General features: G+C 25.5%; 6 protein-coding genes across 12 annotated transcripts in view; 4 read left to right on the forward strand and 2 right to left on the reverse strand.

Moving 5' to 3' along the window:
• LOC113557851 overlaps positions 1 to 441 on the forward strand; it is a gene marked incomplete at its 5' end in the record, with an annotated part of 5,925 nt that extends 5,484 nt beyond the window's left edge. The window contains one exon of the mRNA XM_026963392.1: positions 198 to 441. Coding sequence (XP_026819193.1) covers positions 198 to 441 — 244 coding nt within the window. The remainder of the gene's footprint in view (positions 1 to 197) is intronic.
• Positions 442 to 2,789: 2,348 nt separating this feature from the next.
• On the forward strand, positions 2,790 to 20,263 carry LOC113558416. 5 transcript variants are annotated; one of them, XM_026963864.1, is made up of 28 exons: positions 2,790 to 3,313; positions 4,391 to 4,536; positions 4,602 to 4,847; positions 4,912 to 4,996; positions 6,515 to 6,682; positions 6,838 to 6,897; positions 8,904 to 8,993; positions 9,084 to 9,143; positions 9,213 to 9,284; positions 10,225 to 10,302; positions 10,391 to 10,474; positions 10,558 to 10,653; positions 11,819 to 11,890; positions 13,624 to 13,698; positions 13,868 to 13,969; positions 14,695 to 14,799; positions 15,214 to 15,312; positions 15,505 to 15,594; positions 16,068 to 16,181; positions 16,343 to 16,456; positions 16,516 to 16,620; positions 16,702 to 16,814; positions 17,044 to 17,232; positions 17,304 to 17,459; positions 17,683 to 17,830; positions 17,904 to 18,075; positions 18,459 to 18,618; positions 18,690 to 20,263. In XM_026963864.1, exons 1-28 carry the CDS (start codon positions 2,993 to 2,995, stop codon positions 19,792 to 19,794), a joined length of 4,425 nt encoding a protein of 1,474 aa, XP_026819665.1. In that variant the 5' UTR covers positions 2,790 to 2,992; the 3' UTR covers positions 19,795 to 20,263. The 5 variants fall into 5 exon arrangements, with proteins under 5 accessions (XP_026819665.1, XP_026819667.1, XP_026819668.1 ...); XM_026963865.1 differs by having other exon boundaries at positions 2,993 to 3,313; positions 16,528 to 16,620; XM_026963866.1 differs by lacking the exons at positions 10,225 to 10,302; positions 10,391 to 10,474; positions 10,558 to 10,653.
• A 6,450-nt stretch (positions 20,264 to 26,713) lies between these two features.
• LOC113559039 lies at positions 26,714 to 27,188 on the forward strand. Its single transcript, XM_026964637.1, has 2 exons — positions 26,714 to 26,992; positions 27,054 to 27,188. Exons 1-2 carry the CDS (start codon positions 26,714 to 26,716, stop codon positions 27,186 to 27,188), a joined length of 414 nt encoding a protein of 137 aa, XP_026820438.1.
• Positions 27,189 to 29,776: 2,588 nt separating this feature from the next.
• LOC113557502 (oxysterol-binding protein-related protein 11) lies at positions 29,777 to 33,419 on the reverse strand. 2 transcript variants are annotated; one of them, XM_026963068.1, is made up of 5 exons: positions 33,158 to 33,419; positions 32,842 to 33,086; positions 30,796 to 30,993; positions 30,574 to 30,727; positions 29,777 to 30,062 (listed from the first exon to the last, which is right to left on the reverse strand). In XM_026963068.1, exons 2-5 carry the CDS (start codon positions 32,974 to 32,976, stop codon positions 29,857 to 29,859), a joined length of 693 nt encoding a protein of 230 aa, XP_026818869.1. In that variant the 5' UTR covers positions 32,977 to 33,086; positions 33,158 to 33,419; the 3' UTR covers positions 29,777 to 29,856. The 2 variants fall into 2 exon arrangements, with proteins under 2 accessions (XP_026818869.1, XP_026818868.1); XM_026963067.1 differs by having other exon boundaries at positions 32,842 to 32,997; positions 33,123 to 33,418.
• Positions 33,420 to 39,569: 6,150 nt separating this feature from the next.
• Positions 39,570 to 68,761, reverse strand: LOC113558662 (E3 ubiquitin-protein ligase MARCH2-like). 2 transcript variants are annotated; one of them, XM_026964156.1, is made up of 6 exons: positions 68,546 to 68,761; positions 59,730 to 59,894; positions 51,667 to 51,801; positions 46,002 to 46,165; positions 41,382 to 41,605; positions 39,662 to 39,782 (listed from the first exon to the last, which is right to left on the reverse strand). In XM_026964156.1, the coding sequence occupies exons 3-6, from the start codon at positions 51,770 to 51,772 to the stop codon at positions 39,695 to 39,697; spliced, it is 582 nt and encodes a 193-aa protein (XP_026819957.1). In that variant the 5' UTR covers positions 51,773 to 51,801; positions 59,730 to 59,894; positions 68,546 to 68,761; the 3' UTR covers positions 39,662 to 39,694. The 2 variants fall into 2 exon arrangements, with proteins under 2 accessions (XP_026819956.1, XP_026819957.1); XM_026964155.1 differs by lacking the exon at positions 59,730 to 59,894 and having other exon boundaries at positions 39,570 to 39,782.
• Positions 68,762 to 77,804: 9,043 nt separating this feature from the next.
• LOC113556935 (adenylate kinase isoenzyme 5) lies at positions 77,805 to 118,127 on the forward strand. The gene is made up of 10 exons (XM_026962172.1): positions 77,805 to 78,227; positions 100,779 to 100,943; positions 101,015 to 101,125; positions 110,215 to 110,357; positions 110,645 to 110,827; positions 110,931 to 111,219; positions 112,750 to 112,904; positions 113,143 to 113,256; positions 114,720 to 114,884; positions 116,630 to 118,127. Exons 1-10 carry the CDS (start codon positions 78,206 to 78,208, stop codon positions 116,960 to 116,962), a joined length of 1,680 nt encoding a protein of 559 aa, XP_026817973.1. The 5' UTR covers positions 77,805 to 78,205; the 3' UTR covers positions 116,963 to 118,127.
• Positions 118,128 to 121,896: the final 3,769 nt, after the last annotated feature.

Here is a 121,896-nt window from a genome sequence, read left to right on the forward strand (position 1 = left end):
TATTAAGATATGTCTTAAACTTATTATATTTACTAAGTTTTTTTTAATTATTTAACCTTGGCAAAAAAAAAAAATTAAATGACATTTAAGTTTTTGCATTTTAAAAGAGTTAACACAATCATCCTCCCCCGAAAATTCAATATTTGTGAATACGCCACTAACAATTGAGAACCTATTACTCTTGAATTGGATTTCAGACTGTATGCCGCCGCTGCCGAGACGAAGTATTTGGCCCGTGAACTGACATTTTTAGGGATTGTCGTAAATCATACCACCGGTACGGCGGATCAGGTCGAAATGCTCATTGACGTCTATGATGTGTGTTTCAGACGTTTTAAAAAGATAATGAAGTCTGTGCGTTGGATTGAAATGCTGCGGAGCGAAGGGAAATATGATAACGATGGCCGAGGTAGTCTTTCCACGACGGATCAAAATAATTGACATATTCAAATATAATATTGCAAGATGATAAAGTGAAATGAAATTAGTCTAAAGGGTTTTAATTATTTTTTATTATAGTATCTATAAGAATAAAACGAACAACATTAAATATTTTAAATGTTCTTTAAAATTAACTAGTCAACCTATTATAAATGTATAACATAATCTTTTCTAAGTTAAATACATATTTGTTTCCATATTCTCTAAATGCATTATTATTTATTTGTATTATCAAATTATCAATAGTAATTTCAAACAGTTGGTAGCGGGGGTTGAAGCCTCGATTAAAATTCATAATATAGTAAAGTAAATAAATTAGTAAGTACAAAATTGACGCACTATTACAATAAACATAAAAATGAATTGTGAGTGAGTTATATTTTATTTTAGTTACAAATTATTAAAATTAAGCTTTTTTATTTTTTATTTTTTATTTTCTATTTTTGTTATTTGTATGTGGCACATGGTATATAATTTTGAAAGTACCTACTTTCAGCCCAATTATTAATTTTTTTTATTATAATTATAGTTTTTAATATAAATATAATCTAAATATAGACGGTATATATATATAACTATATAAAGCATTCTATTCATTAAAAAAAAATTTAGATTGTACCTACTCAGAAACTTAATAATAGGATTATAAGGTTGTTAACAAGAAGAGTGTTTAAAAAATACAAATAAATCTATCGATAATAATAATACATTTTTACTACACCGTGTAAAATAATGTATTAACAAAAAAAGACACATAAATACGAGTGTATACCGATTATTTAGCAACTTGTATTCAACTTTTCATATTACCATTGATTGATAAAGTATGTATTTATAATCAATGATATTACTGTGGAAACGCATTAAGAGGACACCATACCTGCATGTGTTGTCTCTGTCTTACTAACGTACATCACAACAAATTTTCGTTCAGCAAAATACATTTTGTGATGTTAGGTTGTTAGGTAGCCTTAATATTAGAGTAAATTTACCTATTATCAAATTTAAAGGTAAGAATATTATTTAGACAATGACATATGCTTTTATTGTCATTATTATTTTAAAGTGAATTATAGTTATGTAAAATATTACAACTTTAAAATATTCATAACTCACTTCAACATAATAATATAAATAAAAGAATATGTCATTGTCTAGATAATATTCTTACCTTTAAATTTGATAATAGGTAAATTTACTCTAATATTAAAGCTAACGTCACAAAATGTATTCTTCTGAAAGAAAATTTGTTATGATGAACATGTACGTTAGTAAGACGGAGACAACATATGCGGGTATGGTGTCCTCTTAATAATAAGACCTTATTCAAAATTAATTTTTTTTTTAAACGTTTGTAGCCATAATCTACCTACTTTCTAACATGACATTACATTTTATATACTTAATAACTAATATAAAATTTGGAAGTTATTTGACGCTAATCAAATCCAAAATTCTAGAAGTAAAGTTAGAGTTTTTAGACTTTTCTATAACTTTTTATAAATATGTCTATCTATATTCTAAAGGCATAAAATTTAATATTGTAAAATATGAATACAACGAATCAAAACAATGGTATATTTTAATTTAAGTAGACCTAGTTAAAATCCGTAAACATTATTTACATTTATTATAACTTAATCCTATGTAGTTAGTAGTTAAAACGTTATAACACTATATACATATAGGAACAGAGATAAGTAAATTGGGTTTATGACAATTTATGTTCACAATACTGAATTAAGTCATAATTTCATGTAAGACTTTATTGCATTTATTCACCTCCCTAAACAAACAAACATAATGTATCTATCCCCCTAGCAAATACCTATTACGATATACGTAAACTTGTATACAGAGTGCTCAAGTGCAAAAAGTATTTACGATTTCCCGGGAATTTTTTTCAAATTTTCTTTCCGTAAAAACCTTATAACTTATAAGGACTATTCCGAATAAGCAAAACTCAAAATTAAGTCAAAACGGTCGAGTCGTTTTTGGAACGATGCGATTCCCAACCGAATGGACAGCATTCCATTTTCACTTTTGCACGACGTAGTTGACGATAAGACGTATGTAATATTTCATTATCTATGGTCGTTATCACCCTAGCTCGTGTGCCGCGCGCGTTTGTCGATTTTTCGACTGCTTCGCCGCAATCGACTGTGTACGCCAACATCGATACACCCGTCCCCGCGTCACCTACCGATCAACAGCAACGCACGCACGGCGCGCCGTCAACACAATCGAGACTGAGAACGCGGGTACGCGCGAGCGCGAGTCTCCTATCGATCGCGTCTCGCCACCCGCGATTGTCACCGTCCGCCGCCGCCGACGCGGCTCAACAGTGTCCGGGCACCGCGTTAGTCGTCGCAAAGCTCGTACATTGTACGGTTGTGTACGCCGTACGTTCCGGTGCAACTCTATTTAGTCAATCGTCGTCGTCGTCGTCGTCACTGCGGTGGTCGTTCCAACTGCGGCGCGCACCGTCGTCTCGTTTTCCCCACACGCCCGTCCGGTCCTCCAAAACCGTCGACCGGGCCCTAGGGCCGCAATGTACTTCGCCCTGGCCAAAACGCCGGGCGGCCGTCCGACGACCGTCACCACGGCCGCGATTTCGGAAGACAGCCCGCGGACGTCCGCCGTCCCCGCGCCGTCCGTCTTCTTGCCGCACGCTGAGCCGTCCACGTCCCGGGGCGTCGGCACGAGCCCGGCCCCGTCACCGGGCCCTGAAGCCGACGGTCACAAGCAGCACGTCGACGGGCCGCAGTGCACGCTCGAAGACTACGACATGTCGTCGGATGACGAATACGTGAGGTCCGGGTCCACGTTCAGCGTCGCGCTGGGCCAGTACGTTTTCCAGAGGAACTTGATCGTGAGTGTGCCTGCGCCGCGCGCACCGTGTGTGGTTGGCGGGGGGTCGAAGGGGTGGTGGGTTGTCGGCTGTATTGATATTATTTTCGTTTCTCCGTTCTTCTCCGCCGTCTCCGTCGCGGATTGCTGCGATCGCGTACTCGTACCTACCTTCATAATATTATATTATCGTGTTTACGGACTCAGTGGTGCCGGTTTTTTTTTTGGCTGCACACCCGCCAGACTACGATTTTTTATAATCAATAGGTCGCCGGCGTAGTGTCATTAAAAACACAACCACAGCCCATAAAAATAGAGACGATTTGTACGATATGCCAACAGACACTATCAACCTAGATTAAATTATCATAATAGGCGTATATAAAAATATAATTAAGGACCAAATTTTAAATTGAACCGATTGAAAAAGTATAATTTAGTGCAGGGGTCAACAAGTGATTTCTATTGAAGTCCGGAAGATTAAAATAATAAATAAACGAGACCCGGACAAAAAATGTTTTCGTCAAATCTTTATGATAAATTCATTACACAATCCTATTGAGATATTTTGATGGTGCAGCTTTCTGCATTCTGCGGTCCGGATTTAGACCGCAGTCCGCCAGTTGCCGACCGTTGATTTAGTGTATTTATTTGGAGGTGCGTGGTTCAGTTAGCTCTGGCGATAATGTAGCTTTATCGGTAGGAGACTTCTGTTTATTTTTCCGGTCAAACCAACAGCATCAATCAACCAAAACCTTTTTGTTACCAACAACTGAGACTACTGAGTGTAATTATTTTAATTTGTAAATATGTTTACAAATTATTATTTATTGTTTATTTTTGTTTGAATAAATACTTTTTTTCTCCAATAATCTAGTATGAATTTCTATACATAATAAAACGGTACAATTTGCTAATTGGTATAGTTTAAATTAAATTATATTTATAGGTATAGGAATTAAACCTTAAATCAAACTGATTATTTATACCGGTATGATTTAATGGACCTTGTTGGAAGTGCATGGTTTTTATTTAAATAAATACTTCAATGTTTTATTTTTTCATTATTTATGTAATATGAATTTTTTTTTTTTTTTAGGAAGATACATTTACTCCACCCCAAGACAGCAAAGCTGTTATCGAATATGTAAATTTGAAGTTTGTTGAAAACAATTTTAGATCATTGGGGCTCGATCAAATGTTTGATAAGAATAATATAATGCAAGCTGAACAAGAATTTGATTCGTAAATGAAACATTATATTAATATCACAGTGAATAAACAAATGTATTAATTAAATATTTGCTCAGGTTTGAAATATGGTTCTCTCGCGTGAGGGAGTATGCTGTTGATAGAGAATTTATCAGAGATCTGCGTCTACCATTGTTCTGTCATCTTTATTTGAATCTATATGTTCCACGAAATCATAACCGTTTACAGGCATTATTGAAAAAATTTGAATATTTGTTTACAAGTCCTAGAGGAGTTGTTTATCTACAGGAATTGAAAACTGTTACAAATGTCTTAGATTTATCACCTCGACTTGCATATTTCAGGTAGTTGGTTATAATAATTTAATTGTTTACATTATTATTAATAATATTAAATTTATTATTTCAGACGAAATAAATTTGTATATGGTGTCTCTCCTATGTTTATAAGCAATCTTTATGATTTTTTTCATCCTCATTTCATGCTCAAAGTGGTTTGTATATTATAGTACAATAAAAATATGTTAATCATTATGAAGACATGGTAAAAAAATCAATTATTGTTGTATACTATGCATTGTAATAAAAAAATATTTTTTAAGAATACATCCATATTATTGTCTTTAAAATAAATTAACATAACAAATGAATTTCTGACTGAACTCATGTAGTTTTAATATTAGAGTAAATTTTTAATTGTTCAGTTATAAAGTGTCAAGGTAAATGTATTTGTATTGTCTCATTGGTTTTAATTTTAAAGCTGAAATGTAATGTAAAGTATTAAAATTTAAAAAAGCTCACAATTACTTTTAAATAACATTTTTCTAAAATCCTACAAAAAAACAGATTATATTTTTATCATTAAATCTGATAATAGGTTAATTCATTTTAACTAACTGGTTCTGTATTTGCTATGTTATGCATTTATATATTAAATCAATACACATTTAGTGTCATTTTAAACAAGCTATGTTTATAAGTTTATAACTAAACAAAATATAACATATAGTTATTCAAATGTGCTAATTTAACTATAGAATAATTCACAGGTTGAATTATACTTGTTATATCCCAATATGGAATAAGTTGATAAATCCCAAAAATGAATCATGACTTGTAATGTAGTAAATTAATTAATAATGAGAACAAACCATAATACATTACTTATTCTGTTACCATGTTTTCTAAAGTCATATTTATTAAGTTTAGTTACTGTAGAATACGTTGACTATAAATATTTATAATGCAAAATTAGGTTTGACTAAAATTCAATTTGGTCAACTTTAAAAAATGTAAAAATCAGTAAGATTTAAATAAGTATCATTGTATTATAATATATTATATAATGTGTTTTAATTCTATTTCAATTAATTTATTTCTGCAAGAAAAACATTTTTTGCACTTTGAATTATATAAGATTGAAAACATAATTAATATTATTTCTAATTATATACATTGCACTATAAATATTAAGATAATTTTATACCCGCTTGCGTTGTCACATGATTGTTTCTGTCTTACTAACATACATCATAACAAAATTATGTTCAGCAGAACACATTTAATGTCATTAGCTTTAATATTTTTAAGTTGATTTACCTATTATCAAATTTTAAGGTAAGAATATTATCTAGGACATATCATATGCTTTTATTGATATTATTTTAAAGTGAATTTTAACTATGTACAATTTTATAGCTTTAAAATGTTCATAACTGTCTTTAAAATGATAATATCAATAAAAGCATATGAGATGTCCGAGATAATATTCTTAAATTTAAGTTTTTTACAATAGGTAAATTGACTAGTATGAAATCTAAACATTAAATGTATTCTGCTGAGCGTTAATTTGCTATGATGTATATTAGTAAGACAGAGACAACACATGCAGGTGTAACATCCTTCTTAACATTGTATTAGAGTATAAAAAGTTCAACTTTTCTACTTATTATAATATCTTAAATTGCATACTGTTTTTCTAATAGAATAGTTAATTTATTTATTAATTAAAGGTGTTTCAAGAATGGTTTGATATTAACTATACTGCTTATGAAGATCCAAGAATAATATTTGATGATTATTATGCAAATAACCTAGTACGAGTAAATAATTTAGACAAAGCAAATGCTCCGAAACAAAATAATAATGTTATTGCCAATAAACCTGTATTATGTAAAAAAGTAAGTTTATTATTTATAAAGAATATAAAATGCAATTGTTGCAATTTATTTCAATTTGTAACTTTTTTTGAAGGGCTTATAAAAAGCACATACTCCTAACCTAAAGTATATAAGTATTTATTTTATTATTTCTATATTCTATTAATTTTTTATAGACACTGAATTCAGCTCAAAATAAGAACAACAATCGAAAAGTCAATAATTCTGAAAATGATGTAAGTATACTTATTATAATTTTTCCATACATTATTATTGTATGAATAAGCTGCAAAATACATGTTTTGATTGAGTTCTATGTTAGAATAGCAAATCAAATCCTAAATATCAGGACTAATACTAATTTTGTTTATTATATTAGAAAATATTTGATATGTGTATATATTTTTGTTATTATTAGTATTTTATTTATTTTTCTAGTTTATAATTTAAAATTTCTTTTATATTAATGCTTAAATAATTTTTTGTAATAAAACTAAAAACAATTTTTAAGTTTTTACTCAAGTATAATCAGAAATTTCTTGGATAAAAAACTATGGTTTTTTAACAATTATTTATAAAGTGCATATATTCAACACTATTTTACTACATTTAGTTGTTCAAAATGTTACTTATATATTATGTATAATGGTTAATGGAGTATGCAATTATCAAACTAAGCAACATATTACAGAGGGTGTATTATCTTAAATGTTTATGCATTTTATAGTTGTCCGCCAACAGTAACTAATTGTCAAAAATTTAAACAAGTCAATAATTATTTTTTTTTATTTCAACTTAATGTTTAAATATTTATCAAACATGTAAATTAAGTTAATTTTGTCATAAAGGTAATTTGTTATAAATTTTATTAATTGATTTACTATAATTTATTATTAATATAGTATTATAAACTTACATACATTTTATAATATCACATATATGATATAATTATACACTTTTTTTTTTTAATATTTACTTATTTTGATTCATTTAATAGTTCATAAATTTTTATTAACACATTTTTTTTTCTTATCCATTATTACATTATTTTTATTATTTTTTATCAATAAATTAATATTTTAATTCTAAAGATTGCTTTATTATTAATCAGTTGATTTTTCAGTTTTTATTCATTAAAATTAAATATTTATGCATACTAATTGTACTAAGCACAATATACTATTAGAAATGTTTGCATTTGACTTAAATTATTTAGTTATTGGATGATAATTTGTAAGAAGTGCTGATTCTAAAGATAAATAGTGATTCAATTGTTTAAATAAAAATGTATATCTATTCATTTAAAAAAAATATATACTTTTACCAATCATTTTTAAATTATTAATTATTATTTGAAATAAGATTTGCTTATAATTTCAAATCTAAATATGGTTTTTAAATTATCACACAACAAATTATTCTAAAAGTTAAATTTTTTGTTTTTTATTTTGTATATAAATTATGTTTACCTAAAATTATATGAATACAATGAAATAGATATAAACATATATTTAAAAATAATAGTTTAATCATTTAATAATTTGATGATAAGAATGTACATCTTCAAAAATATAATTTTAGGATATAATTTTATTTTAGCATGGTTTAAGATGTTCTGTTGATAATCTTATGGACTACACATTTTATTTTTCAAATTAGCTATTTGAAGATATTAATCAATAATCATCAATAAACTTGAATGTATATTAAGCGACTTGTTATTATAAAAAACAATATTTATATTATATACATTATTTTTAATGAACACAAATATTTCAATAATTAATTAAAAATATAGTCTTCACTTATTTTGATCTTGCTACAATGAAAAACTAATTAAATTTATTTAAATTCAATAAGTATTAGAAAACGATTCTTAGATAATATTATTTACCATGTTATTTTTATCAAATAGCTTATTTTTATTTTAGTTTAATTTTGTTGATTAAACAAAAATATAAATATATGTTTACTAATTTATATTTAACTGTCAATTATTAGAATCCTTTAAGTATTTAATAAATTTAACTTAATTTTTTTTTTATTATTGCATTTATTCTTTATGATTTAAAAAATTAATACAAGTAATCATGTAATACTCTTTTGAGAATTGGATCAAAAATAAATGATCAATATTAATTTAACCTTTTAATTGTAATATGAATTACTTCCCTTGCCACCTAATATTATTTTTATAATTAATATTTTTTTATTTCATTTTTGTTAATGAATAAAAATCAAGTTTTACAATAATCAACGCCCTTCTACAAGTAAAGATTTTGTTGGACATCAAAACTCTAACTCCAGTCATCAAGGACCCAATTCCAAAAAAGTAATTTCATTACCTCAAAGCCTTAATTTTATACACATCAAAACTATAGTAAAATGTTTGTATTTTATTTTAAATACTTAATACATTTAGTTTGCTAACAAAGATGTTGAAGATCCACAAAACAATTTAACAAATTCAGAACTAGATGAAGTAAATATTATTTTAAAAATGATGCATTTTCAAATACTGACATAGAATTTATTGATTATTTGTAAACAGTCTACTGAAAATTCTGAACAGTCTTCATTGGAGGATCATTGCCTAGAACCAAGATCTAGACGATCAAAGAAGGTATGCTTTAATATTATTTTTATATATTTTAATACCATATTTTGTAATTTTATTTTTTATATTTAAAAATATTATTTTGTTATATTTTCAATTTGTTATGAGTTTTTAATAATAAAAATTATTTTTAAAATTAAAATCATATATAATATTTTTACTATGATAAATATTTTCAAAACAATATAGTTTAGACTTAAACACAATCTATAAATCTCCTTGAAAAGGTGTGTGGTGGAAATATAATGGCATTATAATAAAAATAATAATTCTAAATCTATAATTTACAAAAAACATGATAATATATTCAATTTATGTTTCAAACAACTCTCTAATTTATATAATTAATTCTTTAATTTTTATTTTTGTCACAAAAAAAAAAAGTGAGTATTTCATTTAAATTTCTGGCTCTTGAAAAGTAAAACTGCACTTTTTTGGGGTTTTAGATTTTTATAAACAGTAAAAATAAATATTAACCCCCTCTCTCATCCATATTTATGCAAAATATTTTCTTTATTTACCTTGATTTTGACCATGAATTGGGAATTTAAATGCTATGCGGATTTTTAATATTTTTAAAGATTATTAGGTGTTATAGAATGGCTTAGGAAATTTTATCAACATTTTTAATTAATATTCAGGGTATCTACTTTAAATTATAAAATACATTTTTAGTTTAGGAATTTTTTAAATTTTTGTGTCATAAAATATTTTAAAAAACTACTATATTATAATAAGTTGAAAACAATAATGAATTTGTATAAATAAATATTAGTTCTGTGTATTATAATATAGTTTTAATTTTTAATTTGAGTTTTATTTTATTATATTTTTAACATTAATATCTATTTATTATTTATTATTATTATTTATTTATTTTTAATATAATTGATTTTAAATTAAGTTAAATAATAATAACATACATATTATTTTGAATTGTAATAAGAAAAATTTCAAAAGAAAACATATCAGACGTAACAGAGACAATACTTCATCGTATGAACGAGAATCAAGAAGACTTAAGGTAATTGATATATTAGTGAACTTATAATTCATACCTAAAAATTGTTTACAAATATTTCATACAATTTTTCTAAATTAAAAATGAATAGAAATTTTGCGGAGAAAAGTATGATGACACCAGTTCACAAAATAAATCAACAAGTCATCAAGAAAATTCAAAATTGTCTGAAGAAGTAAATCAACATTATAATTTTTTTCAAGTATTGAATTTCTATAAAATGTATTAAAATTAATCATTAAAATGTTGACTGAAAAGTCATCTAGAGAAGGACAAAGTTCATGTAACCAGAAAGAAGTTGAAGAAGAAAGAATAATATTACGGATCTCGAGAAAGTCTAACAAATTAAGCGTTGTAATTATAACTTATATTTATTCATTTAATTTGAAATTTTTTAAAATTTACGTTTGCACTAGTATTGTTAATTCATTGACCATTTTAATTTATAATTCAGTTGTCATGATAAGCTGATTTTTTTTACCTATTTAATAGTATTGGCTTAAAAATGTAATTCATAAAAGAAATATAATGTATGACGAATTAATGATGAATAATTAATTATTATTATTGATTTTTTTTTGATTTTTCCCTTGATTTATTACCATTAATATTTTATAAACATTATTCAGGATTTAAAATTGCTTACATAAATATTTTTATTTTCAATGTCATAAGAACATTTATTTAAACAAATTCAAATTTACAGAATGTTACATTAGCATTAATACATAGCGTTTAAATAATTATGTTAGATTATTTAAAATTTATTTGTTTGTTAAAAGCAATTTTTATTAGAACAATATTATTTTATAAAATGTGTTTACCCATTATTAGATGCTTAAGAGGACGTAGAACCTGCATTTGTTGTCTCCATCTTATACATGTGCGACATAGCAAATTTTCATTCACTATTTTCAATATTGTGCTATTAGTTTTGATATTAGATTAAACTGACTTATTATAAAATTTAAAGTAAGATAATTATCCAGGGCCCCACGTAGTCTTTTATTGATATTATTATTTTTAAGTAAGTTATGATCTTTTTGAAACAACATTTTAAAATGATCATAATTTACTAAAAAAAAAAAATATCAATAAAAGGCTACATGGGTCCCTGAATAATTATCTTACCTTTAAATTTTATAATAGGTCAGTTTACTCTAATATCAAAACATGTCGCACGTGTGTAAGACAGAGACAACACATGTGGGTACTACATCCTCTTAAGGTACTTTGATAATAATATGCTAATTTTAAAATTGTTGTAGGTAGAAAAAACTAAAAAATACACAATATAATATAAATAAGTGAAAAAATAATAAAAAGATTTAAATCATATCTATAATTTCAAGTTTTAAATCATTAAAAAAAGTAATGGTTAATTCAATCATGAAAACTTAGTTCAACTATAATAAACCAGTTTTACATAATATATTATAATCTTGATACAGCAACATATTTCTGATGTTGTATGTAGTGTTATATTTTAATATATCTATTTTTATCTTATTTTGAAAAGATTGTCAGTAATGAGAAGAAAGAACCTAATGATTCCAAAAATCCTATGTTGGAGAAATCAAGCGAAGAACAAGTAATTGTATTATTATTTTAGTTATTTAATTTTATTACATAAATATTTACCTTTACTTTAAAATATATGAAATGTTTAACTATCATAATTCATTTAAGCAGTTTATTATTTGTTACTCTTTATTATTGTAAATGTAGAATTTTTAATTTTTAGAAGATTCAAACTGTCTTGTTGGAAAATAACAAAACTCTATATCAGTGGTTCCCAATTAGCATTGAGCCACAAACCCCTAGCTAAGACTTTAATTGAATGGGGACCCCTCTTGTTTGTGATTACTTACTTTTCAATTTTATTTAATTATATCATTAATTGTCGACCTTTTTCGCGATAATCGAGTGTATCTATTTATCTATTTATTAATAATACCTGGAATTTCACACCACTACGTGTTTAATAATTCCACTAAAATAAAATAAAAATATCACTTCAGTACTACATAACCACGGACCCCTGGGGGTCCGCGGACCACCAATTGGGAACCACTGCTCTATATATTATAGATGAGTATTAAAATTTAATCAGATGTGGTTATCAGTTGATTTTTGACATAGCTAGAAATGTTTGGGTTTTGAATTTATTTTTGCTTTTGAAAAAAAGTACTTTTATTTATTATGTTCAATTTTGACAATTATTGTAATAATTTTGAATTACTATTATGTTAAAATAATAATAAGGTAGGTAAATGGAAATCACCGTTGTACATTAGATATCAAGGTTAGGAACTTGTTATTAATAAATTACTTAAATGAATTTTATTAAATTTGAATTCAGTAATAACCCATTATATATGATAAAAAACAATTTTAAGTGAAGACTATCTAAATTTTGGTGACCACGGTTATCAAATAATTATTTTAATAACAATACTTATCGGATTTGTGTAAAACATCTAGCTTTTTCTTAATTTTTTTATTTATTTTACTCTATTATAAAAGATGCACTGCATTTTTAATTTTAACTTCTCAAGAATACTAACTAGATCCAATCCAAAACCACCTCGAAGTGAAAATTTAGTTATTTTATCGTCTATTTATCATGTACACAGACGACAGACACAAAAAAAAACACACATTGTAAAATTAATACATTTATCGCTTCGCTCAGAATCTATAACTTAATTCATTGTTTAGAGATTATTTTTGACATTGTTCAGTTTTTATTAACTTAAATTAAATGATTACTTTATACATTCACTAATAATGTTAACAATATAATTTTTTTTAAGTTAACTATAAAATATATGTGAAAATCTCTTCTTTTTTTATTATACAATATACTATTGATATTACACTAGCATTTATTTTAACAAAACTAAAACAAAAAGTAATATTTTTGTTTTTAATTAAAACTTATAAATTAAAAAAAAAAAATATATGAATTATGAATAATTATACTTAAATAAATGGGGGAATAAAACAAAGAAAATAGAAGGAATTCAAAATTCAATTTAAAATATTATCTAATGGTAAAAATATTTATGATGTCTTTATTTACATGATATATATTTGTATCAAAAATGTTGTTAATTTATTCTTATTTTGTTAAAAATGAATGAAATTTTTAAAATAAAAATTATTTTAATTATATTATGTTTATTAATGTTTATAAAAAAAATTATCTTATCAAATAAATAGGTATACTGTAGTATTCAAATTTATTTTTTAAACTTATCTTTCCAATAACTAGTAAATGGAAAATAATAAACACTTTAAATATGTTTATTTATTTTTAAGATATCAAACGATGGGAAAAAGTCTCGTAATCTCCGAAAAAAACATAAATCAAGAGGCAAAAAAAAATCAAATGAAGTAAGAATAAAATTATTTATATTATTTTATGACTCTATTTTCAATAATACAATACAACTTTCCTTAACCTTGTTAAACATATATATTAAAAAAAATATTTTATCTATTCTATTAATATTGATAAATAGGATATTGTATTTAAAATTAATTTTATTTATATTTTTGGAAGATATCAAATGATGAAGTACAATTGCGGAAGAAAATTAAATCAAGTGACAGAAGAAAATCTACTAGTGATGAAAATAGTCGTTTATGTGAAAAATCATCTGAAGTAAGATTACAATTATCTTCCATCCCTATTTTATAAGATTTAATCAACAACTATAGACTTTTATTTTAAATTCTATGTAGATATTTATATGTTATTGTTATTAATTAAATACCTATTGTAGTATTAAATAATATTAATAAAACTTAAATACCTAGTTAATTTAATTTTATACTATATTAAAAAATTATTTTTTTATTTTTTTAAATAAAATAATTAATTAAAAAATAATAGTTTCATTTAATTTTATTTTGAGATAAGAACAACTGTGATAATAATATTTATATTTAAATTTATAGTAAACAGTATATTGCAAATCGCACATAACTTACTTTTATTTTATAATTGTATACATTAACTGAATATAAACTATTTATTTAAATGTATAATTACCGAATCAATAATCATTAATAAGTTCATAACTTCATAAGTTTTTCTATAAAATTTTTTTTTGTATTATAGAATATTATTTTATTTTTTATATGATTATAATAGAATTATTAATAAAAGATTATAAACAAAATAACCTTAATATATGTTTATCTATTTGTTTTGAAAATATAGTAACTAAAAATATCTAAACCTAGACTCCGTATTAGTGAATAGAATATGCATTGCATTTTATTTAATATTTAGTCAAAAAACATGAAATATGTTTAATTTTGAGCCAGATTAGCAATGAATGGTAGATGAAAAGTAATAATTTAACGTTATGTATATTTTTGAAGGTATCTGATAATGAAGAAAAAAAGTATAAAAGACAAAAGAAAAATAGTAGAAGCAAATTTACAAGTGATGATAGTAACATGCAAATGAGTGAAAGCTTATCTGAAGTAAGATAAAAATGATTTTATTTTATAATTTATAAAATGCCTATTAAAAAATCTTTTTTGTGTCGTTATTTACAATAAGATAAATATTATTTAAAAAAATTATTTTAATTTTAATCTATACTTAACTATACTTAATTCAAGTTAAAAATGGTATTCAGTGGTATTAATTCAACAAAACCCTATCTATAAACCTGCTATGTAATGATACACACCAATGCCCAAATCGGCTACTTAGCTTATTTCTTAACTTAAATTAAGTATAGAAATGAGTGAAAAATGAAACTCAATAATACAGTGTAATTCTTTTATCCTCCAACAACATTCATTATTTAAAAAATGTTATAGATTTTGAGATAATGAGTGTTGTTCGTTTAATAAAAGCATTGCCCATTATAATAGTCTAAATTTTTAAAGGTATCCGACAATGAAGAAAAAAAGTTTAAACGACAAAAAAAAAGTGGCAAAAGCAAATCTTCCAGCGACGATAATATGAATATGAGTGGCTTGTCTGATGTAAGAGTTATATAATCTTACTTTTATTTATAAGATTTTATTATTGCTTATTTAAAAAACACTTTTTTAAATTTCTAGAATTATATACATGATAAATATCTATTTTAAAAATGTAAAAATACTTTATCTATATCCAGACTAGTAATAAGTGAGAAATTTAAACAATAATTTTACTTGTATACATTTTTGAAGATATCAAACGATGGTGAACAAAAGCAAAAACAGCAAAATAAAAGAAGCAAAAGCAAATTTACCAGTGATGATGATAATCATACATCTGAAGTAAGAATAAAATATTTCCCATTACAACATGATTTACTAACAAAACAAAAAATATTAACACATTTTCAATCTTCTACAAGATTGGAAATTAAAACTTCAATTCTTATAATGTATACAATGTTGAATGTATTTAATGATATGATTGACCAGGTAAATATTATACTACACATTTGGTTGTGAATTTATACAAAAATCTCATTGGAAATGTACTTTTAGTTTTTTCCAAATTTTTCAATTTTCCAATTTTTTTGTTAGAAAAAACCTTATTCAGGCTATTACAAATAACGAAAATTAAAAAGAAAAAAATGGGCTCAATTGATCCATCTGTTTTAAAGTTAAGCGCTTACCAACGAACAGCATTTCATTTTTATTTACATACATTGTTTTAAAAACATCTTAAATGTTTAATATAATATTACCAGAAAATTATTTAGTGTAATATTAATAATAATTTTTATTATGTATATTTAAAGATATCAAGTGATGAAAAGAATTTTCAAAAACCACAAAAGAAACAAAAATTAAGAGGCAATCAAAAATTTGACAATTATACAGATGATAGTAATTTATCTGGAAGCTCGGCTGAAGTAAGAACAAATTTAAAATTCCATTTAAAAACAAAATAACAATTTGTTTCATAAATATTTATTAGTAAATTAAAAAATCAAAAATGCTTGATATAAGTTTATACTAAAATTATAATAAATAAGATATTAAAGCAATTTTAATGTTTTGCATTTTTGTGAAGGTCTCAAGTGATGACGAAATTTCAAGCAGCAACAATGAAAATCAAAAATCGAAAAACAGAAGAAAATATAAACACTCTGATGATAATAGTAGTCTGAGTGGAAGTTCATCTGAAGTAAGAGTATAAATAATATCTTTATTTCTTTAGATGAGCTAAGTGTTTATAAATTTAAGGATTCTTTGGAGGATTCCAGTTCATTGTATTCATCTTATGATGAAGAAATTATGATGCATAAATTTGTTAGACATGACAAAAAGTCAGCTCAACATTTACGTTATGTAATTATCAATTTTTATTACTTTTTTATTTGTTTTAAATTTATGTAATTGTTTAAAAATAATTTGCTTTATGTATTTAAGGAAACTTCACGTCGTTTAAAACATATAAACATCACTAAAATTGATTTGAAAAACCTTGATGAAGATTGGTTTCTACGTACTACTAAACAAATAATCTTGAAAAATTGTAGCAAGTATGTATAAGAATGATTTATTAAATCTTAAAATATTAAAAAATAATTTTAATATACTTGAATATACCCTTTATTTTGCAATACATATAAACAAGAATTATGTATTAAAATAAAATTTTTTTAAGTATACCTTAATTTTTTAAGTAAATTTTAATAAAGTGTAGAAATAAGTGATAAATTTAGTATTGTTTCTTTAAAAAAATATATTATTGATTGTTATTGCTTTTAGATTATCATGTTCTATTTTGACTTCTGATCTAAAGTTGGTTGCTGCTGGTTCATTAGATTCTTTAATTTATTTATGGGAGAGACCTACTCAACAACCTGTACCGGAAAAAACTGATATTCTACATACCATTGGAAATATAAATCCCAGCAATTTTACATCATCAGTACAAGGAAACAATTTGATGGAATAGTAAATACTTCTACCATATTTTAACTTGTCTTTAAATACACAAATAATTTAACTATCAATGTATTTTAAAGTTTGGACAAAAGTACAGCCTTTGTATTACGTGGACATGGTGGACCTATATTTGATTTAGCTGAATTACCATCAGCTAAAATCCTTCTCAGTGCATCCAATGATAAAACTTACAGAGCTTGGGATATGGTATCAAAACATTGTTTAGAAGTATACAAGTGAGTTACTGTACATTTAAGTATTTTAGTGGATAAAATAACATAATTTTGTAATAAAATTAATAATACAATATTATTAATCAAAATAAAATTAAAAATTTTATATAATTAGGATTAACATTTTTACTTAGTAAAACTTAATAATATAGCTCCTTATTCACAACTGGAGAATTTCAAATTTGTGTTTGCTAAAAGAACTTAAATTATTTACACGATTTTTCAGTGAACATGAACACAGAACATGGTGTATTGCTGCTTGTCCATATAGCTTACAAGTAGCCACAGGATCTTGCGAGGGCGCTAGCTGTTTATGGTTTTTGAACTATAAACGGCCATTAAGAATTTTTATGGGTCATCTCGATGATATTTTGGTAAGATTATAATATGAAAATAATATTTTAATAATTGATAATTAATGATTATTTTTTACAAATTATATTTCAGGTTCTAAAATTTCATCCAAATCAAGTGCTCTTAGCTACTGGTTCATCGGATAAAACTGTTAGAGTATTCGAACTTACAACTGGAGAATGTCATAGACTTTTAATGGGACACTCTGATTATATCACCTGTTTAGAATTTAATGCTCAAAATCCTAATTATCTAGCATCTGCTTGTAAGTCATATTTTATTTTGTAAAGGAAGGTTGGTTACTTTAAATAAGGCACTAGTTTATAAAAGTATATAATATTAATCTAGTGTTACAAATCTTATGAAATAGTATTTCAAAATGCAAAATTATTTATAGTGTTTTTATGGAACCCATAAACCCCCCATATACCTAATATTACTTCTTAAGTAAAAACTAATTTATTTTTTTTATAGAAAAAATTTAGTTTATTATTCATTAATTTAGTAACACTTATAAACATATTATTTTATGTATTAATATTATATATTTTCAATTTAAGTCAAAACATAATGCCTCGCCCTGATTTACCCAACAATAATTTTATCTTTATAAATTAGCTTGTAACATATAAAAATATTTATTTTCAGCTGGTTGCGGGGAAATAATTGTATGGGATGTACCATCTAGTGAATTGGTATGGAAGATTAGAGTTGGCAACATGTTATTTTCGGATCTGGCATGGTTAACCAAAGATATATTATTGGCTTCGTTAACTAGTGGTATCGTCTTGAAATGTGACACTACGCTGTAAGTAAAATATATTGAAGATGCATAATATTTATTTCAATTATTTATTATTATTATTTTTTTCTTATTAGGAATTATGTAGATTCTTTCTGTAAAGTAAAAGGATTTGAAACTACATTTGATCGTCTTATGTCTTTACAAATGTTCGACAATACAGTATATACAATTGGCATTCCTGATAAATCAGGTGGTCTTAAACCAATACCTAAAAGAAACAAAGAGAAATCTTCACAAATGAAAAATGAACAAAAATCACATAGAGAATCTTCACCTTTATCTAAACTATTTTTCCCGCAACATATTATTGATAACGATGGAAATTCAATGAAACCTTTACGTGGACTGAGTTCGGCTGTATCGAATCCTCCTTATAATTATGAATATCAATTGAATACTAATGATCAATTTAAAAAATCAACACCACCAAATTTTTTGAACATGAATTTAAGATCTGCACCATTTAATTTATCTGCTGATGAAATATCTAAATTACGCCCCGAATATCTATCAGAAAATATACGATTAGTACCAGCAGTAGCTATAACTAATAATCTTCAAAATGCTTACCTATTGCCAATTCAACAAAATGTTCGAACAACCAGTCAAAACTCTACTAACATCCATTCAACAAATGATCAGTTACCGAGTACGAGTAAATCACATAAAATAAATAAAACTCCAGGACCATCTAAGTCAAAAATAACAACAGCAAAACAACATAACTTTGGTAATAGTAGTTTAACAATGCATACAAGTATTCAACACATGCAAATAAAAACAACTACAGTTAAAGAACAACTGCATATAGATGATCAGCGAGAAACCAATACGTTAGTCCAACAGTATCTACAAACAACTAGCACAAGTATTCATAAGCAGCAAACTTCAAACCTAATGCAAGTTACACGTTCTGGGATGAGCTCTCAATTACTTCAGAATAGCATTGTGCAGCAAGAGCAGCAGCAACAGAGTGTGGGAAGTAATGTAAGTGTAACTGGGACAAATGTTCAACAGCAGCAGTCATTACAACAGATGCGGTCAAATACAAATTTAACCAAAGGGAATGTTCAACAGCGCTTATCCTCTCCACAAACAAATAATCGATTGTCTAATGCCAACATTACTCAACGTCCATCTCCTAGACAAAGCCCTAATAAATCATCTTCTTTGGACTAAACGTGCACAGGTCAACAAACTCGCATGCCTTGATGACTGATACCACTGATGATTGGTAAGCTTGGTTCAAGCTATTTAATGATTCTGAATTAAAAAATATATACCTCTACTTACTACTTATTTAGATATAATTATTTTCCAATATTTAATTCTTAGTATTTGTAATCATAAGTTATACACTATTTATACATTTTATATTTTATCTTTTTAAGTAAAACAAAACTATTACAATTATTATTTTATTTTTAAATTTAAATTATACTTTAATTTATTATACTACATCCGCGGTTTTTAAACCTATATTGGCTCCCAGGGGCATCATAGGTTATTATCAAGGAAGCTTTATCTGCAGTAGATAATGTTTAATTGTTTATTTTATTATTATCATTTATATTGGAGGCATTTAAATTGCTTTCAAAAATGAAAAAACCAGGAAACAAAAGATTGAAAACCTCTATAATACACTATTATTTTATACTTGATGTTATTTGTGTAAATGACATTTATAATTTTATGAAAATAAGATAATTATTTTTATCATTTGTTTTTATGTTTAATTTTTATAGTTAAATATTATTTTTTATTTATTCTATAATTGGTTTGAAACAAATGTATTATATGCTAATATAATCAAATAGCATAAGATAATTCTTACCATAAGTATAAAATGTATGTTATGCGTTTTTAAGATATTAATTATTATTAATCAAGTTTATTCAATTTGAAACAACCGTGCAGTTTAAATATAAAAATATTAATGTTAAGAATTCAATTTAGTTTTGAATCATAAATGGAAAACTTACAATATTTTCATTAACAGAAAAACCATTTTTAAAAATTTAATAAGTTATTTCTTTTGAGTGATTTTAAATCACATTATGTAATAATTAATCTTACAAATTTAAATTTAAGTACAATTTTTTACTCAAACAATTTTTTTAATAAAATATTAATGTATCACATATATTTTGATTCTTATTAATTGAACCAAAAATTAAAAGTAAGAACTGCAATTTGTTGTCCATCATTTGACTAAGTGTTAATTTTTATGTTATCATTGTAATACCTATGCATTTGTATTAAATTTATTGCTGCAAATGTTTTTTTTTCAAAAGATTATGTTCTTTGAAAAATAAAATCATATAGACATTAATAAATCATGTTCAAAATAATTATTATGTATAATTTATGTCTTAAGTTTTTTATTTGCATTTTATATAATATGTAATCGGAGCAAATTTATTTATAAAAATTACTCATTAATAAAATAACCAATCCTATTAAGAGAATGTTATACCTGCATGTGTTGTCTCCGTCTTACTAACATAGTAATGTAGATCATAGCAAATTTTCATTCAGCAGAACAGATTTTGTGATGTTAGCTTTAATATTAGAGTAAATTTACCTATTATCAAATTTAAAGGTAAAAATATTTTTTAAAAAATCTCATATGCTTTTATTGATATTATCATTTTAAAGTGAGTTATAGCTTTGTAAAATATTACAATTTTAAAGTATTCATATCTCACTTTAAAGTGATAATATCAATAAAAGCATATGACATTCTCTAGATATTATTCTTACCTTTAAATTTGATAATAGGTAAATTTACTCTAATATTAAAGTTAACATCTCAAAATCTGTTCTGCAGAACGCGAATTTGCTGTGATCTACATTAGTAAGACAGAAACAACACATGCGGGTATAACGTCCTCTCAGCAGTTCAAAATTACATACATACATTTAAAATAGTCGATACGGATTATTGATATCATTCTGTAATGTACATCACACGCTGATTCTACATAGAAATAATGAATTAAAACAAAACAATGTTTATATTTTTAAAAATATTTGTATTGACCTGTTAGCAATGGAAAACCTTAGATATTATTTTATCTATTAATTTCATTAAATGTTTAAACTTGATAATTGACATTTGGGTCATAAAAATTAATACATTTTTTTAGACGTCTATTCAATAGTTATGATTTTCTCTTATGTGCAAAAACATGTACAATTTAAATCTTACTTTTTATCAGAAAAACATTGCTCACAAAAACTTTACATTTTGATTGAATTTAGTAAAACATCTTTGAAATTAAAAAAAAAATATTGCATTTGTGTAATTTCTTCTAATAATAAGTTATGTTCTGTAGTAAAGGTCTTCAACCTTTCTAGGCTGTGGACCACCTATTGTTTTAAAGAAATCTTATGGACCAAATTCATGATAAAAATATATATTAAATGATTAACAATGCTATATGATATGCTTTAAATGTGTTCACATACCACAAATAACGAAGAAGTGGATTGCGGGTGTAAGACCCTTGATTTATTGTATTGTCATTAATCTAATTTAACATTTAGTCTTAACCAGCATTTGATCATAATTTTTTTTCAGATATAATATAATAATGACCATTTTATGTTTTGTGTATGAATTTCTATAACTTATTTTTAAGAATACTTATAATTTTTTTTTTTATTGCTTGTAAACTATTAACCAATGGTGTGTACAATTTTTATTATATTATAAAAGTGAAAAAATAAATTTTGCGATAAAAGTATAAAAATTATACATTTATCTATGAATTAATAAAACTTTTAGTTTGAATACTTGCACATTTATTCCTAATCAGAAAAATTCTTGTCTGATATAACTAACAAATATCTTATTTAAGCAAATATAACTAAACGAGCTGTTTGTGGATTTCAAAGTGAATTGGTAATTATTCAAATCAACAACTTTATAATATAAATAATCTTAATGTAGATACTTTACAGTTTACGCTATTTATCAATTGGAATGTTGTATGCCATAAAACCTTTTGATTTTATGGTGTTAATAGCTGTATTTAGTTATAAAGATTTTTATTAAAACTTTTACATGGAAAGATAAATTGAAAGTTCATCTTTCATTGGATCCTTAAGATTCTGGAGATGAAGACAAAATATTTTGTCATTTACTTCCATGGTTGCATGATAAAAAACAATAATAATTAAATATGAACGATATGATACAATTACATTTCTTTCAATATAACTAAAGTATCAATGCCAAAAAATATACGTGTTAAAAGAAAATTTTGATGATTAAATTTTATCAATAATATTGCAATGTATATATTTAGTCATAATGACTTTAAAAAGTGAAAAGTATACAAGAAGTTATTAAATCTAGGATAATTTGATTTGTTATAGGTACAATATGTTATGTTCTTTTTATGATTTTAAATAACAAAAAGCTTATGACACTATATTTTATACAAATCTAATTGGTTTTATTTTCTAATTTTATGTATATCCAATAATAGGTACTTATAATTACTATTGCTTACTACAATTTAGTATTAAATCCACAGACTTTTTACGTATATTTCGTATTTTTACTGGTAAATAAAATAACTCATACAGTAATAAAGCAAGTAGATTTATCATATCTCAATATAAATAATAAACAAACAAAAAAAAAAAAAAAAAAAATATCCAGCCTCATAACGACAAATTATTAAGATAATACCCCCCTCTAGGCTCTAAATGTATCTTGAAATGTATAACTTTGACAATTATTAGTTGTTTGTAACACCAATTGTATTCAACTTCTAATTTAGTTAAACTAATATATTTTTAAACTTAGTTTATTTAAACCATTATATAAATACAAAAATAAAAATGAAAGAAAACATTTTCATTTTTCTTTTGAAATAAAAAGTACAAAAATTATGTCAATTAATTGACATTTGGCAGACAAAACAGAATAGTAGAAAATAAAAAATGTAATATGTATCATTACACAGTCCCTTTATGCAGAGCTGTACCGTTAGGATTTGACGCCCAGGGCAAAATTAAAAATATTCGCTTCCTATTTTAATTATCATTATGGATTTCAATTTTTTTGGCACCCCTTTAAACCATGTGCCTGGGGCGCATGCCCCCTAGCCCCCCCCCCACGGCACGGCTCTGCCTTTATGTACCTCTTATAGTTTTAAACAAATTAATGGGATTAAGCACCATTATTAGTCTTTATTATTTATTAGACATAAAATTATTAAAAACATATAGTATAATCAACTAATGTAAAATTTCATCAAAAATCTTGTTTTATGAATTTTTAAATTAAAAATATTCATTCTCATATTTCGTAAATTAAACTATGTATATTTTATAAAAAAAATTTGATTTATGGTAAACATTATACATTTTTTTATAATATTTGCTATAACAATTATTAATTAAATTCAAAAACATTTAAGGTTAATATTAATGAATATTCATTTTTTAAGATATGCATTTATTTTGTTTTATAGGAGACATAAGAGACATTAGTATCCTTGTCACTTTTATTAAAATCTAAGTACTTAACATACATTTTATAAGTTTTTATTTACTTATCTGTTGCTATTAGACAAAAAGTATAATATATATGACCAGTGGTGCAACTAGAAGCTTGGGGGGTTACATATACATAAGATAAGTACATAGGTTATTAAACTAGGCTTCGGAGAAATTTCTGGAGGGATTACACCCCCCCCCCCCACCGGTAGCGTCACTGTAAATGATATAGGTACCTACTACCTATCTACTTATATATCTATGACATACTCAGGGCTGGGCAGTATCGTAGATACTAGTACTTAAGATACGTATCTTAAATACAATTGTATCTTGTATCTTGTATCGAGATACATAATTTGAATGTATCTTCTATTGGGTATTTAAATACTTTATTGACTTGTATCTAGTATCTTAATCATAAAAAGATACTAGATACATTAAAAAAATATGTTTCATATTTCATTTATATATTAGTTTTTCTAATTGCCCAATAGGTAAATAATAATATGTTTTAACCGTTTTAAGATTAAATTAAAGTAACTTTGGTGTCTGACGATGATATTATATCAGCGATATTTTATATATTTTTTATAGACTGTAAATCTTTTTACCTATTATTTCGTTTGTCTATTATTGGTATTATTATTTTAAACGTATCAAATGTCATTTTAAATTATATTTTTAATGATCAATACATACCGTATTATTATACATTTATAAGCTATAATATAATATAAATTATGTATGATAAAATTTAACGTGAGAAAATTGTATCCAAGGTAAATTAAGAAATTAATAATAATAAATAAATATATTAAGTATCTTGTATCTAGTATCTTTAAAAAATATTATAGTATTTTGTATTTTATATTTAGATATTAGTTATAAATGTATCTTGTATCTTGTATCTTGCCCAGCCCTGGACATACTATTATACTAATATACATTATATACATCTACATTTACATCATTACATCATATTATGTACGTCTTACGTTTATGATGGATGGTATATTAAACGTCTAATATAGTAATATGTACATCACAGTGTTATAGAGGTACTTATTTACCTACTTGAGTCTTAGTTTTATGTGTAAATAATAAAATAATTACATATTAATATCGATTAACAATGATATTATAGGTAATTAGTGTTGCTAGCCGTCTGATATCTAAGTGGCTAAGTACTCGATTTATTGTTAACAAAGTAAAAAACACCTACTTTATTATCATTATTAATTCCAGACATTCCAGTATCCAGTGGCCAGTGCCTATAGTAAAGACGTAAAGTATAGTTAAAGTGTAGAATGAATAGTTCTGAAGATCAAATAATATATTTTAAGAATATGTAATAAAATAATTATTGTCGACGACCGGTTTGAAGGTAGAATACCTTAGACTTACAATTAGGTAGGATACAGATTCCCAAACCTCCGCAATAACGAACAGTCTCTTATATTTTATAACTTTATTAAATGTATATTATATAGGTTAGAAGTAGCGGACTTATGGCACGATCTCAAATTTTAAAGGCACGTAAAAACATTGTTTATCTCATAGTTCAATCTTGTATAGTTACATTTAATGAAAAATATTAATCTTTCTACATTCAATATTCACGCAAGCGCATTTGCTTATTTTCGAACATTAATGAATGCAATCAAATTAAAACAGAGGAAAATAAATTTATAATAGATGAGTTCAGAGTTAATGTCGCTTGTTTTTTAAACTAACAAAATATACACCTGATATTAAACAATTTTTGAAAACATTTTTAAAAACCCCACCACTCCGAGATAATATTTGTAGGAGCGTACATATTTTGAATAGGTACCTACTCTGATTCCAAAACGTTGGCTGTCTTAATATTTCAAAGTTATATTGATAGGGACTAATTAATTTGCTAAATAGTGCAAATAGTAGTGACTTAACATAGGATTCCTAATAAGTTTGGTACGCTAATACAGTGGTGGGTATCTATCTACCTACGGATAATATTTTAGACTTTTTCAGCAATTTTTATACAAATTACAATTTTAATAAACTTTATGTAATATATTAATATGTTATGTTCACGGAACGACAGAACACTGGAAGCATTTTAAATAGCACTCTAATACTATAATTTATCAACAATAAAGTCGGATGTATTTGTATAAGTATCTATTGAACTATATTTCAATTGCGTTTTGTTTAAATAATCAATCAGTTGCTCTTAGAAATATATTCATTAGATCGAAAAAAGTTGGAAAACAACTAAAAAGTATATTAATTAATTAATTGAATATCAAAAATCAATAAAATGATTTATGCTGTATATTTTACAAAAACCACATCACTATACTGGTCGGAGCGCATTTTGGTATCATGTTTAGGCTGGGCGCACACCAAAGCATAGTACATTTACTTTTTGCATTTAAAAATAATAAATAACACCTATTCCCGAATAATATATTTTTTTGTTTCTATGGAAATATTTTACATAAATAGTCTATTTTATTATTTTTTTAAAATTTTTTTTTTTTTATCAAATTCAAAAAAAGGTACCGGTATAGTTTACGAACATGCTTATTATATAAATATGTCTAATAACACTTGTGATGCCATAAGGCATAAAACTAAAAGGTTCAGCTTTAAGAGAAAGCTGTTTAATTCGAATCAAAATAGAAACGAGCCAAAAAGAGAGACAAAAAAAGATGTGAAAAAAGAGACGAAAGTGCATGACTACCAGGAACCTCAAGAACATCACGGAAAGTCAGAGGTTGGTTTTCACAATAAACCAAAAAAGGTAGATGATAAAATTAATCACGATCATAATGAGCAAACTGAAACAATAACACAAGATGATAATTCTAAAATGGTAATAAAAATAATGAAATGAAAAAATAATAAATAACATATATGTTCATCTGTCTCGATAGCCGGACGGTTTTGAAAACAAAGCAACGCAAACAAGAATTTGTTGTATTCATAACCACTGCAAGAGAAAACAGCGAAAACGAAACGGAAATTTTTTTCCCGAAGCGTGGTCTTGTTTAACAAATTTGTGTAAATAAAAAATAAATAATAGTATTTATATCTGAATTTTTTTTATTCCAACTTTTTTACATTTTAATTGGTACATAAATGAATTATATTATTGATTAAAGGATTGCTAATTTTAAATTTCTTATTTTATTTTACACTATAATATTGTTTTATACATACAGACTTAAAATTTGTATACATTAATAAATAAATTTAATCAAGTCTGTTAATTCTAAAATCGTTTATTTATCATATTTTTTAAAACAATAAATATGCTAGCATCAAATAGTATAAGAATTAATTCATGTATTGAAATGTAAAAAGGTTAGAATAAAAAAATATAAAAAATTGGACTTTTAAATTTAAATAGATTAGATAGAATAATAACTTGAAGTATAGTATTGTGTTTTTCTTTAATAATATATAAGTATAGTGTTCCCTGACAGTGTGCTGATATACAGTTAATTAATAAACAAACTATGTAAGTAAATTTCAAATAATTTTATTTGTTTCTATTATTTTCTTTTATGAATACTTTTTGTACATTGACTTATAAAAGTATAAATGTATAGTAGATATAATAGAAAATTGTTAAAGTAAAAAGGTTTGTTTGCACATAAAGATCTTGAATACAATGTGTTCCTCTTATAAGTTTTCCTCACTACAATTAAGATGTATCGATAATACATATTCACTTTTTTTTTTATAAATGTTGATGGAACCATGTTAAAATCCGAAAACTGCAAATCATTTTGTTGTTTAAAATTCATGAAAGTTACCTATCTTGTTATTTTTTTTTTATTAAAAATTAATTTATTGGTAAAATAATTTACAGTAAAATTTATTTTGATTGATTTAAAGTTATAGCCATTATCCATTATCCCATGTATAAATAGTACAAATTTGTATTTATTAAAATAATGTTGATATAATAACACCTTTATAAGTTATAAAATTAATTACAATAGAAATTATTATTTTATCAATATTCTTCAATATTTATTTTAGTACTATTACTGATATAAACTACCTATACAATTTTATTATGATTAATATGTATGACTGGTATTAAGTGTTACAATAATTAATAACTTAGAACTTGAAATATGCTTAATTAGTAATGTGTACAATACGACATTCATAGATATGGTTATGTTTTAAATTTACAAACATTTAACTGTTTATTTTGTTATTTTATTAGTATATATATATATTAACATGTTGACAGTAAACAGTTGTTTTATAATGTTTCATAAATTTGTTTTATAATATTGGGTTTAAGACCTCATTTACAATTATCTAAAATTTAGTTATAAGTAAGGTATAATACATTTTACTTTTAATTTAAAGTTTACAGTGCTTTCACTATAGATTTTAACATAATATAGGTTAAAATATAATATAATTTATTTTAAGTTTTAATTACATTTCTTGGAGTCATTTGTAAAACTCATTACTTACTTATAAAGTCATAACTAGATGGTTATAGTGATTTCATATCAATATTAAATCATCTAATGAATTATCTAATTTATATTAAACATCTATTATATAGAATATCTATTATATAAAAAATAATTATAACACAATTTTTTCGTGAAATTTTAGAATCCTAGAAATATACATTGGATATAAATTATATTCAGTTGTTATGACATTATATGTATTAACATTACTGACACAGATATGCAACAATAATATAATGATTGTTAAATACAAATAAAATTATGGGTTTGTACCTTAAAAGTGTACATATATAGTCTCATCAATTAAGTTAAAGTACAAATTATATTTTAATTTTATTCAATATTTTGTAAATATCAAAATATATACCATTGTAAAACAGTTTATTTGTAAATATATAACATAATTTTATTTTATTATTTTAATTTATATAAACTAACACATAATTGTTTTATGTTAATGATCATAATCTCAGTTTTTACTATTTAATATAATATTTAATACATTGTGATTTCATTGTTTCCATAACACTTATATATATATATTAAGCCACTACTAAATTTGTTATTATTAAAATGATATGCTACATACATTAGCTGATACATTCTCAAAAACCATAGTAGTTTTTCTTAAAAAAAAAAAATATATATATATAATTAAATCAATTGCTTCTTCACTCCTTTGAAAAGTCTAAAATAAAGATGATAATATAAACTAATAGACTGATTTAACTAAAAATACAATAAGAAGCTCTAAAAGTAATAGTACCCTTGATAGAATAAAAATGAAAAAGCTTTAAATCATAGAATAAAATAGTCTATCTGAAATTATAGTTTAAAAAACTGGAATGTAGTGTACAAAATGAACCAACCGATTAAGTCCAATTTTATAATCCTTAATAATACATTATTATAATATACAATTATATTAAACATTTAATAAAAAACTATTGAAACATTTGATTCATTTTATTGAGATTTCAGTAACTAAACTATTATACCTCCTATCCCTAGAATTAAAAATCTTACTATAAATTTGTGAATGATTAAATATGTTATATAATAATACAATAAAATGTAGGTACATAAAAATAGAAAAAAAAATATCTATAAATAACAACAAGTTTTTAAAAATTCAATACTGTTATAAATAATCAAATATAATTAATGGAATATACATAAATCACGGTATAAAAATAAGAGAGAAACATGATGCCAATTTATTACTTATTAGTTAAGAACTTGTTGTGTGTGATTTTCTTTTAGAATGTGATGATGAGGAAGATTGTTTGGAATTCAAAAATGAATAAGTTCGAATGATTGGTTGTTCGATGCTTGAATGTTGTAGAATCTTATAACAGTTTTCTAATGCACACATCATTGACTGCGATGTTGCTTTTATTATTAATAAGTCAGGATCAGTATTCCTTAAGCGTGGACCTATTTTTTGAAATAAAAACAAATTATTATTATTGCAAAAGAAACAATTTACTAAAATATACACTAATGTTTACTACTTAATTATTATAAATATATAATTATTTGATAATTGAATGGAAATATTTGGATAATATAGTAATATCTATAACAAAGTTTGGAAGTTGCACTTATTGATATAATGTTGTTGTGGTAGTTCACAATACTTCATAATTACCAAGTACAAACAAGAGTAAACAATATACACTATAGCTGCACTAGGATTATTTTTATTTATTATTAACATTTACAATCTTTCTGATGGCGGCTGAAAAGTTAATACAAAAAGGAAAAAATAGGTAGGTATCAATTATTAATAACTAGAGAAAATGACTTTAAATGTACCAAAAATGTTTAAAAAACCAAAGCACTATAAAAATTGTTTCAAAATTATTTAAAATGTACTAACTATATATATATATATAAAATATATTATTATACTAATAAAAAACCAGATCTAATTGCAATAACTAACCTTGAGATGGTAGCTTCTCTATGACTCGAGCCATGTCAATAAAATTATTTTCAGCCTGAGATAAATATTGTCGTGCATTAGCCAAAGATCTTTTAACTCCGCTTGGGCAAAAATCATACACATAATTTGTTCGTGAATATTTTTGTACGTTTTTCTATAAGTAAAAAAGTAAGTTACAAAATTGATTTAAAAAAATTATTTTAATGTTTATTTAATAAATACTTGGGAATGATACTCTGCAGCAGCTCTCAAACGATTCACCCAATCTTGTCTAGCTCGTGCATCAACAGCCCTTAACTTATAACATTCTCCATTCCAAGAGTTCACAGAAAATGTATTTGAATCTTCATCACTTGGAGATACAACAGCGGATTCCAAAAAAATAAATCCCCGTGGTTGTTGTTTTGTATCATTTTCACTCTGCATAATGAAACAATAAAATTTTAATAATTTAGAGTACCAGTTTACTACTATAATATATAATATATATACATGTATATATTATATATTTAAGTTGAATTTATGTTTGTTTAGATACATGAGTTAAAGCATACAATTGTTTTAGTTAGGAATTAGCATAAATATTAGTAATAAGAAATATAAAATAGTAAATATCATTTTTTAAACAAATTCAATAAATTATCAATAATTTTAAGTTAAAACTAATGGAAATATAGATCTCATCCTTCAGAATAATTTCAATAAAAATAAAGATTTATAAGTATTTAATTTTGTATTTATATTTAGTGAGTAATCTTATACCAGGAAATTATTTTGAATAGGGTTTTTTTTTAAATGTTATAAACCAATAAAAAACAAGTATAACCATTAATAAGTTATATTTATAAGGGTTAATAGAGAATTGATATTACAATTATATGATATCAAAATGACAGATTGTTTATAAATACAGATTTTTATAAATAAAATTACATATTATACATTTTACTTAGTTATACTTAGTTATGCTTTCTGAAACAGGTATCAAATTAAATTTACCAAAATTAAATTACAAAATTAAAAATTATAATCTATCATTATAGATAGGGATAGCATATCATTTGTAATTTATTGTTTTTAGTTTAATTACTAACAAAAATTTAATCTAAGTTTTAAGGTTTTTTAGAATAAGAATTTCTTAAAATGTTAATCAAATATATTTATGACTATATAAGCATTAGTTTTTTGGGTGTCATTTAACCTTTTATACCTTTTTAGTGTGTTGATTGCATCCACAAGTCAGATAGGTAAATTATCTTTTTTTACCTTTTTATGTTCTTATTGCTTTTTATTGTATAATATAGCATTAATTTATTTATATAAAATAAGCATTCAATTACAATATTTTAATAATGACTATTGAATACATTTTTAGTTCTAGGTTTGATATATTGGAAAATGATTAGTCATAATTAATAATTATTTTATAATTATTAAATAATTTAAATAATATGTTTTTAGTCAGTGTTGTAAAATAATAATACAAAAATCAATAAAAATAATTCCAAATACATAGGAATAAATAATTTAAATAATACATTCCTAACACCATATGTGATAAACATATTAGATTTAATATATTATTTTATGTGTCACATTAATGCTTACCTACTATACATTAGACGCAATTGGAACACAGAAAAGGTAGGAAAAAATTGCTCACCTGAGTCTGGGAAGCAATCCACAAACTCAAAATTTTTTGTAATATTACCTATAGAAATATTTAGAAGTATTTTTCTATTAAAAAATTGAATAATTTTTTTTTAAAAAAAAATTAAAAATTACCTACCCACAACAGAGACAGTTTATTTTATTTTGAATTAAATTATTATAATATTTGGCCGGGTTTCATGAAAATTTGAATAATTTATTGTTCATACAAATTGTATAGACTAACCACTAAATTATGTTTAAGAGATGTTTCAATTCAGTCAACTACTGATTCATTAAATATTTAGTGAACTTTCATGCAACGCAACATATAATGTAAATTATGATTTTTTACTCAGTTATGTTGTTTCAAAACTTAATAAATTTGCATAAATGTGTTAAGATTATTGTATTGACCTATAAAAAAAAAAAATGAAGTGGTGTTAAATGTCATTAGTATTATATTTATATGAATAATTGTATGCAAAATAATATTAAATGATTGATTAAGAAAGTATGATAATCTAAGTCTAAGATTTTGAAAGATAAATAACCTAGGCGGTATATTAAGTATACTCATTTCAATAGTATTACAATGTAACATAATATGTAGCTTACCAAAAAGTAACTCAGTGTTCCTTCTCTTGGGTCCACTATAAACCATCTGTGTTGCCATCCTTTGACTACATTTGTGTACTTGTACAGTTGTCCTTCTTGAATTTGAGATAAAAATTCTATGCCACCCGAGTCCATGACGTATACTTGACACACTCGCTGTAAACGATTGGATGATATTATCAATAACGGCTGGCCGGTCAATACCGACAAATGTTAGAACGAGAACTTATAGACACCTATAACGTCTACAACAATACAACAATGTTAATAATTATGATTACCTAGTATGAGTTCGCAGTAAATTTTAAGCACAGACGGGCGTGGTGAGTGCAGTCACTTTTAAAACTGCGTAGGTATACTTGCAACAGTTCGGGCGTATTGCGTTATAGATTTTAAAAATTTAATCGTTAGACATTAGCTAATGGGTAACTATTAGTCACTTATTATAACTATAAATTATAGTCTAACTGTTAGACTATTATTATTGCTGTTACTTCGATTAGTTACTCGTTATCGCTATTCAAAGTTTCAATTGAAACCCGAATACTGATCGCACTATCGCAGCAGTTGTGTTGTAAACGCTAGACCGATAACATAATAATACTATAACAGTAACAACAACGATAATACAAGATTATTTGGCCCTTGTCAGCTGCTGCAGTCGTAGTAAAAAACAAAAAATATTGATAACAACATTCGCGAGTTTCTGCCTTACCTCCATAGCTCTGTCTTTATAGTTACTAATTTCAACTTTTCGGCGAACTAGGTATGATTTATGATTAAGTAGGTACCCATCGCACTTACAGTTACAAATTACAATTGTGTTTAGTTAGAGCTTAAGCCTTAGAGGAAGATTTAAATTCGAAAAAAGAGTGGTTTACTATTTAGATAGTTTAATCTTTAATAGTACCTAGTGGTGAAATAAAAATAATAATAACGAATAATGATCGATCGCATTCGATAAAATCAATATGTACCTACAGCTTGGTCGGTTTTTAGGATTATGTAGGTAATCTTTACTTATTTAGAAATTCTAAATTACTATCGAAAATAATACATTAAACATTTTTTTTTTTTTAAATTATAATTACATATAATGAATTATGAAACCTGTTACTTGATATTTTGAGTGCTTACTGAGTTATTCCTTCTAAGTTTCTAACCTATGAGGCTATGAACCTATTTGTATCTGGTCTAATGTAGGTAACTAAACTAATAGATACCTTGCCGAGAATAGGACTTATAAGATCTTCAGTTATGTACAATATATTTATTATTTGCAAACTGTTTATAACAGTGGCGCAACCAGGGGGGGGTTAAGTGGTTGCAAATTCCCCCAGTGATGGATTAACTTTCTCGGCGTCCTGAGGTACGCTCAGTGTTTATCGCCACATTTTTTTTTTTAAATACTATCCAAGGATCGTAGTTTAAATAGGCCAACATCGAAGATTGATGATAGATAATCGGGTATAGCCGTCCCGTAAGTAAAAAATAGTGATAGTTCAATTTTTTTTTTTGTTCATTTTTTTGAGAATAAAAATAATAGGTATAATATAACAAATTTGCCGCCCTAGGCTCTAGCCTCACGATCCTAGTGGTTAATCCGCCACTGACAACCACAGACTACACATATGAATATACATAATATGGTAACTAACTGCCAAACTGCAAGGTACTAAGGTTAAGGTAAGAATTTAAAGTAATATCTTTCAAGGAAATTGTTATTGTAGTTCAATAATCAAATATGCAAATAATTTTTCAATTTGTGTACAAAGTGTTCCGTCGTAACGGTTCCGAAGACTACCTAGTATATTTTTGATTTTGTTAAGTACTTAAGTGTATTTAAGACTTAAAGAGTACCTATATCGGTGTTGGTCATTCCTTTAATGTGTGACATATTTACCGACAATCATTGTAAATTTGTAAAGACATCATTACATCAGTTATATGTTATACCATTAATTGTACAAGGACACCGTTCCGACGATATAGGAAGTACCTATCCCGTTTTTGTACGTCAATAAACACGAACGCCAAAGTAAATTCAAAACGTGTATTTTTTTTAGTTTTTAACTTTCTTGGAGGCTTTTTAAAAATATTTTTGTGTATCATCCTCCAGTCCACCGTCGTTTAATTGTCGTTTATGTATAGGTATTTTGACAACGTTCGTTTGAAAAATTTCTCATGAAGTATAAAACATTCTAATTAACTTGGACTCAACGGCGTAGCCAGGGGGGTTCAGGGTTCAGACCCCCTCCGAAATTTTTTCTTGAAATAAGATTGAATAGTTTTAAATGCCTATTATATTAGAAACTTATAACCATAGTTATATCTAACCATCCCTCCCCCCCAAAAAAATATTTTTCTGGCTACGGCCTTGCTTGAACAACTTAGAATAAATAATATATGACTAAATAGTTCCCAATTAATTAGTTAACCATTATTGCGGACTTAAAAGTAATAATCGACAAACTAACAATTTAGTTATCACGATTATACCTTCATAGTTTATATCTTCTATCATTTAATTCCTTAATAGTAAGGTAAATATTGTAACAAATTAATTTTCGAAATCCATTAAATACTTATTGGATTATTTAATATAAATCGCAAACCAAAGATACTAACTATTTTAAAAAGTTAATAACAATTTATAGTTACATTATTTTTAATATTATTATATTGTTAATAACAATAAAATGATTTATCGAATAAATAATATAATAATAATGCATATTTTAATTATTTTAATTACTATTATTATAATCTAAAATATTTTACATAAATTTTTTTTCTTTTCTTGTTTCTCCTTCCTTATTAAATTTTTGTTTTTGTTCTAGTATCTTCAGCAGTCTTATGATTTACCAACCAACTACTGATGTACCTGATTTGTAGGTATCCATTTACCTAGTGGAGGACCATTTACAAGCACAAGACTGGCTATATGTTAACTAAGTAGGTACCTTAGTGAAAATTATATAGTTCATTTAATAGAACGGTACTCTTCTGTTGAACATGAAAAAATTTGTTTACAAATTAAATTGCTAATATTATAGATGAAATGCAATTGAACAAGGTAGTTTTGGACCAACATAATTTAGTTCTAGAAAACAACAAATATCTATAAATAAATAGAGCTGATTTTCCACCAAAATTTAAGCTTAATCCTTTAGCTAAAGAGTTTATATATCTTAGTCAAGGAACGGAATTGATTGAATACCTCCTGAGGGGCGATAACAATAAGCCCGAAGACCGGAACGTGTAAAAATACTCATAACTAAGTTTATACCTAGAAAGGGTTTCACATATGTTGACTAGTTCTTAATATAAATAAAATTGCAAATGTTATTGACAAAATGCAATTGGACGAGCATGTTCTGGGCCAAAGTATCTCTATTTTAGAAAACGATATAAAGAGTGCTGAATTTCCATATAAATTCAAACTCAATCCAATGGCAAAAGATTTTTAATATCTTATTGAAGGAACTGAATTGATTGAATACCTTTTGAGGAGTGTAAACACATATTCGAACTAAACGCGTTAGCGCCGTTAGCAAAAGAATTTGTATGTTATAAAAGTAAATAATTGTGACAAGTGTTTGCCCTCGGAGTAAATTCTAATGTGGAGGTGATAAAATGTACCTATCTGATTTTAATTGAGAAACATAATATAAAAATGTATGTTTCACAACTCATAATCAAGGGCGAACGTACGCAAATTGTCAAGTCTTAAGGTTTGAAAAAATTCCATAATCTTAATATTGTTGAATATTAATGATAAGTACGTTATTGTTATTATTGATATTTCGAAGAGAAGTTAATTCTTCGTGGCGAATCGATTTGCGATAAAATTATCTCACGGTGAAACGGACGAATGTTGAATAGGTCGCGGCGAATTCTCCGGGTTCGAGTTGTCCCAATGCGATAGTGATGTTCTGATATTCAGTATTTAAATTACTTTGTATTTGTTATTAATTTGTGTTCAAACGCCTGGTGCTGGACTTTTACCATACGGTAAAATATAAAATTAAAAAATCAATTTTAAGTTGTTGTTTATTTATTGATTAGGTACGTATGGAATTTTAGTTGTTTACCATAGTGAAATACAATATAGGTAGTTTCTATTGACTATTGTAACGGCTAGCTAATATCATGATAATCTAAAGATTCTAAAGAAACTTCTATCGAAAGTAGTAGGCTTATGAAAGTTACTGTTATAATTGAATAATATTTTCGTCCTGTTACACGCTCATGTATTTTAGTAAATAAACTTGATGTGGATTTTGGGTGATTGAGTGTTGGTCAAAAGTATTTTGTAATACTTAAATAACTTTTATTTTATTTATAAGCACCTAATATTTGTATATATTATCTAGGTTTTTTAAGCATACCATTCGTGTGAATGTGGCATATAAAATAAGAAACTATACAGGAAATTTCTAAAACAGTAAAATGTATAATCCTTTTTTTGTTTTGACATATTATACTTTATACAGGTCGGTATATTTATATATTTATATACATTTATATTTTTATTGGTATTGAATAAATTATTAAGTATTTATATTATTTAATTAAATATAATACTTGATTCTGTCCATTTAACACAAAATAAGAAGGTAATAACTAATAATAGACTAATATGCATACATAATGTGTACCTGTACCTAATCTATTTTCTTGTAAACAATAGAAAATATCACTGTGTAAACACTGTTTAAAGTCCAAACTTTAAATAATTAAAACGTGGGTGTGTATAAGTTTACTAAACTCCCAATTTTTATTACCTGTACACTCTCCCAGGTCGTCTTCAGAATTATTATACCTGAAAGCTAAAATAAGTATAATATGTAAACTCTTTGAAGTGTTTTATAACTTGGCTTATACATTATAATTGTATTATTATAATTTAATGTTTATAAATTATTATAATATAAACATTATAAACAATGAACATACCGATTAAAAAAAAGTCAACCATATAATTTGTAAAAATTGTAGTCTTTATTGAACTTACGGTTTTATGACAAAGAAAGTTTACACATTACACTTACATATTTCTATGTAATTTTGAAAATAATTTTGACTTTTAAAAAGTATAGAGTAGATTATTTTCGTGTTTACGGGGGTGACATAGTGGATGGATCCACTTTGGTATTTTTTTTTTTTTTTGATAGGTAGGTATAATAATGTTGCTGGTTACACTTTATTTTTATTATAATATTCAATATTGCTAAATAAAGAATTTGGAAATATCATGGTTGATGCCCGTAGTGGCGTAATCCATACACTACTTACTGCTAAATATGATTGAAAACAATTCGTTTTATTCGTAAATCGTCATTATTGTCAATAACTATCCGGTTATATTAATGTCATGCTTGTAATAATAAGTGTTTGGTTTAAGATTCACCACCCACTATAATAGTCCTGGTTAACCTTAGGGTAAATATGTCACTGAAAAAACCTAACCTAATTAGGAATTAACCTTCTCGGCTCTTGCTAATACCTACTTATCTTGTTTAAAATAATATTACGTATTAAACACTACTTGCTGGTAATAACGCACTAATTAGGTGAATGAATATAATAGTAGGAGGACTATCATGCGCTATACCGGTGATATATGCAGTAGGTGGCACTGGTGGCAGTCTACAAATGATATATATTATATTGTATCATGAATATGCTCTGTGTTCTATTACCTATACTGGCTATATCCTATTTTTATGATACCTAATGTAATAATTTTTTCAAGTACATTAAAAATAATTTCAATTTTAAAATACATAATAGCGTATACCTATTATATCTACATGATTAATTCGTTTTTTTATTAGAATAATTAATAATAAAAATTTTTATTTTATTGATACAATCCCATTTTTCCTTTATTTATTTAGGATGCTGAAACAGAACTGTACGTCCGAAAAGCGTTGTCTTTTTTTCTTTAATTGTAATACATTTTGTATTATTACAATTAAAAAAATACAGGTAAAAAAACAAATTAAAATCAAATTATTTACCCTTCTACTTAGTGTTTTTTGGTAATCTTTCTTTTTACAACGTAAATACATAACAATTTTCATTAATTCCTTTGCTATTTTTTTTGTAAAATATTTCATGGCACTACATTCACATATTTTGAAATTTACTTTTTTATTGTTGGCCAATAGATTTCTTGTGATTAAAAATATAGTTACCGGTCTTTGTTTGAAATTTTCACAAAAATATCAATTAAAAAATAATTAGTTAATAGTTGTATAGCTGTATAGGTAATTCGAAATTGGTAAAAACAAATCATGTATGATGTATGTAACTAAAAATAAATAAACAATATACTGAATGCGAACAAAAGTAACATCAAGTTATAAGAAGGTTGTAGGAACCTAAATATAGACAAATATATGAATTATCTATATAAACATAAATATTCATTTCCAGCATGATATATATATATTAAGACAGATATATTTATATTATGCACTAAGCATCCACCATCCACGATCCACTCAAAGGATTACAAGGATAGTATTATTAACATTAAGTAATATTCTATTTCATCACAAATATACACTAGCTGAATATTGATAATTATTTTAATATTTTAGTCCATACATTTTATTTTCCATAATTTTTCCATATAACTCAAATAGGTTAGGTACTTATATACAATAATTATTAATGATTATATTAATTATATTATGTTATGAATTATGATTATCCATGTATTTTGGATTTATTATTTTTTTTTAATAGGTAACGATAGTTTTCCACTATTATAAGACAAAAATAAACAATTAAGTAAGTATATATTAATCTTAAATTAAAAAATATAAATTAGCTAGTCTTATCAGACAGCAAATGCATTGTTGATATCATCAGCTCCGTTTAAGTAATTCTTGTCCAAGCGTATCACCATATTCCTACGCTTCCATATTCTGTAAATAAAATATTTTATTGTTAATTATGGCTTTAGATAATATGGTACATTGTCTAAAAGTTTATCGGGTCCGGATTTACATACAAAAAATGCGTAAAATATGCACTTAAATATGTATAAATATACAAAATGATAATCGCTTAATATCGAATTTATAAGCATATTTATATGTTTTTTTATTATTCACCAAGTAACTACGAGATATGGCATAATCGCAGTGGCATTTTTTTAGTTTTAAATTTATAACATAACACTATTATATCACTATAAGTATAAAAGTTTTAAAAAATAATAATAAAATTGTAAAATATACATTTTATATTAATACGTAGAATCACTGGTTTTGCATGTTCTTAATTATTAACTAATACGACTATAATATATTGGTGATAAGTTTTATGTTAGACACTCATTATTTTACATACCTAACTTTAAGACGTTAAAAAAACATTAAAAAAAATATATTATATGTTTTACTATTTTTGTTATGATAAATTTCTTTAGTGACATTATGCTTACATAGGTAGGTAATAGGTATTTAAGGATTATAAACGGAGTAGAGTTCTTTAAAGGTATTACGCAAAATGTTGGTCTATTACTTTGCTCATCTAAACTTTCAAATTTAAATACTTATTCCTAACTAATAGATTATACCTACTTGTCAAAAATTAGATTTTTATAATTAAAAATACACTGAATAATATTTTCTTCGAAATATGAAATTAATTTAAAATGTATATTGTTATTAAAAGAGTAACTTATAAAATTTAAACTTATATATTTTTTTTTTGAAAATCAACTTTTTTTAACACCTAAAAATTATAAAATGAGTATTTTATGTTTATAATGGATAACTTTTTTTATATATTTTTAATAATAATAATATGATGCATTTGCATGAAATTATTTAAAGAAAATATTTATGATAGTATGTAAGAAAATCAAAATGTAATACTGTGTGTAGTAACACTATTTTGATTATTCATATATTTTTTGTTATAAAATGTGCTCATGCTGTATGAATTATAATGTTATGCGCATTACACAAACATTTGTTTAAGATTTTCAAATTTTAAATTCTTATGATTACGTCTACGGAATTTTTGTGATGTAAAATTATACAAATGCGTACTAAAGCTGAATAAACTTTTAACTGAGAGTTCTTAAATTTTATTCAATCCACTCATTTTTCTATTTACAAGTATTATGTTTTTAATTTGTATTATCAATATAAAATATCAATAATAGACAATATTTGTTAGCTTAGTCCAAAAAGAATCATAGAATTATTTATTTTAAAATTACAGTAAGTAGTTTAGGTATAATAATAAAATTTAATTTGAAGATAATTAAAAAAAAAAAAAATAATAATATTATAAAATACGTTATGTGCAGGTATTTATTCAGAAACAATCAAAAATATTTGCATATTTGTAATAAATTAACATTTGAATCTACACATTATGAAACATATAAAGTTTCAATCAGAATTATTTTAAATAAAATACATAAAAGTATATGCATTTGCTTATAAATCCGGGCACCAATAATTTTTAGTGCGTATTTTAGATATAATATGATAATTTGATATACTGACGATGAAAAAATTATCAGCCAAAACCACAACATTGCAGTCATTGCAAACGTGATTATGCACATTAAAAGCCCATTGTAAAATGAATTTTTATCTTTTTTGTCTAAGAAATATTCAACGGTTTTCATTCCACACGCAGTGAGCACAAAGCACCATATTGTAACGAAAAAAAACATGACCATGAACTGGCCAAAGAAGCCTTGGCAATTTCTTTTCTCCTGAAACCACTACGTACAAACAATATTTGACGATTATTATAATTTTTTGTAAAAAGGTTATAAATAATTATAATATTATAATTTTGCACGTATAACCTATATTAGAATGCCTTGATAAAGAGAACTATTATTTAAAAAAAATATTATATGATAATGGTAACAAATAAACATTTCTAATCATTGTATCGTATCTACAACTGAGTACTTAATTTAAAAGAAAAAAAAGGATTCAAACTTTATAGTCTTTATCGTGAAAAGTAATTAATCAAAAGAAAATATTGAAAATAAATGTTAAAAGTTAGATCAAAATCAAATATCATTAAAAAAGTAATAATAAAAACGACCTAGGACATATAATACCATATTATATACTCGTAATATCAACTATAAAGTATGAGTTATTATTAATTTATTGGCCTACAAATGACAATTTTCTTATTAGTTCATACGGTCATACATTTTTTATCATGGCACTCTAATATATAATATATACACAAGATAACATATGATTTCAGTGTAAAACTGTCAAATCTTCATAATACACCAATTACGTTACTACATTAACTAAGACTTTAAGTTATGGGTGAGAGGGGAGTTGAGTCTTAACTTATAACATTCTTGGATAGTAAAATGAGGTATGGTACAGACTACAGAATCACTCTCATACAATTATAACACTATATTTTCTGATTTTCACAAATAATACATAAAAATACAATACGGCAAATCATTTAGTATATAAACTATAGATGGGTAAGTAATAGATGAAAATAATTAGTTTTACCTACTTAAACAATTGTAGATATTTTATATTTATGATATTGATGATCCGTATTATTTAATTATATGAAACTGTATAACTGCTGTACAAACTATAAGAGCTGCTAATCTCTTGTGATTATTAGTGTTATTATACTTAAGTGCTTAACGGGAAATTTCTAAGAATGATTGATTAGTTTAACAGTGTTATATACACAAAAAGAATATCCTATCGATTTTGAAAATATAATTGACAAATTTTATGCTGAAGTATCAGTAACTAACTGTTTCATCAGTTAGTTAATTTTTTTTATTATTATCAAATTAAAAATATAAATACCCAATAAACTAATGATTAAAATACACATTTTTATTATATAATTGAAATACAGAGTTTAAAATTTATGTAATTTTTTTGTATTGCTAAAATTAGTAACCAAATCTCTTTTGCATATTAATCAATAGCAAAATTTGTATCAGATGTTATGTTATCAGAAAAAAATTACTGCTTGATAAAATAACTTATACCGCGTATTATAGACTATAATAGTATAATTGTAAATAATATTATAATGTCTATAAATTGACTGTAATTGTCAATAATAGACTTGTTTTAATTTTAATTTAATCATCCGAAAAATGATTCTGAGCAGGAACATGACAGCACTCACCATCAATTCTAACGATACGTATTTATAGGTGCTTTATATTGTTATTTATTAGACATAACTACATAAGATATGTACAGTAAATTAAACCAATATCTGAAAAAATATTTGGTAACTAATTAATTTAATAATATATAATTGTATCATAGAATTGAATTATTATTAATTATTATTAGCTTAATATAGAAATTCAGTACTGATGAACCATAGAACGGTGAGAAATCTGAATAGTTTAGTAATTTAATATGTAAAAAAGCTTAAAATTAACCTACATTTTTGATATTTTTAAATTATTACTGAAATAATAACTTGTGAGAAACTATATATATACTTTAAAGTGATTTTTAAATTCAAAAATGTCAAAGCTTATATAAATAATTTAAATAATTTTGAAACTTATATCAACTCTGGAAAATGCTATTATAAATATTTGATGGAAATTTCAGGTTTTTACAGTTATTTATTGTTACGAGTACATTATAGCTAAACAACTAAATAGATTTTGTCAAATCTAGTGTTGTGTAAACGTTAATATTTTTTTTTAAAATACTGGTCATCATCTAATTTTTATTTTTGACGTTTTAAAGTACAAATTAGATCCAATTTACTACCAGAAACTATCTCTAAAAAGTAAACAAATTGAGAACTATTCTAAAAGGTTTTTAAAATTCATTGCTCTGATCAGAAATTTACAAGTTAAAAGTAGTTTCATGTATCAGTATATACAATTTTTGAATATATAATCAAGTTTCATTAAAATTATGTTTTCGTAATTTATCATTTGTTGAGTAGTTTAAATGGTTATATAAATTGATATATTTTTTTTGTTTAAATGTAAAAACTTGCTTTTTTAAAAATTAGATGAGTGAAATACTTTTTTATGCGATTATTATAAATTTATCAGAAATCATAATTATCACAACTTTTAAATTGAAATAAAAAAAAAAAGTTATTTATAAAGGTAAAATAAAAAAGACACGGAAAAAATATAGATAATAAGCTCAATTATTTCAAACAAAACACAAATAAATGTTTTATGAGTCGTGATGATTATGGAATAAAATTAAAAATAATTAATTTAAAACTAAAAGTCGGTCACAAAACTGTTGTTTTCTATTGATGAGTATATCATTATTTATTATATCTAAAGTTAACAGAAATAAGTATTAATTGTAATTCCAACAATATTTTATGAATTAACATCGATTGTGTAGAATAATATTATGGGAAACAGTACATATGTCGTATAGACGTATAGTCTACAATATTGTAGTGGCTTGATTAATTTAAACTTTGAAAATATTTAAATATAAAATATAAATATATAATATGATATGCAATCAACATTCAACAATAAATGAAGAATGCTTAAATTATATAGTAAAGCTATACATTATTTTCTAGTGTCGTCAATAGAATATATTTTTTAATAATGAAAAATAGTTCAAAATAGTTTGACCATTTTTAGAAGTTTAACTTTTTTATTTATCATTTGTTCCAAAGTATAAACACATTCCAAACATTTCATCTCAGAAATAACTTTATCATTATCTATACTAACCTAACAATTTCTGACAAAAGTTATTTTTGTATTGTAAGTCATGCATATAATCTGTACCTGAATAATATTATACTAGACATTAATGGATTTTAATGTTAAAAAAAATATAAAATAATGAATTAATAGTTATTAATAAATTGAAAATATTCGGAAATTGTTGTTCTATGAAATATACTGAAGTACCTATATAATTTTTGTTTTATATTATATCTTGCAAAAATGTTTATTAAATTAAACAAATCAATAAAAAAAAGAGAGAGAGAGAGAGAGAGAGACGTTATAAAATAAAATTGTATTTTAGTTTGTTGTAAACAAATTTAAATTGTTACTATATTATTATAATAACCAGGGGCTGGAATTATATTCTTTTAAAATAGCCAAAATAAGATGATAATAATTTTTTAAAAAGTTGAAAATATTCTTCCAATATTCTTCAAAAAATCTGCATTTATATGCAAAATAATACAAAAACCGTATATAAATACGCACATAATAAAAAAATAATACATGTTAAAGTAAATTTAATTAATTTATATTAATATAAGTTATTTTTAATTAAGATAATTTTTGAAAACAGTTGATAAAATGACAACTATATTTTGTTCCATGTGCTCTGGTGTCATATTTGTACGACGGTCTGTTAATGTTTTTATACGCGCTAAATGAACGTTCGACGTCAACTAAAGTCTCGAGAGAATTTCGCAAATCAGTAATACAGTAATCATAGCTAGTGAAAAATTGTGCATAAGTTGAATTTCATTATTTCCATTCAAAACTTTAGTTACGTTTTTCAAAACGATGAGCCCTTAATATTTTTGTTGAAGTTGATCAATTTTTATTTTTTATTTTATTTCCATTTTCTCCGGGTAATTTTTGAAGTGACCAAGAGTACATTATTAATTAGGGCATAATGATCATACGATATACGATTGTTATAATACGTATATAATATATCAATATCATATTACGAGTATTATTGGACATATAATTTATATTATTTACGCCAGTGTAACAAAAAATATCGAATATCTATAAAAATTAATCGATGTATTCTCTAATATTTTTTATTATACAAAATATTCTTTTATCTTGTAATATACTCATGTATGCAAAAAAAAAAAAACTTTTGCCATTAATTAACCGGTTTCATGATTTGTAAAGATTTCAAGCCCCCGTCTGACTGCATAGCCTCACAAAAGAAATATGCAAAAGAATACAATTCCGACCTCTAATTATAACCTATACACTTAAAGTAAAATAATAATAATAATATCGTGTTTTGCTGATTTGGTTGACTCTGTTGTAAGTATCATACCACCAAAGTAAATAAAGGGGTAAACTAATATATAGTTATTAAGTAATAACATGATTGATGTTTTGTCTAGGTACATAGCTATATTATAATATGTTAGTTTACCTCGAATATAGTCAAGGACCGATTGACCGTCTTGAAGGAATAACTGCATATGTCACATCTATTCGACTTCGACACCGACAGCCATTGTTCTAGGCACGTCACGTGGACATGTGCATTAGAACCGACACAATTGCACGGCGATACTGTACTTTCATTTTTTTCTTCTAAAAAATATAAAAATTGAAATGATGAGTAACGAGTTCATAAGACATGTAGCTATATTAAAATCATATGCAACATCACTCACTATACCGTAAGATAATATTAGAATACGCATAAATTGAAAACAAGTGTGTTTTTTAACAATAAGATGTCTTTATCTATTGTATGTGTATAAATATTATTTATAAGGGCCAGCGCGGTTAAATATATTAGTGGGTAGTCTTTTTCACCAAACGAGTACTTAAATTCTTTTGAAGATAGTGTCTTGTGGATGTGTATTGTAATTAATTTCCAAAAAAAACCATAGAAATTTCGATAGTAAAGAAGCATTTTCTATCTTTAGACACGTAAATTCAGACAAATAGTCTACCTCAATAACAGTATAAATAAATATAACAGTATAAATCATTAGTTCTCAAAAACATTTTTTTTTGTTTTTAATTACACAATATCTATTAAATATCATATTCTGAAAATTAAAAATTTTAAAAAATTATAAAATATTTTGTTTTTGTTACTATAAAACTCGAACAGGTGGTATTATGATCATATTCCTGCAATCCTGCGTGTCCTATCATACATTTACATTTTACATTTATACGCCGTATACCTTCATACAACCATGCACCACTACAATAAATCACCGATAATTTGATAATTAAAATATGCATTCATTATTACTTATAAGTTATTATTATATCAAATGCAGTCCGCCTAGTTCTTAATAGAGTTAGTAGGTCTATTTATAAATTATTATGATTATTATAATAATATATAATATATGCTTATAAATTATATAACGGGTATTATAACTACAGTGAGGTGTAATATGAAAACAATAACATATTATTGTTGTGACAGTAGCTTATAATATTGTACGTATTTGATAAATTAAAACACATTTTTTTTGCACACGGCGTTAGCCTATATTAAATATACATAACATTTTTATTTGAAATGCAAAAATAGTGGAGTACGCATAATAATATAATTTGCACCGGTTATGTATGTCTTGTGCAACGCGAAAGATAAAAATAAAACTGCAAAACAGCATTAATGCACAATAATATAATATTATTAGAATACAACGAACAACGTAATGGATTTGTGTAGGTCAATACAAAACTGTTAGTACTATATATGCAGATCGAAAAATGCAAGTCATCGACTTGATCTTTGCTGATGAGTTATGAATAGTAATATATTACTTGTAGGACTCGGATTTATACACACGAAAAAATCAAGAAATATGCTTTCTTAAATATGTGCTTGTGGCGTGTATGCAATTATGCATCAAAATAGCTTAATATATATCGTATTTATTCATTTATTATTGTATGACTATAATTAATTTACTAAAAAAATATAGTATAATGCAAGAAAAAAAATTATATGGTACAAAATAAACATTAGATATGTGGGTTGTCTTTGACTTTATCTTTTTGGTTTCTTTTAGAACTGTTAGTATTTATTAAAAATAAAATGTATATTTTTTCGAAACTATTGAAACTATACTTTTTAATTTGTTTCTTAAGTTATAAGAATTATGTATTATGTTATAAAAAAGACCAAATATGATATAATAATAGTAAAATATGTTCTAAAATAATTCGTTTTTTAAATCATATTTTCAGGACACATATTATCTATTATTATTATATTATCACAATAAAGCATAAAATACGATCGACAAATATTTGCTTACAAATAAATATAAATCTAAGCCTTAAATATTATAAATTTATAGATAATGTAATTTACAACCAGGATTATAATTATTATGAACATTCATTGTACTTGTAAAGCACGTTGTTAAATGCATTGTGTTTGTTTTATTGTATAATTAATCGCTCAATAGTCATTACTTGTTAATGTCTGATTATAGTGTTAGAAATAGTATATGATTATGTGTAACAATAAAATTATTACGATGATTGGAAAGTGCAACAAATTAACTATTATGACACATAATAAGGAAAAAAATGAAAATGAAATGTGTATAATAAAGGTGTCTACCGCTTTTACATATAATAAAGTTTGTGATGTATTTGCAATCATTTTTAGCATTAAGGACGAACCCATTGTGGTGATGAATATTGTACAGATTTTGTCAACTAAAGTCAACGTAACCATTTAAAACATAACCACTGTCATTCGATCTGTTTCAAATAATCGATTAACATAAAGTTATAGATACAATGATAAGTTTGTTTTATTTTGTATTTTATATTGTTTATATTATTTGTGTAATTGATTATTGAATAATTAATCATTGTAATGTTATATTTTCGTTTATTTGATCTCGATAAGTATACGATGATGCAATATATGATATTTGCATATAAAATACTATAAAATGCAGTGTGCGCATAATGTAGGTACCTACATCTAAATATTGATAACGTTATTTGTTACATTTTATGCACCTACGCAAAATGACAGATCACGTTTGATAATTTACTATTATTTGTTATTGTTAGTACTTGTTGGCATGTGTAGTATCAACACTTATAATTGGGCATAAGTACCTATATCATATTAAATAGTGATCAAGGGCGTGGTTTGTAGCGGGATGCAAAGCCTAAAAGTATCCCATGAATAATCATTATATTTTACAGATGTTTTTTTTGATTGTTTTATTATTATAATTATAATAAATAAATTAGTTATATAATTATTATAATTAATTTCCAACAAATATTAAAATAATGGTATTGTGGACATTTAAAAATGATAAAATGATTCTTTTTAAAAAAATTTTCTGGATATTTTTCGAATATTATAATAAATCATTGTAATCATGAAGTATAGAATTTATTTATTCAGTTTGTTAACATTATACATTTTTTGCATTTACCTTGTGAATTTTCATCTGCTAAATCATTTTAAATTAAAAAAAATATTTTAATAATATTTTCACATTTTGTATGTATTTGTTTTAATTGATTTAAATTTAAAAAAACGGCTATTATAGTGCTATTAATACGTTTAGACGATAATAATTTTTAAATCAGATAATATTTTGTGAGCAAAGCGGTCGTTTCTAATTATAATATAGCTGTTGGCTATATTAGTCTGGCCAGTCTGGGTTTGTTAATTTGCACTTTGTGCGTGATTTCTTATTTTTGTGGTACGATTAATTTGTTAGGTTTTTAATTGGATTACATTGTTTTTTTTTATGTTTTCTATAGCTAGGTGTTGGTCATTAATTTTAAAATGTTCATTCTTCAGATGAAAGTGTTTAGATATACCTATCCATTATATTATTATTGTTATTATACTTTATACTTGGTGTTTTTATTATAATTTATATAAATATCACGTTGTATTCTTGCATTTGCTTATAGTCGGGTATGATTTTATCGAAACGCTTAGGCTTTTAGTGATTATTATTTTCATAAAAATCATTGAGAAAACTGATCGTTCACATTTTTATAATATAAATAATTAGGCTATTTATTTTCATTTATTGATTTCATAATAATTTGCAGGTTTAGAGATGAAAAATTACTGTTGAATCTATTCATTTATTCATTTATATTAAATATATATATATATTTTTAATATTTCTTAGGAATTAAAAAATTTATAGTTCGCGAAAGGCAATTTTCATTCTTGTATATTTCGATACTGTTTCTAACGCGTATAAACTACATACTTCGTCGCCTCATATTTAAATGTCTTTTTGAAGTCTTGTAATTAAAGACGTTCTTTATTTTAGTATTTACATTATTTATATACCTGTTTTTTGAATATATTATATGCTTATATGTATCAGATTTATAAAGAGGCTTTTCATTTTTTAATTACAGCTTTATGTTATTGAAGTTTAAAATTACTTAAGTTTATGTAATATAATTTAATCCGATTAATACTGGTGTACATGAAGAGTCTACAACTTAGTAGGTATAAGGTATAGTATTAGAATTTCCGATATTAGTATTTAAAGATATTTATTATGTTGAGCGAATGTATGGAAAGTATGGAGTGGTCTAGGGATCTAGGAGCTTCCCCCCAAAAAGCGCGAAGACTTTACATTTCATTGGAAATGTGAAAACTATTTCATCTCTAAATTAATATTCGTGTTCAAATAGTTGTTCGTTTTTTTAATACCTAATGATTAATAAAAACCACAAGTGATGTATAAATTGAATCTCGTTATAGCTGATATGTCCAAACACTTAAAGGTATAAATAATAAATTATATTCATGAACATAATTTAATATCTTATAATCCATTTTGTTTTTTAAAATATTTTATAGGGTACTAGAAGTTTGTTTAATGGATTACAAGTTGTGTATGTTCATTTTTCCATTCATCAACCAGTATTAAATTAAATTAAATGCAAATTAAACTAATTTTGGAAGAACAACATTTTTTTATCTGAGTGATATACGTTGGGTATGTTGTAGTATGTGTCTTAACTAAGGGAATAGAAGCTCAAGAATTTAAAAATGTTCTGGCTCAAAAGTAATTGGTATAAGTTATACATTAATATTTGATACTTTCTCTGCAATGTGAAATATTATAATTTTTATAACACCTTACACAATATTTAAGATATTCTATGAACTCAAAACAGGTTTAGTGATTAAGGTATAATTAAAATTGTTAAAGACATTTTTGTTGACGTTGAAAGCATTTTAAATTAATTTTCTATACTTGAGAGTTGAACAAAATTGTTATGATAATTATTATAGTCTTTTGTGTACAGCATTTAATATGCTCATATTTATTATTGTTATATTAACTAATGTACTTATATAGCATTTAAAAATTAAAAATACTATTTAAAGTATTAAAAAAAAAAATGTGTAAGTGTATTTTTTTTCAAATGCCCTAGGGTTTTATTATTTAAACGACCCAAAGGTCTTTAAAAATATGTTTAACAATTATATATATTTTACATACTAAATATAAATTATATATGCTTAAATGTTATGTGTATGTATTATTTTAAGGGTTTTATAATACTAGAAAAGTCTCATAGAGTCTAGTATGAATCTGATATCCAGCTTTCCCCAAATTTCAAACACTATTTGCGTCTATGTTAATTGGCTACCGTTATAATATTGCTGTATGTTATGTTGTTTAGGTGGGTATAATGTTGTATGTGTTTATAATAATACTTTTTCTAAATACTGCAGTTATAGGTACCTACAGTAAATCACCCATGTCAAAAACTAAAGTTGTTTTATTTTTTTATTCAATTATTCCTTTCAAACTTAATTTTTAAATATTAGTTCCGTAGTATGTATTTATATTGATGTTATGTTCGTTTGTATTAGGACTGAGATTTATTTTAATTTTACTTAACTTGGCTGTCTTGTGAAACATTAGTAGTTTAAAAAAAAAAATAGAAACACATATTGTGATGATGGGAAGCGGTTTTGCAAATATTATGATGTTTTATATGTATTACCAATTTAGTTATCATTACCTAGCATGTCCATATAAGTAACTACTACACATTATTGGTATAGTATATTATTATGTACATACCATCGTAGCAAATGCGGCACGTTATTAACTTATCGTTCTCGTCGGGTTCATCGTAATCGTTTGCGCCTCGGCTGTATCTTTTCTTGTTGTCCGAGAACGGTTCCATTTGTACAGCCACCTCCTCGGACTGTTTAACTTAATCGTCGAACAAAAAAAAAAAAAAGAACAAAAAAGTTAATTATTAATATTATAAAACTTCGCTACGGGCACTTAGCACAGGCATAATGCCGTTTGCGACACAGCAGATAGGTACGGCTTAGGTGCTTGGTAAAGTATCAATTAAAATCAGACGTGTATCAAAAATCGGCAAAAATAATGTATATGTATCATAATTTTTTCTCAGTTTTAACGCAACGCCGTAAAATATACTATAGTATTACTATATAATATTGTGCACGTATGATTTACCGAGAACATAATATTTTGTGGTCGCGTATAAAATAATAACATAATTCTCTGAACGCGTTTGTTTTCACAGTGTTAACACTTTTATCGTAATTATTACAATTTTTTTTCTCGTAGCGTGTCACCAATTGCTATAATACCGCATTACATGTGTGTTGTACGCTGCAGATCGTTTAATTATTTATTTTTTTTATATTATAAATGAACATAGTTCAATAGTTGAATAAATTATTGTGGCGTTTCGAGTTTACTAGAAAATAATAATATATTTACCAACTAATATTTAGATTTGATTTCGCTAAACAATTAAGACAAAAGCGCGAGATGACCGTGAGAACAACTGACTAGGTTATATAAAATACACACAGCATGATTAACTTAGCATGCTCGCCTTCGTTTTTCATTGAATAATCAATTTATTAAAATTATGATTTTTATACTCTTAAAATATATTTTAAGACCATATTTTAAAACTTGAAGTTTATACAATACTTTAGGTGTGTCTCTTAGCTCTTAACCAATACAAACTTATGTTTTTCAAATGAGTATAGAGTAATACAGTTATTGTTATAATATGATTGTTTGTGTGTGCATTTTGTGAAATCACAGTAATAACTAATATCAAATACAAATTATTGCTAATAATAGTCTGCTCGTTAAAATATGCTTGCAATAATATTTTGGCATTCTTTAAACATATATTTCATATTTAAATATTATTATAGACTAATTAATTATTATTGATAGTTGGGGATGCACTGTGTTTAAAAATAAGTGTACTGGTACACAAATTACCAATGATCTTTTTTTAGCCTTTTTTTTATTTGAATGAAATTTACTGATACTGATTATAATTACAATCATAAGTAGTATGCACGGAAAAAATTATACCCTATTTCTGTTGAGCGAATGTAAGTTTTGACACAAGGCATATATCAGGTAAAAATCACTCATAATATTATGTAAGTTCTTACATGAAAAAATATACAGAAAATATCGATCTGGCCCCCGTAGTGTTTTTGTTGATGAGCATCATCGGATCAAACTCTCAAAAACTTACAAAATATCGTCATGTAACTATTAACTGACAATTGTCATGACTTTATGAGTATTTACTCATAGATTCAAATATAGGTATTAGTTATAGGTACATACTATTTTGTTAGTTGACTATTGCAGACAGCAATAAAATAATAAAATATAATATTATAATAATTTATTATTTGTGTGAGTGAGTAAAGTTATAAACAAAATACTGAAACGCGGAAACCCATTTATAATTCATAATAATTTTGTTATTTCAATTGTTAATTTAAGACATATATCCATATTGCCGTGAAATCCAATGTAATTTTTAGGAATATTATTGATCGGCGTTTTACTATAAAAGCGAATAAGTTTAGGACCTTTAAAATTATTCTTCAAAGACCTTTGGTGTACACCAGGCTGATATTATAATACCTACATTGTTTAAGTTCCAATATGATTAAAAAATTAAAATTTCTTTTATTTCTTTGTTATGTCCAAAATTATATTCCAACATGAAAATGGCATTTTTATAGTATACCAAATTACCTTACTTTAATCAAACTTGGGATTTTTTAGTTAGTACTGACAATTTAAATGTAGTTGGTCATAGGTTAAAATTTGATTATTTTTGGGTTGTATAAAAATGTCTTTAGTCAATGAGCACTGAATTCAACAAAACAGATTATCAATAATATTTCGTATCATTAATAGATATCAACCAATCCTATACATTTCATAAATATGTGATCTTCAAACGCTCATAAAAAATGAATATGGCCCTTTTTGTTTGTATCTGTTTTCTTTTTAAAATAATTACTGACCTAGCTTTTATTGTTAACGTTCTCGTAACTTTACTTGCATCTATTTAGAAATTTTTGATAAATATCCTAATTTTGTCTATATGCATTCATTATATTATATATAATCCCGTGTTCAAGGCTGGACAAATTATCTAGTTTTATAACACGTTAATTAAAATTTAAACAAATATCATGTTTCTTGAACCATTTGGCACTATAAAATAAATTTAAAAAAAACAATAAATAATTGTTATTTACGTATTATTGCCTAGCTCAGAGGGTTAAATACAATTAATCACAATCGCCTCGTGTGCCTGGTAGGAATTTAAGTAATTTTTGATAAATTAGAATTATTGCTTTATTAAATTTGAAAGTAAGTAAATATTTTATTAATCGATCAGCATTTAAAGTCTCTGAAATTTATAGTTATTAGATATTTACTTACAGTAGGTATAAATTATTAAATAATTTAAAAAAATTTTTTCATCAAAATAGATTAGCTTATTACTAGTTATTTTAATAAAAACATTTTCAAAACGTTTTCGGAGACTGTAGAGAAAATTAACTAATATTTATTTAATTTATAATATTTGTTATTAATATTTCTAAGTTTTGAATAAAATAAAATGATAATTTTTAAAGAAATATTAATTGATGTATAATTATAACGCTTACGACCAAATATCAAAAAGTCGATTATCAAAATACTAAACAGTGTTATTTATATCAATTTGCCTTCTATAACAACCAATATAAAATATGTGCTTAAGTGTATATATAATATAACTTGATAAATAAATAAACTATTATACTATTACAAAATAAATATCGATAATAATTATAATAATAATTACCAAAATTAATGTTACTCTCATTCCTGTTTTTATTTGATATAGAACATAAAAATAAAATTAATGATTTTTTAACGATCATTATAATATACATATTATTTTTTTTCAATTGATATTCACTAAATAATCGAATAACTGAATCGGTACCGACGTATACAATTTTCTTAAAATTTTAAAATGGTGTTCTTATAGTGACGGACCTACTGCGATTTTGTCGGTGCGTTCTTAACAACTGCGATTTCATCGAGTCTTGTCACAATAATTATAATATGTAGGTGTGAGTGTGAGTATAATGTATCTCGGTATTTTATTTTCTCCACAACTATTTGTTGAGACAATATCATCATCTGTTAGCACAGTATTCGAATTGGCAAAATGATAATGTGGCATGTGGAAAATGGAAATGACTTAATAAATGTGTAAGAAGCATAGAAAAAAATTTGCTTTCCAGTGATTTTTTTTCTCGACCTCAATGTATTACCGTGGGCGCCATAACCGTTGTTATATTTATACCCCTTCCTTTGAGTTCATTGATTTAATCATCACGTTTTCACACGAATCAGTCATAACGCACACGGCATCACAAAAATTGCAATTTGCAAGTAGTGTCATTATTCTTAGTAAATTTTTTTACGTTTTTTTCGCATTGCCATCACGCGGCTACAACACAATCTCCACACATTATACGACGTGAAATCGTTGCTACGATAATTATTATATTCTCTGTCACTATAATAATATAATAACGGATAAGGGATAGCATTATTTATAAACATACCAATGAATATTTTTTTTTTGTCCTTCATAGACTCAAAAGCTACTGGATCGTTTTCAATAAAAGTTATATCAATTATATTACAGAATACTTGAAACTCGGGGAGGGTTAGAAATTTCGATTTTTAACCCATATAGGGGTAGCAGGTTACTATTAAAGAGTGGCTCACACATATGGTTTAAAATTTAGATCCAATAATGGTCGTGTTTACTTATATATATATATACATATAACATATATAAATATATATTACATTTTAAAATAAGATAATATTTTAAGCTTTCTTATTGAGGTAACTAGTAAGGGAGTATGAGAGAGATAAATAGTTATGATGCAGTATTTTTATATTTTACAACGTTAGGATTACATTAAATAATTAATATATTAATAGCGTCGGTCAAATTTAATAAAAGTTTAACGATCAAACATAAAGATAACTATTAAATATCGATATTAGTGATGTGTTAGGTGCGGATCCAAGGCAGGGGGGCCAGGGAGCCCCCTCCTCTTGTAGTAGACTATGGTGAATTCTAGTATGTCCGTTTTTGGCAGCCGATAAAACGTATTTCTTGCCAAACGGCGAATGGTCTTGCCGATTGCGTCTCAGCCGTTTTCGTTTTTATCGGTCGACGTTAAACGTTAGTCTAATTGAACACTAAACTTGTTTGACGCAATAAAATATTGTATTAAAATGTATGGGCATCTAATTGTCTTTCATAAAAGTTTGGTCACTTATAGTATCTATTTTATTATTGATATAATTTGATGATATTTTTGGTGTAATGATAATTTGTTTGTAAAAATATAAATTTAGTTGATGATAAGATGCGATACGATTGCAGTGACATTCGATATCTACATTAAACGTGAATAATTGTTATTTTATTATTTTATTAAAATGTCAAAACGTAGCTTATCGCAGTGCCAGTATTATGCAAAATGTTCTTAAAAAAAAAATGTGTCATTGAAAACTATACAAATCCCAGTCATGATGACGATCCAACTCCCATTGCGTCAAATCAACCAAATAAAAGTTTAGATACTGATCCAATTCAAACATTGCCAATTATTCCGAATAAAAACATAGGTAATATAGAAAATGTAATTATAGATATAGCCGATAATACAGGAATCGTATCAAGTTCAAAATCAACAGTTGTTTTTTCATATATATTATCTACCAACATTACCAGTTATTTCAGCTATTGCAGGACGACATTTTTCTCTCTTCACTGATTAAAAACTTGGATGCGATCAAGAATAATAGAAGAGTGGACTAAAATAAAATAGACTTGCATTATTTCATTGTTATAGAAATTTTAGTATTAACTATGACGACGCAATAATAAAACTAAACGATTTTGTTATGTGACCATTTTTTTCTTTTTTTTCTTTAGGTATAACATTTTTTATTAATTATTATTATTATTATATAATTTAATTATACAAACAAAATAAAGTAATTATTTAAATGATATGATTTTGTTCAGTTTTCATTTTTTTTTACATTCAATGTTTTATATTTCGTTATTATATAGCACGTAAAATTAATTCAATCAAAAAATTATTCACCTTTTAGGTATATTGTTTATCTAATTATACAGACAAAATAATAATTGAATATTAATATTTACCTATTAGTTTAGCGTTTACATAGTATTTACACTATTTTTATTAGGTTTTGGCTGACATTTTATCCAAGATACCTCCCCCCATAAATAGTTCTGAATCCGCTCCTATGACGTATGTTAGTACAAGCGTCTTAAAGTCTAAAATATTTTAAATCAATATGAATCATTAATCATCAATGTGTCTAGTTTGCACTTAATAAACATGATCAATTGATAAGCAATAAAACAAACATTTTTATATAGCTGTTTTAGACAATAATAAAAAAAACCAATATTTTTTTAGTTTTTACATTTTTTTTTTGTTTGTTTTATACTGCTACACATCTTAATAAAAATAATATTTAATAATAACTATATAGTTAGTACTATTATATGATATCAAGTTCTAATAAGTTTTATTTGTTTCAATAAATAGCTTCTATAAAAACTTCTATAGTAGTTTCTATAAAAGCCGTTTGGCGTTAATTAGTATATATATATATACAAATAAATAAAATAAAATAAAAAATAAACAATAGGTCAAATAATCATGATGAATAGCTTAAATTTGATCTAAATATTTTAATAAATTCATTGTTTACAAAAAACAATAAATTCAGTAATAACGGAATGTTTCAATTTTTTTCAGTAAATATTTTTCAAACAATAACAAAATAGTAAAAACTGGCTGAGAATAAAGTTATTTAGTTATTCGGTTTTAATTTATCCAATTACGTCAAAATTTAAACTTGAATCGTTCATAAAAAATATTTGTGGTTTAACGCTAATCTTTATTTTTAAATCAAGTGAAATTAACTATTGAGGAAGCCCGAAATATGTTTCAAAGTTTTAGGTGCTATACACTATAGTTCGAAATGCATAACAATTTTAACTCTAAAATAATTTACATATTTAAATATATAATATAATATTAAATAAAACCTACAAGATACTTAAAAAATTATTGGTAAAAAATCAAAGTCTCTTTATAGTTATACATTTTTTAAATTATAACCAAAAACAAAATTCATTATGTTAAAAATAGTTTTTGCGTATTATTTAAATGTTGACTTCATTTTGTTTTTGTTGTTTTCAATTGTTTGATAAAGTACTCGAATTTTTTTATTTTTTTTGATCTTTTATTATATTATATTAACTAAATACATTATGCTATCTTAAACTACTCTAAAAGAAATATAAATTTTTTTAAAAAATCATAATATATGATTTATAATATTCAATAAAAAGGTTGTGTTTCATTTGTATCACCACAGGACACTTCTTATATATACTAATATTTTAAAAAACGGTCCTTAATACAAGTATATTTAAAAATTTAGAATTTAAATAAATAAAGAAAAAAATGGGGTTGTATTATTGGTGAATAATCGTGCGCAACAATGAAATTGATAAATAATAACACCTAATACAAAATATTTTCAGAAGTCGTATTTCATAATAGAAAGTGACATATGGAGACAAAGAAATTAATCGTTTATAAAGTATATAATAATATAGGATATTACAATATTTAAAATCGAAAAAAAGTTTTTATTTATATTATATCTTTGAGCCTTTTCATCCAATACATTTTATATTAAACTCATATAGGTGTATATCTTAGGATAATATATTATTTGAACACGATAAGATATATTGGTAAGACTATAGAATTATATTCAATAGTAGTAGTACTGTAGTAGTAGTAGTTGTTGTTGTAGTAGTTGAGTCTATGATATATAATCCTAATATAGTAAATATAGTAAATGTTGGGCGTATGTTGTAGAATGTATAGGCATAAAATGATGTATAAATTACTTCTCAACACTATTTGAGAATAGAATTTGAATTTGAAAAATAAAGATACACTATACATAGATGAATAGTAAAAAAAGATTAGGTTTTTGTTGTTTTCATATTGTCAATATTAATAATATATTTTAGTGATCCAGGAAATTATAATTTCTATTATACATTTGTTGATAATTTAACTGTATTTCTGGACATGATATTATGACTAAACCAACGCTAATTATTTTAATTGCAGTTTTTATGATCCTATTATGTTTTACCGTGTAAACGTTCTCCATGAATATTGATTATATTTCGGAATAATATGTTATATTGTGATAATGATATACCTAATGTTAAATCGTATATAAATGACGATAATATAATATATACCGTTATAAATTATATAAACGAAATCAGAGTTGTTTTATTAGACATAAAGCACTATTGCGCGATCGAATTAGTTAAAATTTGAAAGAAAAATTACCACAGAATTCATATTTTATTTAAAGTAGGTGGTTTCAAATGTTTTTATATTTCTCAGTCCACAGTTATTGTTTATATTTATTTTGTTCGGCCATCGATTGATAAAATCAGACATGTGTACAAGGCTATACATTATTGGTAGGGAAAATTGTTGGTATATACTTATAACATTATGGTCACTATAATAGATTGTTGTTGTTAATTGGTTGATAAATTCGTATTTTTTATACTATGTATATTATAATGTACCTATACATTATACACATAGGCACTTTATATTATTATGTTACGTTAAATGTAAATAGAAGGTACCTACAATTAATATTTACACTTATGGCGGTTTTGATTCGTTTTTATCGACTTTTCCAGGCTATTATAAACACGAACAGTTCCAAAAGCAGTTAAAACAAGTCTTCACATTATTTATGGTTTATACAACTGTAACGCTGATTTCGATTGGATGCATCACGGATTTGCTGAGCTAAAAACAAAAATATACGTATAATTTATACTTATATTTGAGACCGGGTCAAAATTCGCTGTCGAAAGTTCTATAGAGTAATCCTGTAACAACATTATTTTTAAACTTTTTATGGTATCCGTTTAGTCTTATCGGTCGATAATAAAACAAAATCATTATATACTAGGGACTTAGGTTTATAAGAAATACTAATAAATCCCTAGGCCTGGTCACGGCAAATGGGATAATATAATTTATTATATATTGTATGCTCTTTACTCAAGACTCAATAAGCAGCTACAATATAAAATATAATACATTTTTTATTTATATTTAAATATGGGATGAGTTGGATTGAATTATAACAATATTATATTCTGTATGTGTGATATTACCTTTATAATTTTACCGTTTTTTTTTCTAGCATCGATCGTCGAAATTATATACGTATAGCCATTGGCTTGATCCAGAAAATATAATAATAGGTATTGAATAATTATTAGGTGTTAAGTTAATGTAGATGAGTAATTGATAACAGATAAAATGTATTTTATCGTGACATGCACATTTTATCTACATATACGTGGTTTGAGTAAATGCAAAAATAATAATAATAATAATAATGATAATAAATGATTGACTAACCAACCATATATTAATATATTATTATGTGGTTCGATGTTATGTACCTACCTATTTAATATTTTACCCCATTCGATTTGGCGAGGACTCAGATGGTGAGATTGTGACTATTTGCATGTAACGAAGAATCGGGACTGTTGCCATAGAGATTCGGCCACCACAGAAGTGTCAAGGTCTAGTCCAATAGATGCACGCGTGACGTGCTCTACTTTTCGTTTTCATTTTTTTTTTCAATATGTCAACACCCTCATCGTTTTAGACTTTCAGCCGTCATGTTTGGTGTGTATGTTGTATTATCATTGTGTTATATCGTATTACCTATACTGCACTTGTGATGACATTAAATCGGCTGTATCGGCGGTGCTAGACCTATGTAGGCGTTTATATGTTTATAATATTATTATATGGCTGGTAGGCATAGTAAATATTGGTAGTACCATATTAGAAACATTTTATGATAAAAAGGAGTGTCTATAGGCTATAATTGTGCACCATGTTTGTCATAAAATAATTGATAAAAATAAAAACTTTAAAACGCTAATAGGCATGTTTATTAAAAATGAAAATGTAATTTTTAAATGTAGTGAAATAGTTTTCTAAATTATTATTTATTGATTATTTTAATATAAATTTTTAATTTTTAAGAAGTCCACTTCTCAAGGTCTCCTTTTTTAAATATAAAATAAATACTGAATTGTCTGTTCTCAAAAAAATTTCTACTGCCTCTATTATATTCAAGCAAAAAATTGTCTCTTTAAACAACGATAACAGTGACGAAAAATTCATAAGAGATGACCGGGGTCGTGATAATCTGGAAAAATACTGTGAAAAAGTTTAAACTTCTTGACTCGTGCTTAATATTTACTGTTGAAGCTTTCGTAATATTAAAATTCATTTGATTAATTCAAGAACATAATATAAAAATTATAGCACCATAAATGACTTAAAAATGTACATAATTCATCAGATATCATCTGAAATATTCAAAACCTCATTCGAAATAATAAATAAGGGATTCAAAAGAGTGATATGGGGTACTGTAATATTAAGGGAAACAAAAAGGTAGACCTGGAAGCAAAAAGAGCAACGATATTTTCAGGGACGGATTGGAATTTTAGAACAGCCAGAAAAATAACTTTTTAGCGGCCCACTTGCAATCATATTTCTGTAGTGGGCAAGTGCACCATACTGAAAGTGGAAACTTTTAGCCCTTTAAAGGAGCGGTAAATATTTATTTAAATTTTTTGGTGTATTCATTGTTCTTACAAAAATGATTATATTATAAAGATATAGTGAGGTTTGAATAGACAGATATATGATAGGTACCTAGTTGTTATTGGTTGTAATTTTTAGTTAAAACTTTAAAACTATCTGGCCTACTTTAAATATATATGTACTGTTTTAAAAATATTATAATATTACTAATTAAATTACTTACATACTTAAACACATATCTTATCAGTATAAATATATTAATTATACTTATACATATTATTTAGAATTACATATTTAGTTAGTAAACTAATATATCAATTCGACAGTATTTATAACAATATTATAAATAATTTAAAATTTAAAATAAAAATATTCTTATTATTCTGACTACAGACCTATGCCGACTTGCATTGTTAAAGATTGTTAAAATTCGTCGTCGTCATCCACCGACTACTACCGAACGCCGACAGGCGACAACCCAAATATGGAATAACAAATTATTTATAGGTTTTACTGTTCACGGGGGTTGATTTTTTGATTATAATTATTATAATTTATAGTAATATTTATTATTTATGTTAATTATTGACTTATTGCATCCTAGTTTGTTATTTAAAAAATAGCAATTTTTGCTATGAGAAAAAATTACAAGTTAAAAAATAAGAAAAAAACATCTATATCTTATTAGTTTGCGATAGGCTACAGCTGTAGAATTTGGCGTACGTAACGGCCCCATCAACTAATTAGCACGCGGCCCATCGGGAATTTCCCGATGGCCCAATCCGTCCCTGGATATTTTTACTAACAAATAATGTCTACAAACGATGTTCAATTATTGATTAAAATTAAATGTCATTACATTTAGTAAGCAGGCTGGAAATCTTCAAATTATCAAGTTCTACGAGATAAGACAAAATATATCTCCTTGGTCACATCCATGGGATATACTAAGTAAACTTAAGGTAACAATTAACAGGTTTTGCAATGACCATATTGAAAAATATCGTACAACTTCCTTATGAACAATGAAGACCCACCGATTTTCCTTTCATGTGTAGTCCAATTGACTATTAAACGTATCTTAACAGGATATTGTATCTTAACGTACAATGAGTTCAGGGAAAAGGGTAACCAATCAGAATACATGTCCACATCACTTAGAAATTCTTTGGATTCAAATAAATCAATAGTCGACTTCATATTATCATCAAAAATAATAAATACACGATAAAATAAATGAGTTAATTATTTTACAAGATTTATAATCTTCTATTGTATATTATATACTGTAAATTTCTTTTGTAAATCCCAATGACTTTTGCTGCCGAGGGTTAGGTATATTAAATAAATAATAATAAAAAAAAATAAGTAAAATACTAAAGTGTTTAGGTAGTACTTTTTATACAATATACAACATGACATACAATGTATATTATTATTTTCAAATTTTATTCAGCGTAATTATTGTTAAATTATTATTTATTAATTAATTTATAAGAATTAACGTCATTCGAATTTTTGGTAGCTGGTATTTTATGTTGGTCATTCATGTCATCGGTTTTTAAGTTAATAACTATTATAGTAATATTATTATAATCATTTTTTTATATTGTAATATGCAATGTATTTGGTAAAAATTAGTTTAATATACCGAACTACTAATAGAAAAATAAATTACTCGTGGCTCGTTCAAACAAAATTGTATTTGTTATTTTTTTTTTTGAATCTGATTCACGCTATTATAATAATAATTATTAATTTTAAAACATAACAGATATTATCAAGCAACAAAGACTTTAATACGGTTCGTGTACGTACAGGAAACCGAACAAATCATTATCTTTGACAACATTTATTTAACATTTTACATACATTAATGATAATATTATTAACCTTTGATCACGTCGTGTTGATTTAATGTATACTTACCACCATCATTATTATTTATTTTATGACGGTGATTTCTTTACCGTTTGTCCGTGAATGTAATTTATGAACTTTTTGTGTAAATATTAAAATATATGAATTCCTCCAATTTATTTTAATTATAATATGTGTATAATATTTCTAAATATTAGTTTTCTTGAATAATATTATTTTCTTTTATATTATAATAGTGTCATAAATGATGTTGAAAATGATCTATATTATTTAAATTTCAAAAATGATGTAAAATAGCGTGTACAGGTTTATAATGTATATTTATAGCCTTATCATCCAAATGCTAAGTAGGCAATACAAAGTTAAATGTATAAGTATAAGTTACATATATTAGTAACAATTTTAGAAATATTTTATATGTTTATAGTTTATAACTTTTTAAAATTATTAAATAAATAGAGGTATTTATTTAATGTACATTTATTTGACCATTATAATTGGTGTTTAGCTTTTTTCATACAAAAAAAGAAAGCGTTTTTAGTAGACAAATAGTCATTTTACAGGTCAATAAACTTCGGCATACGCCGTGTCTATCTACTAAATATTATAGTAATAAAATAACAGCATCGTATACGATTAAAAAAAACTTGAATTCTTAAATGCACAGAAAATGTGTACTTTGTAAGTAACCAGAATGTTGTTGTAATTCACGGACAAATGTTTGCGTATAGATACCTAAATGTATATCTAAATACATACGCGAATTTCTGCCACATACTGTCTTATCGAAATTGAAATCGTCTCGAAAACATATACTAATTATGTTTTACTTAAAACAACGCCCGATTGCCAGTTAAAAAGCACCAACGATAGGCGTACATTTAATTATTTAAAGCAAAATACATAGGTTACGGATATGTACAAATACAATTTAAATGTTTAAAATTTTTAGATATATAAAATACGAATTCTGGCCATTATTTTTATTAGTTACTGATTTTAAATTAATTAATTAGGTAAATATGTAGATAGTAGTGGTATTATAGAACGTCATATATTAGTAAAAGTCCGCAGATCACATTGAAACTTATTATATCTCCGAAAGGCTCACACGCGAAAATTTATAATCAATACAAACAGCATATGTAGTACCCGAAACGTACTTACATACTCATTGATTTGATAAAATTAATAGAAAAAAATGTAATTGTTACAGACTATAGTTGTGAGATTTAATGGGTAGAAAAATATCACGGGGTTCATGCGATTCGTCGAACTACACCAGTGAGAAAACCATCATAAGATATATTACCATATCATGCCCCAATATTCGATATGAATATTATAGATTAGACAAATTACATACAGTAGGACTCAGAAGTGAAAAGCATTGATGATCGATAGTTATGTACTAAAATCAAAAAAACGGCGTTCTTCGTAGTAACATTAGTAATAACACTAATAACATAAAGCTGATCAAACTCTATAATAACATAGACAGTACAGACCATTAGGTTAAAAAGTAAACAATTACAAATTGAAACCAAAATATAATTGTTATACAACTCAACTTTAAAAAATAAAAATATATGCCCAGAAAAAGTTTAATATAGCCATATTATATTTAATATATGGATATAGTTATCCATAAATATAATACTATTTAGCGTATTAATACTCAACCTGAATATTTCATAATTCCTAAAATAAAAACTACCAGATTGTATAACAGTTATCTAACAACTGAATTACAATTATACGAAAAATTTCTAGTGTATACAAAATTGTAAAAATAGTATATTCGTTTTAAATAGTTAATAATAAAAAAAAAATGATTACTTAATAATAATAGCATCTTAAAAAAAAATATGGCACATCTTAAAAGACTATACAACTAAAAAAAGCTGATTTTTTAATGTGTGAAAATATAGGGCTTTAAAAAAAAATAATTTTATTTGCTTTGTAAATTTTATTTTGACTCGTATTAATTAAATTATATTATGAATTATTGGTTATACAGTTTATGAATATAACAGGCGTTCAATTATTTATTTACACATTATTACGTATTTACTCGTATATTCGATATTTAGTATTTCATTTATTTTTATCATATAATATAATTAGTTTTTTTCGCTCTGCTTTAGAGACTGCTTTTCATCACAAAGTTTACCTTAGTGATAGGCGAAGCAGTATTATTGTCTATTATATTATTCATTTTTATTACTGTTAACCAAAGAAAATATTATTATTATTAAAAGTATATTATATGTTTAGTTTATGTTCATATTATATTGTAGCGGTTGTGTTCACTTATCATCCATAATAATTATGTATTTACTTTATTATGTTGAATGTTTGTTACTGTCATTACCTTTGCCGATTAATAAAGCCAGAAAAATATGAGATATATTACAATACCTATTACAAAAAAATAATGTCAACGATAAACGTCTTTGTCATATGACACTGTAAACTTAGACATTTCAAAAGCATGTTCCATTTCTGGCCTATGACATGCACATTTGACATAGTCTAAACCCTGTAATAATAATAATAATAATAATAATAAAATGAAAAAAATAATCAAACAATACGGGACATTTTCACTGTTTTTGATTTACCAGGTCACTTGACTGGCATTTCTTTGTCTTGCTTTAACAAAGCCGACATAGCTATAAAGCGATAACGAAATATTAGAAAAATAATTATATTTTATGGATAAACTGTTTTTGAAAAATAACGAACACCGTGGATTTAATATTTATTTAACTTATTGCGCTGCTATCTATGTTAATAAGTAATCCCAAATTGAAAACATAAATATTATTTAATATTTATGGATTACAGATGATGTATTATAGATTTTGTGTTGTAGCTACTAATATAATATGATTATTAATTATTGAATTAAAAATTTAATTTTAGATATTCTTAGAATGTGGAATTAAATGACGAACAGTCGTCGAAAGTATAATCGAATACTCAAAATAATAATTTAATGATTACATACTCCTAGTTTGAATAGGTAATTAAAAAAGAAAATTATCTCTCGTATTATATTTACTAAACCGACTCACGATTTCGGAGTAACGATATTAATATATTATTGCTTAATTTTCATGATATAATTTTTTTTTTTTTTTGTATTAAGGCTTTAATAACAATGATTATTAGTCTAGGGTAACATTTACATATACTATAACGTAATTTTACAATACTAGGGATAAAGTAATATGATATTTACAGTTTTTTTTTTTTTTTATCTAAGTATATTTGTTTGAAAAATTTAAAAATATTGGTGGTATTGTTTTGATTGAGGGCTTCTTCAAATAATGAAGGATTATTAAGGAGAAGACGTGTAGTTGAGTATTTGGGTCAGTAGATAATTATGAGTGTAATTGTAAGGGGAGTTTTGCATATCGCACAATGGACCGAGTTTCTTAGTTATTAAATATAAGTGAATAAGACGTGAGTGGCCTGTTCTGGCTCTGTTTATAACTATTTGTTCTCTTTTAAATGAGTTGTTAGGATATACTCATTTGGTAACAAATCTTTTGAAGTTCCTCAGTTTTTTGTTGTCTGGAATAAAATCCCAATGGTTTTGCCATGTTTTTATTATTCTGTTTTGAGCTTCATTCATTAGGTGATTAGGTCATTGTTGGGATTTTATTTAAAGGATAAGTATTATAATAATATAATTATATACAAATTATTTTATTAAAATGTATAGTAGTTATTTTTTGTAATATTTTATGAATATTTAATTCTTTAATTTTATTTTGATGAGTAAATTTGGTCAATAATTAATTTGGTGGAAACAAGTATCGGTAGAAATAGGTGTAGGTTTAAAAACAAAAGGTACATTTTAAGTGGATAGAATTGGTAACCGCTCATTTCATCTTCCCGATTGCCAATCGCATTCTCAATAAATTTCATTAGTTTTAAGTTCTTAAATTTGAAATAAGAAAATACACTGACGGAATTCGAATCCAATGAAATAGTACGTTAGTCATTATTAATTTATTATTCTATATGTATTATTAGAATACTTATAATAATACTTTTATTCAGAAATAAAATAAAAAATATTTTTTGGTATAACATACATTTTAATAAAACGGTTTTATGGTTTTTTACTTTAAATAAAGTTATTTATATTAATTAAACAAGCTGTTTGATTCTGTTTATGTTACTATAATATTCATTTGATTATGAATTTTATTACTTTAAAGTTAAATTTGTAATTACAATTGACAACCAATTATAAATTGGTTTATATTTAATATACCTCAATATTTTTACAATATAAATTTTGCGTTTGTTATTAACACATTTTTACAATACTAATTTAGGTGGTTAATAATATACAAATAATACATAACATTTTACATAAATTTATTTTTGTTAATATTCTTTTCACCGCGTTAATGGTACCTGGCCATATAAATATTTTATCATAACGCGTTGTCAAGATTTATTTCGTCATGTGTGCACCTAAAATATTTTAAGCGATTTATGATTATTAATAACTATTGTAGTAATTAATAAATGTAATTTAATTTAATTGAGATAATAATTACTAGTCTTTCATTCTAAAACTAACTTAAAACTAGCTGATAATATTTTTAACACATGTAAACATTTAAATGTTTTTATTATACAATTTTAAAATAAAATAATAATTTATTTATACCTAGTGACTTGAAATGTATAGAAATTATTAGAATATTATACAAATTACCTACTAATCATACTAATATATTTTACATAATTTTTGTCTTATTTTAATTATGTTTCATATGTTTCAATGCAAAAATGTCGGAAAATGACATTTATTTTTAAAACTACTATTTTCTCAGATTTACACCTACATAAATCTATTACATTAAAATAAAATATTATAATATCCATGTAACATATTTTATATTTACCAGCGCAATACATGTTGTCATACGTCATAATATTCGTTTATTTAATTATTGAAACGCATAAAATCCAAAAATGAGCTGAAGTCTTTAATAATACTTATAATAATAATCTTTTATCAAAACAAATGAATAAGTAAGGTAATTATAACTAATTTAATTAGATATTACATTGGAAGGCAACTATGGTTATAATCGATGAACTTGCGGAACCCGAATACAGCGTAGGTACAGATCGGTTTAAGTGAATTTAGAATATAGACGATAAATGGTATGGATAATTGTTAGTAATATTATTATGATAAACATTGTAATCTATCTTTGATAATAGAGCATTTAATAAAAAAACTGCGTTTTTTTATTATTAACTTATATTGTCAATTATTTGTTAGTCATTCTGTCCATTCTCATTGGATTGTAAGTCTATTATATTACTATATCACTATAATTGCTGTTTATAAATATCATCGGTGTGTTCCTTGCATACATATTATTGTCGTATCATTTGACAGGGACAAATCAGCTAGTGTGAGGAAGTAAACGAATACGATGTGTATATAATTAAAAAAATAAAGACCATTGTTACTTATTGAATATTGTTGTTAGACTAATAGGTTTGAAGAACGGTTTCAACTTAGAACTTTGATTATGTAAGTTAATTATTTCCACTAAGATTTGAACCAATAACAATAAATTATCAAAGAACATTGACATTTACTGTTTGTATTGTATGATATCATATATCATACGGTGTTGTAACATAAATCAAAGACAATATTCACACTTAACCGTGAATTCACTTAATAGTTATAAATTATGTATAAATGAAAACTACAACTGGTAAATTGAAATATTCATCATATTTTAGAAGAGAAATTGTTCGAATAAAAAAATGTTGAACCCCAATAACCCCTATGGTTTTAATAAGTCTTAATTACAATGTATTTAATATAATATCATATTATATCTATGTAATGCATATACAGCAATAGTCACGGAAAAGATCAAATAACATATAAAAATAAAGTAATAATAAAATAATATTACCATAATAATAATTTATAATAATGACGACATATTTTGTTTGTTAAATACGACTGATGAATCTCGGAGAGCATATTATTGAAATAGGTTTATAAATCAGTATTTTGTATGTAGTAAACAATAAATTTATGTGAATATTTACCGATTAAGTATAGATAGTAAAGTTGGTGTAGATCTAGCCGATCTAGGAATCTAATACAGCAAGAGGGCTACATTTATTTCAGAAAAAAAGTTTAATTTTAATTTTAGTACATAATAGAATATAAATAAGATTTGATAACGATATAAATAATGTTATTTATATTTTAAATGTATGTATTTTAAGACGTATGAACTATTTATTATATAAAAATATATAATATAATATATAACATTTTTAAAGCCTCACTGTATCCGTGACCGTAGAATGTCAATATCTCATTTATATTATTATTATTATTATTATTCGTTTAAAAAATATTGTTTTTACAATCAATTTAATATCATGTAAGATTTGTACATGTAATGAAATCGTTGAACATAATATAATGTAACGGAGCTGACAGCCAATAACAACTGAAAAAAAAATTGAATCACAATGTCTTATATGGACTACTGCGACATGAATGATATTATATTTACGCGTCTTCGACACAGTCGTTCGACCACCCTATATCATAGCAATATAGGTAATATATTATTGTCGTGATCGTTGACTGTCAATAAATGCACACTGATCACGAGATTAGTTTCTCGTGAAAACCGGAGTTATAACCATCATCATATATTATACATATTATTAATAACGCGTACGACTTCTCGACGGTATTGTTTATAAACTGCTCACAAATCAAGGACACAATACATGTATATTTAGATGAAGGTGTCATTTCAATTTGAAAAAAAAATGGAAATAACTACCTCGTGTAATAATAATAATAATAAATCAATAAATAATAATATTAAACTGCATGGTAACACCATAATAGTAATTAATAATAATAATAATATAGCAGACGCAATAAACACCGTAAGTAAATCCCAAATGAACGCGTTCGAATCAGTTTCAGCAATTTTTTTTTTTACAGTGCACTTTATATGCAATTTTACATCGATGATGAAAACAATATAATATTGTGTGATATAGTTGTTGTAGGTAGAAGGTGCATACTATACACACGTGTACACGTGTAGTATAATAATAATTTGTTGTTTGACACGCGCAATTGATATTTTTCTTTTTATCATCTGTGAACAAGTGATATTAATAATGTCAATTAGTGCTTAGTCATAATAAATTATCGTCATCCCGAGAACGTCGTCTGATTATCGCAAACGTATTAAACAAATTTAAATCGAAATCTAAAACTCGTCACTAATTATAATGATAATAATAATAATATGTATACATTAAAAATAGTTCACGTGTATATCATACTCGTAGATAAATACGTCATATTGCAATACTATACTATTGATAAGTATAAAAACTATTTGGTAATGTTCATTGGCTGAAGTTTAAAAAATCCGTATGTTTGTTAGTACAAAGTTTGATCATATAGCACAGGATTTCTCGTACATTTTTCTTATTGAAAATAAATATATCAAAAATATACGAAACCAATCGTTTTATTTTACAAATCGCATTCAAAATTAAAATTTGTACGCAATTCATCAAAATCACAAAAATTTGCAAATTGTGTTTCTGTCAAAAATCTATACAATTTTTTATTTGAAAAACTATGATTTGAAATAGAGTACAAGGTTTTACAAAGGTTTTCTTATAGACGCCTAAATATATCAAAAATAAATTGCAAAATATTGTTTTTATAGACATTACTATTTCAAATTTTGACAAAATTTAATAATATTTAAACGAAAAAGAAATATTTCAGTTATTTTATTGTAATCTAAAAATATGATTCGTAAGAAATGTTCACTTTTTGCCACTGGCTATGTGCATTATTATTTACAATGAAATTTTCAAAATGTAAATATTGATTTAAGAAGGAAGTATACTATTGTGTATACTAGGAAACTATTGACACCATTCTATTGTAAATTAGTATTTGGTTTATAAGTTAATGACATCTTGTAATATGATTTGATAAATGCGATTATTTTTTTGCAAAAGTTTATTGACCCACCGTATTACTTTTAAGAATATAAATTTACTAAATAATATTCTTAGAATTATAGGCTGCAGGTGGTCAGTTTCTTCTCAAAAATATTTTTCGTGTGCAATGTAGAGACGTAATTTAAGTTTTTAATGATTAATGTCAAAATGTTTGCAGGCCGTTTTCAAATCATTACCTGGTCATTGACTAGATTGACTTGATCAATCTCTTACTATACGTCATGTACATTTATTAACATGTAAAAACATATTATGCTGGTGAAAAATGTCGTCACAATATCATTTATTTTGTGAATTTATTGATTAAAATTTTAGTAATTTAAATATGGGCGCCATATTAAATATCACATTTGGGTGTATAATATGAGGCATTCAAAATTATTACCGGCGGGATAAAAGAAAGAATTATTATTTTAAATTAAATAAAAATTACACACGAAACAATATTCTGAGCGGAAACATACCGTCAGCATTCATCTATTTCTAGGGATTTTTTATAAACAATTTATATTATTATAAGTAATTTATTTTTCCGTACCCCGTTCGGTATTATTAAACTAATTTTTGTCAAAAATATCTCATACAGAATATTATTATTTACTATAATATCATTAAATAATATATTATTGTTATTAACTTAAAAGTCAACAATACCTCGAGTTATAAAACATTACTGTAAATAGGGTCATAGATTAAATGGTTCAATTAGCTAAATATTTTAATAAGGTATACAGTCTTATGATGTAAATAAGATATCGAGTGGGTCACTATTATGGGTGTGTTAAGTTTGAGTTCATTGATATAGGTACCATTGTATACAAAAAATGAATCTGAGTAGAGAAAAATGTATTAATTTATCGGAGTGGAGCACTCAGAATCTAAAATTTCATTGTATATCATTAATAATAATTATAAACGTAATTTTCATTAAGATCTAAAAAATCCTACCCTTTAACAATTAGCCAAATTTTATTATTAATTTAATTTTTTTATAACTTTGAACCCTCGTAGTAATCCACAAATTAAACAACTATTACCCATATGACTTCTTGGTAATGTGTACAGAAAACTTAGAAGAAATTGGTATAGAGATTTACTTTATAGAATAGGTACTCACAAAGTTCCTGATCGTATGGCACTGCTGAGTACCTTATGAAATACATTTTATGCATTATATTATAATACATTTAAATATATATTTTTCTAAATATAATTGCTTATACTCTAATGATTTGATTCAGTTGAAGTTAACAAGATTATTCGATTAAATTGTTATTTGGTTCTTTAGAAAAGAGAGGTTATGTATTTCATTTACAATAGATTTTTCTTTTTTTTGTTACCTGTCTTATCTCTTATCATCTTTCAGATATGTCATTAGCAGTGGTATTCTAAAAGTTTCGTATGACCTTATTATTTTTTAATTTGACGTTTTAGTTAAAGGTCATTTTTTTATGTAAGCATTTGAAAAATCCACCGCAAAACCACGAAACTTATGACATAGGTACTTTAAACTTTTGTAAATCACAAAATAATATAATTTCTACTATATTTTGACCAATTATTATTTAATTAGTTTTATATATTATATTGATTATTGGCGTACAAAGGTCTTACTAAATTCTAACAGTTTGGAGTAAAATTAATTACCAGTTTTTTTAGGTTTATATTTTGAACTTACAGGTGTGGCTATTATTTTTAGTTATAGTTTGTTGTTTGTTTATAATTTTAAAGTTAGTTGAATTTAAAGCTGTTGAAAATTAAATCTTGACATTTAATACCAAGAAGAGACATAGAAGAAACATCTAAAATTATTTTTTCTCAAAGACTTCATCAGGATGCATTAAGTGATAAGTGTGTAATTTTAGAGATGACTGGCCTTAATACAACGCGACTGAACAGAATTAACCGGTAGTAAAAGATCTGTCAACCCGGTAATCAGAAATCAACATTTCTAAGTCAAATTATATTAAACAATTAGAAACCAATTTATACACGATGTCACGATATAAGTTTGCTTTACAATAAAAACTCTGTTTCCATAATTGCACGTTTTTGCAAAATATAATATTTTCATAATATTCAATCTGATAATTAACTTGCACAACAGTGCTTATTATTTTAATAACATGCGTTGCTAATGTTGATAAGAAATTTACCACACGCACAGTTTAAAAACGTTTTATTATTTTTCTCTATTAATTTTATGTATATTAACACATTAATATTATAAAATAATTATTTACAGTCGATTTTTATAGGCTTTTCAGGGAATTAAATTACGAAATCACAAAAAAAATTATGTTTGAAATTACTCAAAATTATCGTCTACATTGTAGTATTGTTTGTATTATAAACGTTATTTTTGATTATTGAAAAATGTACTGATACTATAGATACACGAGTGAATTTGATTTTCACAAATTTTTATACTTTTTTTTTAGCATCCTAAATAAAACTAGACGATGTATGGTGCACAATATGATTTAAAATTTATTGAATTTTGCAGTCCTTGTTTAGTATTGATTTTTTTATTTAAAGTTGAATTCAAATTATAAAATTATTTTTATATTACTTTTATAAAAGATAATACATAACTGAAATAAACGAATCATGAACATGTCAAGTCTCAGATATAGAATAAATAACTTTTGACTACAACGAATTTATAAAAATATTTTTTAAAATATTAAGTGTTTTTTGGGAATTTATCAGTAGTTTTTATTAGGGTTCGAGTAAAAATTATTTAAAATGTAAAAAGCTACTTCTTCATAACACTAAATCGAGAAAATTTCTAAAATAAAAAGTAAGTGTCTGGGGCATATCAAGGTTTTTATTTTACGGGAGTTAGTAAAAATAATGAATATATTATAAATACTCGTAGTATGATTTATATACAAAAAAAAAAAAAAACATAATAATAAAATAAATTGATATGTATTGATTAGAAATTCTATTAATTACATAATATATTAATCTATTATTTAATGAAAATCTTTTGGTCCAATTTCTAGGAAAAACTAGTTAATAGTTAATGTGACAATGATATTTGTATTCTGATACCGATAATGTAGTGTATATAAAATACTTAATTTTTAAAAATATTCTCAGAAATAATTTTTATTGTGGGTGGATGGGATGTAGCCCGGTCATCCATTCCTATAAAATAAATACGCTCTGATAAGGGCCACTTGCTACTAAATCCAAGCTTTTATTGAAACAAAAAGTTACATAAAACGCATTATAATAAAATATTAACATTAATACACTCCTCGTCCTGATCGGTATCAAATATCAGTACCTGCCCTATAATAAAAATCATAAAATATGACTATTATATTACATATAATTTTCTTTTGGAATAAATAAATTTATATTATCAGATTAAATTCGAGGACATATACAATAACATAGATGTACCTTATAAAATAATAGACTTATCAGTTTTCCATTTGACCTATACCTATCAAAATAATTTAGGCAGTTTGAAACGAACGTAAAAAGATACGACAATATAGTATATTATAATATTAATGTGAGTGAGAATAAATATGTAATTTCTTTCAACAATATTTGTTTCGATTGATTTTTATTTATCAAGTGTTTCTAGTAATAGAGCATTACTTACTAGCCTTAACATACCGGATAATCAAGAAACAATTTTTTTTTTTAAATAAATTTATTTTTTATTTTTTTTCGTTATTATTTTTTAATTATATTTTTTATTTCAATGAAAAATATTTTTTGGAGTACTTCAATGTATAAAAATTCATTTTTTATGAGTAGTTTATGAATTAAAATTTATAAGTATAAGTTTAGCTGAGTAGAGCAGAGTGCCACTGGGGTATTCCGCAGAATGTTGGCCCACTACTACATTCATTTCAATTTTAAAAACTCATAAAGTCATAGCCAATAAACTATTTGTCCGATATTTGATTTTTAAAGGTTTAAAATTTAAATACTCCGAATAAAATTATGCATCGAGATATAAATTTAAAAATGCATATTGTCGTTCGAAAGAGTAAAAACTAATGAATTAGAATTATGTAAAACAAAATTAACTTGCCTTAAACGGATCACTCCGTATGCATTACGCTATTACTTATACGTATATAACTGCCAGAATAAATAGCCTGCGATTTAATTTTTAATGTCTGTAGTAGGCTTCAAGTGTATACTTTGTTATTGAGTACCTTTTTTACTGTAAATTAAAAGCTGACGATTTGTATGATAAATATTAATATATCTGAACCATAATTCAAACAAGAATTTTTAGAGTTATTTATAGTTTATATTATGAATTTTAAAAGTCCTTAAACATAGTTTTAAAATATATACAATAGATATACGTATCTCATATCTATAATGTTTAATGTATTACTTACTTTTATTAGATTTAAATAGTTTTTGATAATTTTAAAATATTAATAGATTACTATAGTTTGTGAATAATTTAATCACCATGGCTCTCATATTATGAATCTAGGAATCTATACATATATATATATGTTACGGCAAAAGTCGAGATCAGGCAAACATCAGAAATGCCCTGGCAAAACACGAACTGCCATATTTATGACATATTTAGACTTTTGACCGGACAAACCTAGTTAAGACCAACCTCATTTGGGCAAAACCGTAGTGTCTTAATGCGTTCCCTAATATTAAATACAAATAACCATAAAATAATTATTATTGTACAAATATAATTGAATACATTTAAATAATAATAAAAATATAATGATATTAAGTATTCGTATAAAAATAAACAAATAATATTAAGTACTTTTATAATTTTAAAATAAAGAATTAAAAAAATTAATATATTTAAATCTCATTTGGGAAAAACCGTCTTAAATAACTTCACAGCTAAATTAAAAAAGCTAAAAAAAAATTAATATTAACATTACACAATTCTCTAAGAACCTAAGATAGTTGTGACACGACATTAATATTTTACTATTATTTTCGTTTGTCCATTAATATTACAAAAAAATGAGTTGTATTTGACAATTTGGCATGTCTGTGCTGGTCTGTAGATCGAGATTGAATATGTGTGGTATTTTGCTGATGCACAATGAACTGATATAGTGTGTAGTTTATTGATATTCGACTGTCGATATAAAAAAGTGCGGTTTTTGGATGTAACTTATTTTAATCTGGCGGAAAATTTGAGTATATATATTTTTATACTCTTCAAGTTAAAGTGATAATTCAACAGCCAACTTATGTGCAGGAGCGTGACTTGACTTCTAGTTGAAATTTAAACATTAACATTTTTTTTAAATTTATCATACTATTTTACATATTTTTTTACAGTAGAAAGTTTTCGTAAAAATTTTGAAAATATTTGAAATGTTCAATTTTAGATTCTGAGTGAAGCGATGAATGTATTTATTTTACAATAATGTATTTAGTTTTTCAGTATTTGAGATACCTAAAACAAATAATTTTTATGAGCGATTAAAGTTGGATTAAATTTTGTTGAAATTGGATATTTAAACGAAGAACAACAATTATTATAGTTATTTTGTTGTGATTAAACTTTTTATTTGTTGGCATTTGAAACGTTTTAGTAAATAATTTCATACAAAATATATACAATGTAAAAATACATTTTTGAAATATTTAGATTTTAGGTTAATTTTATGCTATTGCCTTGTAAAAAGTTAAATAAATTACTATATCTAATGAATCATAACAATTTATTTATATGATAATATTTACTTAATAATAATAATCAAAATATAATAAGAAAAGTATTTTATTTTTTGGGGTGCACAAGTCCCCTGTACACCCCTTTTGTCGTGCCGATGGGCCAACTAACTCGACGACGGAATATTCTAATCATCTATTGTAGGTACAGACCGGTATTTTCTTGGTTTTTATTTTTTACTTGACGTGACGTCGTGTGGAAACAAAGCATCGGTCACCGAGGGCGCATCGGCCACTGAGGGCGCATCGGCGCTGGTTGCCGACGATAGGCGTCCGCGGGCGACGGTACGGTCAAGACCGAGTCATAATTACGGTATATATAAAAAAAAGTCGGCAGGTGGGCATACACACACCCGCTGAGTCAGTATTCGTCCGCCACCGTTCGCCGCCGATCGTCCGAACGGCATAACATAATATCGTTACGGTATCTATAGTAGTGAAAATAATAATAATAATAATCGTAGTTTTTATAGGACCCCGCCTGACCCGACGCCTATCCGTCGTCAGAGTTCCGCTCCCGAGTCGTCGTCGTTCCACTAATAACGCGCACGACCGTTATCAGAACAACGTGCACACCCGAATTCAGCGCCGGTGTCTGGACATGTGTGACCCCAGCGAACCCGGTTAAACGAGACACACACGCCGGCGTGCGCCCACCCGCAACTGCTGGGAACCGCGCACGTCAGACCGAAGGCCGACTCTATAGTTGTCCGCGCGTACACAGGGCGACCGTAGACGTGATGCCTGCGGTCAGCGAGTCGTGCCGTTCGAATTGAAACCCGGCGAATGGGACTATGGGAATTTGTCTGGACACAGGTAAACGCACATTATCGGTGTATTTTTTGTCGACTTCACGGCAGTGTGTGATAATCACGATTGTGATTTTTAATGATAGTATTATGACGATCGACAATAATATAATATTTCGTACAATATACTGCAGACTTGCACGCTATTGAGAGCCGACCTGTTCGATAAACGCGAAATTAATCTATTAATAGGTAAAAAACAATATTATATTGGTTTCGTCTTGTTTATAATAAATATGAGATTAGTTAACCCTGTTCGTCTTTATATATAATATATAGGGGCCACCCCTAACTCTAGATTTGGTCAAGGTTACACGATCATTCGTGCACTCGACGCAGTGTCTGGAGCTTAAAAAATGTATAGTCGTATTATGAATAATTAACTACAGCTTATTATTTTTAACGCTTTTTTTTACATATAATACATATAATTTGATGAGAAAAAATGTCGTCGCACAATTTTAGTACATAAAAAATGTACTGAACGTTTTTATATTGATGGAATAATTGGCATCATATTGTGTTGATTATTAATGTTCAAGAATTGTTTAAATGATCTTTATCAATCTCAATAAATTGTGGACGAAACAATATATGCACAATATTCGTTTTTGAGGGCAAACATATTTTAAATAGGCACTAAAGACAGATGTATAACATTGTACATATGGTATATATTATATTATGTGCATATAATTATTATGCGTACTAAGCTTTCATTGGTCGCGACACTCGATATCCGATAGTTTATTTCCCGTAATTTTCAACTGTATTGATTTTGATATTATATAACTATGTTCTGTAAAATTACGAAATTGTGTCCACAATTCTGGGAAAATATCGTTATTATATAACAATATTTTACGTAAAAATTTTAAACGGCAATAATGTAATATTGTGCGATTAGTTTTGATATTTATTTTTGTAATAAGTACTACCTACTAGATGAAAGGTGGTTACAGTCGATATAAATAAATCCGATTGATTGGTAAAAATCCGGAACAAAACTATGGGACTTGGGTATAATAATGGGTTCAAATTTTGATTAAAAATTTAAAATATTCGACAACTTTACTAAATCATGCGACCGAAACGATTTTTGATAAAACGAAAATTACGAAATATTAGCCATATATCAAAGTGTCACAGATTCACAAATCTCAGGATAGTTTAGACGTTCGAGTACAACATTTAATCTTTATTTTCTGGTGGGGAAATGAGTACCATTTCGAGTTTTAAAAATAACATCGAGCATGTTATGATGTGTATCTCGTTCGTAGCATGAAGCATATATCGGTCCAAAAAGTTTGATCGAACGTGACAAAGCAAGATTTCGTAAATTAGTGCAGTTTTTACACTAGTTGAATTTTGTACCCGATTACACGGTGAACGACACTCCTCTACTCCCCGTTGGCAGCTAAACGAAATTATTTAACGGACCGAAAAATCGTCAGTTAATAATATATAGTAGTATCCAGTCTTCTCAAAAGCCATCCATCGTCGAAAAACTGTTTAATGTTGGCTCTATTCCACGACTCACCCAGCACTTTCAACGATTATTAATAAAATAAAACGCACATAATTGAAATAAAATCACTTCATTATCACCAGTGCTTTATTAAATGGCCGATTGTCGATTACAATCACTGCCGAAGAATCATTTTTCGTCTTCTCATCATGTATCTAAATCACAATATTATAATCTAGTTTTCTATGTTAATACATAATTTTATTGACCTTCTAATATTTAATGACCAAGAATATAATTATAAATATCGTTACATATATTATAAAATAAATGTTTTCTTTGCCTAGTTTTGAATTATTATAATAATGTTTATGTATTGCAACAGGTAGCAACCTGTACCCTAACTTAATGTATACATAGATATAATATTACAAAGGCGAGTAAGTTAATAAAAATAATTAATTCAAGTTAGGTTATATTAAATAAACACAAGATTGTTAGGTATGTTAGAAGTTAGTAATTGACAAATAATAAACTAAGCTCACTAAGTTTAAAATTAATAGGGAAAATAATAACAACTAGGTTTAACAAAAGATTAACCTACATTTGTAATTAGTAAGCGGGTCGGGTAAAAATATTTTCTTCTTATCCATGTATAATATTAATGGTCAAGTGACATAAAAAAAATTGTAGTATTATGATTTATAAGAACGTTTTACCCGCATGTTGTCTCCGTCTTACACGCGTACGACATAGTAAATTTTCGTTCACCAGTTTCAATAGTGTGTTTTTAGTTTTAATAATAGAGTGAATTGACCTATTATCAAAGTTTTAGGTAAGAACATTATCTGTGTTCTCTCGTTGGCTTTTTACGATATTTTAATTTTTAGGTAAGTTATGATCATTTTCAAATATTTAATAATTTCATACTCATATTAACCTAAATATTAAAATATCGTAAAAATCTAACGAGAGAACACAGATAATGTTCTTACCTAAAACTTTGATAATAGGTAACATTTTTAATTTTAGTTAGTTGGATTATTTTTGCTAAATCAATCAAACCTGTTAAGCTAAAAATCTAAAAAAAACTTAACTTTTTAACTAGTTAATGACCATATTAAAATATCGAACGTCGATGTCTCAAATGTTTCGTTATCTCAAATACAAATTAATTTTTACATTCTTATAAAAATAAAAGTAATTTTTAAAAAATTGTAATGACAGATTTAAAAATAAAATGAATTTATTTATTACTGTAATTTATTGATATTTGTTATTATTTACCAATTTTTTTAAGAATTTTAATAAAACTTGATATCTCGAAGTTTTTGATGTATAGAACTTTTTTTGTCTCCTTTGACATTCGACATAACAAAAATCTACTGCATATATATTATCAATGAAAATACTTATCTATTAAAATGTGAATACTTACACATTTTCTTGATTTCGGTATTATATGGAAAATATTAAAATGTAAAATTTAATTAAATATGAAAAAAAAGTTGTAATCACAGATTAAGTAAATCATATTAAGAATCATAACATAATATTTGAACTAAATGTTTACAAAATATAAAAATAACATCGTAAATTGAAGGTGACAGAGAGTGTCCTATAAAATAACTTTGTTTACTATTTTATTTTTCTATATGATGAATATTACACCAAATAGATACTAGATATTTGAAAATAAATTATTCAAGTAAAATACGTAAAAATTTCAATATTTTAACCAATGCATTCTTTAAAATAAGTTAAACTAATTATTGTCTAAAATAAATAGGTAACATAATAATTTATTAAATAATTAATTTGACATCATATCAAATTTTATTGCTAGCTGTTATAAGTTATGAGTCAATACAGATGTACTATACGAAGAATAGTTTACACGACAAATACGTTTTTAGTATGAATAGTCTGACAGGTTGACTGCCACGCAGGATGAAATGGCTCAATATTAACTTTGATGATATCGCCATGATAGTTTTTCAAGATTTCTTGTATTTTAATTGTTAATTTACATTAAAAATACCCGTTTGATAAAAAAAAAAAATATCACAGAGCAACATTATTTTTTTCAAAACGTTTTCAAAGAATTTCTAAGGAGGCCATTCCTAAATATTTTTCTATATATTATAAAACTATGTATTTTGACGGTTCTCAGAACTCTACGCAGCATATAATTTAATATTAACTGTAGGCCGTAGGGTTTGAAGACCCTACAAAGCCTTGTAGTAAAAGTATACTTACGGGTTATTAGATCTTACATTACGATAATATACAATTCTCATAGTTTCAGCGTGGTAGGTAATCTATTAAAATATTTAAAATTAATCTAAACGTATGGAAAATTCCAATGTATATAGTTAGTTTTAAATTACAGTATAGGAAATAAAAAATTCGAATACCAATGAATAATAATTGTAGAACTACAACAAAATAAGTAAAATCCTAGTTTTCCTTTTAATACAGCAGATTCTTATTATGTCCAACTTCGTTATCTCGAACTGCATTCAAATCCCCTTGAAACTAGGTACCATTACACATATCTAGTAGCGTTTTGCTCTCGATAACTCGAAATACAATTAATCGTTTTTCGTTATCTCGAGTACACAAATAATATTTTTATTACGGTAAGAACAAAACATTAAGCATTATTTTTATTTAAAAATAAACAATAATACGTTTGGTCAAAAAGTTTGATACTTAAAAAAAATATACTTGTATACTTAGAGCAATATAAAAATACTTAATTATATTTTCATGATTTATTATTATTTTTTATAATCGTTTATAGTTCAAACTTGAACTTATGAAGATAATAATGATAAAAATATGTAATATTTCTGTAATTATAATATATATAATTATAGAGATACAATTATAACATATGTTACCTACGATTTGTTTTTGGTAATAGTTAGTTTAACCTATGCCTAAATTAATAATTACTGAGTATTTTAAAGTTTGACATGTCTAAAATAATTACTAGCTTCAATTTGATACTAGCAAATATCCTCTCCGTGGTATCTTGAAATGATCTAAGCATTTTTTTACTAGAAAAAAAATCAGACACAAAAATTAATAAAAAAATACACATCATTGTAAATCAATACATTCTTTGCTCAACTCAAAATCTAAAATAAAGTACCTATTTTAAGAAATAGGCTGAAATGGACAGTGTCTGTTCAGAGATATTTTTCGTGAATTTTTTTTAACATCGAATTCAAATATAACACGTTCTTTATGTTGACGTTACTTAGTTAGTCTACTCAATGACACGTTACACAAATATATAGCAAAGTGACTAATGAGGTTTTTTAAATAATAATTTGTTAAATACCAGATAATTAACAGAGCGTAATAAAAAATGATGAATACAATATGTTCATAATATATTAATGTTATAACTATAAATGGCGTTAACGTTATTATAGTTATTGGAGTTTAAAGTTATAGTACAATGATTTGTAAAACAGCGGCTGTATCCTTTATATACTTACGGATGAAACTATTGGTTTTTATAATTAATAGGTATAGGTGATAATGTTAACGTAACATGATAAAATAAAATAAACTTTTGAAATTAGTACTTCGATTTATCTGAAACTATTGTCACGAAAGAAATATTATTAGTTTAACCTATTTTATGTATTTACTGACTAGCACATAAAATAGTTGAAATAAACTTTGGGTACCTTTTTACCTGATTGTACTCAAAACTAATATAAAACATTCTTTTATACAAACATGACGCAGGTATCTAATTTGAATAATTTGGTTTTTGAAAGTTTTTAATGGAGTTAACAATATTAATTTTCAATGTCAAATACTACAATATTTTCGGTAGACGGTGGGTAAATAGTATAAATGTAATTATTAATGATTATATTTCCAAATATTTATTATTGATATAAGTATTTATTTAATTTTAAATATTTTTTATAAATTTTTAAATATCACTTTATTATCGGAAATATAATGCACTTATGTAATGTGAAAATAAATTTTAATAAATTATATATTTTTACATTACTATTTACTATACTATATTTTATATTTTTATAACTGTATCGATATAATATTTTTATTACTTAATCTGTTTTATTATATTATATTAAGTTATTTATTATTGAGACTAAATGTAAAAACGAAAACCACCACAAAATTAGCTATGTTGTCATCACTCAAAAATTATTGGAATGAAACAATTCTAATCTAAATTGTTTAATGTTTATTCTACTGTTTATTATCTTTATGTGTAAGCATTTATGAGTTACTTACCTTTAGTGTGTGCTTACATTAAATTAATATATATATTATTTGTTTTTAATTTATTCAATAAGTATTATAAGGTTGGAGGACATATTAATACATTTTATTATATTTAATTAAGCAGTATAATTTTACTAATAATGTTATTTGAAAATTGTCATTAATAATTCATTTTTAAACAACATACTTTTCTACATTTTTAAAATGCAAGTATAACGTAAACATTTGTTGTTTACGTGATGGACACTAATATTTAAACAGTAGTATGAAAAAATGTATATTATGATTACTGGAGAAAAGTACCACTACAAGATTGAGAGTATCATTTTTATCATAATTTAATAAGGTTTAACGATAAATAAATATACCTTGTAAGTTATAAGTTCATCGACATTTATTTCTACTATAACACTAGTAGCTAACTTTCAAAAACGTTTCATTTTATAACAATCGCGTGAATAATTTAGTAAAACAATATTTGTTTCGTTTTCAGTATTTTTATTTTTTTTTTTATGTTTAAAATAGTAACCAAGAGCAGTAAAATATTTAACTCTTGTAACATATAAAACGAATTTGTAAAATTGTCTACCACTTGTACCGCGATCCGAATAAATAATCTATAAATTAAAATATATTGTAATAAACACATTTTTTTTAAATTGGCTATTATTTTCTACGTTAATTGATTAATTTGTAATTATGAATGTATTATAATATTCAATAATCAATACATTCAAGTTGTCACAGTTTTCTTTTAAAACAATAAAACTACAATAATTATTAGTATTTTAGGTGCACATGGTCTCTAATGCCTTTTCGTTTTATTTTATTGAATAATCTATAAAAAATTAAGGTTATTCTTGAATTAAAATATGTGTCTTATAATTTTGTTAGTTATTCTTTAGTACTTAATTTTAAACAATTTCAGTAATTACTTCTGCAAATAAAAAAAAATAACAAGATACTTTGAACAATGCTATTTTAAGTATGTAGTACAGGATGCTCTATTTAAAAAATGATACTCAATATTTCAGAAAACACATTTTTGAAAATATTTATTTAGATAATTAAAAAAAAAAAAAACATTATATTTTTTAAGTTTTTTTTTTTACTTTTTTGAATGACAAAATACACTTTTATAACAATTTTGTAATTTAAAAAGCCAAATATTATTCGGAGTATTTCATTTTATTAAAAATTAAATTTCGGATAATTAGTTTATTAATTATATAAGTATTTGAATTAAAAACATATACGAGCCGAGTAGATGAGTGAGTACTAAGTATAGTGGATCAACTTTTTTCGTTTTTATAGATCAAAGGACTTTAAAAAATATTTTGCTTTTAAATAATAAATTACTAATAATGAATGTTATTATTAAAAAAAAACCATTAAAAACGATAACAAATAATATTAAAAATACATTTTTATCTTCAGAAAATCTTTCTTTTTGAATTAAAAAAAAAATATTTTTAAAACCATTAATAGCTTAATTGATCACCTGGTAAGTAATGTAGTAAGTACTGTACAGTGTACGTACCTATTGCTATTTTTTTGGAATTAGATATTTTACATGAGTTCCCATAGTGCCCATCGCTGAAAATAAATCCAAACATCGTGGTGAGTAGACGAAGCGCCGTTGGAAAAGTCAATACACTTTGAAACGTACTACGTCGTACGCCCATTTTATATCATTCGAAAAGATAAAACCTTTAATGTATTCAAATTATTTAAAACAATGTAGATGTATTGAAAACTAATCATTAGTTTAGGGCTTATATTTATGGTGTGTATTTTTGAGCTTTTAAACTAGTGTACAAAGCACATATTTTTTATTTTCCATTTATTAATTTAAAAAAAGACTATAATATTCGAAAAACCTTCATTTCTACTTTCTCCATTACAAAAAATACAACACGATCCACTGAAATTATTAATTTTAATAAAATGTATTGCCATCAACTTTTAAATATAAGTAGATGTGTGATAATTTCCTACAGACTGTTTTCGAAAAAAAAAAAAATATTTCTTATTTTGAATTTCTTGTGGTGTTTGAGCCAAACCAACGTTTTCTTCAAAATCTGTGTACCTAAAACATAAAAAAATAAATCAACATAATATGCATTGATATCTCATAATATGTGGTTTCAACACAGCATATGAAAATAATTACCAGTCGTTTATAGCAGAGGTTCCCAAACTTATTTTCACCGTAGACCACGTGTCAATTTTTTTCAATTTTCGTAGACCCTTATTGAATTTTCGCAGATTCATTTAGATGTTTTTTATAGCTTACATAAAGCTGCACATAAATACGATTTACTGCGGAATGCAAATCATTGAAACAAAAAACGTGTTAAGTATATTTTTATTCATACTTTTATTTCTTTAATAATGACAATACATTATATCTTTTTAATTATTGAAAAATGACAGGAAATAAAAACTAAATTAAATTGCGATACACGCAATTTTGGCTTAACAAATTATAATAACTCTCGTAGACCCTCTCTTTACACCTTGTGCACCCCGATTTTCTTTTTCGTTTACATGGACCCCTTGTAGGTCAGAACTGACCTACAAGGGGTCGATATAGACCACTTTGGGAACCTCTGGTTTAAAGCAATGAGTAAATAATATATTTAAATACCATAGTAGTTTGAATTTTAAATACTTTTAGATTCTGAGTGGAGTAAGGAATGTATTGATTTTACAAAAATGTTTGTTTATATCGTGTCTGGGCACACTTTTTCAGGCATGAAATTGTTTCAATTTTCAACTTCAGCAACTTTTTTGGTAGTGAATCTAGTTTGTATTTTCAACTTTGGGGGTCAAAAGTAAAAAAATTCTAGTATTTTTCTTAATAATTATGATAAGCAAATAAAAATTAAAGAAAACGGAAATTTTACACAAATTCAATATTATAATTAAATTAAATATTTTGTAACAATGATTACCTTATAACTCTTAGGTATGTTATTATTAATTATACGAAATACAATTTTAAAAACATGTAAATCAATTTTATGATATTATATCTATCTATTTATATCATGAACTTATTGACACTATTTTACGGTAATGTGGTATTGACTCAAAAGTTAATAACAATAATATGATAATAAGGTATAAATATATGAAATATACTTAGTCATAAAGGTTTATTTGTATATATATTAATTATTAATATGATTTTAAAAGTATTTTTTACAAGACTGAGAATTACTTATGACCTGCTGGAAAAATATATGCACTTATAAAGCCATATTTAATATCTAAAACTATATATAAAAGCTTTCAAATTATCGTTTAATAAAAGACATATTATAAATAAATATTATCTTGAAAATGCGAAATAGATAGTAATCTTCACACATGTGAAGCATACTTAATATCAATCTCAAAATTCCATAGGATAAGACAAGTATAATGTAATGTTTATTGTACGATTTGATTGTATAAATAGTATAAAATTCCAAGTTTCACCGTTATAAATTAATATTTTATTATTTTAGATATTTTCTAAAGACGTTTAAACCTAAATCCACAGACATCTGTAATTTACGTCAAAAACTACTTAAATAAAATATTTATGTAATTTGCGCCATATCGTATCTTCAAAAATTGTAAATTGCGCCATTATTTGCCTTAATCAAATTGTAATTTGCGCTACTTTTAAAGAACTGAATTTTATTTTTTACAAATTAACATAATATTGTATTTTTAGTTGTTGATCAAGCAAGTTTATTTTATAATAGTTTTATACATTTCTAGAAAATTATTGAAGGCAATTAAAAAAAAAAAATATATATATATATATATTAAATAAGTATAATTTCAAAGTATAAAACTCAGCCATATTATAATTATAAACAAATGTATACTTAAATTCTAACAATTGAAGTTAAAAGTATGGCACAGATTACACATTCTATTTCGTTTTTTGGCGTGGTGCAAATTACCAAGATTAATTTTTATTTTTTAGATGTGGCGCGAATGCGCAACATAGATGTTATATTATTATAGTTTGGCGCAAATTATATACGTACTTAAATTTACCTATTGATGTCGCAAATTACTTATAATAAAATTGGCGTAAAATACCATCTCCTTATAACAATAAATCATTTTTCTGTTTAATATTTTATCAGTATATTGAATTGAGTTTAATTTTTTGACAGTATATATTTGTAAACTTGATTCTAGAAAAATCACAGGACTATCGATGTAGATAAAAAAAAATAGCTAAGGTATATGCATTTCCCTAAAAAAAATATGGACGTTAACATTTTTTGTTTTACTATTGATATCAGTTGTATTACTCTTATAATCTACACCAGGCACCGGCAAACCACGGCCTGCATGCGGCCCTCGGAACTTTTTGCTGCGACCCACCAAATATATTTCATGGTGTTTAAAATTAAAATTATATCTTAAATTGATATAAATTAAATGTTATTATGATTTCAATATAACAATGGGCACATTTCATGACCTAAGCTATGAGCAAGAACGTAATCTAATCGTACATAATGTATATATTGTAATATATTTATACACCTATATTTAATAACTTATATTTTTTAATATTTTATTTTTATATGCGGTCCTCAATGAAAAACTGAAAAAAATTATGGTCCGTGTAGGTAAAAAGGTTGCTGACTACTGATCTACATGATTACACAATATGAAACATGTAGATAAGGGATCAGGTTTAATATTTTTTAAGGGCCACATTGGGAATATGCACATTTTTCGCGGGCCATCAACATTCTGAGTACATACAATAACACATACTATAATCTTATCGTAGTATACGATATTTATTCTTTGCCTGCAGGTAGGATAAAATATTTTGTTCCCGGGTAGCCATTTGGTAACCCCTGATATAGATGGTTCATCAGAACTGTTCAAAGTCAAATTTATACAAATTAAATCCGAGCCTATATTTTTATCATTTATTATAATATCATTGATGCGGGATGGAAATTACTTTGCGTACTTTTGTTTCGCTCATATGAACACAGCACGATTGTTTAAAATAACTGCATGCGTTTTAGACTATATTTTTAAAATTGTTGCGACGAAAACATTGGACTTGACGGTTTGTAGGTTATAATAATAATAATTTACACGTGGACAATATTATTATGTGTAATATTAAAATAAATTTAATTAATATTTTCCATCTGACGTATCGATGATATTTTAATTCAAAACCCTATGCACGTCGTGGTGGAGCATAAAAAACATTTCTTCAATGTGCCTTATTGATATTTGTAGTTCACATTTCTGAAAAACTTGATAAAATATTTATTTTATAATATCGTACATAATTAATTATTTTTTGGAGACAAATATCAACATTTTTCGCTATTCCTTTCAAATTTATTATTTAACATATATACTTATATAATGTATTATTAAAGGAAATTTCGGCGATATCGATATACAAATAATATAAGTATATAAATATCACCAAATTCATGCAAATAGTTTCAAACAAATATATATTTTTTACACGTAATTTTTTTGTGTTATAGGACTTTCAATTTTCATTGTTTGTTTTTCGGAACGGATATATGACCGACTCCATTTAAAAATGTCCACTCGCGTTATTTTGCTTAGTTTGTAAATATCCGTTATCCAAGTATTTGATAATATACCTATCTAGCTGTTGAGAGGTTAAAAAAAAAGATAGATAACTTATTAAATAAATGCGACGATTATTTAATGTATTTATGGCATTGTGCACACAATTACGAATTAAATGTAATAATATAACGCTTATTTTATTCTATAGATTTATATTAAACTAGATATAAATTTTTAATATTTTTATTGTTATAATGATAGTAGATTATTTAATTAATTATTTCTCCTTTTAATTTGTATTTAATTGTAATTATTATTTTATTTTATACTAATTCAAATTAAAGTGAATTATATCCCTATATGGTGAATTTGAATATTGCCGGGCTATGAACTGATTGAATTGAAATGCCCACGATTCGATGTCACGCAATATTATACGAGTATATAAGTACAATGAGTTATATGGTAAAATTCTAAAATATATATCGAATTGAAATACAATCGATTGATTACAGCTCGATTGATTTGCACGTTTTCGGAGCTGCAGTAGTTCGACCTGATTAACTACTATATCATACCTTTTGTTTTTCGGTTAAGGTACAAATTTATTTCATTAAAAGCCGATCATGGTTTCAATTTGTTTTTTAAGATAAGGTTTTTATATTGTATACTTTATTATCTGTTTAATTTTTTATATATGAATTAAATAACCGAATATATTATATTAAAGTAATATACAATTATAAATATCCACTTAAATTTAAAGATACTCAAAATATTAAATACATCAAAAAATAATAATATTAATTTTTCAGAGCACTTCTTCTACTAGAAAAAAAAAATGATAATGGAGGTAAAAACAAACTTTATAATTTTTGTAAGACTTGATAGTTTTCGGTTAAAAATATAGGTTACGGATTCGTATTGATAATATTTAAAATATGTCCCAATTTTTAATATTTTCAGAGGTTTTAAGATTCAGAGCCGATTATTTTCGATTTGGTTTTAATCCTCAATAAAAAATTGTATAACACACAACCACACATAGTATAGCATTATATAAAAATCAATATGACCATAAAATATAAATGTTCATATTTTTGGTGTTTCCGTATGATATGATATATAATATAGATAATTAATTATTTCATAATTTAAACCTACTCCTTTGCCAAAAAATTTAACTAGGTCAGTCCCTATTAGAGATTAAATATCGTTTTCCGTATCAATAAGTAGTTTATTTGTTATGTATAGATTATACAGTCAATACTCGTTATGCATTCTAGAATTTGAAGGCAAATTACATTGATTAAACAGTCAACGTTTTTAGATTCATCGAATGTGCAATCATGAATCATTAAAATCATAAATACAGTCATTATTATGATCTTAACTCTTTTTTAAAATTGATTATAGAACAGTACACCAACATTAGGCATAATAGCTATATGTACATTGTTTTCCTAACAGCAACCTATATAAAGCTAATTATTTTTATATCAGATTTAGAAGAATTTTTTTCTGAAATTTCTGATGAATCTTAATTTAACACTAGAAAAATTACTACAGTTATTATAAATACTATTTCTTATTATGTTATTATTCATCTTATACACTATATAATATATAGCTTATAATATTGATGATCCATCAATATTTAATACAGAATTATAGATAAATTCAAATCCATTTTATAACCTCTTCAAGAAATAATAAAAACAAATTTATAATAGCAATATTATAAATTCTTCCTTTTCAAAAAAAAAAAAAATAAATAAATAAATAAATAACTCGTCAAGTTTGGAATTACTTTTAAAAAAATTATCTCGTTATGTGATTTAGTTTAGAGTAACATAACTTTTTAACTCATGATTCCCAGTTTTAATCATAGTAAGTATTAGATAAAACTGCAGCGGCAAAACGATGACAATCAGGATATAATTATAATGTATTATAAGTGTAATTCAAACTCGTGTAATGTACATTAGAGGTTAGATATTGATTGTTTCTCTACAAGCTTAGTATTTGATATAGCCGGGTCAATCATATTATTATATAGGAAAACAGACATATTATAATACTATAATACAGGGCGATTCATAGAGTATACTAACTATTTTTTTTCCTTTATGAATACATTTACTTAAATTCTGAGTTTTTGAACTTTTAAATATAACTACTTAAAGATAATATTTTAGAAAATTGTATTTTTTGTACTACTTATGGATTGCACTGTGGCAATTTAAACTTTTATTTTTAAAATGAAAATTCCCTTTTTTACAATAAATTATTTTCTGATATTTTTTTTATGAAAATTGTGAAGTACCTAACTCAAACACGTGGTCTTAAGTTATTATATACTAAGAATAATATTCCTTAAGAATAATTTTACAAAAATACGAAACAGATGTAGTCTAGTGTTTAAATTATTTGACCCATTTTTAAAATTGATAAATATTGATAGATTAATATTAATTGCTAACATTTTTAAATTATCATAATCTCCATATCTTACAAATGCATCATCGTGGAACTATTATTTTCAATATACAAATTTAATTAACTCAAATAATAGTCGTTTGAATTCTGATTTTGGTGCGTCCAATTTTTCAAAACAATTACCCGCTAGATAATTTACTCTATAAAAGGGACTCATGTTTGTATTTTATTTTATTTCAGCATATTTAAAAACTGCTGATTTCAAATGAATACGAAAAAAAAAATGAGGGCGGCCATGCTTGGTGAATCATCCTATATATACCCAATATCTATACTCGTATTTTGCTGCTCATTGCCGAATGTTTTTACGGGGTCAGGCGATATAACCATGACCTATTTCTGTTTCGTATTATTTATTTATTATTATTATTATTATTTTCTGTTTCACCAGTGTAGCGTAATGTTGTAGAATCTAAAATGTAGACTATATATGCAAGTCTGCTTATACCTATTGTCCATATGTACTCAACACCCCATTTAGAAAGTTCGAAGAATCGCGGCGACTGACCAACCCCTTTTTTACTTTTACACAAGCAATTACGATAATTGGACAATCTAATAACTCCAACACTACAATGCGTCATCGGAACAGTGAATAAAAATAATAATAGGTAACCGAAACTACACTGGTTACGACCCGCGGAGTACAATTGATTTAGAATTTCATCGATTATCGAAGATGACCGAGACCCTTGTGGTGCATTGAGGTCAATGTTCAATAGTATCCAAATAGAATCTGTTGTATTATCATCTAGTGCGGTTATAAATTAGAAAATGGATACTATAAATAGTCATCTTAGAGATAAAGTAACTATATAATGATGAGGTGGGTAACGTATATTAATTTCATTAAATCTAGATAAATCACATAAGGTTATTTTATTTTAATTACCTAATTAATTATTTATTTTTATTTTACTATTTTTAAACTTTCTTGCCTATATATATATTAATTTTAAAATATAAATAATACAATCATGCGAAATAATTTGCCCAAATGATGCACGATTGATAATTAATTTGTTAAATGTTGAATGATTATTTACGCGACCAGGTGTAAATGTTTTTATTCATATTGTTATTTGTATAATACACGTCTAGTGTCAATAATTAATATTATTTGTATATCAAACAATCAACGAATTAAAATACCATATTTGAATTCTGAAATTCTGAAAGTATTTTTTTCTTTTTAATGGAACAGTTTATAATTAATATTACCTAACCACCCGCAAAATTTGAAAATAAAAGGTGGTTTTATTCAAAATGTAATTAAAAGATTACGACATTTATCAGCATAATCATTTTTAAATTGTTTTTTATGTATTTAAAATATCTATTATATAGATATATCTTAAGTATAATACATACCTTAATTAATTAATGGACATTTCTGGTATTTTTTGAAGCACATATACTATTTTTTTTTTTGTATTTCATTAAATTACCGAATTATGATCACACGGCGTTCTGGATAGGTAATTTAGCTACATCAAAGCCGTGGATAACGTTTACACAGTATTTTCTAAATTTATTTAATGACGTTATATTATATAATACATAATACATTTCGAAACTAATTTTATTTTTCTTCCTACAGTGTTAGGTACATTTTAATTTTAGATCAATGAATAAGTATTAGGTAAGTATAGGCGCCTATACACGTAAAGGCTTCCTAAATTAATTACTTTATATGAATTAGTTTAGTTACAATAGCATGATAACGATCCTCATAGATACTTAACTAAGCCATACGCATTGGTTTTTTAAGCTAATTATTATGAAATATATAAAATGATCTCAATAATATTCGTACATAAGTTTATTATTAATCAATAACAATTTATTATTATTTATTACACACTATTATAAATGTGAGTGATTAAATAATAAAAATCCTATATTAAAATTCATAAAATATTTATAAGCCTAACATAAGAAAAGTACGATTATAGTTTAAATGTGTGTTACTGTTACAAAATACAAATACAAAATATAAAGACATACTAATTGATAAATTTATAAATGCATAGTATATTATATATTTTATTTAATTCACAATTAAGTATTATAGTACCTAATTCTATACATATTTTATATTTACTGTTTTGTAATAAATTTAATTAATCGGGTTGACAAAATAATTAGTTTCATTTGAAAATTATTACATTTGATAAATTAACTGAAAATCAGTCTATTGTTTATTGGTGTTTGATTGATAAAATTATTGTTTTATTGTTAAACATTGCTATACATTAATCATAATAATAATAATACACTATATTATATGTAGTTACTAATACATTGTTTTAGCAAAATATTGTGAAATATTAAATAAATATTTAATATGTTATTATACTAGCTAAACTTCGTGTACTTTGTTGCCCGTATAAAATGTATTCATATTAAATTCGGTTGTCTAATGCTAACATTTAGTGGGAGGATAAATACTATTTTTGGTTTTCTGATTTGGTGTATTGATGATATTTCCGACTTATCAACTATAAGTACACAATATTATACCAGCGTTGCATTTTTTCAATCAATTAAACAATTATGTATCATTCGTTAAAAATAACCGATTAAATAAACGCTCAGCCCTAAATATAATGAGGTATATTTAGGTAATCAATCGGGACAATACTTATCCTATCTTGTGCGGTGGAGACCAAATCGTCCAAATCACACACATTAATCGTAATTTCATCAAAATCAGTTGAATAGTTTCGAAGTGCATCGCGGACATATCCGTCGTACACCAAATTTTTACGTATAAAGATATATTATATATCAGTGAATTTAATGTACCTATTTATCTTAACTCATAAGTAACAAGCATTTACAATATTACATGTATTAACCGTACCGCCCATTGTGATTATTGACAAAAAAAAAAAAAAAATACAAAATGCTCAGTGTTTATATTTTTATATTTTAATATGATTTACCTAGGTACAATAACATGGCCTTTGTAAAATTAATATCATATTTAATGTATAGTGTATACCTAAATAATCAGGACGATTAGGTGCAGTTTTACTTAATTATGTAAGAATACTTTGTTTTTTAGACTATAAGTTGTGTAATTAATTAACTGATTTTAAAATGATATCTATGTTTTAATACCTAGATACTTTATGTATATTTTTTTTTCCTAACAGAAATAATGCTCCAGTATTTAACTTACTTCTATATATATCTAGTGGAATATTTGATATTATTTATATTTAAGTCAAAAGAAGACATTTCCAAGTAGATACATTACAAGATAACTGGATAAAATAAAAATTTAATTTGACGTTTTTATCAAACATTTGCTAAACAATTTTCTAATAACGGGTAAATTAAAAATATATTTTTGATTTTTCAGAGTGTTTATAAACATATAATCATTGAAAATGTCCTAATATAAAGTATAATAGAATTTTTATTCATTTTAGTAAATAAATTTGAAAATTTAATATAGAAGTTAAAAATATTAAAAATACATAATTTTTATTCTACACATTTCATATATGACATAATATTCAAGATTTAACCAGTGGCATAAACAGGAATTTTTATTGAGGGGAGAGGGAATATACATACCCCAAAAAACTAGCTAATTTTCGTAAAAATAAGAATATTAGTATAATGTATATAGACTATAAAGTATATATATAAAAAAGGTCATGTGTTTACGTCCATGGATTTGACAATGATAAAATAAGTAATAGGAGACGTAGAGTTTTTTTTTATGTTCAGCAAATTATTAGATAGGTTTTAAAATTAAAAAAAAATTGTTAATAATCATGATAATTAAGTAAATAAAATATAAATATTTGTAGGTTAGGAATATTTTGACAAAAATAAGTTATAATACAGGGGATTTTTTCTTATAAAAAAAATTTTTAAAAAATTATTGTATTATACGAGTACATCGTGATTCGTTTATAATCCTATATAGTATATATGTGTAATTCACATGGTAAGTACTGCTAAAATATTATTGATTGTTTGAAATATTGTCATAGAGGTTTTTTTTTAGTTAGTATCTGTCATCGGCATCGATGCATTTTACCTTGAACTAATAATAACGAACAAAAAAATACATAAACAAATTGAAATACAAATGACCATACCATAATTTTGTTTTATGCAAACACACAATTTTAATTATTAAAAATTAAAACATAAATTACTAGAATTATTTTATTAAAACAACGTCTACAGTCTTTTTTTTTAATCTTCAACGTTATAAAATTATTGTAATAATAATTGTTTGTTTTAATACTATATTTAAATATTATAAGAAACAATTTCAAATAGGTAGGGTTATGATCAGTATAAGCTCATATAAAAAGTAATGTTGTAAGTTACGTTTTATAAGCTAAAAGATGTTGGCATATTTTTTAAAAATATTATAATTTCACCATTATTTATATCAGACCATTATCAATAAAGATGATTCCGTATTGTTGGCCATTCTCAAAACCATCGTTTGGATATAGAAATTGAGTAAAGACAAATACAATTTATTTGTTGATTTCGAACGTCCAAAATAAATTATGGTCAAAATTATTGTAATATTTATTCATTTTTTTATGATTTTTTTACAATAATAAATATTATACAATGTATACAATTTTTAGACAAAAAATAACATAAATTGGTCATTTAAAATTTATATTTTTTAGAACTACCAGACGCAATGAAATAAAAAAAATGTTAGTTTATTTTTCACAATACAGTCTGTTTAAAACTACCTACAACAAAAATATACAAGTCAATGACCCAAAGTCACCATTTCGTGTGTAAAATATTGTTAATAATACGTATATTAAAAATTAAAAATTCGTGTTTCAAAGAAATTATTATTTTTTTTTGTGTTTTAGCTTATAATATACACGTAAAATACACAAAAATATAATAATTTCTTTACGATATGCATGTTTTACATGTGTTCTATAAACTAAAACACGTCAAGTACTTATAATAAATTATAATAATGTATCTTTATTGTATTATATTAAAAATAAAATATATTCAAATTCAACATTATTCACTATTGTATATTGGTGTATGATATCGTTATTTGCCAATTTTTCGCAGTAGTCTAATTATTTATGGTTACTATAGTAATAGATGATAGTCATTACTCATTATTTACTTAGCATGTTGATAGTAATGTATAAAACAAAATGATTATCTATAGTTTTATACTAAGTACCAAATGTTTTTTTTTTTTATTACTATGGTTTCATATATTTTTTTCGTTTTAATGTAATCGTTATACTAATATTAAATGGCATTAACAAATCTATGTAAAAATGAACACAAAAAAAATATTCATAAGTGAAAAACGATAAATGTGTCCTCAGCAAAGTTGTCTGAATCAAAAATAAGATAAATGAACTGATGCAATAGACATAATATAATATAATCAATAATCATACACATACTCGTTTACAACTAAAAAGGCATTCAAATTTATAATTTATTAAAAAAAAAAAAAAATAATAATAAAAAAAACAAAATCAAATAATAACAATCATAATGATAATTATTATTAAAATAAATATTGTCTCAACTATTTCATTATTAAATTTAAAATACAATTTTAAAACGAAATCCTTGATTTTGCATATTAATCCTTGGAATTTTTCTCGTACATTTTTTTAGACTACCTACACTGACTATGTTTTAGACACGTTTTCAGTAAATTTAATATGCAGTTATTGATAAAACCTCGTAAAATATTTTATATTTTATATAATTGAACGATAGTATATGACTGCTTAGCGGTGAGTGCGATATACTGATAGTCACTGACGTCTGTAAACATTTTATACGAATGGTATAACAATACTTACATTTTCTGGTATCTGCCTGATATAAATAATGAGTATTTATAGTGAATGTTGATATTTAAATTTTTATTGAGATATTTGATTACCTATTTGTTTTAAAATAAAATTATGATTTCTCTATAAACAATTCGTTAGATAAAAGTTAATAACAATGCGTACATACTAATATTGATGGTATATTCTATTATTATTAAAATTAATTCATTGTTTTCTATTTAATACTAAATATTATTACAGTTTTTTTATTACAAAACGCTAAATTTTTATTAAATTTAAAATTACAAAGTTAGTTACCTATCGCTTTACTATTACTTACACTTTTTTTTGGAAATATCAAATCATATAATATAGATGATTGTAAACATTCACCAATTGTAGTCAGGCATATTTTCAAGAATTTTTATTTTATTTTTTCATACATTTACAAAAAGTTTTTAAGAGATCCTTTGCTTCTCGGTATAACTATTTTATGAATATTTTTGAAAATTAAATCTATACCTATTCACTTCACTTAAAATGTAAAAAGTCATTTAAATGTATTAATTTTATCATTAACTCATTTTTATAAATACTGTTCAATAGTCATAGAAAAATATGTAAATAAGACTTTATTGTAACATTTAACCTGTAAATATTACAACCCAAAATTGATAAGTAGCAGTCAACCTATCTGTAGTGAATAATTAAGTAAAAGCCCGTGTCTTTTTAATTTGAAACATGGAATTAATCTAAGCAATTATTATAGGTCTTACATGTGCCTAGAGAGTAATAATAATCATCGCACGCGATTTCGGTGTTTTGAATTTTAATTAATTTTTCTTATCCATAGAGCATCACACGCAATTTGGATGCACTTATAACAATAAAAAAAAAAAAATACGATATTGCAATAATTTAATGATTTAAATTTTTTACGTTTAATCGGTGTGTGAATTTTAATAAGACCTCTGTGTGTTATTATAAAAATATATGTTTTATAACGAAGAGAATAAAATTTTGTTGTTGTTTTGTCTTAGGTTTATAAAAAATACGACTCTGGCGTCACAACTAATTCCTAAGCATAACTTACGAGCAAATTAAAAACTAAAATTAAAAATTACAATATCTTTCTTAAACATGAATAAATGTTTTTTTTATTCAAATTTAGGACTATAATTAACACACAGCATACGTCATCGATATAAAATTTAAATCCTCTTCTAATACATTATAAAAGTAAATTTTTCAATCAGGAGCATTTAGTAAGTAGATCATACTTTCAAGTTTTTTCTATTAATAAAAATTGTCCTAAACATTCTTTTGATACTCATTAGTTACACAATGGATTTTCTTCTTGAATAAATAAATAACATTTGTATAATTTTATGGTTGCTTTTACTGTATACTTCAGAAACCGTATTTATATATTATCTATAGTGATTATAACGGTATTGCCATTGTGTGGTGTTTGAAGAAATACGGTACGTTTAAATAGTGAGCACGTGGTGTGTTATAATAAAACCTGTAGTGTAAAATAAATGATAAAAAAAAAGCCATTGACCTTTATATTTGTTACCTATATAGTATGCCTTTACATGGCTGCTGTACGAAAATGTAGTGTCACGCACAAAGCGTTAAAATAACTTTGAAAATATAAAAAAAAAACCTTTCGTACTAATATAATGTGGCATGTACCGTGTTATGTTAACGTATAGTATAATTCACCTACGTATAATATAGTGGATTATGTTATATTATATTGACATGGATATTATATTATTTTCAAATTCGTGTAGATATATGCATGATTGCAGGGTTGGGAAATTACTATAAATTACCGGAAATGTTCGAAAATTGACGGAAATATCGAGAAATTCGCTGTAATCATCTCTCATTTATTAATCATTATATTTTATAATAGCGTATTCCAATTTTACATTCAAAATTTTATTCATGATTAATTTATAAGTGAAGAAAAAAATTACTCGTTATTTGTTTTTAATGGTTTGAAATTTAAATCATAAAATGTATAATGAAAAATAAAAAATTACATTGTGACAGCAAAAAATGGAATATATTGTATCATGTGTGCAAACACTGCAAACTAATAGACTCATGACTGCATAAACAATTACTAAAAATTCAATAAATAATAAATAAACAGTGAGCTCACATTTGGAATATGATTTAGTGGCCCACAGTAAACTCATTGGATTTTTGTGAACAAATAAGTTATCATTTTTTTTAATTAACATCCACGTGATGTTTACCACAGTAGTAATTAATGTATTCCGCAAAATAACAGTGACCCAGTGTTTTATTTATTGTATAATATAATAATCTGATAATAGTAAAGAGTGTAAAATAACAATCGAGTTTAACGACAATAGTTAAATAACATAATTTTTAATATGGAATCGATCCTGAACCCGTGACCCTCAATCAATTCTTAAGAATGTTCACATTTTTTATCATTTCTGCGAATACAAACCCTATGCGTGATTCTTATTACTTATCGATAATATTATAATTATTGTTTCAACAGCCTTAGATGGAGATTGCATTGTGAGAATTGTGGTGGCTTAAACATCTCAAAAAATGTAAAGTCATTAAATATTTAGGACCTTTTTATGACCATCATTTTTCTATACATAATTGCTTATTGTAACGATTTGTGGGTATTTTAAAAATAAATTTATGAATTTGATTTTCTTAGGGGGATTTTATTATAATCCATTTATATATTATATACATTTAAAAAAAAATTATTTGATATTTGATTAGGTCAATGATGTAAATTATTATGGATTATCATTATTACCACTAACACGCGTTACGTATAATTTTTAAGTGTTTTGATTTTTTTTTAAATTTTTTATTACAGACAAAATTCCCGATGACGAGCATTTTAAAAATGGTTCCAAAGATAGACAAAATTGGGACGCAGATGACATTGACAATCCAAACAGAAATGATACTGGAATGTTTGCGTACACAAACGGTCACGTCAAATTTGATACGCCGAAAGTTCCAGTAATTTTCGTACTAGGTAAGAATATATTATATAGTCGCAATAGCGTCGCGGCGCTCAGCATTGTGACTGAACGTTTTCGTATATAGGTGGACCTGGAAGTGGCAAGGTCACGCACTGTGACAACTTGATGATAGAAAAGCGCGGTATTGTCCACATTAACATGACCGACTTACTACAACAGTACACAGTTGGAAACGGTAAGTTCATTTTATTTTTCGTCAACAATGAAACGATTATATACATTCGAGTTGAAGGTTTCGGTTGAACGTCTACGGTAGTTGCTGGCAATTAGTTGTTGGTTACGTTATTTATTGTTAATCGATAATGTACGGTTTGCACATGTTTGCACTCAAATCCAATACACATATAGCCATTTATTCATTTTTAGGGCGTTTAGGCACTGAGAAAAATTTGTTGAGTACCAGCTTATACAAACTATAAACACACGTTAATAATTAACAACTGTTCGTTTGGAATTTTAAATTTCATGTTTTGCACGTTTATGAACTATACGGTTTTAAAAATGCATTTTTAATTACAAAAAAAGGAAGGAAAATGTACCACTCAATTGTACAATGGGTTTCGAGTGGGTCACTATTAATAGTGTATTAAATTTGAATTCAATGATAAATCATTGGGTACGAAAAACGATTCTGAGCGGAAACAGTCTCTCAAAGTTTTAACCGTATCACCAATAATAGTATATGTCGTGGCATGTTTTTTTTTATATACCTATTAAAGTCATTTATTTTACTTTTAGTATTACGGTACGTTGATTCATAGATAATGAAACACTTAATTGCTATGATAATATATCAATTTATATAACACGAAATTCAATAATATCTTTCTGTAAATACTGAAAAACAGCAAAAATAGATTCATAGTATAAATATATAAGATCTTAAAATAAATCCAAAACGTCATCGCGTATAGTAAAATGTATAACAATATAAAATAAATAAAAATTTTAATTTTCCACGAATAATATTTTTAAATTATAACAAAATAATAAAATTAACATCGTTATTTATCGTTTAAATAAGTAATTTCTACTAAATCTTAACTTAAAAGGTCTAAAAAAAATAATTATTTACATATTTTTTAGATTTAACAATTTCAGTATAAATCACTTAGGAAGGAATCTTGTATTATACTTTCAAAACCTACTTTAGAAACTATTTCTAACTTCAAAGAGTTCGCTTGTTTTTACAATTTTTTACAAATTCCATCAAATTCTTACTTCAGATGTATACATAAAAAATTGTACATTTTATATATTATTATTTATTAATACTTGTACACAGATATAAAAGCAACTTTTGTAGAATCATGTATTAAGTTTTCAATAATTTTAGCACAGCGAGAATCTTTTTATCGATTACTTATCGTGTACTTTCTTGTACACATACACGAAAAAAAATACATACATCGTTGTAAAATTATAATTTTACTGTATTTCATCAATATACTACTGTAATACTATACAAGATATCCCTTGAAGATTTACCCATTGCGAATTTTCCTAAAATTATGGAAATATCATAATTTTGGTTTTAAATAAGATTCACAGGGACAAGAACTACAAATATTTCATGTTTCAATTTATTTTAATGTTTCGGTGAAAAAGTTAAAAAATATATTTTTTTTTTATTCAACTATTTTCAAAAAAATTGAAGATAGCCATTTTGTAGAACTCATTAATCTACTGATTTTTAATATTTTTTCTAGTTTCGAAAAAAACTCCGAATTATTTAGTACAATAGTGGTATCATTGTATAAAAAATGTGGTCCACGTGCTTGTTAGATTAATAAATAATTCGCAGTTTCTCTGAAAGTTACAAGTCTTTATGATTAACATTTATTGAACCATAAGACCACTATGTTATGGCTTGTTTTAAAAAAAAACGTTGGCCCGTATTTTTTTCTCATTATTTATTTTAGCATTGAATTAATAATTATATTACTATAAAAAAGTTGTAAACGTTTATTATAAAAAATAAATAAATAACCTTTTTAATTGAATATCTAATTTCATAAAAATTAGAACTTCAAATGTATATTTTCTTTTAGAATAAAGTATCTTTAGACAAACAATAATAAAAAAAAATAATAATAATAATAAAAAGCATACATACAATATTGTATAACATCAGTACATTTATAATATGCATTGAAATTATTTTGTAAAAATGCCTAGAAATATAAAAGTATAATTTCTTATTATAAAAAAATATTTTTTTTATGTTTATATTTAGCATATAAATATATATAAATAGATTATTTAACTTATTTAGATAGAAATTTACCAAATTAAAATATGTAAATCGTTTTATATTCATATAACAAAATAAAAAGTTTTCCAAGTTTAATTTATTATTACATAATTTAAATTCCAATATCACAAGGCTAAAAAAATGCAAAATCTATATAATATTAATAATCGAAAAACTATATAAAGTTATTTCACTGAAATAAATATAACAATGTTTATCGTTTTTATCAAACATTAATCGACAATTTTTAATTGTTTTAAATATATATTTATTTTATTTTTAATAGTTTGAACCTTCGTTTTAATTTATTTTAATGATTTGGGAAAGAAGTTAAAAATATATTTTTTTATTTAATTATTTAAAAAAAAAATTGAAGATTAGACATTTTGTTAAGTTCATTTTTCTGACAATATTAACGTTTCAACATTTTAATTTCATTAATCTTCTGGTTTTTAATATTTTTTCTAGTTTCGAAAAAAACTGTGAATTACACTAAAAGCATTAGCCGGCCGTACGAACACGCGGGTCACATGATACATTGATATCGCTATCGGCGGTATCGTATTAAATAATTCGCAGTTTATTATTTCGAAACAAGAAAAAGTTTAAAAATCAGGAGATTAATGAAATTTAAATGTTAAAACGTTAATATTTTCAAAAAAATGAGCTCTAAAAAATGGCTATCTTCAATTTTTTTGAAAATAGTTAAATAAAAAAAAATATATTTCTTAACTTTTTTTACCAAAACATTAAAATAAATTAAAATATGAAATATTTTTAGTTCTTATTCTAGTGAATCTTATTAAAAAATAAAAATTATGATATCTCCATAAAATCACGATATATCACAATGGATTAATCTTCACGGGACACCTTGACACCTTGTATATAAATATAATATGTTTGTAAGTCATGGGTATTATAATTTAAACAATATAAAACGGCGATTAAGTATTCATCACTATACCTTTGTTATAATATGTATTTTTATACGGTGTTATAATTGTACTATAGGTTCACTGGTTCATGCTATAAACAAAAATATCCTAATCAATAATCAAAATCCAATTGATTATATCTATATAATTGTATTACAAGGAAAAGGGTATTAAATAAATGATTTTAACAAAAATAAAATATACATATACATGTACTGCTGTAATAAATGCGTATCGGCTACACACGAATCGCGTCTCGAAATTAAAAATTTGATAAGTAGGTACACGAATAGCGTCCAGCTTTATCCAAACGAATATATGAATTGCGTCCGGTTTTTAAAATTTTTAAGTGAAGTTGATTCAATATATTATGTGGATGGAACTTATAAAAGTTGCCCAAAACTGTTTACACAATTTTTTACAATCCATGGCTTGAAAAATAATACCACTGGTATTTTTTTTTTTTTCACTTAAAATAATACTTGCCGAATTTGAAAAAGCAATACACTCATCATCGTTAATCGTGTGGCTATCAGATACATTATGAAAAGATGCCGTTTTCATTTAGGTAAAAATTAGTGGAGAAAAAGTCATACGGTTAGTAAAAGTCAATAATACAAAAAAGGTTAGGTTTTCCGTTCAAGTTTTTACCAGATTTTTAATTTTTCAATTATATATTTATTTTATTATATTAAATTTTAATTATTATACTACACTCCTACAATTATTTTATCAAAATTTTAATAAAATCGATTTCGATTTTTTGATATAATTCGAGAACGAATAACCATGGATATTTGGAATTTTTACTAAATGTTTATATTATCATTTTATATTTACGATAAAATTTAAAAAATATATTTAAGCTATTTATAGTCATTAGAAAATTAAATTTTTGTTTTTAGTTTCTTTTTTATAAAATGCCAATTAAAAATTATTTCACTGGTTTTCATCAACATTTCACTGCTTATAATAACATTTTAAATGTTATTATTAATTAGATATTGTGCGTAAATATTTTCTGGAAAACATTATGCTTACGAATATGTAATTATAAAAAAGGGTGGCTATTAGAAAATATATAGGAGTTGTGAAAAATACTTTTATATAAAAAAGAAAAAAAATGCGAAAGGCTAATGACCTACGTTATTCAAAGCCATTGCTCCTAAAGTAAAAGAAAAAAGTGTACAAAGAAAAATAGTTAAACAATTTTTTTCCCATAAAGAAATGTGTTTTTAAATTAATATTTTGACAATTGAGTAAAATAAGATAAGTTGAAAAATCTTAAAATAAAAATGATAAGATCAAATAAATAAATGAGTTATAATTTTTTGTTCGAAATCGATAAAATATACAATTTATATATTATTCATCAACGTACAATTATGTATTTTAAAATTTTAACTATGCTATTAATATAATCAATGATAATACGAAATATAGAAATAAATCAATGATGGAACTATACAACTATTTATTGTGTCCATTGACTTTAAGCCAACCTTGACATGTCAGAACAAGTAGATTTAATATTACGCTATAGTCAGTGTGTGTGTGTGTGTGTGTGTGTGTGTGTGTGTGTATATGTGTGTATCAGCTGTAATTCTGTAAAAAAGTTAAGTGTTGTACTATAGGTATATCATCATATTGGAATTACATTTTTTGTGGCAAGTGATAATTACAAATAGAACAGTCAGCTACAAATGCATAAAAATGATTTTTATGCTATATGTTTGCGTGACGTATAATGATATTACTGTTTCTCAATAAGTAAATACATTAATACTCTGAAGAAATATTGTTATAAATTCTATAAATTATAAAAATGAAAGATTAATAGATCCCATGATCTTAACTCTTGACAGAATTCCACTAATAATTGGTTTGTTAAAAACCATAATTTGAATTGTTTGATAATAATTGATACTATAATATATCGAGATCTTTACGATTCTATTATAAAACATTTCAGGTGTTCAGGTCATTCGAATTTATTGGAAAATTATATGGGTGGTTTTTATTTTCCATTCTATAACTTTTGCCAGCAGAATTCTAAACAGTTTTCTTCCAACAAATTTGAATTATGTTAAAATTTAAAAATTTATTTTTTAAGGACACATTTTTTATCTTTGTATTTGAATATTTTTAGAAAAAAAATTATTCATTGTTTTAAAAATGAAAATGGGATGTTTAAAATAATGAATTTCGTATACTGATTGTGACCAAACGTTTTACTTATATTAAGGCGAATTACCTATCGATCAAGCCGTAATAATATTAGAATGTGCCTATGGTTGTCCCTGACCTATTTAAATTGAATTGGGAACAGCTCGGCGTTTTGGTTTAAAAATTAAATGTGATGTGTTTATCAAAGGTCTGGAAAGGTCTCTACTCCTTTAAACAGTAAAAACTAAAAACAACACTAATATAATACTACCCAAAGTCTGGGCTTTGGTAAATATAAAGTTTTAATCAAGGTTGACGGTAATGTATGAATGAAAAATATTTGATCGTAAATACATATCGGTTTCTATGAAACTCTAAGTAAACACTCAAACAGACAGTCTATAATTTTAAGATATATATCAAATATAAGACGGGTGGAGCAGTTCCCGCAACGAATTGTTTTAACGGGTCATTTATATTTTATATTGTACAAAACAAAAAATGAAACAATAAAGTGTATTATAACAACAGAATATGAAATATTTTTGTTCGAAGTCTCATTAGTATATACTAATTAACAATAGATACAAATTGTGAGAGTAAAATATCACAAGCTAAATTATGATTATAATATTGATAAAATAAGATAATATCATTGAATAGTAATTGATTTTGTAAAATGCATAAATAATAAAATCATTTGTATAGCAATACCATAAGGGTTATTATTGAATTTTAAATGTTTACAATTATTTTGATAATTAATGGTATTTTAAATATATTGTTTTTTGTTAAAACGTTATTTTCTGGCCAAAAGCTCACATTTAGAGAATATTCTAATCACGTAATAGCTGTTTTAATTCAGGATAAACATATTAAGTTAAACAATTTAAACAAAGAAAAATATATTTTCGAAATAATGAAATATTCATTAATATAAATATATAGTGCACAAACAAATTGTTACTACTAATTAAATGTATATTTACACATACATTAAATTAGTTTTTGTACCAACCTTATTTGGAAATAAATAATAAATAAATATTTATCTTATAATTTATTAGTATAATAATAGTCGACTCGTATCTACATGGTTATTATTTTTAGTGCATTTTTTATATGATTTTGTAATTTTGCTTAATAACCAACCAGGGTAAAGACAAGTCATCACCAGTAAAAACCTTTAGATTGGTAGTATGTATTTTCATTATTAAATTAAAATTTTTAAGTAAGTTTCGTTAGTATTTTTTATACTCGACACTCTTTGCAAATGCCAGTGAAACGTTCAATCAAGTATTATCTATCAAGAAGTTAAGTTAGAAACTAATAAATAACTTATTTTTTTAACTTTAATGATGATTAAAAAAAAAATCTAATTACAAAATTAAATTACTGCAAAATACATGATATACCTAATAAACATATTTTTAATAAAAATTTATTTTAATTTTGGTTTAGAGTAGCTGATACATATTTAGTATGAAAACGCGTCTATTGGGAAAAATTTCAAACTGCATGAAATATTTAGATTTTAATAAGTAATTATATTTTTTTACTTTATGCGGGTAACATTGGACTAATTTTTAAAAAATATTATTTTCAGAAGACAAAAAAGTACATTTATCACACATTGTTGATCATTTTACTAGAATTTGGATCTCAAATCGTATTGAATAAAGTTTTCCTCTTAAAAAAAAAGTTATGATCAGAGTATTCTATGAGGTGTGGGTTTTCATGCAATTTAATTTTTGGTTATGGGGATGGTATAATTTTTAACACAACCAATTGTATAGTAGGTAAATTTGCAGTGTAACTAAAATTGTTCTAAATTTTAATTTCTTAATAAATAGCAGGTACCGATGCCCTTAACCCGAATTTTACAGTTATATAACTGTAAAATATTATTTTAGTACACTATTCAACACTTACTCAAATTGATTTGAACTTAAACGTTTCTCTGACCGTTTCTATATTAAATAATATTCTAATAAATACCTTTGACCTGAATGCTGTATTCGGGTGTTTTGAAAATAAAAACATTAGGTTGTAAGATTCAGGTTGTAGATTTTAAAGCGTTTTTTAGCCCATAACTCATAAAAAAACATGAATTGTGAAATTCACTTTTTTTAAATTGAGTATTATTTATCTATTATTAGAGTATGGATTTAAATAATACAAAATAATTAATAATTTCTTAAAAAATGAATTTTCAATACAATAATGCGCTAAAAAATAACCAATTTTTATAGACATTGTAATGAGCCGATCTCTGTGAATATAGGCTCAACACGATTTAAGTTCACTTTGTCGTAGGTCTGCTTTAGTAGTATGAAGTTTGAAGTAAATAACAACATGTAATAAGTCTTAAAGTATAATGTTTATTTACTGAGACAATGAAAAAGTTTAGCATTAGTTTAGTTTACGTTAATAAAGGATAGATACTGTTTCCGAGATGGTACATGAAAATATGATGGTAATGAAATATGATTTGAGTCGTAGAGAGGCAGTGGTTTAGCCAGGAGGTGTTTTGGGTGTTCAAACACCCCCATCCTCAGTGGCGTGGAGAACTAAAGATTTTGTAGAGGTATGTTACAAATACACCTGCAAGTACCCACCCATAAATATTATTACAGCTAGAAGCGGGGAGAGGGCCTTCAATAGAAAGATCCAGAGAATAGAATTATCTGTGTAAGAAGTTATAGAAAATATGGCTAGAAAGAGTTGTCGCTTTAGACTAATATAAATACTATTGTTAATGTATTTACATTATAATTATTTATGAAAAAGTAAAACAATTTATTTTAAATAAATACTTGGAAATTAAACGCATATTATAATTTATTAAAACAATTGATGGTTACATTGTTGGAGTGTGAAATCCTTCACAAGTTACATTGTATTACCAAGAAAAAAAAAAAACCCGGCTAGCGACTGCTCATAATATTAATATGTATACCAATAGAAATGATCATATTATATATCTAAAAGATATACTGATAATTCAATTTTATCATTATTAAGTTACAGAATATTTATATTATATAGGTAATATTGTTCATCCAGAGGGGTTTATTTGTATAGCGCATCGATTGAATTGAGGAATAGGTATACAACAGTGGTCACTCCACAGAATGAGTGTGGCAATTAAATAAGACAATATGGTTCCCGGGCTGTGTGTCACAAATTTATTATATAAAATTAATATATTTTTTTACAATATAAAATACTTGATATCAAATTTGCTATAAAATATGTATATAATATATATTTGAATAAAAAAATATTTGTACAAGTTAAATAACTATGATTCAGCATTTTCCGTGTAACTATATTGTAGTTATTGTACGTTTGAATTTATTTATTGATTATTCGCAACAATTAAACTGTAATAGTTGCGCGTCATTACAGTGCTGTCAGACTACAAGCTATCGTATAAAGATAGCAAATCAATAATTAAAAACAAAATGTTCATTAGTACCGATGCTGTGGTCTATCAAAGTTAAAATTTAAAAATTTAAATCAAAAATACTTTTGCATTATATTTGGAATTAGAATAACTTTTAGGTATCTTATACTAAAATTAATTTTTAGTTGTATTTAGAATTTAAACGCTCTTAAAATTATTGTGATCCTCATTGAAATAAGTAAAATATCATTGAAATAGATGAATGTTTTATCATATACCTAATTTTTAATGTGTAAGTTCACCAAAAATATTTCATCCACTTGGCACAATATTATTTAGCGTCAAACTACACGTTTGCATGTACTAACAATTTTTTTTTTTTGAATTACAAACCATTTGAATTTTTCACATACAAATTTGTCTGAATACTATTAATTGTAGAAGGTACCTATTTTGTGCAACGTACGCATAAATATGTTTGTCTAATCATTATTTAGATATGGAAGACTTCAGCAAACTTTCCAGTAAAACAGTTACTGAAGTATTGATGTTGGAGTTGAAAATGTCTCCTGCAGCCAAAACGTTTTTGGTATCGGGATTTCCAAGAAATATGCGCGATGTAGTTGAATACACAAATAAGGTATTGAAGTAAAATCTCTATTTTGTTTTAAAATTGTATTAAGTTATTTGATTAGTTTTTCAGTATTCTTTTAAACTTGAAAATAATATTGGCATAGATGCATTTAATCTACTGTGATCAGTAAAAAAATGTATATATGGGGTGGGATTTATCAGTTTATTTGGAATTTTTAAAATTAACGTACATAATATAAGTCCAATAGGCTAAACAAAACATATTTAAACGAACATTAATAAATTATGAGAACTTTATTAAATATTATTTATTTATATGTTGGCATTGCTTAGATCAAAATCGTAAACGGAGTTATTCTAATATCGTGGAATCAGAATGTGTTGGAACGACAAATCGATTACGGTGCAAAATTAGGGCATGTCGTTTTAAGTCTGGCCAGAATGGAGCTGAACAACTTCTACAAAAATGTGACTCCGGTGTCGGACTTTTACGACCAGAGGGGAATGCTCATTTCGGTGAGTGTTGAATCGAGACAAATAGATATATTAATTATAAATATAATGGCAGATCGGCATTTGTATATTACAATATCGTGACCTCACGTTGTCATGTTCGAAGGTGAACGGCGAACGGAGTCCGACGGAAGTGTATACCGACTTCCGGTCTTCGGTACTGCAAATATTGAGCGCCTACAAAAGCCCTGCGCCGGTTGTAGTAGCTAACGGTATCGTGCCTGCAGACAATCCGGGTACCGAACAACCGGAAGTCGACGCTGCCGAGCGTCCAAACAGCCACCTCTCTGTCAATCTCTTGCCGGAACCACGGGCCACAGACCTTGTCTCGGAACCACGGGTCGCGAACCACGTTTCGGAACCGGAAACGTTTCCGCGAGTCATTTTCGTAGTAGGTGAGTGCTTTAGCAATAACAAGAATGTCGTAGACCATACGAAATTATGAACGGTTCGCATTTTTGACATTTAGTGCCAGATTGACAGTTATAATTTGTTCATATACAATTTGCCAAATTAATACCTCAGAGGTACGATTAAACACTAGCTTGATGTCATCCATAATTTAGCACGTCGTGTTAAAATAGGTACCAATGTTTTAATCGGTTACAGAGTTTTGTGGTTAATTTTCTTAGTATAGTTATTTTATCAAAACCTGAACACCCTAGGTGTTACCGTAAAATTTAAAAATATTTAACTTGTCGATGTTTGGTTACAGTGATCAAATGATTATCAAAAATTACTATTGATGAAATGTTTAAAATATGAAAGGTTACTTTGGCTAATCATTAATCAGGTTATTATTCTAGGTAATCATTATTTATTGGCTTTGGCAAAGATAATGTGATCAAATAGAAAATACAACAGATAATAGATTACACGGTGGAGTATATAAAGGCATTTGAAGTTAGAAATTTATACATTTTTTCTTTTTATATCTAGGTTTGGAAAATCACATTCAAACAGAAACCATAAAATCTAAAAAAATATATAAACACAATTATTTTTTTAATGTAAAATTTAGACTAGATTACTTATTTAAATGATAAATACCTAACGATGTTAGGCAATTATTTTTTTATAATTTTAAAACAGTATTCGTGAAAAATTAAAACTTACAAATGTTATATTGTTATGAATTGTACTATATGCAATGTTATTTTTAGTTTTTTTTTAAATATATCATCTAATTTTACTTTTAATCTATTTTTAGTGTTTTACGAAATTTAAAGAAAGATGTTATTAAATTTTGAATTATATAAGTTGATATAATAATATGGTATATATTTTATTATAATACCTAATTACAAATTAATAAAATAATAAATGCAGTATTATCAACTTATTATAATAATAAAATAGTAAAATAAATGACTTAATTAACTATATTAAAAAAAAAAAAAAACACTTTCACTTAGTGATATAGGCTAATAAGACCGTTTCCAATAAAAATCGTGTACAATGATACGAATATATCATTCAATTCAAATTTAACAGACACGACACGTTATGTACAGAAGAGCGATACTCACTTACCTACCATTTTTAGAATGAAAATATTCTTATTGCCAAAGCCATTTATAGTTTAAGAAATGTTCTTGCATTCAATGATTAAGTACCTATAATATATTCAAAGTATATTCTGATACCTTATGATAATCTATTGGCCAATATAGTTGAAATAAATTTTTATAAAAATGATTTCGCTTTGCAGACTAAAATTACTAATCTACATTTTTAGCAAAGTTTGATAAAAGCAATTTTTAACCTTTTTATGTGTTAAGAATAATTTATAAGCTTAAAAATTATTTTAGAACGAATTTTTCGTGTGGCCTTTGCCTTTACTACTTTATATCATACTATATTATTTTATTTCGGACTTCAATTTTTCAGACGTAAATCATTGATTAATTTATTGATGTACATAGGTGGCCCCGGCAGTAACAAGAGTTCATTGTGCCAAAAAGTACTTAGGGCCAACGCCGATTGGGGGCATGTCAGCGTTGGACCTTTAATGAGATCTCTGGCGTCGTCTCAAGAGCCGCTACAAGAAACGATCAGCAGTGGACAAATCCTCGAAGAGGTAACAACAATATTTTTTTTTTTTTTTTTATTAAAAAGAATAACCCTCGGCAACATGGCCATTGGGATAATATACATTTTTTTTTTTTAAAAGGTGTTACATAATAAAAAAGCTTAAATAATAATACATGTCTAAATTATATGAGAAATTATAATGATATGTATAAAGAAAGTTAAATAAACAATATTATATCTATTCATATCACTGACTATATATTGTTGTTTTTATATTATTACAGTCGATAGTTCACGAAGTATTAGATAAAGAGTTACTCAAGTATAAAAATGCAGAGGGTATAGTGATCGATGGTTATCCAAGGAATATTGGACAGCTCAACTATTTTGAAAAAAAGGTAACCACATTATAATATTATCATAGAATAATAAAAATATATATTTTTTAAATAAATTATTTAATCTATTTAATCTATTAAGTATATTATACTTGCTGTTAGTCAGAAAAAATATACGAGTACATAATATATATCGATCGTTTTATTGCTATTTTAGTATATCTCAAATCACGAGTTCACGAAAATCGATGTCTGTACCTCATTTTGTAAAATAATTTGGCAGACAAATTTTGTAAAAAATTACCATTGAAAGCTACGTTTTGCAGTAAGCTAAAAAAATGCAAATAGTATTAATTGTATTAATCGTGATAACGTAATATTGTTACAATCAATATTATAATCTTACTTAACTAAGATAGTTTCCAAATCCTTCCTTGATAGTCATAGGCGAAAATAGGAGCGCGCTTATTGGATACTAGCACCCCCAATTTTAAAATTAGCACCCTCAAATATTATTTTTATACCATTACAATCAATAGCTATTTAACGCTATGTCCGGAAAATGAAGAAATTAAGTACCCTCGGTTATTTTTTTTATTGAAATTGCGCCTATATTGATAGTTAATTCCCAACAGTCGTCAATAATTATACAGAGATTCAGTCATTATTTTCAATAATTTTGAAGGACTAAGATCGACTTACAGGTTATATCTTTTAGTTACAAGTTGAAGTTCATATATAATCAAAATACTTAGGTGGCTGATAGACTATTTGAATATACCAAGGCAAATATGTCCCCAGTTTTCCTAAATGCATTATTATGATTGAATAATATACTAAGCGTATAGGTTTTCATTCATCCACTCGATGATACAGTTTACTACCGACTGTGTTTAGTTTCGCAGAGTTTGGTTTTGATTACCTTCGTGTTGTACGCCTACCTGACGGGTAGGAACACAACATATTTATACATCATCTAACCTATTATATGCAGTCTGTCACACTGTAAACGTAAGAAAAATCATAATTACCGTTAAAAATTCAATGTAGATAAAATGTGTAAAATGTTTTATATTCTATTAATGGTAAATCGATATGTTTTCAAATGATTTCACCATAATCGTGATTTTTTTTTTATCAAATGAAAAATTTTTAATCGCATCAAAGAGTAATTTAAACGATTTTACGTAAAAGGCTTCGAAATAATTCGAACGATTCATTTAAATTAATAATTGTACAACACTCCCATAATGATTTAAAATCGTTCAATAATCATTCTGTATAGAAGTTTATAGTTAATCACTGTTTCGGTTATTTGTCACTATGAATTTTTGCCATAATAATATTTTAGACAAATTTTTATAATATGAATTATTATAATAATGTCATATCTACGTAAATTATAACAATTTAATACAGTTTATATATTTTATATACCTAATATGTTGTCTTGAAACTATATACGAAAATAACAATATTATAATGTTCGTATGTCTGACGATGTAAACGAAATTATTTTTCAGTATGCTCAACGGCCGAAGTTGATACTATTGGATTGCTCAAAGTTGCAGTTAGGTCGCGGAAGGTTAGACGACAGCGTATCGGCGTTTCGCCGGCGTCTGCAGAGTTTCCGCGAACAAACTCTACCGATGCTCAAGGCACTGGATAAAGACAACCGCTTAGCCGTAGTGAGTAAACAGTATTGAATTAAGACATGCGATTTTTTTAGTATTATTGCGATATGAAAAAAAATAATAATTAGAGTTTAGTCGGTTCGTGAAAGCAAGTTAGAAGCAATATAAATAAGGTTATAAAAATATTATTATAACAACAATAAATTTAAAGGTGTTCGTATTTGTTGTCTAGAAATTGAAGACAAGTCAAATATAATATAATTCGCTTAATATTAATGGTTTTAAACTTCTTTTATATATTAAAATATCCAATATTTGTGTTTAAAAAAATATATATTACAGAATTTACTTGATTTTGTTAAAATCTGATTTTTTTACGATTTACTTTTAGTTAGAATATTTTTATTTATTTTTTAAATTAGTATAATAAAATAGAAAGCGATGTTTTTATTAACCAAAATACATATATTCTTTAATTAATATCTGATATTCAAACATCAACTCTATTGAGTCAATAAATCAATATTCAATTGTTAAAATATCATCTAGAATAGTATTCGGCCAAGAGAATTTAAAAATAGTTTTTGACGCATATTTGTGTTGTATTTGAGATTGGTAAAAAGGATAACTGATAAGTACATACTTATATATATTTTTTTTAGTACCCTATCGCTACACATGTAAACCGGTTTTGCTGATAAATAGATTAAAAATCGCGCAATCATGTTGTGACTTAACCATAATTACTAAAAATATTATGACTAAAGATTTTCAAAATGTTTTAATTAAGAAATTAACAATATACAAGAATAAGCTATGTATTGAATTTTCAAGAATTATTCAGTAAACATTTTTTTATTGAAATGTATAAAAAAGAAATTAAAAACAAAATTAATTTTGTCAAAAATTAGATTTACGTGAAAATCTCGTTTTTTTTCATTATTTTTTTCGTTTTTCCCAATTACTAAAAAAAATACCTTTCAATTTTTAAAAAAATATAAAAAATTGAAAATATTGTCCTTTTTATTAGAAAATATAAATGTATCATTAAAGTATTGTCATATTCGTGCATAATACGAATTATTTATTGTAATTTAATAATATTGTTTGATAATATTTCATCCTTATAGTTTAATGGTAGTTTAACACCTTCGCCATTTATACAAGGTGATTCTTTTATCATGAAACACTCATAATTTCAAAATGTATTCATGTTTTTTAAAACATTTTTGTACATAGTTTCAAGCTGTTAAAAACAACGTTTTTATTAAAAAATTATATTTTTAAATATTTTTTATCCTTATATTTTGTTATTTTTTTTTTTGAATGACAACATAGTTTTAATTTCATATTTAAAAGCGGCATATTTTTCTGAGTATTTTGATACATTAAATCGAATTTAGGGCGAGTAGTTTATGAGTTAAACGTATTTAAAGTTTAGACAAGCGGAGTAATGGACAAATATTTTGCGGGGTAATCCCGTACCACTCAACTCTGCGCATCAAAACTTTAAATACTTATAACTCATAAACTACTTGCCCTAAATTCAATTTTTATGTATAAAAATACTCAGAAAATTATTCTTTATATAATTATTAAAAAATATAATTTTTTAATAAAAACGTTGTTTTTTAACAACTTGAAACTATGTAAAAATTTTTTTTCAAAACATGAATATTTTTTGTGATAATGAGTGTTTCACCATAAAAGAATTACTCTGTATACCTAATATTCACATGTGTTTGTTACGATGACAATATCATATATTGTATGTGTGTGTGTGTGTGTTGATTACTCAGGTGGACGGTAACACCGACGACAAGCGCGTGCAAGAGACGTTCATCAGCACTCTGGTGGAGACGATGAAAGGAGAGAATTTTCCGATTTACCATCGGGACGACGACGACGACGACACCGATCCGCGCCGGGACACGGAAAAGCGAACCACGTCGACTGCGGCGGTGGCGGGGCACGCGGTCACGGGGCCGGCGGTGCCGCGTCAAAACGGTCATCTACCGAACGACACAAACGAAGAGCACGACAATCGCGGACAGACTATCCGTTACGACGTGCGGAACATGTACGCTCAAATAGGATCATATGCCAACGATCCGTCGCTGTACAACCCATAAACTGTAATTGCCGTAAACGAATGACATTATTATTATTATTATTATTATTATTCTCATTATTCTCATTATATCATATAATATTATAATGTTGTTGTAGAGTTACGCCCCAAACTTCGTAGGCAAACAATACGCATAGTGGCGCTTACTCTATAAGACGTATAGGCGTGCGCAGGACTTCGCGATCCCACAGGTTTTCCTCGTTTTGACACGGGTGAAATGTGCGCGAGGTAAACGCGATGCGCTCGTTTTATCGCGCTCGGCTGTTTCGAGACAAAAACGCGTCGTTCGGTATTGAGACGCGTTTATTATAACATATTTATATAAATGGGTTGTGACTTATTTAAAGTCTATTATAGACGATATGATATTATATTATCCAGTGGCGTAGCCAAGGGGGGTGGAGGGCTAAAGGGGCTATAGCCCTCCCTCATTGCCCGTATTTTTTATATTGTTTTGAAACATTTAAATCTAAATATGGAAACTGTCTTACAAATTTTAGTTATTTAAAATAGTAAATACGTTAACGACAGATCAACGTTAATATGCCATCAGTATTTTTGTTTTCAATAACTCAAGTTAAAAGTATTTAGCCCCCCCCCCCTCGCATTAAAAAATCCTAGCTACGCCTCCGATGATATTTATTAATGTGGGCTGTGTCGTTACTGCTATAATTTAGCCGTTATTAACTGTAAACACGTATCGTAACGATGTACACGGTTGTATCTGTATGGCCCAACGCCAGGGGTGTCTTCGTGGGGTGGGATATGTGACCAGTCGTCCTGGGGCATACCTTGTAGCTTTTTAAGAAATTTCTTAGTGTTTATAGTTAATTTTTCTGTAACTAAACCGTTTTTTACTATGTCAATGTTAATACGATATTGTATGAGAACGATTAACGCGTACCTATCCATACGAATTACTATATAGGTGATAATTAAATTAAATTATTACATTTTAATAGACATATTTTATTTAGTTGTATTAATAATATTGAACGAGAGGGTATAATCGTCTATCCGTAACCTCTTGAGAGAACGTTATGTCGTACACTCACACGTTGTCCAATTAACGCACAAGTCAACATAACAAATTTTACGTTTAAAATAATCCATTTTACTCTGTTGTTTTTAATATTATATTATTACGGTATTTTCACCGGTTAGGTAACAATATTATTTATGGCACCAGAGAGTGTTTTGATAGTTTAATTTTAAAACAAGTTATGAGTATTTTAAAAATTGAACATATTTTTTTTTAATTTTAAGATACTCGTCCATTCATAACTTGTTTTAAAATTAGACTAGTAAAAAAAATGCTTACGATTGACTTTAAATTAATATTTTTATTACGCTTAACTATTTGACGAATGGTCAACTCACTATAAAATTCAAAATAACAGTAAAATGAATTATTCTGAAAGTAAAATTTGATATGCTGTAATAAAATGAATACAATACATGTGGGTACGACGTCCCATACTCCCATTAAAGTCTATTTATAAAAATAAATATATATTTTATAATAATCAATCAAAAACTATAATATGCAAAGACTGAGTTTATATCTTGAGTTTTCACCGCTCCTTCAAATGGGTCAAGGACGCTCCTGGTGTAAACGGTATACGCATGAATTCGTCTGTCAATAAAAAATCCATCTATTTTTAGACATTTTGAATTGCTAAATAATTGTATCACTTTTCATTTGATTAACATATTATTGGCGGACATTCATATTTAAATTCTATTGTAAATTAAATATTATTTTTTTAACTATCCATACTATGGTAAGCCTTATTATAGATATAAACTATTATTCACCGGTCGAATAAATCCGAAATAAGCTGACAGGTGCAACACCGTTCGCTGCACGGCCGTGCGCACGCTTATGCTTTGAGAAATGTTTAATTACCATCCGTCGCGTGCCATACGGATCGAATGCCAATAAACGGCGCCGATCGCGGAAATCGGATCTTTAATATAACTACGTACTACTTCTATTATATAATAATAATGAAAATGATAATAGAACAACTACGAATATGTTTTTTTTTTTTTTTTTTTTTTTAATATGTTTGTTTCGTCTGTATTTTTATTTTTTCTGCGAATGCGATAACATTGAATAACTTGGTGTACAAATAAATGTGATGAGTAATGATCAAATCGTTTGTATATTGTCATGTACTTTTGATATGTTTTTATTGTTATATTCTACTTGAATAAAAATGATTTTTGTCATTTATACTATGAACATTTTCTGTTACTACTCGTGACTTGTGTAAGCATACCTTATAATATTATACAACTACCTATGAGGGTATGGACGGTGCTCGTGTGAAAAGTACCCGCAAAGAGTTTTTTTTTTGTTTATCCGAAATTAGTGATTGAGTTATAACGAGTTAAGTTAAAAGTAAATGAAATCACGTGGAAATAGAGAAAATCAAAGAATGATCGTTGAAAAATGCAATAACTTAGTCATATAAATTAAAACTTGAGCTGGTTGTAAATTAGTTGATTTTGGTTTTAAAGTGCACAAAATTAATCAAAAAAATTGGTATGTCCAGATCTGCTGTTGAAAATACGCGTAACCGTTAAAAAAAATACATTAAAGCTTTACCATATGTATAAAAAAGTTTTTTTCAACAAATCAAAGCAAAAAGGGAGTATTTGAAAAATAGAAGTTTATATTGCTACAAGATATTACTTAAATAATTAAATGGTATAGAAAATAAGTATTCAAAATATAGTCATTATTAGGGAACGGATATTTAAATGCTCTTAAAACGAGAAAAATGCTTTAAAAAATACGATTAAATGCTTTCATAACAGACATTTTTTTAAAAATGTACTAAAAAATGGTCTTAAAATTATTTTTAACAGTGAAAAAATTTGTTTAATTATATAAATTGATATACTCGGGTATTAATTATTCGTATCATTTTCATGATCTTCGAGTTATCCTATCCTTTTTTTACTTTAAAAATTATTTCCTAAAAAATGAATATACAATTTCGATAGATACATTGGTTATACTTTTACTTTGTGTTTCATAATAGCACTGTATAATCAGGCGCTGCTTAATTTTTATCAAATTTTATCAATTCCAATATAAAAATGACTTTAAACATAAAAAATGCACTAAAAATATCAAAATATGCTCCAAAAAGCAAAAGTCCTAAAAATGTAGAAAAATGCAAAATAAAAGTTACATTTTTTAATTCTCTGATGTATCAAATGAACTTTGTGCTTGGAAAGCAATGTTTTTGGACATTCAGAAAAAAATGCAATTTGCATTTAAATCCATTCCCTAATCATTATAAATAAACTTGAATTTAAAAAAATCAAAGTAAGTCGGGGGTGAATATGCTTGGTGGATCACTATCTATACATAATAATGCACTTTGTATAACACTCCAATAAACATTTCCTTCAAAATTCTCGCATATATTATATTCTATCGAAATATTATATATATTTCTAGCATTTTTATTTTAATTGTGATTACGTGATGTTTTGGATAGACAATTTATCTGCATCACCTAAATCTCATTCATACTGACATGTCTGACACTGATTTGATAAAATTCTGCACAAAACATAGTCAACAAAATATAAGATTTGCGATTTACACAAAAATTAAATAATGTCCTATCCTCAATTAAATAGCTGAAGTGCTGAACCCAAAAAACTAAATAGTTAGAATAATGTATAATTACTAATTATATATAGGCAAAGGTAATAATATATTATTTTTAATTCCAGTGTTCTCGCATTGTCATACCACAAAATAGTTTTAAATATTTTGAGCTATATTAAGGTATTTGACATTTCCCATACAGTCAATTTATGTGGAATAATAAATGATTAAAAATTTTTAAAACCAAATACAAGGTTACTAATAAACTATTCATGTAATTAAGTTGGACCTATGCATTTGTACGTTTACAGTACTTTTTAGCAGGGAGATTTTTTATTAAACTAAGACTTTAAAATGTAATCCAAGGTTTTTCACAATTAATTCTTATTGGAACCAAAGTCTAAGAAATATATATAAACTAAATTTTTTTTCATAGATATTTGAAATTAAAATTTGGTCTAGGTATAAATCATTATAATATATAAATTGCTATAATAATAATAAAAAATTATAATAGGTAGCAATTTATTTGTATAGTAATAAGCTGATGACGTACTGTTTTTGCTCACAATCGTTTATTGCAGTATTTACAAAATTCTTTTACTCGCGGAACCTTTGCAGGAGCTTGAACGTTTTGTGAAATCCCTATATAATTTTTGGAGCTATTCTATGTTTGAATCATAATTTAAATCAAAATTAATTAATTTAAATTATCCCGAATTTCTCACGGAACCCTTATGTTCCGCGGAACGCCAGTTAAGAAACAATGGTTTATTGTATACATTTTAAAATTTAACGCATCCATTACTACAGTGACTCAATGACGAGTAGACTTCACATGTACAGTAGACTGTACATAAAAACGGTTACCTGCTTTCCTCCTTTATTTTAAAAAATCTCTTTACTATCTTGCAGTGGTGGATTTTCAACATTTTTTTTTTAGAGGGGGAGGGTCCTGAAAAATAATATGTAAAAGTAATATGTATTACTGTTTATTATAAATTATATGCGTTTGGATGCTTTCTGGATGGGGTTCAGAACCCATGACCCCCCTCCCCGTAAATCCATCCCTGCTACCTTGTCTATTCGGGCATTAGGAATTTCAAATCATCAAAATTTTTTTTTGGGTGACAGTAACTAATTAGGACATAATTCCTGTACCTAATAAAGTATATTATCATTTGTTATATAATAATATGTATAGGAAAGATCGACCGGATTACGTAGTAAATTATACATTGACACAATAATACATGGCATATAACGTAATGATATAGAATCTTTATTTACAGGCATCCCAT

The sequence above is a fragment of the Rhopalosiphum maidis genome, chromosome 3 (genome assembly GCF_003676215.2).
Source record: "Rhopalosiphum maidis isolate BTI-1 chromosome 3, ASM367621v3, whole genome shotgun sequence".
NCBI lineage: Eukaryota > Metazoa > Arthropoda > Insecta > Hemiptera > Aphididae > Rhopalosiphum > Rhopalosiphum maidis.

Coding starts and splice junctions, on each gene's coding strand:
- LOC113559039 (XM_026964637.1), top strand. CDS start 26,714: ATGTCTAATAACACTTGTGATGCCATAAGGCATAAAACTAAAAGGTTC. Junction 26,993..27,053: donor AAGATGATAATTCTAAAATG/GTAATAAAAATA, acceptor CTGTCTCGATAG/CCGGACGGTTTTGAAAACAA.
- LOC113558416 (XM_026963864.1), top strand. CDS start 2,993: ATGTACTTCGCCCTGGCCAAAACGCCGGGCGGCCGTCCGACGACCGTC. Junction 8,994..9,083: donor AAGGACCCAATTCCAAAAAA/GTAATTTCATTA, acceptor TAATACATTTAG/TTTGCTAACAAAGATGTTGA. Junction 17,233..17,303: donor GGAAACAATTTGATGGAATA/GTAAATACTTCT, acceptor TGTATTTTAAAG/TTTGGACAAAAGTACAGCCT.
- LOC113558662 (XM_026964155.1), bottom strand. CDS start 68,573: ATGACGTATGACAACATGTATTGCGCTG. Junction 41,606..46,001: donor GGTCCTTGACTATATTCGAG/GTAAACTAACAT, acceptor GTTTGTACGTAG/TGGTTTCAGGAGAAAAGAAA. Junction 39,783..41,381: donor TGGCTGATAATTTTTTCATC/GTCAGTATATCA, acceptor TTTTATTTACAG/AATATGGAAGCGTAGGAATA.
- LOC113556935 (XM_026962172.1), top strand. CDS start 78,206: ATGGGAATTTGTCTGGACACAG. Junction 110,358..110,644: donor TAGTTGAATACACAAATAAG/GTATTGAAGTAA, acceptor GGCATTGCTTAG/ATCAAAATCGTAAACGGAGT. Junction 110,828..110,930: donor AGAGGGGAATGCTCATTTCG/GTGAGTGTTGAA, acceptor TCATGTTCGAAG/GTGAACGGCGAACGGAGTCC.
- LOC113557502 (XM_026963068.1), bottom strand. CDS start 32,976: ATGGACTCGGGTGGCATAGAATTTTTATCTCAAATTCAAGAAGGACAA. Junction 30,728..30,795: donor CTGCAGAGTATCATTCCCAA/GTATTTATTAAA, acceptor TTTTACTTATAG/AAAAACGTACAAAAATATTC. Junction 30,063..30,573: donor AGAGAAGCTACCATCTCAAG/GTTAGTTATTGC, acceptor TTCAAAAAATAG/GTCCACGCTTAAGGAATACT.